The sequence below is a fragment of the Pollicipes pollicipes genome, unplaced genomic scaffold, assembly GCF_011947565.3.
Source record: "Pollicipes pollicipes isolate AB1234 unplaced genomic scaffold, Ppol_2.1 Scaffold_6138;HRSCAF=7277_pilon_pilon_pilon, whole genome shotgun sequence".
Taxonomy (NCBI): domain Eukaryota; kingdom Metazoa; phylum Arthropoda; class Thecostraca; order Pollicipedomorpha; family Pollicipedidae; genus Pollicipes; species Pollicipes pollicipes.
This window is the reverse complement of record NW_023596818.1, coordinates 10,675,689-10,782,861: the sequence shown is the minus strand read 5'-3', so window position 1 is coordinate 10,782,861 and position 107,173 is coordinate 10,675,689. Positions and strand designations below refer to the sequence as shown.

General features: G+C 47.6%; 3 protein-coding genes and 2 long non-coding RNA genes across 7 annotated transcripts; all 5 read left to right on the top strand.

Moving 5' to 3' along the window:
- The first annotated feature begins 980 nt into the window (after positions 1-980).
- LOC119105259 (uncharacterized) lies at positions 981-5,923 on the top strand. 2 transcript variants are annotated; one of them, XR_005095037.1, is made up of 4 exons: positions 981-1,039; positions 2,726-2,796; positions 3,548-3,630; positions 5,578-5,923. It is a non-coding gene; the product is annotated as an uncharacterized LOC119105259 (long non-coding RNA). The 2 variants fall into 2 exon arrangements; XR_005095038.1 differs by lacking the exon at positions 3,548-3,630.
- Positions 5,924-27,931: 22,008 nt separating this feature from the next.
- LOC119105681 (uncharacterized) lies at positions 27,932-28,993 on the top strand. Its single transcript, XR_005095055.1, has 3 exons — positions 27,932-27,961; positions 28,125-28,233; positions 28,927-28,993. It is a non-coding gene; the product is annotated as an uncharacterized LOC119105681 (long non-coding RNA).
- Positions 28,994-29,001: 8 nt separating this feature from the next.
- On the top strand, positions 29,002-43,094 carry LOC119105291 (acyl-CoA dehydrogenase). The gene is made up of 10 exons (XM_037228759.1): positions 29,002-29,091; positions 30,750-30,930; positions 32,560-32,688; positions 38,565-38,749; positions 39,184-39,298; positions 40,716-40,885; positions 41,243-41,373; positions 41,848-41,963; positions 42,657-42,774; positions 42,974-43,094. The coding sequence occupies exons 2-10, from the start codon at positions 30,807-30,809 to the stop codon at positions 43,092-43,094; spliced, it is 1,209 nt and encodes a 402-aa protein (XP_037084654.1). The 5' UTR covers positions 29,002-29,091; positions 30,750-30,806.
- A 2-nt stretch (positions 43,095-43,096) lies between these two features.
- On the top strand, positions 43,097-48,793 carry LOC119105680 (NADH-cytochrome b5 reductase 1). Its single transcript, XM_037229147.1, has 6 exons — positions 43,097-43,167; positions 43,767-43,934; positions 44,146-44,290; positions 45,832-46,053; positions 46,269-46,399; positions 46,753-48,793. Exons 2-6 carry the CDS (start codon positions 43,773-43,775, stop codon positions 46,924-46,926), a joined length of 834 nt encoding a protein of 277 aa, XP_037085042.1. The 5' UTR covers positions 43,097-43,167; positions 43,767-43,772; the 3' UTR covers positions 46,927-48,793.
- A 17-nt stretch (positions 48,794-48,810) lies between these two features.
- LOC119105679 (uncharacterized) lies at positions 48,811-88,842 on the top strand. 2 transcript variants are annotated; one of them, XM_037229144.1, is made up of 17 exons: positions 48,811-49,465; positions 58,367-58,562; positions 61,266-61,430; positions 68,665-68,845; positions 69,851-69,979; positions 74,051-74,235; positions 74,738-74,852; positions 75,364-75,533; positions 75,756-75,886; positions 79,333-79,448; positions 80,315-80,432; positions 80,628-80,820; positions 82,357-82,524; positions 82,784-82,928; positions 85,498-85,719; positions 85,895-86,025; positions 86,784-88,842. In XM_037229144.1, exons 3-17 carry the CDS (start codon positions 61,281-61,283, stop codon positions 86,955-86,957), a joined length of 2,328 nt encoding a protein of 775 aa, XP_037085039.1. In that variant the 5' UTR covers positions 48,811-49,465; positions 58,367-58,562; positions 61,266-61,280; the 3' UTR covers positions 86,958-88,842. The 2 variants fall into 2 exon arrangements, with proteins under 2 accessions (XP_037085039.1, XP_037085041.1); XM_037229146.1 differs by lacking the exon at positions 58,367-58,562.
- Positions 88,843-107,173: the final 18,331 nt, after the last annotated feature.

The following is a 107,173-nucleotide window of genomic DNA, read 5'->3' as shown; positions in this document are numbered from 1 at the left end:
TGCTTTCACGCAGATGTTTGATGGCTTACTTGGCTCAACGGCACAGTTTCGTTCCTCTTGCGGACCAGGAGACGGTTGACTCGTTTCTTTGTGTCTCACTTGGCCTCAGGTGTGACGGCACGAAGAGGCTTAAACCATACTCTGACAGGGAAACGGTGAAATACGGAGAAACAGCCGGTCATGGTGACTACCGTCCCGCCAATACCCAGGTCACCCTCGTCATCCTAACTCTGTGGTTCACGTGTGTGTGTGTGTGTGTGTGTGTGTGTGTGTGTGTGTGTGTGTGTGTGTGTGTGTGTGTGTGTGTGTGTGTGTGTGTGTGTGTGTGTGTGTGTGTGTGTGTGTGTGTGTGTGTGTGTGTGTGTGTGTGTGTGTGTGTGTGTGTGTGTGTGTGTGTGTGTTGTGTGTGTGGTGTGTGTGTGTGTTGTGTGTGTGTGTGTGTGTGTGTGTGTGTGTGTGTGTGCTCTTGTGTGCCGTGAAAACAGAGGACCAAATCCGGTTACACACCCAACAACCTGTCACTGCCGAGGTCCGGTATTCACTACCGAGGTCCAAATGCCGGACCTCGGTTTTCAGAGGCCTTAAATGAGATATTTAGTCTTGTTTGAACATGTTTATTCGATTTTCAGCTGGTCCTCGAAAAACGTAATTACACGCATTTTTACTTCCGGTTGTGTAAAGTGTGTTATCTTGGACGAACTGCGCCCGTGTGTAAGTTTTTCAGGTGGCAAGGTCACGTGGAAGAGAATAGAGATGAATAAGGAAATGCGAAATCGCGCTGCTCCATGATGTGGTCTCATCACTTGTAAGTTGTTTGCGTTTGGTATAAGCATTTAAACCACATTGAATCACGTTGAAACTGGTGATGAAAGATATAAATGTAAATTGTGTTAAGTCACATGGGATACATATCTCTATCGCCGCCATTGCGCGTTCTTGGAACGAGCGCGACGGTGACATTGCGGTGTGCGGCCTCTCGGACGAGAAGACGGGGCTTACGTTGGATGCAAGTTATTGTCGTCCGGCAAGGTTTTAAAAAGTGAGTAGTAAATATTCGAAAGGGATTGGTGAACCCTGTTTACCGTCAACTGTAGCTAATGGAGGACTGATCTGCCTTGGTTGATTAGAGAATGGTGTGCTGATAAGGATAGTTGCTGAAGTGGCAAACATTGTGTTAGCTTTTGAAGGTGGTTGAAGAGATTGACTTCAGCAATATTATGCAATTGTCTGGGTAGGTTTATCACGCTAGACCAGACGTTTGTAAGGGGGATGCTTGCAGTTTTTCTCATGCATTTGCAGTGGGTGTTGTATTACATTTAAAAAATGTTGCCGTTAGGTACTTACAGACATGTTCCCCAACCCCCTAGAACAAACACGTTTTCAGAGGCTTTGGGCATCAATTTAGCCTTGAAGGGGAAATCATTACAAACATAAGGTTTTCCATACATCGGAACCTTAGTGTGTGGTAGATACCAGAGCATAAAAGGGTGTGTGCCACATTTGTATGGGTTTCAATTGAAATTAGCCATCTTGAAGATCATTCAGTATGTTACACAGTCCTGCCATTCTTAAGCACCCTTCTAATTTTGTAAACCTTTCTAGTTTCTGATCTACACACCTGCAAAGGTGCGAATATTATTTCGTGGTGACTATTTCAAGGTCACCCAGGCACCCACAACGCGTAATGTCTTCAAATGCTGCCATTTCATTGGCCATGGGGCGATTAAGGCAAGCCATCATATGACCGTTGCGTCGTTCATATCCGGCTTTGTGAATGCATTTTCAGACATAACGACCGTCGGTTGGCTCAAATCAATGTTGTGCAAGATTACGTAAGTTGTTCAGTGCATTAGCATTAGCAGAGGAGCATTTTTCAGATAGCTAAGACAATATTAATAGCCTTATTCGTCGAAGAAAACCGGGAAAATAAAGATATAGTTGAATTGATATTTCGGCAACATGCCTATATCGAAAAAGTAGCAGAAATAAATTCAAAATTGCCTGCTGGTGGCCCTACCCGATTTTTCAGCTTTTTTGGAAATAGAAAGCCGGTTTTTACAGGACACCAACTCTTAGAGGATTAAACAAAAAGTTATTGCTAGCCGTTACCACGATACGGTGCTTATCTAATAATTAGAATAGGCGACAATACGTGTGCATGCAAACTAATTCAAGCAAGTAGGCGTCATGCAGTACGCTTCATTCAAACATACAAACGAGTTGAGGTTAACAGGTATCACAGTCGCGCATCAATTATACATGCAAGCGATTTCAACTGAACAGACATCGCACATCACGCGTCAGGCGTCACTTCACATGTTAACTATTTTAAGCTAGCACACATCGCATATAAAGGCACATATCATGTTCGCAAAATCGGCCAGGATGAGCTTTGTATGTTAAAATTTGGTCGCTGATTTTTTGCAAGAATAGATTAAATTTTTCCCTACCTGGGTGGTCCTCTCCTCTGTAGACGACTTTGGGCTCTAAAAGGGGCATAGGGTCCATACCTCCCTCGATTTCAGCCTGAGCATGTTTTGCCAAAAAATGGTCACCGAAAGGGGTATTCCCTGTTTTGTTTGAGTCTATGTCGGGAAGTCCATACGTCCCTCACGTTTAAGATACAATGAACACCTCCGGGGCGCTAAAAACAAAACAAAAAACTTACTTAGTCCTTAGTTAATCTCCACCCACTGAATAATTTTTAGCATTGTTGCTGTTTCAGGTGATGTTATAGCTACTGGACATTGAAGCGATTGAAGACCAGAAAGCCTTAGTGCGACCGGCTTGATTCAGGTCAATTGATGTCAGGAAAGTCAAATTATTTAGGAAATGACTACTCTGAAGAGGGTGTGAATCATTTGTGACATGTAGAATTTGTTGTCATCAGCTCTAACCTAGCATTTCATGCATGCTTTTCTTTCTCTATCTACCCCATCACATTGTCCAACACTGCCAACACCACTGCATCGTCCGACCCCCACAAATATGCCACTACACTGCCTGGCTCCACCATCCCTATCAGTGCCTTAACCAGTAGGATGTCATTACAGTGCATGACACCATGCACCCCACCACAATGTCTGGGTCTACCCATCCCACCATGGTGTCTGACCCCTCCAGCTCCATGCGAGTGTCGGCTCCATGCAGCTGACCCCATTGCCCTGCCAGTTTCACCAGTGTCTGATCCTGCCAACACCACCAATGTCTGCCTCCCCCCCTCCCTACCACTGTGTGACCATAACAGCTCCTGCATGGTGCGTGACCTCAGTGTAACGCCATTTTGTTATATTATATTTCATTCCACCATCCTCATCGCTGGTCTACGCAAGCACGTGTCGACTGTACCAGCCCCACTTTATTCTGCAACCAACGCCACCACCACCTGCACCAACACCACTAACATATCGCGGACTGCAATTATGTAAGTACACCCGCATCCGCGTTATTGAATGGTCTTGTCAACATTTAGTGCTCCTTCTCTGTGGCACCACCGGTGCATGGCGTCATTCTTTAATGAAACATGCAAAAACATTTTTGTTCTCAGGTGGCCTATATGTATACCATTGGGAGAGTTAAAGAAGTTTAGTCCTCTAAAAGAAGTCCTCCGGAAAGTTTACTGCAACAAAGGTAACTCGGGCTATATTTGGGATGCTTAGGGACTTACGCGCAACAGCATTTTCATATGCTATTTGCAATATGGAGCATGATATTCTTCGGGAAGGACGGATTTTGGGGCGTTCGGGTCATGAGTTCGAGCTCATGGGTCCTCGAGAATATTTACCGCGGGCACGGCTACCCGAAGAACAATGAGAAGCATTGGCGATGGTGGAAATAGGCCTCGTAAGCAGTTTCCCTGCCAAATTCGAACAGGTGGGGTGCAGACGTTGCTTTAAAAAGGTTTTAGTCACTGGCAAGTCTCGGTTTTTTCATTGTATGTGAAATGTGTATGGCTTAGGATGTTTGCTGCAACATAGTTTCTTTAATTATTTCCTATGAATGGGACGATTGAACCAAGCCTTGGATCATTACTATATGTTGTTTTACGCATTTGACGACGGGATCAATGATATATATATATATATATATATATATATATATATATATATATATATATATAATATACATCACCAACGCCGGTTTGTTTGCGCGGAAATCACCGACGCTTTCATGAGCGTGGGGTCCGGCCGCTCACTGAACATAGCTTGTGGTAGCGGGTTTGGCTGCCACATCCGGCTCCGGGCCATAACGGTGTTGCCAAAAATCCATCGAGGGGACACTAAGCATGGTTCTGGTCTGCGCACTCCGGGTAGACCAAAATGCCTGCGAAGAGACCTCGTCTGCGGGGGCTAGACAGACGAGTGTCTCGCAATGGCGTGGAGAAGCCCATCCGCAGCAAGGAGGGGTGTCGGTCTTCCAGCGTGTCACGTTGTCAAAAACAGTTGCGGCGTTGGTGTGCATTGGGGCTGCCTCCCATCTGTTTCGCGGCCAGTATCACGGTGTGACGTCGGATAGTTTCAAATGCGATGGTCAGGTCAGCGGTTTGGTTGTCTGGTCTTTTTGTAATTTTTGTTGATGCATTCACATATAGCGTGCAATCACACTCACAATACGCACTCGATCCAAAATCATCTATCAAATATATCATAATGTTTGCATCATGGCGCACACTACCTTCATCCTGCACTACCCGCGATATGGCAGTGATCAGAAAACTGTCCACTCTTACCAACCAGCCAGTAGACATACACTTGGGCTAGGGGGGCGTACTCGCCCGGGGGCTGGGATGACGGTCTGTGGGCCACCGCCGCCTGTCTGTCGTAGTTTCGTCATTTCTTATTGATGCATTGTTTGAGCTTAGAGGCAATAAGCTTTTTACCACAACTCGTTTCGGTTATGCCTCGCTGTCTTACGACTGTTAACCGTATGCCGTGCATGAACAGCATGGCATTGGCAGGGCGTAGTAAGCCTAGGACATCAGGGCATGGACTCGCATTTGCCGCATGCGGCCAGCGATGATACTGGAACTGTTGCTCTTCTCTAAATCGATTCCCATCGCAGCTGTGCGTGCGTGGCTACAGGAATGAAGACAGGCACGCCATAGTTTGCCAACGGGCGCGCGTACCATGCATGAGGGCCGTCCGAATCACGGTAGCTGCTGATCGCGTTGACGATGAATGTTGGCGACTCTGCTGTCGTTGGCCTAATTTCAGGTTAAGTTCGGCTGCGTGGCTAGAGCTTAGTACGATTTATTGTTGTCCCCCTCTCTCCGCCCCCATCGCCGCCCCATCACTTCCTCCTTCTTGACGGCAGTGCATGAGCTCTAACAAGATGGGTAATATGTACGCGGACGGGAGGCCTGTGGCCTCCGATATTCATTCACGGATTTGCTGTGAACTGGAAAGCTATCTTTCGGGACACGACTATTGCACAGCTATTTTAATTCCACCACCCGTGAGCCATCAGCGTGGTGCATGCCCACGCTTCTGAACGCAAGCACAACTTTCTTTCACGTGGGGGTCACAATCCTGTTCTGAACTGAAATTTCTCATATCTCACCCGTTTTCGGCTTTCCAGATTACTCCCCGAGAGCGACACTCGTTAAGGATGCGAGTATTTGAAGTTCCGCTTTCAAGCATTGGACGGCCTGCAAATTACCATTGGAGCCAAACTGTATACATTTTCTAGATGATCTTAAATACGGAGCGGTATTCTAAAGATGTAGTTGTGCAGTGTGTAGTTCGTAGATTACGAAACAACGGAGCGAGAATACAGTTGGCGTTCCGTTTTGGGTCAGTTATTTTGTTTTCCTTTTTCCATGTTTTAAAGTCGCTGTGCTTTATGCTCAGGATCGAAGCAAAATGTACAGGAGTAGGCTGCGATGTGATGCGTGTTGTATAAAACCAATAAACCAAAAATGGCATCTCTGTCTGCAAAGGGAAAAATCTGGACGAGGTCGACTACCTCAACAGCGCACCAATGGCAGAAGAGGACGATCCGGAGGACATGGGTGAAGACGATTGTGTGGTGGAGGTCGCAAATGTCCTACCTGGACAAAAAGCCAAGAGGGGAAGGGAGACTTGTTTCCGGAGGAGACATCTTCACATCGAGAGACTAACAATGACGCTCAGGAAAAAAAACACCACTGGCAAAAAAGACGTATTGCCTGGTGCAATGCGGAAAAGGCAGCTGTGATGAGGCAGCTTGGCGTGTTTGTTAGCCACATGGAGGTTTCTGGCCAAGCTGCATGCTTACGTGCCCTGTCAGCAGAAAATGCTCTGTCCTAGCGCTCATGGAGAGATGTTAAATCCATGTCCATAACGTGATTGTTAGAGCGCGTCGTAAGGCGAAATGAGTCTCAGTGACTTACACATTAGATGTCGACTTCGTTCACGTTTGGATGATGCTCGCTAGTAAATTTCGCAACGACAAAAAACGATCTCCTTGTTGTTGCTCCCGTTTATAGTAGCAATCTGTGTAGGTGGAGCTGATGAACGGTGAAAAAGCAGTGCTCACCAAGGGCAAGTATGGCGAGATTTGCAATTCTGGGCGGAAGATGACACCTAAGCACGGAAATAGACCCACCCCATTGGTAAAAATGCGTTATACCTGAATGTCAGTTTGGAAGCAAATTAGGTGTGTCATTCTCCTGTCGCATCTTTCCAATACAGGATTCAATGCAAATGCTTCTTTCTCTACGTCATTTTTGAGATCCGTTGGCAAATCTGACACCACTACACTTAACCAAAGCACACTTGTTACATTGGGAAGTGGTGGGCCACAGGGGCCTTTGACTAGTTTTTGAAGACTGGAATGGGCGCGTGGGCGTCGAGCACGAAATCTCGCATCAGCCAAACAGCCGACATGTTTATGAGGCAGCTCGTTTGGCTTCAGTGACTGACTGCAATGACTGTAACGACTGACTCATTGATTTTAGTGTTGCACGGTCCTCCTTCCTCGGTCAGCAGCTGATTGCTACATCCCGCCGCACCATAGATTCCACTTGTATGAAGGAAGTGCATATGCGTAACCAACACACGCAAGCCGTGGGAAGGCACATTTAACAGGTAGCGTGAGCACGTGACTCACAGTTACACCAACAGCGAACCATTAACCCACACTCAGTCGCATAAGAGGCCATCATTAAGTAGACCGCTGCATTGACGCCGGCACAAGCCGTATCCCAAGCGCGGGCTACAAACTGTACCCCACCAATCGAGGCCGCCGCGCACTCGCGCCGCCAGTCACATCCACAGCATTAGAGGCTGTGTACTGTCGCCCTAAGACACCGGGGTTCGCGAGCAGGGTCGAGCAACATGGGCTTTGTATACTGACTGGAACGTCGACAGTGTAGAAGAGACTGTCGGAGTCACCTGCGAATGAGATGAACGGCGGCTGCCCACCGAAGCACCTGAAACTGCAGTAGCTCGGTCAGCAGATAAACAGTTCCAGCAGCACCTCGAGTCAATTTTTCCACCGCTGTCTGGCGCGTCGCCTCCGTTGCCCGCTCCTCAGCCCCGGCCGCCCTCTGCTGCAACCGTTGCAACAGCAGAAGCTTCGGGAAAACCGCCGTCGAGTAGTGTGCCGCCGACCGGGTCATTGATGATGCTTTAGCACTATTAGCACTATTAGTGCTAAAGGGTCATGGAAACCCAAAAGGCGTTGGTTGCCCTTTCTCCTACTCTTACCGGGCCGTTGGGGACGGAAAACATTTAGTGTCCCGGGTGTCCAGCCGTCGGGGCAAACACTCATCGGGTAGTTTAATGAACTGCAGTCATTTGTTATGCGGTCCGAGGCGATTCCACAGCATGGAGCCAATGTCGTATGGAGGTCGATGGAGCCAAAATCCGTTGGTGATATCAACCCGCCTGGGGAGGGCTTTTTCATGAAGAGTGTTCAGCAGGTATTAACATGGCGTATGCTACTATTTATCCGACTTGATTTAGACTTTAACGGGACGGCCGAAAAGTGCACCATGATAAAATAGAGTAAAACGATTTTTATATTATAGATGAATGATTTAAGCAGCAGAAAGCCTACAATCCGCCGTTATTTGCCTATATCTGAACGCAAACCAACAGCCTGACGCGCAAGCAGGAGCGCAGGGAGGGAAGGCCACAGGGGGCACGTTCCCCCTGCCTAAGGTTTCAGGGGACCCGAAGGGCTTCGGGATTTACGATTAAGGGCCTGATTTGAGGGCCCAAAGGCCAGAAAGGTCGGCTGGAAGACTATTCAGAGCCCCGGCCGGCACAATGGGGCACTCCAATGCCAGCGATATTTTTGTTTGGGGGAGGGGGGGGGGGGCTTTCACCATTGGGGAGCCCTTTATCAACCTTGTGCGTGCCCCTGGCCCATTGCCAAGGCTCTGGCTGCGCGCTTGTGCACAAGGTAGCATATTTATATCTGGCCGTGTTTGGTTTGTCGCCGTCATCTTTCAAAGGTGGCCGCGACACTGGTTTATGAGATGGTCGTTGCCTCGCTGGTTAATTAACATGTTGGTTTCAAGCGAAACATTTGTCGACAAATATCCAAAACAGACTGTTCGACATCGTCTCTCACCGGTAAAGGGGCCCTCAGTTTCCCAGCAACCCCCAAGGAGTCCTTCTGAATGATGTTCGAGGCCCCCCGACCTGAAAGCCTTTGTCCCTTTGTCCTTAATTTCTAGGTGCAACTCCTGGTCCTCAATACACAGCTGAATATGACAGAAAAGTCACACACGGTCCTCTGTTATCACTATGTCCTCGGTATTTTCAATTGCCAGTGTAAGCTAAAGATGGCAGCTTTACCCCTCGAGCGACCCATCCTGTTCTTAAACGGCCAAATGGCTGCATGGCCTTCCAATATGGCTGCGATGCCGCCATTCGTTCGGGTGGTTCTCGGTAGTGACGGTTGAGTCAGGTGTCCCGTAAAGCACGGCACACAAGTATGTGTGTGTGTGTGTGTGTGTGTGTGTGTGTGTGTGTGTGTGTGTGTGTGTGTGGTGTGTGTGTGTGGTGTGTGTGTGTGTGTGTGTGTGTGTGTGTGTGTGTGTGTGTGTGTGTGTGTGTGTGGATGTTGTATGGGCGTGTGTGCGTAAGCGCCTGCATCGAATTAGGAACGTGAAATACAGCTCGCTGCGACAGCTGCACTACCCGGCCCGCGACATCTTCGTCTACGGCCAGTTCGGCGCCGAGCACGTCCGCATGGTCTTCGGCCGCAACGTTCAGCTGTCCGGCCACTCGTCCAGCTGCGCCGTCTGAGGTCACGCGTGTACCATCTGAGGTCACGCGTGTACCGTCGGAAGTCATGCGTGCACCACCGTCACACGTGCACTGTCTTTGATGACGCGTGAACCGCCATCACACATGGACTTTGTGAGGTCACGTGTGTACCGCCCGAGGTCAAACTGATAGCCCTTGTGGCCGTCTGTACCGCCTGAGGGCATCTATGACGGCTGAGGCCATCTATGCCGACCGTCTGTAGTCATCTGTATCGTCTGAGGGTACACGATACCGTCAAAGGGCACTGGTAAACCGCCACTGGTCACCGGTCACCGGTCACTGGTCACTGGTCACTGGTCACTGGACAATGGTGACCCATGGACGGAGGGTTCGTCTCTACCGTTTCCCGTGTATTGTCTGATGCACGTCTAGCCCTGTGTGCCGAAGACGGCTCAATTTGCCACGAAATTTGTATTATCCCTGTGGTTAAAGTTTGTCGGAGTACCTATGTCCCGATTAAAAGTACATGTTTCACCATAGGTAACCCGATACAAGCACTGTACGGTCCAAGGGTCCCCGGAGAGCATAAACCCACCCGGATGTACTAGACACCAGCCCGGCGCATGTGCAGTGCTAACAATGGTCGTGTCGCCTATGTAGCAAAAGGGCCTTGGTGAGCATGTTCGGTAATGTGTACTGGATGTTTAACCTCCCGGCTTGTACAGTAACACAGTATGGTGTGACGGTATGTTTTGCTTTCCCAGAGTTTGCCTCCCGACCTCGCCTTTAAGCACCTTGATGCGCTGGTCTCACCAAGACGTGGACCAGCTTTTACATATGCATGCATGTTGCATCGCTGTGGGATGATAAAAGGTCATTACACCAGCGCATGTGTGGTTTGCTTGCTTACTTCTATCTGTGTAAATTATACACCCGGCACATCGCGATACATGGCAAGTTACATGAACATATTTAAACAGTTACATAAACATTTTTTTCCAAAACCCTCCAAAAGCCAACATGATCTTAGAAACGGGTCATTGTGAATTCCCCCGTGGGGAAGAAATAAAAGCCATTTATTTGCCTTTCGTTGAATTTGCGTGATGCATCTTGTTTGTTTATGCTTTCCCCTAAAATGAGTGCGTCAAGCTTTCGTAGCTTTTATTACAGACGGATTTTGACGAAGTTGTATGCTGCAAACATAACAGAACACCGGAAAAGCGTGGCAAATGAAACTTTTACTTTCGTAATGGGGAACAAGGAGTCTACCGCGATTTCTTTCGCCAGAGCGGCTGACAAACGGAAGTTCTGAGCTTTGAGAAGGATTTCAAGAAATTGGTATTGTGCATAAAACCAGACACGTCTAATCTAATAATATGCGAAAGGTACAAAAAAGGTGCCCGTCTGCCCTTACGTCGCGACCCTTCTTGATAATGCAGGACCTAACCAGGTTCGCCCACATGGGCGTTGCGTAAATGGAAACGGGGTACTTGATGCGATTAGGAAAGGCGCGAAGCGGTGTTTTCTTTGCGTGAGCGGCGCGTTTGAATAATGATACTCTGGCAAGCCACAGGCGTAGAATGCGGCCTCTCAATATCAACAGAACAGGAGGTACTGACAAGCAGAGACATCGGTTAGCAGAACATGACACAAAACTCGGTGTTGTAGTGGCTTGACTTCCCAAAACCCAAATTTTGGCACGATGTCAAGCAACAGTATTCCATCCCAACCGTGTGTCCTACTGGATAGGATTAGTTCGGCAAAATGGTGGGGTCAATGGTGAGTAGGTGTTAACGGATGTGGAAGAATAACTGCATCGTGAATGGTGGAAAGAATGCAAAAAAAATATGAAACAATGATGCGCTTAGTCCGTAGAGACCAGCAGAAGGAAGAAAAACCCAGCATAGGGGAGAGCTGGACGAATAATAAAAGTTAAATCATAGTTACATCAAGTCGTTTATGTTGAAACCGAAGACGGACAGACAGGCAGACAGACACAGAGGGGGCCGGCGGAGAGTAGGCTAAATGCCCGACAGACGCATAGTAACCCAAATCATCAGGCGGGTGTAACGGAGGGAAGAACCACTCCACGAACTCTCCCGATATTACTGTGTTCATAATCTCGAACCTCCCCCCCCCCTTCCCCCCATCCTGAACAGTGAAGTACTTTCTTGCACGACGACCAGCGTGCTTGCACGTATGAGGACGTTTTTAGCACTGAATGAAAAGGGCATGCACATTACGAAGGAAGGTAACGCCCAGAACAACCTGTAGCACGCCTCAAAGTTACACTCTTCACAAAGAGGTTATCTGGCAGTGCTGTATTGTGCCATCGCGACACACCGGTTACAATACGGGCGGCACCTGGGCAGTGAGCGTGCGCTCGGGTCCGAGGCTCTGACTTACCTCCTACCTGGCAACGTAGGGCCCATTTTACACGACCGCCAAGGCGTACCCCGCCCTTCCTGTGATCCGCATGGCCTGATGTTTCATGCAGCCGGGTCGACACGTTGCATGATCAGCGCGTAATCACAGTCGACCTGACAGCTCTGCAGCGCTCTGCAAATTTCTCGGTATGCGATTGGACCGACGCCTAACATACCGTGAGCGCATAAGACATCTCCGCGACAAATGTTTAAAATATATTAACATCCTAAGGCGCTTGGGACGTACATCATACGGTGCTGAGAGGAGGACACTTTTACTCCTATATCGTTCCCTGATTCGTTCAAAACTTGACTACGGCTGTTTTATCTATGACGGTTCTTCAGACCTGATCAAACGTACTTTGAACACGGTGCATCACGCCGCACTACGCACGGTGGAGGCTCACGGGCCCCCATTAGCATTACAAAGGCAGATGCTGGGACTGCGCTACACGTGCATGCTGGCGCAGTTCCCAGATCATCCCACCTACAGAGCAGTGTTTTCGCGCAGCTTACGAGGGCTTTTTCTACGCCAACGGTCTCCACAAGCTTCTCCCTTTTATGTACGAATGAGAGAACTCTTAGACGCGAGCGGCCTCAATCTATGACGTGTCATCAGACCTAAACCCGTGAAGACCGCTCCTTGGGAGCTAGCATCGCCAAGAGTGGATGTTTCGCTATCAAACATGCACAAGCAACGCGTTCTCATCACGGAACTTAAAGGCGCAGCCTTAGAGCACATAACCTCCTTTGACGGGTACATGGTGACTTATATAGATGGTTCGAAGACGGGTGCAAGCGTAGGGTCCACTTTTGTGTGCGGATCCACAACTCGGTGATTGACACTGCCTTCACAAGCGTCGGTCTACACTTCCGAGCTTATAGCCATCAGCAAAGGTCTCTGTGTTATTAAAGTGGACGGTGGCAATCTGCATTTGATTCTTTCTGACTCCTTGAGCAGTCTCCTGGCTGTCGGCGGCTCCTCGTCGAATCCACCGGTCCAGGACATTCAATCGCGTCTTAGCTCACTGGATCGAGCAGAAAAAAACAGTCGTACTATGCTGGATCCCAAGTCACGTGGGGATCTGCGGAAATGATCTTGCTGACGAGGCAGCAAAGCGCGCTACGACAGGGACACGCATTCCTATAACACCACTACCAGCTCAAGACATGTACCCCGCAGTGTCGTCGTTTATGCAGAAGCGATGGCAGTTCCACTGGAACTCGTTGAGCACCAACAAGCTGCAGTCTGTGACACCCCGTATTGGACTATGGCAGTCGTGCTTTCGAGAGAACCGGAGGGAAGAAGTTGTTCTTTGCAGGTTACGCATAGGCCACACATATGCTACGCACCGTCACGTGCTATTGGCTGGCCACAGACCATGCTGCAGTCGATGGTCGGACCCGCTGACCGTGCATCACGCACTCATTGCTTGCCGTCACCTCACTGCAAAGAGAACGCAGTTTTTCGGACACTACGTCCAGGGTCGCACGCTGTGACTTTTTAGGAGATTCTTGGCACGCTGTCGACTTTGGTAAAGTGCTCCAGCTTCTTCGCGCTATAGATTTCCCAGTAATCTTTTCATCATGGTACTTGGACTGATCATCAAGGTTTTACGGAGTGACCTGATTGATGCGCTCGCCTGATTGGCGGCTCTGCATAAATTAAAAGTTATGGGCGCTGCATGACCTACAGCAGTCGATGCGACCTAAAGCCCCAAATCATAATCGTCAGCTCTGCAGCGCGTGAGCGGCGCGTGACGCACGCGCGGTGCACGGGTGAAGGTCGCGTGGGGCTTCGTCCGCGACTGCGCCCACTGATAACCGTCGCGAGGTATCGCGTTTGCTGGGCTTAGATTGCATATCGAGTCGTCTGGCGCCGCTTGCATTATTATGCAAATACACGCAGCAACGGGCGCGTTGCAACGTTGGGTCGCGTGCCGTCGGCGGGCTGCGTGTGGTGCTGATGCGCCAGCACAGGCGAGCGAGCGCTAGAACCTGGGATAGCGTGAAGGCGTAGACATGGATGAAAACGACAGATAGATGCTACACTATCTCCCCCCTACACAACAAGCATTTTGGCAGAGAAACGACAAAATGCGCAGCGACCGGAGCCTTAAGGGCGAAGGGAGACAGGCAGGTAACAGAAAAACACACAAGGAACACTGAAATGACACGAGGAATGTGGCCGTGCTCAGGCACGCCTGTAGCCAGTCTGGGGTATAAAGACAATCACAAGTACATAAAATGGAAGCGCAAAATACGAACACTACAACACGAGGAAAGACGCGTATGTACAGGCGCGTAAACATCAGCACGAAACAGACACAAGTACGGACACCGAACGCAAGCACCTTGTGCATGTGGAGGTAGGTTTGCTTAAATGAGCTGTATGAACGAGGAATGGTTTAACAACCTTTGGGACCATACTTGTCTGGTTGAGCAAAACCTAAACGGAACCGTAATCTAAACATGTGCTTAACCGAAATATGTACACGGCAGGGGACTAGTGATGATGACGGGCCAAGACATTATCCGTTCATTTGGCGGCCTCACATCACAAAACCGGTCTGGGAGGGAGGGACTGGTCGAGCCCCGAATATGGGCGACATGGTCCGGTGTGTCGGTGTGCTTGGAATGGTGCCTCGCTTCGGCACCGATTCCTGGACGGAAGCTCATTTCTTTTCAGCACAAGAACTGTACACTTATAACGCTAAAAAAAACAGGAGCTCAATGCAAACTGAGCAAGCCATATTTCGGGACGAAAGGTCCGTGCAAGCATTCCGAAATGGCGTTACACCTCAACATGACATGACCCCGAGCCACTTGTTCGCGAACATGAGCAGTGAATGCATTTTCAGCTAAGACCAAATTATGGGAAAATATTTGATGGTTCTCCCTTCCGCCAAAAACACCGATTGGAGGAAGCCATCCACCAGCTAGCCCAGCGAGGGTTTAAGGTTACATGAAAGCCCCTATAATCAACAATTGGTGGAGATCACGAAGACGATTTAAAATTTTTTTGACGAAACTAAATATGTATCATCGGAAGAATACAACCCTTGCATAAAGAGTTTCTTGTCCGGTTAAAATCATCCAAACGTAATTGCATACACAGGCAGGAAGTTCTACGGCGTCCTATCTCCCAACGTGATATGAAATGCCAGTCCATAATACGCCAGTATACTTTTTTAATTTAGCACTGTACTTGGAGGTGCAAAGAAAGAGCGGATCTATGACACCCAAGGTCTCTTTTCATTATCCTTGTCGACCGGTGGTGCTCCTTCATTTGGCCAGTGTCGAAGCCGAAACTCTTCAAAATCCTACAACGTAAGGAACACTCGTAAAAAACAGCTTATCCCTGAAGATGCACAAGGCTCCGCTTCCATTGAGCGGAAGGTCTGCCGACACATCTGAAGGACATCTGACGCCATCAGTGTTTGGTAAAGCCGTGAACCATCCGAGGGTATTAATAACTGCACAGGCCACTGCAAGCTGCAGCTTATCCGGTTAATCTGCTTCAGACCTCCCGACCTCAGGCCTCGGTCGCAACCAAGAGGTACGGGGCAAAATACTATGGGCGCAGGCGCCCAAAATACTCATGAACTGGGCGCCAGGCGCCCAGTTCATGCGATCGATAGGGGGCTTGCATATTTCCGCCGGTAAGCACTGTCGTCCTCATGTTACTTCAGCCAACTGTGGGCGGTTCCCGCCATATTGCCCTGTAACGGTTCATCGGAGTGGGTTCTGGCCAATCTAAACAGTCCACTGCCGACCCTGTCTCCCCTCATACGGGTTAGTACTCGCAAACCTAGGCAGTTCACTGTTTTCTCTGTCATATTGTCTCCCTTCTCATCGGGGTCAGTGCACACCCACGTAGATGTGCACTGTTGTTCCTCGTCTCCCTTCATCAGGATTAGTGCTGGCCAACTGGATAGTTCACTTGTCCTCCTCTACCCTCATCAGGGTTCGTGCTGGCCATTCTAGACAGTTCACTGTCATCGATGTGTCACGCCCCAGCTGTCGCCTGGCACGTCCGTTGCTCTCACGCACTCCAAGCTCGTCACGCCACATCGGACTCAAGATCTTAGATGCTTTGAGGCAGGCTGATGCTGGCGATATCTCTTGGCGTCCAGGATGCTACTCTGCACGGTACAGCGACGCGATAGCGCAGAACACGATTACGACGCAACGCCCGCCATCTTCGCTAGTTTGCTCTCCGGGCTTCCAGTCGGCTTATGTCCAACTGTCGTGCTTGAATTTGCCGTAATGAGAGATGGGCACGGTGATAACCTAGGTGGAGCGTTATTAGTGATCACGTCAAAAACGCGTCAAGAGCTAAAGCCATACACATTTGACTGGTTTGGTTGGAGGTCAACTTTTACCGTCAACAGCGTCCGATGCGTAGGTGGCAGGTTTTGATCGAAGCGCATGTCAACAGTTCCCCGGGCTTGAGGCTGGCCATGGCAGCACTGCCGTTTCACCATGGTCCTATATCTTTAGAAGCCCGAAAACGGGTGTCGATAAGGCAAGCCAACTTTTAAGCGAGTCCTCTATATTCATAATATGGTCCTTGTTAACGTTTTTAGAAAGTGAATACATGACCCCTCACTCCCAGCATGCAATTAGTACGTCTATGAATTCCTTCAAATGCCGGTGCATCTGTGTAAAGTACAGTGACGCAATCAATGGCGTACTGAGAGGCGTATTTACTAAGCAGAGAAATTGTGTTGTCTAGTGCGGTTTTTCTTTTTAAAAGTACCTAACAACTATAAGCAAGCTTGTTCCATGATAGCTGATGCTTGCTTCAAGATCTTCAAATGTGAGACTTTCCCTTCAAGCATTCCTAAAAGGTAAAGCGCATGTCCCGTCGTCCCTTACATACCATTGATACGCCTATAAACATATCCAAATAATGGCGCTCTTACCCGCATATCCTAACGCTATGCTTTATGCCCGTTCTCTGTGGAACGACCGACAGAAATCGTCCTCCGCTTAGGCAACAAACCATTCTGCGTGCCTCAACCCAGTGCAACATGCTGTTGTTAGATATCACCTACCGGTGGCCGGGTCACTGGTGGACAACGTGCCCACCAGCCTGTCCTTGTCCAGGCGGCGCAGCAGGTCCTGGATCGTTGGGTTGTTGTGGTAGCGGACGAGCAGGACCGACACGGCACTCACGTGCATAGCTGAAGGCCAAACAAGACGTAGCTTCCATGCTAAGACGTGCACCGATCGCTGCCGCATCACTCAATCCATTCAGTGCATGCAATGACCAAGGCTGGACGACACAGCTGTGACGGGCCGGGGCTAAACAGATGTCATAAGGCACCGTCATAAAATACGATACGTTGACCAAAGAGGACAGGTGGTGGCAAAGTTTTGACAGCCAGCCAACATATGGTAGGCTTTTCTAAACAAAGAGCATCAACCCTGAATACTTATTACTGACCGGGTTTGTACTTCATGCCAGGTGAAGTCAGGGCTGATTACCAAGTCATCCAAATCTTCGTTGAGTTAGAGAGGGAATATTTTACTCGATGTCTTTTGAGCTGGGCTCAGAATTGTGTCCAATATGACATACATCAATACACCGATCGAGTGGCAACTTACATGATCACCAAATAAAACAGTGAACAGCAGTAAGGTGTCTTGAGACCATACGAATGTCTTATGTGGAACTCATGGAGTCTACATAGTTGATTCTCGGAAATTATTGTCACTACAATCCAGTTTGTATTAGCTCTGGAATCGAATCAGAGTCGACACACGTCGCACTGTATTGCGCGGTTCGGAGATCAGAGCTTAGATTAATTGCGATCTTGACCCTTACTCACTATTTTGAGTAAGGTCAAAATCGCATTTGCATGCCGTACGTATCACTTCGGCCTCTGTGCGAAGCTGGGTATTCCAAAACAATTGAATCCCGTTTACGCAACAGAACAGTGCTCACTGTAGACTGCGGCGACGCACTGACAGCAAAATAAGAATGCTGAATCAATGCCAGCAATGTGCTCAATGTAAACCATACATTGTTAGGGAAAGCGGTACAATCCCAAAGCGAGAATACAATACCACATGGTACTAACGGTGCAAGGATGCCTGCGCTAAGGCAGACCATGGTGATGAAAATAACTGCCCATCGAAGGGTATTTAAGTAGCCAGGTAAGACTACCGATAGTCTTAAAAGTGTCTATATTAAAGGCTACAATCATACGGGAACATAGGGATGAACGGTACAGCACAGGATGTAGATTTGGGTTAGCAAACACGTTTTACTGGAGTTCATTTTTGCCCAACACATGGTTCTACTCCGGTAAACTATGACATAGACAATCACCGAAATCACTGTAGGCCATGGCGCTGCTGGCAAAGGTGCTAACTACAAGCCATGAGGGTGCCATCAATAGCACTCCCTGTCAGCTTTGACGATGCTAATGACATTGCTTACAGTAAACCACGAGGCTGTCGGCAGAATTAGATACTAGAGCCCATGACGGTGCTACCGAGAGATACTTACTGTAGACCATGGCGGTGCTAGCGAAAGTCCTCCCTGGGAGGGTGATGGCATGTTATAAAAGAGCACGTATCGCGTGAGGTCGTATTTTCTTACGACAGAGCTCGATGAGGTCCGCCTGGAGCTTCTTCTGCCGGTCGGTTAGCGTCTATGAAGGCTCAAACTCGGACCCAACGCCCCAAAATGGATGTGAGCCCCACATCTTTTCCGACCCGTTGTCCATGCTGCTGTCAGTGGTCTGCAAACAAGATGTAGCATGGTAGATTGCATTGCTCGGGGATCGGACTTCCGCAGGCTGCTGCAATAAGTGTATCAACAATGAGAACATGGCCTGGCTCTGTATTGATGTGAAAAACAACCGAAAAGTTGCGTCTCTGGTCTTGGCACCAGACGTTAACCCACAATTTTCGCATAGAACCAGTGATGGCTATAGGCAATACGCGTTTCAAATGGTCATGTTCAGACATGATCACACACCCTGAAACATTTGTGCTCAGTACAATTCGGGTAGCATTCACGGTTCACCTTATATTTTATCAACTATAGCGACAGGCTGATCAGACGAACAGTTTCTTTGAGTCAGCGCAACAATTCGGCACCTTGTATCTTGGTATAAGTTCTTTCCTCGCCTCCTCCCTCCCCCGCTTCGGCCTTATGCGGTCTATACTTATCTGCTTTACAACCGTAGAAATTACATACTATTTTCAAGACGACTTCACTTTCGTTGATGAGTTCGCATTTCCATTGAATTGGCGGTTGTGTGAGTTAAAAAGCATTTGCGCTTGCGCAAGTTCGAGGCTCACACAACCAAATATTTGTATGAATGATATCTAATTGTTTGCCATCGTTTAGGCCTTGAGCATAAGGGCATCGGTGTGCGTTGGGGGGTGGGTGGGGATGTTTTCTGGAATCTAAATCAACCTGAAGGCAAATTTGAAGGCATGTGGAGTCTAACCACGTTTCCCCTCCCATTAATTCAGGGAGTGGGCTCAAGCAAAAAAAAAACAAATCATTCTGCGACTTCGACTCCCCCACGCCCGACTTCTCCCTTTTTAAACAGAATGCTCCATATTTGAAGATAAGGGCGCAGGCATCAGATATGATGAAATAAGCTCACTCATAACTATCGGTGCACTTCTGAGTGGGAAAGACTGCTCTAGACAACACAAAATATATATTTGGCAAATATGCTGCTCAATACGTCGTTGATTGTGGAATCGTATCTTGCACAAGGTTGAGAGCCTGCTGATGGCCGTTATATCTGGAACTTGGAAACATCCGACTCTATCATAATATTCTTCATGTCCTCGATCACCACAGGGCCAATGCGATAGCAGGATTTGAATGACGCTTTTATGGTGCCGTGGAAATCTGGGGCACCTTGAAATAGTTTCCCAAAAATAGTCTGTAAATCTTCGGGGCCGTGCAGCCCAGGAACTAGAAGGGTTTAAGCCTTACGAACAGCAATACTGTGAACTGCACCGAATGATCTACAACATGGCTATTTCAGTCTACAATCTCATACAAATATGGAACATTTCAAATGTCGCGCGGCGCGCGTTCACACGAAGCACTTCGGAGCGCTAGCCGCTGCAGTGATTATGTAAGCACCCAGAAGTCGAAATGCCAATCGGAAATCAACCCATGTGGGTGTGGAAGCCAGGCACGCTCTCGGCTGAGCTCCCTGGTCCTTTCCCTCCCTCCCCCACCCACCGCCACACCTACGCTACCCTCTCCACCCGGCGCGCGCTTCTTGTGTTAGCAAATACTGGTGGATGAAGAATAGCAAGCATAACCAAATTTTTAAAGGCATCGTGCGAAAAAACGAGACATGGTATACATTGTTTCCCAATGCTGAAAAACCAGCATTGTACATCAATCAACGTTTTTTAAGGCAGAACATACGGTAAATAATCGTAAAACAGGTGCATCTATACTCTTACCTTGGAACATAACTAATTACGATAGCGAACATCCGAGCTCTGCAACCACACAGCGACCGCGACCCGGCGTCATTGCTACGCGTGGTCCCAACATTACTGCGCATCAAGAACCACACAAATTCACGGGCCAAAGAAACAAGAATGCAATGAAATATGTTTCTTGCGTATCCAAGCAGTCTTCCGTACTGTTTGTAGATTGGTCGTCATGAGGGTGGGGAAATATGACGTATTTGGAATGAAAAGCAAAGTGAGAGCTGGCGGCTAAACAAAGTTCCTTAATACGCCATATATATTTGGCATGGAACATGGGCGTCAACTGGCCACTGGGATGAAGGGGATAGGGTGTGGAGGTTAGGTTAGGGTAAGGTAGGTTAGGATAGATTAGGTTAGACCATTTTAAGTTTGGTTCTGGTCTATTCTGGCCTGTCTGCTTCACATCTTTACCTACACACGATAAGAAATGTATTGCATTGCATTAATATTGTTACCTCGGCTCCATACCTTTGTATGGCTCTTGATGCGCAGTAATGTTGAGATCACGGGCCGATAACGTAGCAATGGCGCTGGGGTATCGAAGTGGTATGTTTGAGGCGCTCGGAAGCTCGCTATCGTGATGATTAAAATTCGAAGGTAGGAGCATAAATCTATCTGTTTTATGGTTGCTTGCGATATGTTCCGCCTTAAACACGACGAATGACGTACAATGCTCTTTTTTAATTTTAGGTACCAACGTATGCCCACACCAAAAAACGAATTACGAAAAGCACGAGTCAACAGGTTTTAAAAATTGATAATCTGTTAAGCCAGTCGGTCAGAATGCCAAGAGTTGAAAATGTTTCGAAGCACCGAGGATCGAACGCAGCGGAGCTAAACCCGACCTCAAAACACGACAAAACGGGTCGGATCTCTACTTTGGTCTGACTTTCTTCTCAACGTGGTGGGGATAACTAGACCCGAGACTGCATCCCTACCCATTCTGTAAAAACACCTCGAGACCCAGCCCGGGATCCTGTCCACCACCCTCTGCACCCACCCCACCAGTCGGCGGCTGCTCCAGCACTGATCCCACCGCTCCGCTGTTCGTCGTTTTTCTCCGGCGGCAGAGGGCGAGCAAGACCGTAGCGGCACGGGTGCGGCTAGTCTTTTAACTTCCTCTGGACTCAAAGTATTTTCATAGTTTTCTGAAAACATCAATGCGGGTGATATTGCTGCGAAGATTTGACGATGACTCAAATCTGGCGCACTATGGACGTTTTGTCCAGCGATGCTTGGCGTAAATAGCGTATCGGCGTGCTTGCGGGAAATGTGTATGGGGTCTTCGCATTTTGGTCACAACCAGTTTGGTGAAGCGTACACCAGTAGGCAATAACAACTAACGGGTTAGACAGATAGGCATGAACTATTCTTTAATAGTAACGGGGAACTATTTGTATTGTCAGAAGATGATTAAACTTGCCCCATGGACGGAAATATTTAAGAAGCCATGCCCGACTGTGCTTTGAAAGTTCAGTTTGGTTTGTCGAATGGTCTGGGTCAATCTCACTGTGACAGTGATTTTGTGTTAATAACATCTTTGTTGCTATTTGTTTTACTACTGGTGGGATGGAGTGCGACCTCCAATTTCCACCCGTCATGTTGTCTGCACCAAGTTACCCCTGGCTGCATGCTAGTCATGGTTTCCCTTTCAAAACATCATCTCAGGTCATCTTTTCCCCATATGATTTAGTTGCCACCCAGGCTTTGTTGATTCTCAATTTCAGTGGCATTGTTATACATAATCTGTGATGCAGATATATGTATTTTGCTTAGCTAGCAAAGATAAGATTTAATTGGAATGATGCAATCCAGGTGCAAATCCATCCAAGCTGAAATCTGGTTCCCTTCCATGACCAATTATGACCAGCATGAAAAGGACAGCATGACATGTATTGGCAGTTATATCAACAATTAGGCTTATTGTAAATAGCTGAAGCTCTAATGAGGCCATATTGAGCATGTTACGGCGTTTTATTAAGGAATGACAATGGTGCTTATTATGCTTACTTTTCTCAATATCCACACGACTTTGCCACATACCCTGCATCAAGGGTAGGCTTTTAACTGATCTGACATGCTAATGAGGCTCTGAGATGTTGCTTACTTTGTTTGACCATGGTACCTACTATTCAGGGTAAATAGGAAGGGTTATCTCTCATAAAGAATAGTCACAATTTTGAGCTACTTGTGCTCAGGCGATCTTAAGCATTAATCCACACATGCATTCTCAAATTCTCATCAGTTCTGGAAACTGCTCTGTGCATCCAATGCTACTTCAAAGGAATCAGACTGGTGATAAGTGTGATATGGAAAAAAACAAATAACTAGCATCATGATGAGCTAGTATTTTTGAAGGGCTGAGATTCCTTTGCCGTGAAAAGAAAGATCATTGTGGTGAGTGGTCTCTGGTCTGTTCTGATAAAAGGCAGATAATTTGAAAGCTGGTTTGCCTCTGCTCTGTGCATGTGAAGGTTTTTGTCTGTGGCAGCCATGTGCTGCAATTGATGTCATGTTAATTTTTACCAGATCTTTGCAGCTGCTGATCATTGCGCCCCGTAGCTTTCAAAAACAGGAAGCATTCACTTGACATATAATACCTTTTATGACTGATATCACATTTTTAAGGCCTTCACATGTCATCTGTATTCAAAGCCCTGTTGGCTCACTACATGGGGTAAAGTATGAATGAAGCCAGGAAATAGCACATTTCACATAAATCATTATGACACAAAAACAGGACATCAAGGAAAGATAGCAATCATGTGAAGGTCTTTAGGTCCTGCTACCTGGAATAGTCACGAAAGTTCTTCCAGATACGCCTCAAGGTTGGATCACTCCTCACAAAAATGCATTGTGATTCCACACACATTTCACATACATTTTACATGAACCGTTATGGCACAAAACAGGGTACCAAGAAAATGTAACAAAAATGTGACTGCTTTCAGGTGCTGCCACCCAGAGTGGTCATGAGAGCTCTTACAGATAAATCTCAAAGCTGAACCCCTCCTCACAAAAATCTGTTGTGCGCTCCTGGTCACTGCACGGAAGTGATGCAATGGGCCAGCTATTATAAAACTGTTTTACCTCCCTGCTCTGAATGTTTTTTCCCCCTGTTCTGTATATATGCAAATGCCTGTTGACGCACTGCACCGGCAATGAGCCAGCTGTTTTGCAAGTGAACTGAAAAAGACGATCAATGTTTAGAAAGCTATATTAAGGTTTGGGACACTTTGTGATCTCGTGAGCTCGCAACAAACAGCGTTCGTCTGGTCGCAGAAGCATGACCATCAGCTGCACCGCTGGCTTGTATGGTTCTGGTCAGCCCACTTCGGCAGGAGTCAGCGGTAGCTGTCCCGTCCTGTTTCACCAACCGGCTTAACAAGCACGCGGTGGGCCCACCGAGCTGGCTTAGCTGGTGCGCCCCATCGACGCTAAGTGGCTGCCGGTCATAGTGTCGCACATCCATTGTCGTTGCTCAGTGTCACGACAGCGCTGGTGAAAACGCTCGTACGGAACAGTATCATGAGGTGTGACTAGGACGGCCTGGTGGCTCATCGCACCCGCCAGTACAGGCTGTTACGCAGACGCCGGAATCAGCGGACTGCTGCATGAACGGCCATATGACTACCCATAGTGAATGAGTGGCTGACTGGCCGTTCCTTGCGGTGTGATTCTAACTGATAGCGTTAGAATGAGCCCCAGACAATTCGGTGCAATGCTCTATAATGTGTTTCTTTCAAAAACCCTCTTCACATCACTTGTGTTGTGGGATTATCAAGCAGTTTATGCGGACGCTTACAGTCTGCTGAGCTGTGTGGATCAGCATACCCATGGATTAGGTAAAAAGTTGGTATCTCACATTGCTGACTACATCAGTAGATAGGAGCTCAAGAAGAAGGGTAGGTTCGAGGGGGAAAGAACAGGGGCCAGGGCGTCTCAACCCCAATTTTAAGAGCATGTAGCATTGCTGCTATGGACGTTGACCGTAAATAAATAACCGAGAAGGGCTGTCCTGCCTCCATCGTGGGAAAAAAATTGGTAGTACACTTTAGTCGGTATGATCCTTGTCGTTTGACAGAACGCGTGGTACTGCAGCCTCGCGATTCGAATGGGCCTGGCTTATTTATCACCGCCGGCAGCCTAATTGTGTGGATGCGCAGTTCGGTTCTGTACCCGACTTTGCCTACCACTGACCAATTGCGGTAGTGGTTGTCTGTGGCGCTCTGACAATGTTATCAGGTCTGTTGGCGACCAGGCCCGATGGCTGTGAATGCTGGGAAACATAACATAGCGAGATCAGTTTTATATGCTATTCACGCATGATGCATACTTTTACCGGTAATTATGGCCAAACTCGAGCATCTTTTGTGGTTTCTATGGTTCCTAGCGTGCACGTAGCCGTCCCATAAACTGGATTCAGTAGTGTTCTGCAACCACCACCAATTTTTTACTAAAATATTTCTTCTCATTTAAACGTGCGATTTTAAATAAATCATCTTAAGATACAACTGAATGCATGTGATCTTGGCTGGAGGAGTTTTGAATGCGGTCAGCAGTCATGTCACCGCATTAGCAACTTTTTTAAAGATTTCATCCAAATTTTTTGAATAGATGGATTTCTGGGCTCACAGTTTGCGCTAAGCAGTGCTTGCTGTGCGAGCCCTGATCCTTACCATTCCATTGCGCAATTCCATCTCAACGACAGAAATTGATGGCGGAAAGTTCAATATGCGGTACGGTCTGCTCTCTATCGTCACACGACCTTTTGCGTGGCCGCTGCCACCGGCCGCAGGCCATGCGTATTTAGGAGAAGTAGCGACCGCCAAAACCGACTCGAGCCCATCCCGTCAGCAGCAGGCGGACCAGAACGCAGGCGCTCTATTCAACTGAGCCATCAGGACGGACTAAGTTCGTCTTCCATAATCGGCGGAAAATATAACTTTCGATATTTTCGTTGAATGACCACATTATCGGCTGCACTGAAGTTTCTATATTAATATCCTCATCGTGGTATTTCACTCCTTTATTTATATACATTTGACTAATGTTTCCACAACCGAGCAAAGAAAATTACTATTTTGGTAGAATATCATCTGTCATCACCGGCATCGGTAGGTGCATAATATCAACATAAATACACAATTGATATGTAATTGCGAGACTGTATCTAGTCAGAACACTTTTTGGTATCAGTCGTTGACAAACTTCTCAAAAGTAATAGATATGCGAAAAGTGCAAGAACAAGATGACCCTAACTAGGAAAAAACACGCCAAAAAAGCTCTGTTGGGCTTCACTGTGCTGGGTCATTTTGTCGCTCAAACGAAGGGTCGGCTATCATTTAACGAAGGCTGCACGTGAACCACTCCGTGGTTCTCTCGCGGCCAGTGACAAGTTTTAACATGAAGGTTGCGTTTTTTAGTGGAGGAATTAGCATTAAATGACGTGAGCTGTCCATAGATTACTCGTTTCCAGGAATAATTCAAGACTAAAGTTTCACACCCAATCGGTACATATAACATGGCCTGCAAATATTATGATAAATCAAGCATGTGTATTTGAGGCAACAAGCATACATAATTTGAGTTGCAACTAAGACCGCCGTCTCTTCAATAGCCATGTTGAGTTCAAGGTCAATGGAAATATGATCATTGAGTTAATCGTGTTTGGAATACGTTAGCACGAATCGGGACATCAGCGGACAGCAGTTGGCTTTCAGTCAGCTTAACGCGTTGGCTGTAAGTCCCGAACACAAACCACACTCTGTGATACAGAAATATGGGTAGCGCACCTACTTGCGACGGAAATGGGTCTGGAAATCGAATAACGTCGTAACTGAGCATGCAAATGGGAACAAATATTCTACCATCATTGGAAATAATGCAAGAGCATTGCGAGAAAAAGGCCCAAACCCATACACATGAGGCGAACGCAGGGTGGACTGAGGCATGCCCTGAAACAGATGCCTAGAGCTTCATTTCGTACAATAAGCTTATTCTGAAATTGATAAACATGATTTAGCTGTGGGACGTCGATGACATTTCATGACAACAATCATAGTATGCTTAAGCTGTCTAGGAACAATAAAACAAACATTTCAAAAGACATTCTTCCGTCGGAGCAATGGTTATTATTTATCAAATAACGTTTTAGGTGATATAAAGGCCTGCACTGTGTTATAAACGTACTAACTGACGTGAAGCGTTCAAAAGGGCCTATGTTGTATCTTTCATTAATTTCGTCCGTTTATTGACCACCGCGTAACGTTAGCCGCACAGTCGACGCCGCGCCCTAAGCATGCAACACGGGAAAATGTTTACGCTTACAGAAAGAGTTTGTCGTCCGATTGATGTAAGAGTGATGCGCTTCTCCATGTAGCCAGTGTTAAAGCCGGAGCTCTCCAAAATCCTGCAACGTATGAAAAACTTGCAGAAAATACGTTTAACCCTGAAGTTACGACGCCATCCGGAATATATCTGACATTAACAGAGTTTTGCAAGGCCGTAAACAAGTCGAGAGCACCACCAGCCGGGCAGACCGCTGAAAGCTGACACGTGTCCGATAAGTCGCCTTCAGACACACTCGGTCAGCGGCCTCGGTCGTAACCAGGAGGTGCCGGGAAACATATGCATAAGCATCAGGCGCCCGGCTCAGGTGGTCGAAAAGGAGCTGGCATTTTTTCGCGACCAGGATTTAGAGGCTTCCCGTGACGTCCTGAGATGGTGCGGTGATGAAGTCACGGAACCGGTCGATGTGCGCTTAGGTATTATTCGTACAGTTTGGTTGGCAGCATCACTGGCAGCCACGACTGCCCGAGCCGGTATGCTGGGAGACCCTGTGCAGATAAAGGTTCCCAGAACTGATATCTGGGAAGGTTTGGAATTCTGCCTCAGCCAAAAGAGCTCAGATGGTCACGGAGCCGGCACACGAATGTTCCGTCGACTAAGCGGGAAAGTCAGCTGGGCATTGTCTGAAGTATTCTATCGTGTCGCACGAAATGACTGTTGTGATTTAAAGTGGGATTTTTGGGGATATTCACTCAACCTTGAAATGAAACGTCCGTAAGCGACAGATATGTGGGCATTAAACGCATGGAGGCCAATAACAAGATCAGCAATCAAATCGAAATCCTTTGAACGCATATTTGTTTGAGACAGTTGTCAAACACGATGCTTGGGCTGAAACAGGAGCCAAATGCTTCCAAAAACAGTAGATAATACAACGTAGCCGTTGTTTTATCGACCATTGCCTTTATTAAAAGCCAAAATTTGTCACCAGTTGGCTTTATCACTAAATTGATGTCCAGCTATAGTAAGTTTAGTTCAGATGGTGTCATATTATAACAAAGTTCCGTTCCTTGGCTACATCTGTTGTGGTGGTTCAATGCTGCTTTTGCCATTAATGCAGTAAGTTGATGTCATCGTAACTGCAGCAATGCTGGACCCTAACAACTGTGGCGGGGTATTGTTGTAGACTGCAATACCCGAAACTTCATTGGCAATTTCTTCGCAGTCCTGTTAATCACAGCAAGGCGAGCTCTCTTTCCTGTAATTTCAAGGCATTTCAATATATTCAGGACCGATGAAAAAGGGCACAGATGAGAGTTCATCCTCATCTTGCTCCGCAACTAGCATTACATGGGAGCAAAGACCAGAACGAAATATGGATGCCTAGCTTCTGATCGTTGGCGTAAACACTCTCCCGTAAACAGTTTGTGCCAAGTGCAAGTTTCTGAGTGGTGGCTGAACGGTAAACAGATCAAGCAATGCCCTAACGAGCCTGTGACAGCACCGCCGCGCGCCGGTTTCCATTCGGTGGCGGAGCTGCCCCCGCCAGCGGTCAGTACTCCAGCGAGCTCACCAGATTGCTGGCAAGCGCTCTACCAGGCGTAAATCTGTTCTGTTCGTGGGTGTCAACGAATGGAAGGCGCGGGTGCTGCCCAAGATCACCGTGGCGTCTCGCGCATTGAGAGAAAATAACGAAATTATTCTCACCTTACAGTCACGTGACCGCCCTGTGCTGCTCCGGTCCCGCCCGCCTCTGCCGCAGGAGAAAGGCGGCGAGCAGCAGGGTGACTGCGCTGGCCTTGGAGAGGCCATTGGCTTGCGAGGTAAGAACCGGGGAGAGTTGTTTCGGCGTATGGTACTCTGAGCTAGGTCTCTAGGTGTCGCTACATTGTGGGGAGGGATGTAGTCATCTATTCAGTATTCATTTGAGAAAAAGCTAGACCAAAGTAGATGTGAAACTGTCTTTGTCGTATTTTGAGGCCGGATCTAAGTATTTGCTCGGTGCAATAACTTTGTTGGCGAACAAGCCCGCTAAGCATTGCTGTATTTTTGGTTATTGTTTCTTTTTTTAGTCACGTGTGATGCGGTATGCGGCGTGAATAGCTCATATATCATTTAACAGCAAGTCCTTGAATGATCCCTGACAGTGATTTTCTTCCGATGCGAAAGACAGCTAAAAGATAGACGCACTTGGCATCATGCTGATGAAGTACCTGGAAGCATTTTCAACCGTTGGTTTTCTTTCCGTCTGGCGATACAAATAGTTACATTATTACAATTTATTTTAATTTCGCTTCCCTTTATATGTCTACCACGATTCCTTTTAAAATTGTGGTGAATGCGTCGCTTATCCTCATCCACTGGTATTTCTTAAAAAACCGGATGCGCGGTACGGGGTGAGCCTGTCGGGTTCATAACCACTACATCGCCAGACCGTGTCCTCATTGTCTGATGTACTTAATCGCTGCAACCACTGAGCAAGATCCCCAGCCTCTACAATGACACCTTTGTTGCAGATGACTGACAGCAGCATGAACAACGAGTCCAAAAAGATGTGGGGCTCACGTCCGTTTTGGGGCGTTGGATCTGAATTCGACCCTTCATGGGTGCTGACCGACCGGCAGAAGAAGCTCCAGGCGGACCTGATCGAACTCTGTCGCAAGAAAATACGACCTTACGCGGTAGGTGACCTCTTTAAGATGCTATCCGCTTCCCTTACCCAGGACGTATGAGGATCGATCTACGGGGTCAAAAAAATTGGGTTGCCAATATCCGCAGCAGCCTGTTTTCGAGCATAGTGCTTGCGATATGGTTTGTCTGCATAACACGTCATTTGGCAAAGCCGCGCCTTGCTTCGATATGGAATTGTCTAGCTTTAAAACACATTTACATTCCATTTTTTATGCAAAACAATGGCAGAAGTGAATTCATTACTGGCATTGTTTCGATAAAGGCGTGTTGCCGAAGTATATCTCCATTCTCCTGGTTTCTCTCCGAGGAATAAGGCTAATGCTACTGTCTTATCTACGTGAATAATGTTCCTCGCTAATGCACTGAACAACTTACATTTCGTGACCAGCGACTTCATCGGCAGTATACGGATTTCTGCTGCATGCATGAGCGTGTCATTAGGTGTGTGTGTGTGTGTGTGTGTGTGTGTGTGTGTGTGTGTGTGTGTGTGTGTGTGTGTGTGTGTGTGTGTGTGTGTGTGTGTGTGTGTGTGTGTGTGTGTGTGTGTGTGTGTGTGTGTGTGTGTGTGTGTGTGTGTGTGTGTGTGTGTGTGTGTGTGTGTGTGTGTGTGTGTGTGTGCGTACGTGCTGGCTTGCGTACGTGCGCGCGTACGTACGTGCGCGCATTCGTGCGTACGCGCGTGCGTTCGTGCGTGCGTGCGTAGGTACGTGAGCGCTCGTTTGTGTGTGCGTATGCGTATGCGTGTGCGTGTGCGTGTGTACGTTTAACATAAGTACGCTTTTAACTGTACGATGAACTGAACGGTCGACGCGTACGTACATGCGTGCATGCATGCGTGTGTACGTGCGTGTGTGCGTGAGCGCTCATTTATGTGTGCGTTTGCGTGCGCGTGTGCGTATGGGTATGCATATGCGTGTTTAACACGAGTACGCTTTTCATTGCCTTATCACATTCACTATTTCAAACCCTCCCCAGGGATTTCCGCTACTTTTCAAGGGCGTCTAAAGTTCTATACATAGACTTCCATGCAATGAAATCTCCCTTAGCCCAGTGGTGCCCCCCGTCTTTCTAATCGGAGCCTCCTTTTGGGATGGCTGGACTTCCTGTTTTTCGCAGGGCTTACATGGGAACATTACACCCCTGGCGCGGACTGTTTGCATGTCATAGCGATAGCCTTTAAAGAGGCATTTAATTGTGCTCACACAGAGCGCTTGCGTTCGAATTATTCTCCCCGTTATAAGCACGTGTGACGGGAACTCCACGACCCTGGAGATAAACACAGTCTGGACGTAACGCACTTTGCTCATTTTGTCATTTGTAAAGGGAAGATGGAGCTCGAGATAAAACAATGGTGTGTTTGGTTTTCGCCCTGGCCGGATCAACCGGTCGAATGGTCAACAAGCTGTCAGCCTTGCCGATTCACTGTTGCAAATTGTACCCACTTCGCAAAATTATCGCTATGCTTTACGACCCACTGTTAGGACGTAAAACCGCCGCCAGAAAACGTAACACCACTATGCAATTACTACGAAGCATATTCATTATGACCAAACATACACAAGTGACAATGACCTGCCCGTACTGCGACTGTGGGACAGCGGTGTATCACACTGAATAGCAGTGATAACGGTACACTGCTGCGACGCAGGTCCACTGCGACAAGACCTACGAGTTCCCACGGGAGTCCCTGAACGCCCTGGCCGACATGGGGCTGCTGGGTGTGATTGTCCCGAAAGAGCTGGGCGGACTCGGGGAGAATCACGTGGGCGCTGCCATGGTGGTCGAGACTCTGGCCCGCTACGGCTGCCCCAGCACCGCCATGGTCTACAGTGAGTAATGTCGGTAGCACCGCCGTGGGTACGTAATGGGCCAGTGAGTAATGTCGGTAACATTGCCATGGTCTACAGTGAGTAATGTCGGTAGCAGCGCCATGATCTACAGCGAGTACTTTCGCTAGCACCGTCTTGGGCTCTACTATCTAATTCTACCAACAGCCTCGTGCTCCGCACTGGCACTGTCTTGGTCTACAGGGGTACCGTCGCTAGCACCTCCATGGTCTTTAGTGAGGCGCCGTGGTCTACACAGAGAGCGGCAACTGCCAACGCCGTAGTTTGCAGCGAGTAGAGCCATGTTTGCTTTGCCAAAGCAATGGGCCTCCACGGTAACCCCGACACTGCCGTGATTTAGCGTGAATAAAACGCCGTTTGTTTTGAAGTCCACCTGCTTCGCCTGTCTCTGTCATGCTGCGGTCTGCAATAATAAACATTGTTTTTAAAACTATCTGCAGTCTTAGCTGACTACTGCAGTACCCTACGTTCCGTAGTGGGGTACCGCAGTTCGCTACCACCATGTCACGCCATGAGCACCGTCTGTGACTGAAGCCTCGCTTTTGGATTATATCGCATTCCCTGCTAATATATGGCTCGCAGTGAATGTACTGCTGTCATTGACTCAGTGCACTTTCTTGGTGTCACGTGCGTCGCCGTAGTCTACAGCTTGAAATGTTCTATTACCTAAGCGTGAACCGACTCATTAGCACATCCGGCGTCGCGCAGAAGTCTTAGTGATAGATACGGTATGCCAAAAGTGATTCCGACTCTTACACACAACGATGAGGTGGAATTTAACTTGAGCCCCGAACAGTGCAGTATAGTGGGGCGTTGGGTTAACTCCGATTCCGGATAAAGCATAGTGTCCTAACTCCGCAATCAATTCTGATGGAATCGATTGAATTGACTATAATTCATGAGAACTAACCACGAGAACGCCACATGATTTGCACAACACATAACCCATAACAACACAAGCATGTCTGCATAACACATGTATTATGTGAAGACGCTAGTTTATGGCTGACGTGTGATATGGCGTTTGATATGTGATATGACGTGTGATATGACGTGATATGATATGATATATGGTGTTCCGTGTGATAAACAAGAAAGCTGTCGTATTATTGTTGTACTGGTCTTGGTGTCTGTTCTAGTTGATACATCACATGATAAATGCTGTTATATTTGCTTGGGTTGACAATTTCATGTGAGTTAGAACACTGATGACTTTTTCGGCTTAATTCCAAGCCGACTCGCAACACCTTGAAGAAAACATTTTTTAATCTGATCCAGCAAAAGTTAATGTGCCTTTGAAGTCACCTCCATCTTCAACTCCAATTAAGCACAAGGCTGGTCAAGGATAAGCATTGAGGTTGGTGTTATTTGCTCAGAATAGTCTGCTGGTTATAGGTCGGCTAGTTGTCCCAATTTTTCCACGATATGCCTATTCTTCTGCCACCAACGCATCGTATTTTATTACGGGATAGCATCGTATCTATCCAGCTACAGTCCGTAGCAAATGTTCATTGTTCAACCATCGCATTTGCATTCGCTGAATGGATTGAGTGATGCGGCGGTGATCGGTGCACACCTTGACATGGATGACCCGTCTTATTTGGCCCACAGCTATGCACCTGAGTGCCGTGGCGGCCCTGCTCTTCCGCTACCACAACAACCCGACGATCCAGGACGTGCTGCGCCGCCTGGACAAGGACAGGCTGGTGGGGACGTTGTCCTACAGTGACCCGGCTACCGGTAGGTGATACCTAACAACAGCGTATCATGTCAGGCCGGTGTTTATAGAATGGGCTGGATATGTTGTTTTAGCGGAGGACGATTTCTACGTTTGTTTCGCAGCGAACGTCCGCAAGGCTTGGTGTTGGGATGTACCAGAAAGGGCACCAACATTCGGAGGTATTCATAGGCGTGTTACCTGTATGTAGGTGATGATGGGCCATATGTTTTACCTTTTAAGAAAGTTTAATACTAACCTGTTATCATTAACGCGGGTGTATGATATGATCTGTGATCTTATCATGCATCCGATGATAAGAAGGTACCATACATACATACTTTTCATCATCAATGCTTACTGCTAACCGATAATCACCAATGCCATACGCAGATAGATCGTCGTCTTGGTCTGCAACAAAGATGGACTTTAGAGACCTTCATATAACTGTGTCATTAAGTCATCAAAAAGTTTCACGTAAATTTGTTTACTCTTCGCTAGGATAGATCACGGAGGCTAAACTCTAAGCGGCATTTTGGACGAAAGGGCGGACAATGGAAATAACTCAAATAATTTTGTCTCAGCCTTTGCTCATGTTCGCAAACAAGTGACTCGGGGTCATGTCATGTTGTTGAGGTGTTAAGTCATCCCGGAATGTTAGCACATAAATTTTGACGTGGAATATGAGCTGCTTCGTTTTGTTTCTTTTTTGCTGCTTGTTGGCAATGAATGATGCCTCTAGCCACAAAATCGGTATGGAATGGAATTCTGTCACTGCGCAGATTCTTTACGGAGGTCGAGATATTTTGTAACCATGCATACTGGTTACCTTTACTGAACATGCCAGAGATCGGCCTTCAAAGCTTTTCATAATAAATAGTGTTGGCAATGCTACGTTTTGAAAACATAGGTCAACATGGCGACAGAAAAAACGCAGTATTTTGCTCTTGGCGATGCCAACAACATTTTGAGTTTCAGTCAGTTTGCATGATCTTGTCGCTGCCAACTGATGGACCTGATGCGGCTGTACGACACCGGGACCTCGAAATCAGGCGGCGTCTGCTGTCATTCATCTGCAACGAGAGACAGCATATCAATCATGGGATTCATTGATTTCACCCATATAATCATCAGAGTTACGTATATACTTGCAAGAATATCTGCATGCCGCTGCACTGTACCTCCTTATGAGTTTAGATGCCGAATGGGTGTTGGCTGAACACAGAAGCGCGTTCTTCAACGGAAGAGAGAGGGGGCTCGGGATTAATCTTAAAATGTAAAAACCTTCGGTTCGAAAATGAAGTAGGAAACAAATAACTGATGGGGACTTACACCTGATTACATTTACTACCTCCGAAACCCACCAGTAAAGCATTAGATTAAGGCCTCATAAATATCATGGAAAACCAGTGTGCTGGTCTTCCAGTCCCACGTGCAGTCTCAATAAATCCGTGACCCACAATATCGCTGAGGAGTCCACAGCAAACATTAGTCAAGAGTGATGAAAAACAGGGACACAGCTAGGTTTCATGAGGGGGGATGGAGCTCAGTGAGAACGCCGAGCTTTTAGTGAGCTACTTTGCCATTAACTACTAGATATCTGATTACGGGGGGGGGGGAAAGGGGGCTGCTGCGCCCTTAAATTATACCCTGTGGCAACATTCTTAAATTGTCGATTAAAAAATAAGCTGTCGGTCTAATTATTGGGAAACAGTCACAGCCTTAGGATGTTCTCATTATATCAATCCCCCACATTACTACGTTCTGGGAAGAAGACGCTGTGGCGTCATCATGGGACTAAATCATATGGCACCAACTCTACGGCGGTGTGAAAACGATGATTTTTTCGGGCTAGTTCAAGCATGAATGTTTCCTTAAAGAGGATTTTTCACCCTAGCACATTCAGTGAAGTATTTTTTGCTGGGAAACGGCGTTAGTTTGTATCAGGGCGCTTCCCACCTGTCCTCGAAAGGGAGATGAGGCAACTCATTCACCAGTGATTTATTCCGAAGAAGTCCAGCTGGAAGTGTTTAGAAATCATCTGTGTAAAAGAGTTCAACGTGCATCAACAACTGCTTTGATAGGGGGATTGCCTTCCCCACCCCCCTTTCGCTTGGCATGATGTTATTTTGTACTATAATGCGAGCAGCACATTATAAATATTTGGACAAAGTACTTCAGGACATGGGGGCAAATCCGAACGAATTCAGCCATTAGCCACTGTATCGTCACAACTTAGTCAACGCATGAGAGAGACTATCAGGTACGACAGGGGGCGAGAGGGGGAGGGGAGCAACAATGCACTTTGTCATAGAAACTATTGAAACTATCGCTGTTGCCAAGGAATGTGGATATGAGTGGGCGGGATGGAGGTTCTATCATTTTATAGTTAGTGATTTATTTAATCACTAACTGCACAGAAAGAGGGGCAAGCACGCAAGGTCCATGAATATATCATGAAAAACATAATCAGCCATGCAAACAGCAAATGCCATCTAAGTTGCACATTAATTGAAGACATTTGGTCGAATCTAAGCATCTAAAATAAGTAGTTCGAGAGGCCTGTTTAGGTACCTATCCGTGGAGACATTGTATTGTTTGCGTATCTCTTGCCACTAGAAATGATAGGAATGCTTGAGGCACCCATTTATGATTTCAGACCACTGGTTAGCACCCAAGCATGAGCGATGAATCGGCAGGGTGGGAGGGGGGGGGGGGGGGGGAGAGAGAGAAGGAGGCGGGGCAGGGAAAACTGCTGTACAAATAAGGACAACTTTTGACATCCACTCCCCCCTCCTTCCAGCATCTAGACAGAGGTTCCACTGCTACGCCTCCTCCCCCTGAGCCTTAACGTGCTAGAGGCAGCAAGATGTTGACATGCGGGTAAAGCTGTGATACATCCAGCACAGCGCAGATATTTATGAACATCTGCGCCATCTGTCAGCTAGCGCAAATCGAGGCTCATCTGTAAGCTATGGCATGTTCCTGAATCCTGAACAATGTTTCCAGCTCATTTCCTTGACGTCTACGCTTGCGCGTCTTACACGTATGGGGTAGAACCAAAGCACCGCATAGGCATCTCGAAGCATGATGTAGGCTGCAGGTCCTTGTGAATAACCCGTTGTAGCTGATGTTGACTTCATCATCGACCAGGTGGGAGCAAAGCGATGCAAGCTAAACAGTGACGATGCATGCACCCCGAAGCAAGGTTTTTGAGCCACCGGAGCCTAATTAGGGCGCATTCTGATAAAAGTGCGTCGGTCCTGTTTAAAAAAAGGTCACGGCGTGATGAATTTTGTTAAAAGCTCATCTTTTACAATAACCGTGCATTTATCATTGCGCTTACCATCGCACATTTTGTTGACAAAACTCGATCGTAATCGTTCTCGAGAGCGGAGGATTTTCGTGGATGAGAGTTTTTTTGCTCCGAGCTTTATAAAACTTGGAGGGGGAAAATCTGGAAAAACCGTCCCTTGACGGTAATATTTCTGTTAATCTGGCCTTTGGAAAGTTGTATCGTTCTGGCTTTATGATAGCCAGCATTAAACTTGGTTTGACCTTCGTATGGTTGTTTGAGACAAACTGGCTATCTAGAAAAGACAATAGTAATAGCCTTATTCCTAGGACGACACTAAGAGAATGCATATATAAACGGGTTGCATTTTGGCATGCCTTTTTCGAAACGATGGCAGAAGTGCATTCAAAATTGCTTGCCAATGATCGTACTCGATTTTCCACGTTTTTTTTTTAAACGGCAAGCGACAGTTTTGCGGACAGCAACATTCAAGGGATGAAACACGGAGCGATTGCCAGCCATTACCACGATACAGCGCATATCTAAGAATTACATCCTGCAAGAATGCATGTACATGCAAACGAATTCAAGCCCACAGGCATTACACACCACGCATCCGTTATACGTGCGAGCGATTTCAGTTGAACCGGCCCCACACATTACGCGTCAGATATCACTTATACGTGCATATGATTTTAAGCTAGCACACATCACATATCAAGGCACATATCATGTTGGCATAATCGGCTATGATGAGCCCTGTACGTTAAGATTTGATCGCCGATTTTTTTAAAGAACAGATTCACTTATTTTCCCATCTGTGTGGTCCTGTAATCTGTAGATGACTTTGAGCTCTAAAAGGGGCGTGGGGTCCATACCCCCCTCGATTTCAACCTAATGGTTTTTTGCCAAAAAAGAAATGTCACCGGAAGTGGTATTCCCTATTTTGATTTGAGCGTCTCGCAGGTCTTCATCACATCTCAAACAAAATGGGCGTTGAACTGGTCATTGTTCAATTCATTAGATGTCAGACGTCACTCATGTTGGCATCGTGGTTCTTGTTCAGCTTGGTGCCGGGTAGCGAGACACGCCTGCCACTGACGTCTGTCAACAACGCAAACGTGATGCGTTCACTTTCTCTGACTTTTGACTTTCACTACATTGCCAATTTAAAACATTTGCACTTTTTTACCAATGCTCCAGCGAGCATCAAAGCTGCTGAAGATGATCTCAAGGCATCTGCAGCAGCGAGCAGCTTAGCAGCTTGACGTAGGCAAGAAAAGCATTAAGCTTCTATTTGTTTGCGTCAGAGTTTGTAGTTTGTGTGCTGAATAGAAGCCAACACAATATATCAGGCTTTTTTGCAGGTTTTGTGCTGAAGAAAAATGAACTATAACATTTCAAAAGGTTTCTTTGCAGTTTTTGCGCTCAAATGAAATCAGCTACAATACATTAGAAGGTAATAGTTGAACTGATTAGGTACTGCTAGAAGAGAACGTGCTGGTTATCAGGAATCTTGTTAGGTTGCCGAAACTCAGAACTTAAATATTCCTGTTAAGACACAGGGTTTTTATACTATCACTGAGCTCTTTGTTTGATAACAACGTTCCACCAGTAGCTCCTGGTATGTTGGAGTTGGTTTAATGTCAGCATAAGAGATCCAAACTCATCGTTGAGAAAACATTTTAATCAGAAATGTTCGCACGTCGTTAGTGATGGAAATGATCCAGAGCCGAGGATGAGACAGGACGTCCGTAGGCGGACTCCAGCGAGACAGGACTTCTCGAGCCAGACATCAGGGAGACAGGACCGCCCGAAGCAGACACCAGGGAGACTGGGATTCATAAGGTAGACTGAATGGCAAGAGGGAAGACCAAGAAGCAGCGCTTTACGTACTAGTCACCATGAAGACTGGACTTCGCTAGACGGATACCAAGGAGGCTAGACTTCACGAGCCAGACACCAAGGAGACAGGACGACAGGAGCCAGACACCAAGGAGGTCGGACGTCACAAGTCAATACTAGGAAAACTGGATTTCACGACCCAAGCGCGACAGAGACTGTAATTCGCGAGCCAGACAGGAAGGAGGCAGTCGAGAAATGTAAGACATTGGAGCAGGCATGTGGCAGAAAGCATCGCGACGCGTACTGTAAGAATATGAAGGTGTTGAGCGCGAAGCACGGATTGGATGTACCAACCGAGATACTTAAAGAAAAGAAAGCAGGGCCGTATTCAGTTGGACGTCTGTTCTCATACATGATGCTGTACAGGCAACGCAACATGAAAATAACGATCGTTGGACATCTAATGCATCATGTTTTTTTAGTTCAAGGTCTTGCATTGTTTTAAGACGCCATTTGAAGACCTTAAGGACCTTTGGTACATGTCACACAGAAAAATGCGGCTAATGATATTGTGTGTCAGTTGGTTCTTTCTGGTTCTCAACGAAATCCAAGCGTTATCAGGTAAATGTCATCAGTTAGGCGTCTTCTGTGACGTCTGACTTTCTTCCGGGCCCCAGGCGACCATTCTTGTTCCTCTGTCGTCTAAACGTCATCAGCAGGACGTCTTTTGTGACCTCTGACCCCTCTCCTGCGCCGCAGGCGGCCACTTCTGGTTCCATCTGTCGTCCAAGTGTCGCCAGCTAGACGAAGACCATGTAAAGCTGCTCAAATACGGCTCGTGGGTCACGTCTGCCGGATTCGCAGACTGGTACTTCGTCCAGACAATCAGCCCCGGCGTCAAGCCCGGTGATTTCGCCGATCTCTCCAACTTCCTCATGATGAAAGTGAGCACAAGCATGTTATGATGGCATGACTTCAGTGGTGAAGGTAATGGAAAATACATTATTCCTTTGGTTCAAGTTTCTAAAAGTACGTTTCAATATGTTGCTTATAAAGCAGACCAGAAACAGTCTAAGCGAAATCTAATCGCTTCTTCCCAAGGCAAACGAATTTCATGTAAATTTTAAAGCAGTAATGTTCAAGCATGCGCAATAGCATGGCGTAGGACCGCTTGAAATCTATGATTGTTGTTCGAGAACAGGCCACATAGCATCATAGTGTTCGCTTTAGTAGCAAATCGCACAAAGGACGGAGACATCCCTCAATTAAGATGGAACCCGTATGTCGCGCCTGTGTTGGTGTGAAGTGCTCCACAGCCTTGCTCGTTGTAGGTTAGCTATTATAACCAACATGAGCTATGGGCGTGGGGCCGTTGCAGGACGAGGTGCGAGCCAGTGCCAACGAGTGGCTTTCCCTGGGTTTGCACGGAAACCAGTCGGGACCGCTGATTTGCGAGGGAGTCCTGCCTAACGACAGGATGGTCGGACCAATCGGTAAGTCACGTGCGGCGCCGTTACAGCGGGATGACGCTTAGGCTAGGTGTCATGTCCGTGAAGTTAGCGATTTATTCAGCGATTTTTTTTCAGCGACGAGTTCCCATTTCCCTGAAAAAGGGTCTCAGGGTGAATTGTAGCATAAGAACACCAAAAATAACCCTTATTTTGCAATTTCATATGACCTTCAAGGTCAAAAGCTGGGCCAAAGGACGGGGAACTCGACATCACCCAAAACTACCGGCAGATTTTAAAACTATAAGCATCAAAATACTCGCAAGCGCAAGAGCTATCGCCCATCAAAAAGTTTTTGCCTGTCAAGGTCACCCCTCAAGGTCAGACGGGGGCTCAAACACGGGAAACTTCATATCACCCAAAAATTACCGGCCGAGTTTTAACTTGCAAACATCAGATTATTCACCACAAAAAAACTAGCGTCCGTCCAAAAATTCAGACCTCTCAAAGTCCCCCTTCAAATTCAAACGCGGACTCCAAGGACGGGAAACTCGATATTACTGAAAGTTACCGGCCGATTTTTAAATTGTCAGCATCATAATATTCAACCTAAAAAGAACCAGCGTTCGTAAAAAAATCCTGACCTCTCAAGGTCACCCTTCAAGGTCAAACACGGGTTCAAAGAACGGCGAACTCCATATTACTCAAAATTACCGGCCCATTTTTAACCTACGAACATCAGAATATTAACAACAGAATGAACTAGCGTCAGTCAAAAAGTCCTGACATCTCAAGGTCACGGTTTAAGGCTAAACACGGTCTCAAATAGCGGGGAACTCCATGTCATCCAGAAATTACCGGCCGATTTTTAACTCACAAGAACCCAAATATTCACCACAGAAAGAACTAGCGCTCGTAACGTAAGCGACTACTGCTGCTGTCGGAGATGAGACCAATCTATGGAGTTTGGTATTATACGTAGGACTGTTTTGCAAAACACATGTTGAACATGTGTTTTGTTTTGACATTCAAATCGCTGCCAACTTTTCTTCATGCAGTTTTCCGCAACGGAAAGAAATGTTTGATACCGCACCATCAAAGTTAAAACAAAGGGTACGTAGACGAAACTTTTATGAAGTTCTGGGAATGTTTTGGGGAGGGGAGCCAAAACATACTATCAGAGTTTGTTGGGGGGCCATGGCCCCGTGGCCCTCCCCCCTCCCCCCAGGATCCACCTTGGACTGATGTGTAGAGCTGTAGCCATTAGGACATCATGAAGATATACCTTTGCGTTCACCAGACTACTTGGTTGGCTTATTAGTAATTTATCTACACCTACAGCGCAATCAGAGTGCTATCCTTGGAGGAGCAACGCCTGGACTGAACTGAAATGCCACAAACCGGAAGTTAAGTACTCCAAAGAGCTCAGCGAACGTCCAGCATTTGCTGCACTGTGCTTTAGGTGACGGCGCGCGGGCAAACGACGAATGTATAGTAGCGTACTTCTTGCTGCTAACCTCGGCCTGCTGGAACGGCATCTCCATGGCCTGCATCGACGTGGTGAAGAAGCACGTCACCAGGAAGACTCACGGCGACGTGGGCATGCGCGTGTGCGACTACCCGACCATCCAGGTCAGTGTCGGGGTGTGTCCAGGTCAGTGTTTGGGTGGGAAGAGCGCGCTGGGTTGTCCAGTCGTCTGATGTGGACTCAGTGTGTCTGATACTCCTGTCTGATCCTTACGCAATGTGGTACAGTGGAATCATGTGGGCTGAACCAAGTGTACAGTACGGTGACCATTTGCTGCATGCATGGAGCTGAAAGCAAGTGTGACTGTTCGTTATTTGATGACTAACTCAAATCGGTTTCCATCAGGAGCATTTTTCCCCGTGCCTGTAACAGCTTGTGTGTTCTGCCTGTTTTGGAACTGTGGTGTCCGAGGCTCCTCCACAGCACACTGCTGAATTTGAAGTCATGTCTGTCTTTCATAGGATTACTTCGGCGAATGCATATGCGACACGAGCGCGACGCGGCTGATGAATGTGTCGCTTGCCATGGCCTTAGACCAAGTGACTGACAACAACAACTGGGAAAAGCACAGCGACATCACGTACCTACCGAGGTGAGTGAGGCCCGGAGAACTTAGATGGTATGGGTTGGAGATCTGAAGGAAGGGGTCACGTGGGTAAGGAAGGAGCCAGTAAGGCTAGCGCTGCTAGCAAGAGCATGTTACGTCAGCAGGATGTTTTTCCGATGCTGTTGAAGTGCTTCAAGGCTCAAGTGGTGAAAATCCAAGAGGAGTACAAATACATGAAATAATAAATAACATAAAACAGAGCACAAATGCATGAAACATGCACACAATTCCACAAGGTTGCAAGCTGAGAAATACACGAAGGAGCATGACTGTGATATGATTCGGATCTCTGGAGCGCATATTGAGTGGCGCTCTTATTTCTCAACATGCAGTATCCGTCCAGCTTTTATGTCACCGAGACCATAACTTAAATGCACCTCATTACTGTGTGTTGCACGCAGGCATCACCACTTTCCACACCACGCTGGAGACCACTAAATATGAATGACCTGTTCGCAGAACCAAGTTAGATCCCTGGATGTTTCAATTAAAATTCTCCGCGGCCAAGAACGTGAGCCTGGTAACCGACAAGATGCTGCATGCGGCAGGAGGCTCTGGGTACAAGGTGGACTTGGGTGAGCTTCATAATGCAAAATGGTGATAGGATTTCTGTCCAAACGTATGACGTTTGAAATAATATGAATGTACACATACTAGAATAAACAGGAAGCTTTCCACCCAGAACACGTAACCACATGTTTCAACACCTGCATATTGTGTCGCTGACAAGTGTGTCAAGGGATCGGTGGCTTACCCCACAGCGCACCGAGCCAGGTCTCACTTGTGGTGACCCTATACTAACCTCAACGTCAAGGGTCACACGCGATTAGCCACCTGATCCACTCAGTTCTGCGGAACTAGGTGCTGCTAGCTCTGCTTATATGTTGTTCGGTTTGAGGATGGACATGTGTCACAAGCGCTGGTAAATGATGGAGATAGCTTGTGAAGTCGTATGAATTTGAACTTTTCATCTCACCTGTGTGACTAAAAAACTATTTGAGTGATTACAACTGAAGACAAGACCGTCGAACCGTCCTTGAAAGCTCTCCCGAAGATGCGGGTTCGCTTGCCTACAAATATTAATCAAATGACACCTCGGGCTGAACGCCAAGGGCACACAACTCACATTGGCGTTGACAATGCTATGATGGCGGGGCCGGCACTCTTCTATGCTCATTCCACTTGCCGTGGCCACGTGTAGAGCGCCCTCCTTATCACCCAGTCCACTCTGGTGGCCGTGGCGTCTCAGTTCCTCCGTTGGCCACCAGGTCTGGAGCGTCTGCTGAGAGACGGCAAGGCCGGGTGGGTGATGGGAGCCAGCAACGAGGTGATCAGACAGATTGTCGGCAAATCCGTTCTTCTTGGTATGGACGCCGTGGACTACTGGTAAATAAGCCGCATTTTTTATGATGGAACTGCAGTAATCCCAGGTATAAAGGTTACATGCACTATCACCTTTTACTGCCATTAACAACGCATCTAATAGCAGCGCTCCATATCCCACGGCACCATTGGCAGCTTCATCGCAAGCATAGTCATGGTGCTAAGCTACAGATGACGGGAACGATTTCCTCTGCGCTGGCAGGGAGAAGAATGTCAACACGCGCGTAGTGCACCATGAGCTGAAGAAGATGACTCTCGAACAGAAGGAGACGTTGGCCAAGGAGCTGATGGAAGACGTGCAGAACGGCCACCTCTCGGCCTGAAAAGATCGCAAGCATCCAAGATGAGGACTTTGAGAACCCCTTCAGCACTGGCCCGCCGCATTACGTCAACAAGGTCTGTAGGCGACCCTCGCGAACGCAAAGGCTGAAACACTGGTACTGTGGTATATTCAGGAGAAGATGCTTGCAGCATGAAAAGTTGGTGAACTCCAATCCTCAAAAGTTACTTTAAACGTGCTTAACCTAAAACGCTTAGAAATATCCGGTATCAGGTAAGCCATCGCAACTCATGAACGCTTTACTATACCAGTCCCCACTGAGGTATGTTGGTAGCATGACCTCTCTACGCACGCATGATTTTCCTTCCTCGAGATCCCGGCTGATAAATGTTCAGCGTAAAGTTAAGATTTAGGGCGTTTTGCGCACTGCGTATTTCTAGTGTATGCTGCAATTCATGCATTGGACTTCGTTCTTCCCAGTACCTGTGACCCTATAACCATCCCATACTTGCAGCGTTTTGCACGTGATCATGACGCCCTTCCACGTGGCATTGAATTTCGCTGCTCGTTAGGGTTTGTGTTTTAAGGATGGGGGTTTTCCGCTCTAGAAATTCAGGAAAATGGAATAAGGTGAGGATAAGCCTTGGAAAATGGAATAAGCTAAGAATATGCCTTGTATCCTGTCTTTCCACTGGAAAACCTACGTAATTTCCAGACGCTGATGCTGAATGGCCACGAGTGCACGCCCGGCCTGAGCCCGGACAGCTACACCAAGATGACGCTCGAGAAGCGTTCGCCAATCGGCGACAACATGGAGCAGTTTGGCTTCGCGTACCCCAGCAAGGACAAGCACAGCGGCTGCCTGCCGGGGCAGTATGTCAAGGCACGTCTCTCGGAATGAAGCGTTCAGTGGAATCTGCCTTCGAGAAACTTGTAGTTTTCTTTCAGACCATCTGATTACGCGGGACGCCTTCTGCTAGCAATGATTGTCAGATGACGTGGAGAAATACAAAGCCTGGGGATGTCGAGGATGGAGATACACGATGTGTAGACACATGTGGACACTGTCTACCTCACCACTGCTGTGTGTCCAGGTGCGGATCCAACCCGCCGGTCACCCGGTGCAGGAGCGCTACTTCTCACCCGTGTCTCGACCAGACGAGCCCGACCGGCTGCAGCTGATCCTCAAGTTCGAGACGGCTGGCATTCTGTCGCACCATTTCCAGCAGCTCAAGCCGGGTGAGTCACAACCTGTGCAGCCGTAATAGCAACACCGGCTGCACAACTAGATACGTCGTTGGGAGTTTGGAAACATAGAAATACTGCTGGCTAGATATGTCACAGTAGATGACAGGAAAACTGATACCACTTTGTGGGGATATCACTCATTATAATGACACGATCATATCATAGATATGATATATAATTTATCACATATCTAGCGTAGCATAGATATATTATAGATATTATCATAGATATGAGCGAGATAAAATTTTAAAAATCGATGGATGTAGGAACATCTTGTTTGTTTTGACGTGTCCGTACGCGAGGCTTGTAAACATATGTTTTGTAAGTTATAAACGACATTTATTGTTGACATATTTTTGCTTGCTAGTTGATATTATATGAAAAATTTGTATATTTGATATTACATTTCATGCCATGTTTCCTATCAATCACACGATGCATTTTTATATGCTATATATTTCATGTATTTTTTAATTTAGTCATTTCATATGTATATTATATGACATAAAAAGCCTTTGGGGCTATGACACGATACGTAGGCCATATATTTTGATGAAGTTCCACAAATGTACGAAATGAGGACGCATGAATGCGTTGCTGCCCAACTAGCTCTTGTTTCAAGGAAAGATCTTCGGGGCCATACAGGCTCGGCTATATTGGATCGATACCTACAGGAGACTTGTGTCTCATAAGACAGCACTTTCAGTAATGCAATTTTTTCTACCATGGTTCATAATGCAAGTTGACACCTCCCTTAAGAAGCAGAAAAATCACTTTTGTCTAACGTCTCACCCTTTGTAATAGTGCACAAATTTACACGACTGCCGAATTACAGATCCAACAATGTTTTTTGTGTAGTGTGTTCATTTCCGCATAAAACGAGGTTACTATCCAGACCAACACAGACCGTTGTGCGGGAAAGAAATGTTGGTTAGTTATGAATTTACGTGGCCACAAATTTGTCTTTGATTTAAAGCTAATCCATCACCCTCACATCGACTAGCTTGAATATTGTTGTTTCAGTGATTAAAAACGCTTTGACTTCATTGTCGCAATGACTGGTGTACTTTTACTGCTCTATAAGGGTTTGATTAGATTTAAGATAGTCTATGCGTGTCAGGTGTATGACAGGATATCGTATGTTTCCAAGGCTTTTGATCGAATACAAAGAATACAGTACAACTTGTACGCTTGCTGACCTATAGGGCCCGAGAGGCACACCATACCTGCTGTAAATGTGTCCTATGTTGTAGTTACACTATTACTTTATGTAGTATCACATGCCAAATGCGTCCTTATTTTGATTATTTTACATGCTTCTTTTCAGAGTCTCACATGGCCGCAAGTAAATATGCTGTTGTCGCGTCCTTTCATCCCGATTACTGCTAATCCAAACCGCCATCTTCGGGCTTCACATGTCGGTGCCAGATTCCACCCTGCTCTGCCGACAAGATACCACCATATCAGTCCAACATGTTTGTATGTTGCACTGCCCTATGGCGAGGACTGAAAACCCTTTTATCTGCCCGCAGGAGATTCGATCGAGGTGATGGGTCCGTGCGGCGGCTTCGAGTACCACGCCAACACCACGGACCACCTGACCCTGATGGCCTCGGGCGCCGGGGTCACGCCCTGTCTGCAGCTGGTGCGCTCCATCATGGCGGACCCGCAGGACCGCACCCAGGTGCACCTGCTGTACTACTCCGAGACCATCGACGATGTCCTGCTCAAGGACGAGCTGGACAAATACCAGGGTCAGTCGCCTACCGCCGTCCCAGGGTCAGAGAATGGTCAGTTGTCCGCCCCACCTGTGATCACTGGAAAGATCATCGGTGTTCAGCCAACAAGCTTACCAGTGAATATCCATTTCTGAGGTCGGTAGGTCTTTAACCTTATTGCTTACTCTTTACCTGTCTTCCTTTTTTATTACTCTTTTTGTTTACTGTTATTGCCTTTCTCTCTTCACCAGGCACCGACCAGCGGCTGAAAATCCTATACAGCCTGGGCGAGGCACCGGAGGACTGGGACGGCGAGGAGGGCTTCATCGATACCGACATGATCCAACGCACGGTGCCAACACCCAATGGAGGCCGCTGCAAGGTAATACAGCACCGTGGCCGAACTCCAAGGAATCTGTTGCAGGGTAACAGTGCGACTTGCGCTGGGTCGTTAGAAGGTGTCAGTGGTCTGTAGGTGCGTGTGCGTGTGCGTGTGAGTGTGCGTGTGTGCGTTTGTGTGTGGAGGCGGTACGTGCTTATGCGTAAGTGCGTGAGTGCGTGCATGCGTACGTGCGTGGAATAGGCCATATGAAATGTGAGTTGGGAAGTCACAATACCGTCTGAGGAAAACCACCCAACCCTGCATATGCCGTGACAGCTTTGAATCGTTTTTGCGATAGTGTGTGGCTCTGCGCCGCCGTGCGGTCTCAGAGCATGTCTCTGCTGTCTCGCCAGATGGTGCTGTGTGGCGGTCCGACCATGATCATCTCCTCTCTGAGCTCGCTGCGACAGTTGCACTACCCTGCCCGCGACATCTTCGTCTACGGCCAGTTCGGCGCCGAGCACGTCCGCATGGTCTTCGGCCGCAACGTCCAGCTGTCCGGCCACTCGTCCAGCTGCGCCGTCTGAGGTCACGCGTGTACCATCTGAGGTCACGCGTGCGCCGTCTGAGGTCACGCGTGTACCATCTGAGGTCACGCGTGTACCGTCTGAGGTCACGCGTGCGCCGTGTGAGGTTACGCGTGTACCATCTGAGGTCACGCGTGTACCGTCTGAGGTCACGCGTGCGCCGTCTGAGGTCACGCGTGTACCGTCTTAGGTCACGCGTGTACCATCTGAGGTCACGCGTGTACCGTCTGAGGTCACGCGTGTACCATCTGAGGTCACGCGTGTACCGTCTGAGGTCACGCGTGTGCCGTCTGAGGTCACGCGTGTACCATCTGAGGTCAGGCGTGTGTCCTCTGAAGTCACACGAATTTTAGAAATTCCATGTTAGGAAATCCAGTACAAAATTAGATGGACCATGACTCTCCGGAAGACAAAGACCCACCCATGTCCACGGTAGAAAGTTAGACGGTGGACCGGTATTTGGGTAGAGCTAGCAATGTTAGCCTCACATATGTATCAACAGGATCATGGTGAAAATTCTCGGTAACGTGTACTGGGAGTTCAACCTCCATGCTCGTTAAGTAACACAGTACGTGTGACAGTGTGCTTTGGTTTCCCAGAACACTGCCGCCTGACTCAGCTTTCATTAACCTGATGCGTTTATCTCACCTAGGATATGGACCAGCATTTGCTTATGCTTACAGTTTGGGATTGCTCCTGGATAATAGAAGCCTAACACGCCGCCAGCTCATGCGTAGTTTGTTTGCTGTCTCAATTTATCGTTCTGACGCATCGCAGTGCACTGCAAGTTGTTGTTACATTTCATAAAATGTACAACGATTCACCACAATATCCTTCTGAAATCCTCACTCGGGGCACACATATCTTGGGCATATGCTCTTCTCCCAGGAGCCGTGAGCTCGAGCCCTCAGACAGACTGGGCTTGTCGTGCGGAGCCAAGATCGAAAGGGTTTGATATATATCATACATGGTATCTTCGACGCTTGGAAAAGAGTTTGCATCAAACTCAAAACAGGCACGTTGGTACATGAAATCACACATCAGCTGAGCAACTGACATCAATCTCATTACTTATCCTTGACCAGCGTTGGACTTAATTCGAGTTGAAAATGGAGCTGACTTTGAAGACATCTCAACTTTTGCTGAATCAGGTTGAAAAATGTTTTCTTCAATAGTCGGGCTAAGAATTGAGCGGAAAAAGTCCCCAGCAACTTGCTGAAGTGTAGCTGTCTGAGCTCAGGCCGGGCGTGCACCCGCAGTCATTCAGAGTCAGCGTCTGGAAATTACGTAGGCTCTCCAATAGAAAGACAGGATACAAGGCTTTTTCTTAGCTTGTTCCATTTTCCAAGGCTTATCCTTAGCTTATTCCATTTTTCTTAATTTCTAGAGCGGAAAACCCCCATCCTTAAAACACAAACCCTAACGAGCAGCGAAATTCAATGCCATGTGGAAGGGCGTCATGATCACGTGCAACGCGCTGCAAGTATGGGATGGTTATGGGGTCACAGGTGCCGGAAAGAACGCAGTCCAATGCGTGAATTACAGCATTAACTAGAAATACGCCAAGTGTGCAAAACGCCCTAAACTTTAACTTTAAGGCTGAACATTTATCAGCCGGGATCTCGAGGTAGGAAAATCCTGCGTGCGTGGAGAGGCCATGCTATCAACGTACCTCAGTGGGGACTGGGATAGTAAAGCGTCCATGAGTTGCGATTGCTTTCCTGATACCGGATATTTCTAAGCGTTTTAGGTTAAGCACGTCTTAAGTAACTTGAGGATTGGAGTTCACCAACATCTCATGCTGCAAGCATCTTCTGAATATACTACAGTACAGTACAGTGTTTCAGGTTTGCTGTTCGGGGGGGGGGGGGGGTCACCTACAGACCTTACTGACGTAATGCGGCGGGCCAGTGCTGAAGGGGTTCTCAAAGCCCTCATCTTGTATGCTGGCGATCTTTCCACCCGAGAGGCGGCCGTTCTGCACGTCTTCTATCAGGTTCTCGACCAGCATCTGCTGTTCGAGAGTCATCTTCTTCAGCTCGTGGTGCACTACGCGCGTGTTGACATTCTTCTCCCTGCCAGCGCAGAGGAAATCGTTCCCGTTGTCTATAGCTTAGCATCATGACTATGCTTCCGGTGAAGCTGCCAATGGTGCCGTGGAATATGGAGCGCTGCTATTAGACGCGTTGCTAATCGCAATAAAAAGTGATAATGCCTGTAACCTTTATACCTGGGATTACTGCAGTTCCATCATACAAAATGCGGCTCACTTACCAGTAGTCCACGGCGTCCATGCCAATAAGAGCGGATTTGCCGATGAGCTGTCTGATCACCTCGTTGCTGACTGCCATCAGCCAACCGGCCATGCCGTCTCTGAGCAGACGCTGCAGACCTGGTGGCCAACGGAGAAACTAAGTCGCCACGGCCACCAGAGTGGACGGGGCGATGAGGAGAGCACTCTACACGTGGCCACGGCAAATGCAATGAGCATGGAGGAGTGCCGGCCCCGCCAGGTCATCATAGCATTGTCCACGCCAATGTGAGTTGTCTACCCTTGTTGTTCAGTCCCAGGTGTCATTTGATTAATATTTGTGACAGAAATCTTATCACCATATTGCACTATGAAGCTCACCCCAATTCACCTTGTACCCAGAGCCTCCTGCCGCAGGCAGCATATTGTCGGTTACTAGGTTCACGTTCTTGACCGCGGATAATTTTAATTGAAACATCCAGGGTCCGAACTTGGCTCTGCGAACAGGCCATTCGTATTTAGTGGTCTCCAGTATGGTGTGGAAAATGATGACGCCTGCGTGCAATACACAGTAATGACGTGCATATAAGTTATGGTCTAGGTCACACAACAACTGGACTGATACTGCATATTCAGAACTAAGAGCGCCACTCCATCTGCGCTCCGGAGATCCGCATCATATCACAGTCATGATCCTTGGTACATTTCTCAGCTTTCAGCCTTGTGCAATTGTATGCATGTTTCATGCATTTGTGCTCTGTTTTATGTCATTTATTATTTCATGCATTTGCACTCTTCTTGAATTTTCACCACGAAAGCCTTGAAACATTTCAACAACAGCATCGGAAAAACATCCTGCTGACGCAACATGCTTTTGGCAGCAGTGGTAGCCTTGCTTACGTGAATCCTTCCTTCAGATCTCCAGCCTATGCTATCTACGCTCTCCGGGCGTCACTGACCTCGGTAGGTACGTGGTGTCGCTGTGCTTTTCCCAGTTGTTGTTGTCAGTTTCTTGGTCTAAGGCCATGGCAAGCGAAGCATTCATCAGCCGCGTCGCGCTCGTGTCGCATATGCATTCGCCGAAGAAGTCCTATAAAAGACAGACATGACTTCAAATTCAGCAGCGTGCTGTGGAGGAGCCTCGGACACCACAGTTCTATGACAGGCAGAACACACAAGCTGTTACAGCACGGGAAAAAATGCTCCTGATGGAAACCGATTTGAGTTAGTCATCAAATAAAAAACAGTCACACTTGCTTTCAGCTCCATGCATGCAGCAAATGGTCACCGTACTGTACACTTGGTTCAGCCCACATGATTCCACTGTACCACATTGCGTAAGGGTCAGACAGGAGTATCAGACACACTGAATCCACATCAGACGACTGGACAACCCAGCGCGCTCTTCCCACCCAAACACTGACCTGGACACACCCCGACACTGACCTGGATGGTCGAGAAGTCGCACACACGCATGCCCACGTCGCCGTGAGTCTTCCTGGTGACGTGCTTCTTCACCACGTCGATGCAGGCCATGGAGATGCCGTTCCAGCAGGCCGAGGTTAGCAGCAAGAAGTACGGTGCTGCACATTCGTCGCTTGACAGCGCGCCGTCACCTAAAGCACAGTGCAGCAAATGCTGGACGTTCGCTGGGCTCTTTGGAGTAATTATCTTCCGGTTTGTGGCATTTCAGTTCAGTCCTGGCGTTGCTCATCCAAGGATAGCACTCTGAATGCGATGTACATGTACATTAATTACTAATAATCCAACCAAGTAGTCTGGTGAGCACAACGGCACATCTGCATGATGTCCTGATGGCTACAGCTCCACACACCAGTGGTAGCAATTGCAATACAATGCACCCTCCCCTTCATGCCATCACTTACACGCTTTACATGGAATTACAAACAAATGGCGCACACTGAGTGAACTTACCAGACACCGGATAGACAGAAATGATGCTCCCCACTGACGTCATAATCAAGACCGCCGATGCCATCTCGGGCGAAACGCATTGCGTACATCACCGCATCTACTAGCGCATCATCCATGCATCAGCGCCGATATAGAACCTTGGCACATTGACACCGAGATGGCCGTGAAGTTAACGATTTATTCAGCGATTTTGTCAGCGACGAGTTCCGATCTCTCTGAAAAAGTCCCAACGTCTTACTTACGCTTGCTGTCTAAGTGAAACGCAAACTAGGACTACTTCATTGATTCGATTAGGCCCCAGCATTGCTCGACGGTTCACAATTCAGGAGCAGCAATGTCATACTTGACGAGATCAAGCATGATAATGAAGAACAAATCACACGACTTCACTGGTCACAGTTTTATGAGTGGGACCAGACGCAAACCGAAAGGGGAATTAAACTCAGGCAAATATATCAAAATATCATGTAAATAATAATAATATAATATAATATATTATAATATATAACAAAAACATCCCGCAACAGCCATGTCAGCCACATGTGCATTAAGTTGTGTGGAATGGTCCAGGCCTTTGCATATCATGTCTCATATAATGAAAAGAACATTTCCATATTAAATGGTTCACACCATCTATGTCCGACCACCCCTGAACACTATGCAGCTTTTCTCATGCTCGACACACCTCTCCCTTAGCAAAACCAATTGGAGGTGTGCAGGAGCGGACTCTGCAAACAATTGGCGGACGTGGCAAATATTGTCAACGGCTTCCAAGATGATAGCTAATAAAATTTCTCGCCAGCGGCTGGGAAACACAGTGTTTACGGTTTGGTAAACACATCCAAACACATCCTGCGATCTCCAGGGCATAGCGTCATGCCCCCGCCACCCAGAGCAACAATCTGGTAAACACACTCGAGATGGAGACGCTTGAGACGTTGTGCAGTGGTGCAGGACTGGCTTAATCCAGCACAGGGTGTGTCAAACCCTCATTTACTCGGATGCCGTTACACCTAGTCAGAGGGTAAGCCTTGGGTCATGTTCACCATTACACCTTGCACAACAAGTCTGTTTTTTATCAATTCGAATATTTGCCAATTTGGTGCGATTTACCAAGAAAATTGATGCTGGATCAGGTGACGGAGACTAGTGGTACCGACGCCCGTCTACCCAACTAGCGACAGAAATTTGAAGCCCTGACTCTGTCTTTGCTTTGTATTATTCTGTGACTACACGCGAATGGCTTCGCGCTAGTCGATGCGAACTACGCGACACTTGGTCACACTCTATCACCAGTGAAAAGCTTTTAAGGACGAGATTTCCTTTGTCCTCTGGACCCCCCCCCCCCATCCCATGAAGCTGTAATCACACCCACCCGGTACTCGTTATTCATTAACGCACCCACCCGTTTCATTTTTCAGCACGGTTGTTCTACACAGCTAAATTTTCCCTCATAAAAGAGCCTCAAAACACTTTTTTAAAGTTTTCAGGTTCTGGTTTTGAAGGAAATGCTCACCATTTGAATATATTGAGGCAAGCATCTCCGATGATAAAATAAAGTCGCTTGAAACTATTGGTATTCTTTAAACCGCAGAAGATTGCTCTGGACAAAAAAATCCACTTTTTTAAATATGCTCGGGAATGCGTCATCGTGTGATTGTGTGATGGAACGTTTGTATAACGTCGGAGCGGCTGCCAAACTGGCCGTGCCGAGCTGCCACCAAAGCCGAAGGGCTGACCTACTTGTAACACTTCTACTTGTCGGTGACGTGTCGTGCTTAAAGGTGCGTTACTCGTAGAACCCAAATATTTTTAAGCGCGCGTGTTTTTGTGCTTAAAATAGGTGTAGCATTTTTGCATGTTCTTACATTGTTTACTTGCATGCACGTCCTAGGCTGTGACGCTTTTGTAAAGTTATTGAACTTCCAGTCTTGCTTCTGTCATAACTCGTATCACTGCCCAAATCCCTCTATGCTATGGCGCGAAACGTGATTTGTGTTCGACAGTTGCGGTGAGCACATAATATTGGTTGAGGACCAACGGAGATCCATTAATGCCAGAAATCGTGCTAGCATGCACCAAACTTAACTAACTTGAATATAATATTTTGCTTGGCATGGAGCGCTGCATGGCCAACGAGGTTTGCGGTGTTCGAACGATGTATATATGGCGCTTTGCTTGCCCTGGTGGTCTAAAATTATGGTGTGCGAAATATTCTGCACAAGTTTGCGGGCGTTAAGTTAAAAAAACAAGGGATTTTGAAGGAAGCATGCCTTTTTGGTACCTTTCATTTGATGTTCGATGAGATGGGTGCGATTTCATAAGCAATACTACTTTTCTCGCAATATTTCTGTATAGTTCAGAAATTTGATTTAAAGTAGCCGCTGCTGCGAGAGAAACGTTACTGGACATCCTGCTGACCTCTATGAAAGTCATGCATTTCATTTGCATTGCTTTCGCCATGTGTGTGCTCCGTACTGTTTGCGTCGCACTAATTTGTCAAAATGTTCATGCGATAAATGCTGCAAAACTCTCAAACATTCGGTTCAAAAATAAATATATCCGAACATCAAGCTGTTATCCCGCGACTTCAACGAGATATTATGTAATAGTTTTGATTTCTCCACTATGACGTTTACCACAGCGGTTGTCATGGTGACAACGGTCGTGACTCTAGGAAAGAAGTGTAGTGCTGTACAGGCCGCTGACAGCGTAACTTGGATTCCAAAATAATGAAATTGATATGCGTATCACGCCTTGACGGTGTTGCAGTGGCACTACTCAGGGCTATTCGAAGACATATCTGGTCCTGACGTTTCACGAGAATACGTTTTTGAAATATGCCCCAAAGGAATGGCGCTCCCTTTAAGCCTTAAAGGGGACACTGAATGATCTTCAAAATGAATGTTTTAGTTCGAACCCCATACAAATGTGAGACACTCCGTTTAAGATGTGATTGCTGAGGGCATTGACTCAATGCATGAAACGAGACATCCGTAAGCGGCAGACATATGAGTAATGAAAGCGTGGGTATCAGGAACAAAATCAGCAATAAAATCGGAGTCCTTTGAACGCGTTCTAGTTTGAAATATAGCTTAACCGTTCATGCATAGAGTTTTCCCGTCATCAAAAAGCTAAGATTCGTCAACAAGTAGTTTTTATCATTACTTCACTACTCACCTGACCTGACTTTTATCCTGAGTTCAGCTTCGCCTAGCTTTAGTGCTAAATGTAGATCAAGCAGGTTTAGGTGCAACAAAACCATTGTAACCCATTTCGGTTCTGAGCTTTTAACTGTCCAGATGGTTCAATGCTACCCTTGCCATTGCTGCAGTAATTTGATGTTGGCAACGTAATTACAGCAATGTTAGGCCCTAACAAACACGGCGCGGTATTGTTGGAGACTGCAAAACCTGAAACATGATTGTACATTCCTTCGCAGTTCCTTCTTTATCACAGTGATCCGAAGTTTTTCCCCGTCATTTAAGGATATTTCTTTATTTACAGGCACAAACAATAACAGATAACAGCCACTTCTCGCAGTGCACCACAATGATCATTACATGTGAGAAAAAAACAAAACCAAAGTGCTGTCCAGTTGTCCAGTTGTCCTGCTTTTCATTGGTGGCGGAGATGCTCCCCGTAAGCGGTTTGAACAGCGCTCCAGCTAAGACGCAAAAATGCCGCCGAGCACGCTGCTAGGAATGAGTCCGCCCTGTTCGTATCTGCATATGTCAAATGTTTATAAACCATCTGCTTATTCCGAGCGCTTCAAAACATAGGCACCGCGATCCCCAGTATCCACTAGCAGCCCAGAGCGCATGTTTATTCCGGCACATATGAAGATTCCACTCCTGGTAAAAGTCTGCCGTCAAGCGACCAGATTAAAAACGCTGTCTTACATGCGCGCCGAATACCTAATTTACGCATCAGAACGCTCGTGCACATCGATAAATGCCGCTGCGTACGCACGTTCCGCGAGGTGTCGTATTTCAAACTCGCATTAATTAGTCCGAAGGTCGCAATGACGCTGCACACGCTGAGCAAATTTTGTTCAGTCATTCCTTAAGTCCGATGACGTGTGGCTTTTTGGTTTGGTTTCCACTGGTCTTGATTTGTGACGGCTGTTACTTAATCCCGGTCCAGTAGCGCAGGCAGTGGCGGCTTATCTAGGGGGAGGGCGCATCTGGCGCTAACTGCCACCCGTTCCATCTTCTGAGGTGAGGCCAAAGCAGCCCCGAAGAGCCTAGAAGGCCTGTCGAGTCCGACGATCCAGGGCGCGTTTGGAGGGTCTAAGGGTGGAAAGGTCTGGTAGGAACCTTTTTCAGGGGCTCTGGTCCGCGAAGACGAACCCGCAAATAACGGTCAGAGGGCTTTTTGTACCGATCGGGTACCCCTGAGTCGATATGGGCCCATATGTTGGTCAGGTATCACCAGTACCACACAGCCGGCCTCGTGTCGAGATGGGCCTGAGGGCCCACTTCCCTATCACCTATAAAGCCGGGGTCAGCGATTCGCAATGCTAGGGTTCCCTGACACGACGAGGGGCTCATATGTCGGTTAGGGGCCACATTGTTTAACAGGGGCCCTGTGGTGGCAAGTGACCCCGAGTCGGAGCAGTATTTGAGGGGGCCCGAAGAGCGGCCGAAGGGTTTTTCGAGACCAAAGATCACGGGCTCGATTGAACGGCTGAAGCCTCCAAAAGGGTAGGTCACATTAGGCCACATTAAGTAGTCCCTGCAGGTTAGGTTAAGTAGTCACTGTATTGAATGGAGTGTGTCGGAATCAGTTCAAAATGCACAGGGTCATGCCATGTTTCCCCTGGAAAGTCTATTTGTTACAAAATCGACTAGTAAAAAAAATAACATCAAATGGTTTGAGCCTGGGCGCTAGTGTCGTTTGTGCCGATAGTGCCGATAGTGTAATGGTTAACGCGCCTGTGTTAACCACTGAGGGTGTGATAAACCACAGGTACAATGTTTCGATTCCCACTGTACCCATCCTTCCAGCCAGAGTGAGTGGCTGGTGACGCCATATAGTCCCAGCATATGAGTGCGTCATAAAGCCCCAACGACTCCGGTAATCTCGGGGAGCAAAGAAAGCGACGGCATGGGTTGCAGTTTTCGTAGAACAGAACGGCATCGGCCACTGAAAGTAACGCCAGGCGCGGCGCGGTAATGACTATCGTAAAACAATGTTTCTGAATGTCTTTCAAAATGTATTTGTACAGGTCAAGATAACACACGGCGAGTCTTCATCAAAACTTTCGGGTTGTCCTCTGGACAGATTGACAGTTACAACACGGAAAGTAGAGAATTTACTTTTACTCACCCAGTTCCACAGTCAGGTTCCAAAACCGCTTCGCGGTGCTGTAAAGACCACTACGATACTGTCATCAATCTGTAACCACTCAGGTGAATTATACGCCCGTAACATCTCTGGGGTCCAAAAGCGTTCAAAGGTACTTGTTTCAAATACGCCATCATTTCGTTCACCTGTTGGCCACGGCCAGGGCTGGAAAAAATGCCTTTTCTGTCACCGACGGCTACACTATCTTCGCATAATCATTACCGGTGCAGAACTCACACTTCCTAACATGATCCAAATCAGTTATAGCAAAAGCCATGCAATACTGGTGTCAACAGATTCAAACGACATTTTTTAACACCTCTGTCACCTTTATTCATTTTCCTATGCAATATGATAATAAAAAGCGCTTTATCTCTGACCTCTTCGCCGATCAGTACGCTAAGCCAGAGGTTCAACGGGTAATACGGAAGACCTACAACAGTGATGCTCAATCTCTTACCTCAAAGCCGATACTACTCACAGGAGCAGAAAACTCCGGATGAATCTTTGACATGTGTCACTCCAACGTCCTCCGTATATCTCTGGAGCTAAAGTTCAGGTATCCATATACAACAATCCTCGTAAATCGGCAGGGCTTTTTAATGCTATTACATTAAAACGCTGACGGTTAGCTACGTTTTTCTAGCCAGGCAGCTTCTCACGACATGAACACAACCACCAGCTGCCCACAGCCTTGCACGGAACCCAACTCATCACCGCACGGTGCGCGTTCGAGTCCATCTGTCTCATATGGCACGACGCTTAAAACGCTGCGTATCCAACTGATCACGTTCGTCGCCAGATGCTGCGGCCAGCCACGATCCTTGCGACTAGTAATACGCTTAGTTATTCGGTATTTTATGCTCTTTAGTGGGTGAAGTAAATTTTGGCTGAAAAATCTGTAAAAAGCACTGATCTGAGGGGCATTGGAAAACACTGTGTCACCGCTGATCTGTGACGTCAACAATGATACAATACAGTTTGCAGTATATTTCTGGCGCCCGCCAAAAACTATCCTCATTGAAGCTGCTATGTTAAACAGAATCTCACGGCTCAATTTCCTCATACTGCGAAACGTCAACTCAGGCTGCAAACGTTAACGAGCACAGACCGATACAAAGCTGAGTTTCGTTTGGCTGGGATAGGAAGTTGTAGGATGGTCTGGTCTATTGAAATTAGTCTGCATTTCCACAATTTTGTCATCAATTGGTTTGTCAAAGTGTTAGTTTTTGTCACCGATCATATCCGGTAAATCAGCCTTTTTCGCCCCTGGTCCCGGCCTAATATTAATCGCTGGGGCGACGGTGCACGGTCTAAGGAGACCGCAACGCTTGGCGTTGAGGTTTTTGTTGCTAAGATATCAACACAGCATGCTCAAAACTACGCTATGTAATTTGTGTAACTGATGGATTCTGCCCAAATGTTTCTGTTAAAAATTCTACTGAGCTCTATGGGTTCAAAAGAGTTCGCTGGACCATTGTACAATGAGGAGCGCCGGTGATTTATTTCATGGAATCATTAAAGGCATGGTTTTTCAATTAATTTTTGTATACACGTAAGGAAGAATTGATTTCGCGGTAACGTCTGGCTTATTTTTCAGTTATGGAAGGTGGAAAGGTGTCACGTATTTATGCATATATGAAACCTACGAAAGCATTCCCGCATTAACGGATTTGCCGGGGGCATTTTAATATTAGGGGGGCCCCATTGTTAACCCTGTGCCCCTCCCTGCCAAGGCCCTGGCTGCGTCCTTGGTACCAACCCTGTGTTCACAGCAGTAGGTTCTGGGACCGCGGGTAAATATTTCTCAACCATGGCAGCTTTGCAGCACATTGTTGCCTGTAGTGGAATTTGCTTAAGTGCCGGAATAAATTGGCACCCAGAACGTTCCCGCCATTGCTGCAGGCCACCAGCGCAGGGACAGCGCCGGGACAACCCAAGGTTACCGCGGCGCGTCACATACCGAGAGGAACATTCGCCTCACCTCCCAGTCACGTGACCGCCCAGTCCCGCTCCGGCCTTGCCCGCCCTCTGTCGCCGGAGAAAAGCGGCGAACTGCGGAGCGGTGGCAGCAGTGTTGGAGCAGCCGCCGAGTCGTGGGGTGAGTGTGGAGGGTGGTGGGACAGGACCCGGGCTGGGTCTCCAGGTGTTTTTACAGGATGGGTAGGGGTGCAGTCTCGTATTTAGTTACCCCCACCACGTTGAGAAGAAAGTCAGACCAAAGTAGAGTTGCGACCCATTTTGTCATGCTTTGAGGTCGGATTTAGCTCCGCTGCGTGCGGTCCTCGGTACTTCGAAGCATTTTCAGCTCCTGGCATTCTGACCGTCTGGCTTAACATCTTATCAGTTTTTAAAGTTTGGTTGCTCGTGCTTTTCGTTATTCGTGTTTTGTGCAGGTATACATTGGTACCTAATGTTAAAAAAGAGCATTGTACATCGTTCGTCGTGTTTAAGGCGGAACATATCACAAACAATCATAAAACAGGTAGATTTATGCTCCTGCCTTCGAATTTTAATCAGCACGATAGCGAGCTTTCGAGCGCCTCAAACACAGAGCTTTGACCTCCCAGCGCCACTGCTACGTTATCGGCACGTGATCTCAACATTACTGCGAATCAAGAACCATACAAAGGTACGGGGCCAACGTAGCAATATTAATGCAATAAAATACGTTTCTTGTCGCGTGTAGGTAAGGTTGTGAGGCAGACAGACCAGAATAGACCAGAACCAAACTTAAACTAGCCTAACCTAACATAACGCAACCTAACCTAGCCCATCCAAACGTAACCTAACCTAACTTAACTTAGCTTAACTTAATTTAACTTGACTTAACCTAGCCTAACCTAACTTAACGTAACGTAATGTAACGTCACCTAATCTAACCTAACGTAACGTAACGCAACCTAACGTAACGTAACCTAACCTAACGTGACCTAACCTAACCTAACCTAACCTAACCTAAACTAACCTAGCCTAACCTAGCCTCCCGACCCTATCCCCTTCAACCCAGTGTTCCATTGGCGCCCATGTTCCATGCCATATATATGTGACGTATTTAGAAGTGTTGTTTAGCCGCCAGTTCTCACTTTGCTTTTCGTTCCAGACGTCATATTTGCCCCCCTCACGTCGACCAATCTATGAACAGTACGGAAGACTGCTTGGATCCGCAAGAAGCATATTTCATTGCATTCTTGTTACCTTTGCCCCGTGCATCTTTATGGTTCTTGATGCGCAGTTATGTTGGGACCACGCGTAGCAATGACGCCCGGTCGCGTTTGCTGTGTGGTTGCGGCGCTCGGATGTTCGCTATCGTAATTATTTGATTGCCAAGGTAAGGTTATATATGTACCTGTTATACGATTATTTACCATATGTTCTGCCTTAAAAGCGGCGATTGATGTACAATGCTGATTTTTAGCATTATGTACCAAGGTATACCATGGCCCGTTTTTTTCGCACGATGCCTTTTAAAATTTAGTGATGTTTGTTTTTCTTCATCCACCAGTATTTGCCAACACCAGGAGCGTGGGTCGGGGTAAGAGGGTAGGGTAGGTGTGACAGTGGGTGGGGGGAGGGAGGGAAAGAGCCAGAGAGCTCAGCCGAAAGCGTGGTCGGCTTCCACAGCTGCATAGGTTGGTTCCCGACTGGCATTTCGACTTGTAGGTGCTTACATAATCACTGTAGTGGCTAGCGCTCCGAAGTGCTGCGCGTAAAGGCGCGCCGCGCGACATTTAAAATGTTCCATATTTGTATGAGGTTTAAACTGAGATGGCCATGTTATAGAGCATTCGGTGCAGCTCACAGTACTGCTGTTCGTAAGGCCTAATTCCTTCTAGTTTCTGAGCTACACGGCCCGGAAGATGTACAGACTTTTGGGGAAACTATTGCAAGGGCCCTCAGATATCCATGACACCATAAAAGCGTCATTCAAATCCTGCTATCGCATTGATCCTGTGGTGATCCAGGCCAAGAAGAATATAATAATATAGTCGGATATTTCCAATTTCCAGATATAACGGTCCTCAACAGGCTCTCAATGTTGTGCAAGATGCGATTCGGTAATCAATGACGCATTCGGTGATCAATGGTGCCTGCATCCTTATCTTCAAATATGGAACACTCTGTTTAAAATGCGAGAAGTCGGGCGCGTGGGAGTCGAAATCGCGGAATGATTTGGATTTTTTACTTGAGCCCACTCTGAATTAATGGGAGGGAAACGTGTTAAGACTCCACATGCCTTTAAATTTGCCCTCAGGTTGATTTTGATCCTAGAAAACACCTCCACCGTCCCCCTCCCCCCATCCCTGCCATCCCACACCCACCCCCGCCCCCAGTCCACCCCGATACCCCTATGTGGAAAGCCTGAACGATCTCAAACAAACATCATTGATACAAATGGTTGGTTGTGTGAGCCTCGAACTTGCGTAAGCATAAGTGCTTTATAACTCACACGGTGCGCTGAATCAGAGAAACTGTTCTGTCTGATCAGGCTGTTGCGATGGTTGATAAAATATGGTATGAAGCGTGAGTGGTACCCAAACCGCAGTGAGCACAAATGTTTCAAGGTGTATAGACAACTCTGAACATGCCCATTTGAAAAGCGTATTGCTTATAGTCATCACCGGTTCTATGCGAAAATTGCGGATGAATGGCTGGTGACAAGACCAGAGGCGTAACTTTTCGGTTGTTTTTCACATCATTACAGAGCCAGGCCATGTTCTCATTATTGATACACTTATTGCAGCGGCCTGCGGAAGTCCGATCCTCGAGCAATGTAATCTACCATGCCGCCTCTTGTTTGCAGACCACTGACAGCAGCATGGACGACGGGTCGGAAAAGATGTGGGGCTCACGTCCATTTTGGGGCGTTGGGTCCGAGTTTGACCCTTCATGGACGCTAACCGACCGGCAGAAGAAGCTCCAGGCGGACCTCATCGAGCTCTGTCGTAAGAAAATACGACCTCACGCGGTACGTGCTCTTTTATAACATGCCATAACCCTCCCTTGCCTTAAACGTATGCTGATTAATCTGGGGGCTTAAGAGTAATTCATTTGCAGATTTTCACACCGGCCTCTTTTCGAGCATAATGCCTTGTATTAAGTTTGTCCTCACGATACGCCATTTGACTACGTGGTACCGTGCTTGTATGGAAACCTTCGTAGGTTTCAAATGTATTTATATTCCACGATCGGTAACGTCATCGCCAGTATACGGATTCCCGTCGTGTACGTGTGCAGGTGAGTGTGCGTCCTGGGCACGTGCGTGCACGTTTGCGCGCTTGCTTGTCGGTGTGTGCATGCGTGAGTGCTGGCGTGCGTATGGATGTGTGTGTGCGTGTATATATACGTGTACATGTTGAACACGAGTACGCTTTTACATCGTAACCATCCACAGGGTGGCTATTACGATGTCAGGTAATAGCCGTGTTTGAAATTACATACTTAAAGTCGCGGTGTAAAAAGGCACGCATTAAAAGCATAAAATAACATGACGCAGACAGCAGCCAAAGAGTTAAGACAGAGCTATCTACGTAATGCGGGCCGGATCAGATTAGCGGTCAGTGGTCAAAATTACGTCGTATGGTTTTAAACACCCAGTGTTATGGAATCATAGCGCGCGATGGCAGGAAGCTGCGACCCAATGTGGAAGCGCACTCCGTGTGGCGGTCAATCGGTATCTGCGCAGGTGCACCCTACCTCAGTCCGAGGGCACAACATGAAGGGTAGACTTTGATCCATACTGGTCCAAAACTTCGAATGGTGTGGGCCGTGTCTCCGTCAGCGGTTCCGTCACTCGATCCTTTTCGTCACCGTCCCACGGGTCAGTTTTCACGGCGGAGTCAATTGCGATTGCCAAGACTGTATGCTGCATATAAATATGTGATGACCGTTTACACGCCATTTTTTAAGACATGGTTTTGAGGTCGGCGAGATCCGGTACTTCAGGGGGCACGCCGTCTACGCGCATCGTGTTGTCATTGCGGGGATGAAGCGGCCGTGGGTCAAGCATCCATATATGTGGTTGGCAAACAAAATGAAGAAAATAGGACCGATGATTAAACCCTGGGGCACACCGCACGCCATGGGAAAAGTGAGTCGTCCTCCACGAACCACCCGCCCTCGACCACTCAATACCACGATCACGTAACGCCTAAACCACTTCATATCGCGAACGCCGGACCAGGGCGGCAGGGCGGCAGGGCGGCTCGTGTGGGAGGCGTCGTGGCCGACTCTATTGAACGCCTTTGACAGATCGATCGTCATTACCGACGAAACAAGACCGTGGTCGGTGTTGGTGACCAGGCGTTCGACCACGGCGAGCACAGCATCCTCGATTGAGTGGCGTGGGCTGTAGGCCCACTGGAATGGAGGCAGCAGCCCTGTCTCGTTCAACTATTTCGTTCGCCACGTGCAATCTACTTTTTCTAAGATCTGAGAGGGCCCGCTGTACAATTAGAGAGTCCCATGACTTTATTTGCAGAGCCCACGCAAGTGACAAGCAACCTAAGTGACAAGCAACCCACGCCATGTAGAGACGCGGTCGCACGGTTCACTGATGTTGATAGCCCGTTTTGCCTGTTTGATCTTCAACAGCCTGGGGACATCGTCTTGTGGGGATACTTGTCTGACCTTAACAGCCTGTATATGTATTGCTGTCTTTTGGCATTGAGAAGCGCGCAAGAAGTGCGTGCCTAACAGTATGTTGCGGCACCCGAAAAGTGAAGGAGCTACTGCTGTGCCGCTCTGTTGGACGAAGTTTGCGCGAAGTGTAACTGCGTAAACGCATCAGTATGGCTGCTTTCGTCCCGGTTTCACGGAGCGAGAATGAGTCCATAGCAGAAATAATTTTCTGCGACATTTTGTTGCGACATGACATCTAATGCGGACACTTTAGCCTTACCTTACTTTCAATGTCTTGTTTTCAATGCAAGGCGCTGTATCCGCCTTAATATCTCTTTCTCGCCCTCTGCGCCCCTGTGCCCCCCGTGGATAGTCTGCCAGCATGGAACGCTCGTTTCTCGGCGTTGGGATACATTCCATAAAGTTCGTTTGAGGACAGGGATTTAGCAAGAAAGCATAACAAAAGGTGCTTTGAAATACACACAATTGTGGTTCTCCAAATTAGATCGACTTACTTCTTCAAGCTTCGGATTGGAGCCCCACCACCACTGGTGAATAGGAAACTACACCCAGCTGGAGATGCATAACATGACGGTTGACATTAAGACGGTAAGTTTCGTGACGGTGAGCCCGTATTGGACATTTTCTGTGTAATGTATAGGTCTCAAAGACTTCTCTGAATGAACTGAAAGGCCTGAAAGGTCTGAGAAACTTTAGGCTAGGTGTACATGCTCCCAAAACACATTGGTAAACAGGATTTTGCCATAAGAATAGAAATGTTTTACCATTGGCCACACTAGGTATATAAGCCCAAGAGCTAGCTTTACAAAAATCTGCACACTATATATCTATAATTGGTAGCTGAATACGCACATCTTCTAATTTGTCACCAAGTCTTGCAATTCATGACCGTCATCTCCATCCACTGACTCTGGGCAGGGACATAACAACCCCTGGAGTGGAACGTGCAGCTAAGCTAGATTTAGAGGATACATCATTGTCAGAAAAATATACAGAATTGACGCTCCAAGACAACGAGAGCACTTAGTGAACCTAACACCACCCTAGACCATATCCTGCTGTTCACATTTTGAATCAAATGTAGCGTGAGTTGTTGACACATTACTTTTCTATAACTACTTTCCACTAAAAACTGACTGGTCACGTTTGTCACAAAGAGATGAACTTGCTGCACATGAATTCATGATATTGTGTAATAGGTATGATAGTGAGAACACTGGTTACAGCTGAGCAATCAGATACAAAATATTGTAGTATTGACCCAAACTTAGACTTTTTAAGTGTTGTCATACTGAAATCGTCGCTGAGATGATTAACCTGCTGCCTGCCGTAATAAAACTGTTAGTACTGTGTCCTGAATAACCTCGTAGTTTTAGCATAAGATGGGTCATGAATTTCATCAATGCCCTATCCTTCTGTGCAACTTCAAAATGCATGCGAAATGTGCCTCCTGATTTTGAAAGGCCCTCGTCACGAAAAAAAAGTCGCCGGATGTGTCCCATTTTCAAATGAAGGCATGTTTTCTTTTTTATTGTTATCTTGTGTAACTGGAACAGAAGCCAGAAGCTACTACGAGATTAATTCTGTCTGAATGTTGTATTAAATAAACTGAAGAAATCATGTGTTAAACAACTGCAGAATCTAGACCGCTGAAGCTCCTCATTTGAAATAATCCGGTGGACCTTTTATAAAACGGCATTACTCGGAAGTTTTGTCCGAATTTTGATCTGGCTTTGACAGATATTAAGGACCGCGCGAATGTACATTTTGGATAGAAGCAAGACAACGATTTGTATTACCATGGCCCAGCTATGTTTGGCTGGAAATGTTAACATTTGGTCAAAATCGAATAGTGGAAAATGTTATTGAACGTGGTCTTGAACATGCAAACTCGAAAATCTCACTAACAAAACCTCGACACCAGGCGTTGCAGCCTCCATATGTCTCGCAGCGTCGGCCCCGTGGTTAACACTAAGCCGTGGCCAACGGGTGGACGAAAATGATGGCGCATTCAAAAGAAGTACCTATTAGTGCTTTAGGAAATCAAATCGTATATTTAGAAGATGTTCCGGGCGTATCTTTTACTTGTGCGATTTTTAGATAGATGACAATCACGGATTGGCATGTAGAGCACCATGAGTGATGCTGGAATCTAGTGGTGGAACTAGAAGAGTGAAGTGTAGTCCCTATATTAGGTGTTGCGGGTCTAAAACTGTTTGTTGTTTGCTTCCCTATTCAATGTTTAAAAAACAGACGTTTTCAGGCAAACATGGGATGACCTAGGTCGCTTTTCAGATCATTTTGACCCACTCTTGTCGGCACTAATGAGCCCCTTACTTTTTCTATGCGATGGGTTCCCTTTAGTGGAACGCCGCAGTGCACACTTTTGTACCCGATCGAGGGCTTATGGGCGATTTCGTCTCACCGCGGGGCGTCTCCCGGCTGCCATTTGGCGACACAGGGATGGGGTCCGCTGTTCGACTTGGAGGCCGGTAAAGGGATACATCATATCACATTGGTCCCTTCCTGACGCGGGAAACCCTCCGACCCGCGCAGTTCGCCCCGGATCGATGCCGGAACCCTCATTGACGCAACACAATCCCTGATCGCCACAAGTGGTTCAATGATTGTGCTTAACTCCAGTTCGGTTTAACGGCCCCACGCGAGAATGAGGTTGGAGAGCCCGCCGTTCGGTACTGGAGGCCGTAACTGTCACAGGACCCTTTTGTTGTGTTGTGAATGTGAACCCTCATCATTACTTTTTATGCTTCTTTTCATTGTCAGAGAGCCCCGAGCGACGCAAGATGTCCTCTGATATTCGGGGTTCCGTCCCCGTCGCTCTTCAGAAGATGTTCCCTGGCCGACTTAAGGCCCTTTGTTGACACAGGACACCTTGTTAAGCACTGCAAGCCCCTGGCCGATACAGGATCCCCGCATTGTCTCAGGGGGCCCTACCAATGTAAACAGCGGTCTAGTCTAGTCCATGCATGGGAAATGAGCTCCGACCGACACGGGGTCGACTGTTCAAAGTTGGTGATCTCTGCTTGAAAAGAAGAAAGGTCTGTCTAAAGGTCTCCACTCGGTGGAAGAAGGCCTGTAACTGACGTTTAAGATCACAGCCCTACGGTTCTTAATGTGACCTTCAGCCACCTTTTCGGACCCTTCAGTCGTCCAATCGGGCCCTTGACCTTTGGTGTCGAGAGACGCTTTGGCACCTCGAAGGATCCCGCAAGCGCGGCTCCTAACGACTCGGGCCACTGGCTGACACAGGATCCCCTGTTGGGCACTGTTGGACCCTAACTGACCCTCTCATGGTTTCAGTGACCCCGATTGGTGCAAATCGCAGGTCTGGCCTCGCTCATGCGTGGGAAGTGGATCCCCAGGGCCCAGGCCGACACGAAACCGACTGTTCGATGTCATTGGTCCCTGATCGAAACAGAGGCTCGCACTGTCCCAGGGTCCCAATCGATGCAGGAGGTCCTTTGACGAACATTTGAGTTCACGGCCTTATGGGCGGGGGGGGGGGGGGTCCCTAATGTGACCTAAGGCCAGTCCTTCGGGCTCTTCAGCCTTGCAATCAGGGTCTCGATCTATGGTCCCGAGTGGCCCTTTGGTCCTTCTTCGGACCTAAAAAAGCTTGTTACCGACTCGAGGTCACGGCCTACACAGGACCCCCTGTTAGGCATTGTGGGACCTGACCGACACAGGGGTCCGACCATTGGTCCATGGACCCAGGCCAATGCATGTCGAGGCCCCGGTCTTGCTCCTGCTTGGGAAATGTATCCCAAGGTTTCAGACTAACGGGGAGCCAACTGGTCGGTGTTGGTGGTCTGTGGCCATCACAGATGCATGCATTGCCTCAGGGGTCCTCAAATGGCGCAAGAGGCCCTCTGACTGATATTTAAAGGATGGCAAACTTACGGGCCGTGATTCTTTAAATGGCGCGCAGGAAGTCATTCGTGCCATTTGGTCTTACCGTCGAGCCCTTGATCTTCGAGTTCGGTGGGTCCTCACGACTTTTCAGGCCTCCTCTAACTTTCGGTGCGAAAGGTTTTCCGTCAGTCGCCTCTTCATGGCTGGAATTTTCTCTCAAGGGAGTGGGTGCGGACGTTGGCGTGACAGGGGTATGGGGCTCCGGACTCATTTTTCAAGTTACAATGCGCGGTTCATATCCTTATCTATATCATATCCTTCATATGCTTATCATATGCTTATCATATCCTTATCATATACTTATCATATCCTTATCATATTCATATCCATATCTAGTATTCTAAGGGAACGATCTTAGAGGAAGGTGAAAATTCACATCTTGAAACTTTTTTCCTCGATTCACAAATAAACATGGTCTGTGATGCGCTGCAAACAATAACTTGTTTTTCAATGATAATATTGAGAAACCAATTGAACTAAACGGAGAAGAGACGCCAAAAAAATGTTTTACGCAGGGGTCATTGCGATAGAATGGTTGAGGCGTAGCCGTGAGAAATTCGTGATGTTTGTCACATGCATTGTGCGTAGTTGCCAGTTTGAACGAGCAGGATTCGACGGATCAGTGGTGTTGTAAAAGCTAGTTTAAACAATGGGCCAAACCATTCAGGGCTACGTAAGGTTTTGAGTGCATTTGCGGAGGACATTATGCATATAGATAAGACATTACGGTGAACCTCATTCCTCGTGGAATAACCAGGAGAAAGGAGATATAGATGTATTTGTATTTCGTCTGCTTGACTATGCAAACGTTATGGGTAGTAAATTCGAAGTTGCCTTGCCGATCTCGTTTGACTTTCAGCTGTTCTTTTTGGCACTAGTCATTAGCCTCTTCCCTTTTCTCCCCTCCCACTTCACATACTCCCACATCCCACCTCCCACTCCCACATCAACATACCTGGTGCGAAGGTGGTGCAAGCTCAATTTCTCTGCTGAGTTAGGTGCCTCCTATAAGCGTTGACAAAATGTGGCCCATTGTCTCTCGTCCGCAGGTGGTGGGCCGCACCATTCTAAAAGAAATCGCCTTCCTTCGTGGATAAGGTGAACAAGGTGGCCCGTATTTGGCGCACGTTTGCACAAGAGACATGCGGCCATTCACTCTTGCGTACTCATAGCACTTGTTTTCGATTTATTTTACCCGATATATGCAGATGTAACGGGAATAAGACGCTGAAAACTAACACCGAGCGGGCGTACCGCACTCCGGTTACTCTATCGTTTGTAGAGGGAGCCAAGAGTTCGAAACGAGAAACAAATGGCAGGATTTCTTTCGCGCTGACCGGATCATCCGTGGAATGGCCAGTAAGCCGTTAGCTTTACAACAGTTTATTACTGCAACTTAACTCTTTTCATAGCGTTAGCGCTGTGCTTTACGACTCATTGCTGGGATGTAAAGCGGCCGTCACAGAACGGGACACCACTATTCAATAACCGCGAAACAAGCACATTGCAAAACAACAAGCATCGTGACCGAACATACGCGAGCGGCCGTGACATCCCTGTACTTGTACAGCGGGACAAAGGTATGTCACAGTGGATAGCGACGATAACGGTGTACTGCTGCAACGCAGATCCACTGCGACAAGACCTATGAGTACCCGCGGGAGTCGCTGAACGCCTTGGCCGACATGGGTCTGCTGGGTGCGATCGTCCCGAAAGAGCTGGGCGGACTTGGGGAGAATCACGTGTGCACCGCCATGGTGGTCGAGACCCTGGCCCGCTACGGCTGCCCCAGCACCGCCATGGTCTACAGTGAGTACTGTCGGCAGCACCGCCATGGTCTACAGTGAGTACTGTCGGTAGCACCGCCATGGTCTAAAGTGAGTAGTCGGTAGCACCGCCTTGGTCTACAGTGAACAATGTCCGTAGCACCGCCATGACCTACAGGGAGTGCGTTTGCCAGCACCGTCATGGGCTCTACTGTCTAATTCTGCCATCAGCCTCGTGGTGTACTTTAACCAATGTCACTAGCATCGTCAAAGCTGACAGGGAGTATCGATAGCACCTTCATGGCTTATAGTAAGCACCTTTGCCAGCAGCGCCATTGTCTACAGTGATTTCGGCGATTGTTTATGCCATAGTTTACTGGAGTTGAGCCATGTCTTGGGCAAAAATGAACTTTAGTGAAACGTCTTTGTTAACCCCAATTTACATTATGTGCTGTACTGTTCATCCACATGTTCCCGTATTATTGTGGCCTGTAATAATAAACACTGTTTTGAAAGCTATCGGTAGTTTTACCTGGCTATTTAATTACCCTTCGTTGCGCAGTTATTTTTATCCCCATGACCTGTTTTAGCGCAAGCATCCTTGAACCGTGAGTACCCTGTGTTATTGTATCCTCGCTTTGGGATTATATCACATTCCCTGCCAAGGCATGGTTCACAGTGAGTACATTGCTGGCATTGATTCAGAATGCTTATTTTGCTGTCAGTGCGCTGCTGTGGTCTAATATTGCGCACAAATCTTAGCCCAGTTTAAAAGCCTCAAGCCTGGTCAGTAATAAGATTGAGTATTGCTATCATTTGTTCAGAATAGCCCACCATATGTTGGCTGGCTGTCAAAACTTTGCCACGACCTGTCCTCTTTCGTCAACGTATTGCATTCTATTATGGTACATTATGACATCTGTCCAGCCACGGCGCGTCACAGCTGTGTTATACAGCCATGTCCATTGCATGTACTGAATTGACTGAGTGATCCGGCAGCGATCGGTGCACGCCTTGTCATGGGTGACACGTCTTGTTTGGCCCTCAGCTATGCACGTGGCTGCCGTGTCGACCCTGCTCTTCCGCTACCACAACAATCCAACGATCCAGGACGTGCTGCACCGCCTGGACAAGGACAGGCTGGTGGGGACGTTGTCCTTCAGTGACCCGGCTACCGGTGAGTGACATCTAACAGTGGCATGTCGCACTGCGTTGAGGCGCGTAGAATAGTTTGTTGTGTAACCGGAGGACGATTTTCGGCGGTCGTTCCGCAGCGAACGGCCGTAAAGCATGGCGTTGGGATATGCGGGAAAGGGCACCAACATTTGGATATATTTATAGCCGTATTAGTTTTATATACGGGAAGATGGGACATATATTTTACCTTTTATGGATGCTCAAATGAAGTGTTTCAGATCTGAATATCTTGAAGCCAACATCAGCTATCATGGTACAAGCTCTCGCACAATTGTTAGACACATTTAAGAAGAAAAACTGCACTAGATAACACAATTTCTCTGTTTAGTAACTATGCTTCTCAGTACGTCATTGATTGCGTCACTGTACCTTACACATGTGCACCAGCATTTTAGGGGAATTCATAGGCGCGCTAATTGCATGCTGGGAGTGAGGGATCATGTATTTATTTTCTAAAAACGTTAACAAGGACCATATTATGAATATAGAGGGCTCGCTTAAAAGTTGGCTTGCCTAATCGACACCCGTTTTCGGGCTTCTAAAGATAAAGGACCATGGTGAAACGGCAGTGCTGCCATGGCCAGCCTCAAGCCCGGGGAATTGCTGACATACGTTTCGACCAAAATCTGCCACCTACACATCGAACGCCGTTGACGGTCAAAGGTGACCTCCAACCAAACCGGTCACATGTTTATGGCTCTAGCTCGTTATGCGTGTTTGGCGTGATCACTAATAACGTTTCACCTAGGTTATCACCGTGCCCATCTCTCATTATGCCAGACTCGGGCACGACAGCCGGACATTAGCCGACTGAAAACCTAGAGAGCAAACAAACCAAGATGGCGGGCGTTGCGGCGTAATCGTGTTCTGCGCTATCGCGTCGCTGTACCGTTCACAGTAGCATCCTGGACGCCAGAGATATCGCCAGCATCAGCCTGCCTCAAAGCATCTCAAGATCTGCTCTTAGCTCGGGGATAAACTGTTTTCTACGAGTGTTTCTTACGTTGTAGGATTTTGAAGAGTTTCGGTTTCGACACTGACCGAATGGAAGAGCAGCACCACCGGTCGACAGGGATAATGGAAAGTGACTTAACGTGTGATAGATCCGCTCTTTGTATGCACCTCCAAGTACAGTGCTCAATTTAAAAAGTATACTGGCGTATTATGGACTGGCATTTCGTATCACGCTGGGAGATAGGACGCCGTAGAACATCCTACCTGTGTATGCAATGACGTTTGGATGCTGTTAACCGGACAAGGAACTCTTTGTGCAAGGGTTGTTTTCTTTCGATGATGCATATTTTGTTTCGTCAAAAAACTTTTAAATCGTGTTCCTGATCTGCAACAATTATTGATTGTAGAGGCTTTCATGTAACCTTAAACCCTCGCTGGGCTAGCTGGTGGATGGGTTTCCCCCAAGCGGTGTTTCTGACGGAAGGGAGAACCATCCAATATTTTCCAATAATTTTGTCTTAGCTGATAATGCTTTCATTGCTTATGTTCGCAAACAAGTGGCTCGGGGTCATGTCATGTTGAGGTGTAACGCCATTTCGGAATGTTTGCACTAAACTTCCGTCACGAAATATGGTTTGTTTAGTTTGTTGCTGTTTGTTAGCAATAAATGATGCATCTATTAACGAAATCGGAGCGGAATGAGATTCTTCTGTACGCGATTTCTCTAGGAAGGTCGGGGTCTTTTGACGGCTATATGAAACTATCATTGGTGTATGGCAACCCATCCTTAGATCGTCTTAGACGCCTTGGGGCACTGTGTCACATCCAGAACTGGATTCTGTTTTTTCTCAAATATCATCGTTCAATGCTTTGGGAGGGTTTATTGCTAGGGCTTTATGCTCGCCAGCATTAAGGTTGGCCTGGCCTGAGTGTGTGTAGTTGAGAAGATCTGGTCATCGTTTAATTCGTTAGATGCCAGGCCTCACCGTTGTTTGTATCATGGTTCTAGTTCAGCTTGGTGCCAGATGGAGAGACACGCCTGTTGCTGACGTCTGTCAATGACGCAAAACACTCTGCTTTTCTTGGTTACGGTCAACATTTGCTACTTTGCCAAGTTAAACATTCGCAGGGTTTTCCCATGCTTCACCGAGTACCACAGCTCCCGCCGGGATAGGTTATCCCGAGATATCTGCAGTGACGAACATTTTAGCAACTTGATCTGGACAAAAACAAGCATTGGGCTCCTCTTTTTTAGCGTTGTGAGCGTGCAGTTCTTGTGCTGAAAAGAAATGCTCTTCAGTATACCAGAAGGTATTAGTTAGATTGATTGGGTAATGATGCCATCACCGTCCGTGAAAGTGCTGGGGTTTACTATTGAAAGTACCCATTCGTGGGAGATGCACATGCCCCATATTTTGAAAAGGGCAGCTCTATCCTCTTCTGCTTGTGTAACATTTGTCATCGCTCTACGCCCGAGGTTCGTAAACTTTCCATCCAGTCCGATGCTTCCTCCCTCTTCTGTACTGCCTCTCTGTCTGGCATGGCGCTGCAGCGTGTCGCCTAAACAGAGTGCAAGGCGTGATGAACTTTGGCGCCAGGATTGCCACCGAAGGTCGCTGGCGAGATTCGATGGCGGCGGCTGTTCAAGCGCCGGGCTGGCGCGCTGCTCGTGACTTTGTCACCCAGCCTTGCTGTATCCAGGGCCCTTAACGACTCGGGGGCTCCGGGTGCCATTCGGTCACTGTTGCCACACTGTGCCACACGGCCACGTACCGCTGTATGCGAGCGTGCCACCCGGACGGCACGGCGGGCGCCCTTGCTCTGCCAGCTCTCCGCTTGTCGGTGGCACGTGGGGTCGCGGTGGTACGCAGACCATCACTGCCTCTCGCAACCACAATGAGTTTGGTACCAGGTTGGAGGATTTAGACGGTCGCGTTGTGTAATCATTGCTTGCTCGCCGTTGTGTCACGTGTGTTGGCGACATAGATTCAGATTTTTTGACAAAGTGGTGGGAATGAATGGTTGATAACGTGCGAATGTGCTTGCGTTGTCACTGTATTACTATTGCATTCATACTACTATTGTAAGCGTATGGAATCAAACAGCAAGCTGCCTGTTTGAATGATTCCTGAATACAATTAACTTACCTAAACAGAATGAACTGAAAACAGAACGTATTGGTTATCATGCAAACATTGATTATATTGTCCAAGCTCAAAACACAAAGTCTTGAGTGAAAACACAGCGTTTTTTACAGTATCTTCAATCTCTTTGCTTAATGGCAACCTTTCATCAACAGTTCCTGGTAAATTAGAGATCAGTTAATGCCAGCAAAAACTTCCATCTCGCATTAGTTTGGCAACTATTTGAACCGGTGATGTCCGCACGTTGCTCGCGATAGAAAGACTGCCTATCTAATCATTAATATATCGAGAAAAGACGTCCCGGACCAGACACCAGGGAAACATGACGTCCTATACAGGCCATCGAGGAGACCAGGCTCCACGAGATCGACTGGACGTCACGAAAGTACACCATGCAAACCACGCATCACGAGCCAGAACCCAAGCAACCCAGACTTCACAAGCCGAATACCAGTGAGACCGGAAGTCCCGAGCGGACACTTATGAGACTAGGCATCACAAACCAGACACAAAAAACAAACTTCAGAAGCCAAGCACCAAGGAGACAGTCGAAAAGCTTGGAACATGGGAAGGAGCATGTCGGAGGAAGCACGGCAACGCGTTCTGCAAGAGACTAAATGTGTCGAGCACAAAGCACTGGTGGGTTTGCACTAACCAAGACACTGCTGGAAAAAGGAAGCAGACCCACGTCGAGTTGGTAGTCTGTTTCCATCCATGATGCTGTACAAACTACTTTACATGCCCACCGCGATTCTTGGGCACCTAATGGGCATAGCTCTGAGCGAAATGTTTCCTCCGTGCCAAATGGCAATATTTCGTTCCCATCGAAATCCAAGTGTTGCCCCAGGATCCATGCCCCAGAATCCAACGTGCCCAGGACCAAGTTCCCCCTGTCGTCTTAATGTTATCGGCCGGACGTCTTTTGTGACCTGTGGCACCCTCGCGTGCCCCAGGCGGCCACTTCTGGTTCCCGCTGTCGTCTAAGTGTCGTCAGCTCGACGAGAACCATGTGAAGCTGCTCAAGTACGGCTCGTGGGCCACCTCGGCCGGGTTTGCTGACTGGTACGCCATCCAGACAGTCAGCCCCGGTGCCAAGCCTGGCAACTTCGCAGACCTCTCCTGCTTCCTGGTTATGAAAGTGAGCACAGGCATGTTTGGGCTTATATTGCGACTCATATGATTTTGGAATGCTTTCGGTTTACTTGTCCTTACCAGTACTGCGTATGAATTCGATTCCGATGGTAAAGGTGATGGAACAGATCTTATACTTTCGGTAGTGGTTTTCAGAAAAGCAAGATGTGCCTGAGAATATCAGTGATCATAAAGCAGACTAGAAACAACCTCAACGAAACCTCATCGCTTTTACTCAAAGCAAACGCATTCCATACAGCTTATAAAACAGTAATATATAAGCATACACACAACTGTATTTTACAGCCATTTAACGTGCATGGTTATTGTTCGAGAACAGATCACACAGCAACACAGTGCTTTAGTAATTTACCGCCTAAGAGACGAATCAATCTCGAAATATGTTACCTCTATGTCGCACATGTGTTGGTGTGAAGTGCTCCACAGCCTTGCTCGTTGTATATTACCTATTATAACCGACATAACCCATGGGCGTGGGGCCGTTGCAGGACGAGGTGCGAGCCAATGCCAACGAATGGCTTTCCCTGGGTTTGCACGGAAACCAGTCGGGACCGCTGATTTGCGAGGGAGTCCTGCCTAACGACAGGAGAATCGGACCCATCGGTAAGTCACGTGCGGCGTCGTTAGAGCGGGAGATCACGCCTAGATGTCGGTAACAAGGGTCTTTGTGGGTGCTGATGATTGGATGATGTGCTAGAAGACGCAGTGATATAGCACGCTGCGCGTTTCAGCTGAGGTGTCATCGGATGTCCTGGTTATGACGTCATTGGGAAACATCAACTGTCTGTCCGGTGGCATGCAAGGCCATTCAGAGTGCGTCATTTGTTTGCATTTCCATGAAAAGTGTGTAGGTGATTGAACCGAGAAAAGGGTGTGTTACACTACAATTGCTACCACTGGTGTTTAGAGCTATTGACATTAAAACATGTAGCTACGTCGTTATGCTCATTAAACTGCATGGCTATCTCACCAGCTTCTTATCTACGTCTGTAGGGCCATCACAGAGCTAACCCTGAACGAAAAATGTCTCGACTGCACTGAATTACTGCAAAAGCGATGTCAAGTACTGCAACATGTTAAGGAAACATCTATCATTTGCTGCACTGTGCTTCAGGTGATGGCGCGCGAGCAAATGATGAGTGCGTGGATCCGTTCTTCCTACTGCTCTCTTCGGCCTGCTGGAACGGTATCTCTATGGCTTGCATCGACCTGGTAAAGAAGCACGTCACCAGGAAGACCCACGGCGACGTGGGCATGCGCGTGTGCGACTACCCGACCATCCAGGTCAGTGTTGGGGTAGGAAGGCGCACTGGGTTGTCCAGTGGTCTGAAGGGGATTCAGTGTTCTGGTGCTCCTTCCTTACCTTTACACAATGGGGTACAGTATGATCATGTGGGTTGCGCCATGTGTACAGTTTAGTTCACTCCTCACCGCATGCATGCATGGTCATAGTGTGACTGTTCTTTCCAAGGCTCCTCCACAGCAAACTGTGTCCGCCCCCACCAGGACTACTTCGGCGAATGCGTATGCGACACGAACGCGACGCGGCTGATGAACGCGTCGCTCGCCATGGGCATGGACCAAGTGACTGACAACAACAGCTGGGAAAAGCACAGCGACATCACGTACATGCCGAGGTCAGTGAGGCCCGGGGAACTTAGACATCACGGGTTGGAAAACTGGGGTAGGGCTCACGTGGGTATGGCTACCACAACTGATAAGAACGTGTAGCATCAGCAGGATGCCTTTTTCGGATGTTGTGGTCGAATCTTTTATGAGCCCTGACAATGAGAGCTGGACACGAAAAAAGTGGGTAATAGCTTCTCTAAAGCAAATGTGTCGCGTTGTTTTCTTCAATATTTGTTCCAGCAATTCTCGTACCTGTCCGTGTGTTGCGTCTGCACCGACTCGATGGTCGATGGGTTGGTCAGTGTAGTAGCTTTAGCTGACATTGCCGCCAGTTAAGGCACGTTTTGTAATGGTCTCAGTCGACAGCGTAATTAAATGATGGTTAGCACACGCTAACATCAGATTTAGTGCTACTCGAGGACGGCTGTACCATGCCGAGGCATCACTCGCTGAACAAACTCATGGCTATATCCTACAGGCATAATTAGGGTACAACAGGCGTTTGCAGTCTTGCTTCGCTGCGCTTGATGTGGAAATTAAAATGGTTATGTTTTGTAGCTGAATTCACGTCTCTAGCTGCTCTAGGTGTCGACCTATGACGCAAAACGTGAACAACGTTGGTAAAGGCCAAATCCATCTTGTTGGTTCGTGCACTCGTGACACGGAACACGTGCGCATTGAAATTCATGTGACGTCATTATTTGTTCAAATCCCTATCAGTACATGCCACTACCGAGTGAGGGCGTGCGTTGGATGCCGAGACGTGGCAAAAAACGTGTAAACCCTTAGAAAGGAGCAAAACCCATTTTACGAGCTCTTGTGTGCTCGACACATGGCACATGCGACCACACACTTGCGAAAGGACACTTCGCGATAGCCCGTCCAATGACCTATCGCAGCATTCCAGCCCCCCGTCGTAACATGCCCTGGGTGCCGAGTTGTGGCCAAAAACCGGTAAGCCTGTCATAAATAACAAGTCTTATCATTTCGGCGTGTGTGGGGGTGACACGTGGCCCATTCGCGTGCACTCCTGGGGACACACGACTGCCCGTTGACTACCGTATGAAAGCATACCAGGCCCGTGTCAATACGTGCCTTGGGTGCAAAAATATGGCCTAAAACGGAAAAACCGACGAAATCGGCAAAGTCCATCTTCACAGCCAGCGCGCGCATTACATGTGCAACATCATATGTTAAACACGTGATTTGCGGTTAGACTGCCTATCGAGGCATGCCAATCTAGAGTCACTTTGCTTGTTAGGCGCTGATATATCGCAAAAGCATGTAGACTCATTGAAAGTGGCAAAATGCACTTCCCAGCGCGTGTGCATCCATGACACGTGCCACGTGTGAGCCATTCTCTCAACGGCCGATTGCACGCTACATTTATCAAAGCGTTGCACTCCCGATTCCCTCCAAATCCTGAGTGCCGAAATGTGGCACCAAACGTGGTCATCGCTGAAAGCAACAAAATCCACCTTGCCACCTCGTGTAGGCGCGACACGTGGCCGTGGGGCCGCACAGTCTGGCGTTGCATATTTTTCCCCATCGAAACGCGCCACTGTGTGTCCGTCTCCTGGGTGCCGAGATGTGCCACAAAACGTGTGGGCCAGTGGAAGAGAACGAAATGCATTTTTGTGTGCATGGAACATCATACATGCGACCTTACCAAGTTGCATAGCACATCTTGCCGTGCCATTGCCGGGCCGCTCCGTTCCGTCGTCGGAATCCAGTCACGTATGCAGACGGCCGGTTGGCCTTGAACGTTCGGTTGGAACTACCGGGAGCCGGGGCAGCACCTTGTCGCGGCGTAAAAAGCGCCATGCGGCTGGTTTCCCAGGCTCGTTGGCGAGCCAATATTGTAAAAGCCATCAACAAAGGAGTAGTAAAGAGGAAGGACAGCTTGGCCAACATGGTGATTAAGACGCGCCCGGGTGTCCGGCTAGGTACCCTTCGTTCGGGGGGGGGGGGGCTCAATTTGGCCCTCCTGAGATCTCGGGGAACTAAGAAAGCTAGAGACACCAAATTTGCAGGGTGTCTTGACCTGTACGAGAACTCACTCAGGTTCAAGTTTGAGCTTCCTAGGTCATAAGTTTCATTTCAAATAAGGTCAAACAACGGGAAATTCTAGGTTGGTCTCCGAACTGCCCCCAGAACCTAGGAAACTTTCTAAGCAAAAGGTCAAAAGTCCATTTGGGGTCAGTGACCTTGTTTGACCCTTTGAAGGTCATGGTGACCAAAATCATACAAGACTGCTCTGAGTTTTGCATTTGAATAAGCAACAAAGATTACGCTAGGCAGTATGTTCATAAAACAAAATGCCGACCCGACTCATCTTAGGTCAATGACATTTTCTGACCTCTAGGAAGCCAATGGACGATGTATAATGCGGTTCTTGCTGTCAATAAATTGGAAATGAGCACCACAAACTACATCCTACAGCAAGCTCCAGAATAATAAATCAGGTTGGTTGTGACCTTGGTACGATCTTCATACCTGACCTTAGGTCAACGTAATTTGCTCATCCGATATTTGTGTTGCCCAAGAAAGCATCTCAGAGATGTATGGCTTCGTAAAACACTCCGTTATTGTACCAGATTGGACGATTCCCCAGAATTTCCCTTCGCTGAAACCATGGCCTGACTGACCTGCCATAGGTCATTGACCTTACAAGGTGCATCTAAATTGGTGATGTTAAACAATCGGCTATTGAATCTTTTACGGCTGTACAAAATTTGGCGAGGCTACGCCGCGCCGTCGGAAACCATTCTGGAAATTTCTGGAAACCATTCTGGAAACCATTCTGGAAAACCATTCGGGGGGTCAATTTGACCCCTCCCCCACCCGAGCGCGTGTTAAGTTTTGACACTTAATTCTTAACAGCTCTAGCCGTAGTGACTTGTATTCGACGCAAATATGTGAAAAGCCACCAGTTGCAGCATGTCTTGCAATTTGCAGCGCATCTGTTCGCAGTATGCATCGCAAAAAAACTCGCGATGCATGCTGAAGTTGTAGCTGCTGCAATTGTAAGCGTTGGGAAATCTAAGGTCTATCCTTAATATGCGATGGGCGCCGAGGTGTGACCCAAAATGTAAAACTGGTAAAAAAAAATGGTCAATTTCATCTTTTCAGCTCGTATACACGTGTCGCGCGCCCCGTGCCAGCGCAGATTTGCCAGCGTCCCATTCGATGATCTAACTCGCTGTGTGAATTTCATTTCGTTACGAGCCGCCGTTTTCGAGGTGCGGCTCCAGGAGTAGACTGTGTTGGGCCGTCGGTCGGCGGTCGTGGCATTGGCGTTGCCCGTGTTAAAGCTGTGAGGGTTTGTGCGGCCATTTATCGCTCACCACGTGCTGATTTTTGCGAAATGCAGAATTATGACTTGTACAGATGCACTTGGGCAGCAGTCACATATTCCACTGGCGGCTACCAGATATGCATGTCCTGTTCGCAGAACCAAGTTCCTGTCCTGGCTGTGGCAAATGAAGTTCTCCGCGGCCAAGAACGTGAACGTGGTAACCGATAAGATGCTGCATGCGGCAGGAGGCTCTGGGTACAAGGTGGACTTGGGTGAGCTTTATAGCCCGAAATGGAAAGCATAGGGGTTCTGTTCCGATAGTTGGTTGAAGAAGATAACTAATATATGCTAACAATAAACACGAAGCTCTCCACGCAGGACTCATAATTACATGTTTTGAAACCTGTAATTGTACAACTGGCAATTACGTCAAGGAGTCAGTCATCTACCCCAACCGCCATATTTAGCTCATTCATTGCACGTTTTGAAATATATTCAAATACGGTATGTCCCTGTGCGTCCCCCTTGTTTCAATGTCATCTGCACGTAGTGATATATTACGCTTGATATCAGCCCAGCTACGGGTACATAATGCTTTCAAGAAACACTGTCACGTTGTCTCACAACGCACGGGGTTAGGTCTCACCTGTGCTGACCCAATGCTGATCCCAATGTCAAGGGTCACACGCAATAAGCCACCTGCTCCATTCGTTATACGGCTTTGCGGAACGAGGCCTTCTAGATCTGCTTATATGTTGTTCGATTTGAGGATGGACATGCATCACATGCGCTGAGGCACACAAAAGGGGGTGACGATATCGTAGCATGTTTATTCGCACCCGTGAAGTCGAAACAAATGTTTGGCTGATTTCAACTGAAGGAAAGACAACCGGACCGTCGTCTGAGGCTCTCACGATAAGGTGCGCTTCGCCCGCCTACAAATATCGATCAGCTGGCACCTTGGACTGAACGCCAAGGGCACACAACTCACATGAGCGTTGACAATGCTATGATGACCTGGCGGGGCCGGCACTCCTCAATGCTCATTGCACCCGCCGTGTCCACCTATAGAGTGCCCTCCTTACCGCCCGGCCAACTCTGGTGGCTGTGGCGACTTAGTTCCTCCGTTGGCCACCAGGTCTGGAGCGTCTGCTCAGAGACGGCAAGGCCGGGTGGGTGATGGGACCCAGCAACGAGGTGCTCAGACAGTTCGTCGGCAAAGCCGTGCTTATTGGTATGGACGCCGTGGACTACTGGTAAGTGAGCCGTATTTTTGCGATCGAACTTCACTAACCCTAGCTATAAAGTTTACATGCACCATCATTTTTGACTGCGGATAATATCACATGTAATGGCAGCGCCGTGGATCCCATGACACCATTGGCAGTTTCAAAGGAAGCATATTCATGATGCTTAACTACAGACGAGAATCCTTTGCTTTGCGCTGACAGGGAGCAGAATATCAACACGCGCGCAGTGCACCACGAACTCAAGAAGATGTCCCCCGAGCAGAAGGAGGCCATCGCCAAAGAGCTGATGGAGGACGTGCAGAATGGTCGCCTTTCGGCTGACAAGGTCGCCAGCATCGACGATGAGGACTTTGAGAACCCCTTCAGCACTGGGCCACCGCATTACGTCAACAAGGTCGGTCGGTTACCCTCGGGAACAGTAAGGTCGGAACACCGGCATCTTGGTATTTTTAGAAGGAGAAAATATTTGCAGTACGAAGAGTTGGTGTTCTCCCACCCCTCAAAATTTGCCCAAATCGAGTGTTTCACATTTTAAGACTTCGAAGCCAGCATTAGATCGGAAGAAGCAAGCTCACTTATTACTGTTGATGCACCTTTAATTGGCAACAAAGTGCTACTGACAATTTCTCTGTTTAGTACATATGCTCCCCGATACGTGATTGCTTGGTTACGTTACCGCATCTGGCAAAATATTGAATGAGATCCCGTTGACGGCCGTTATGTCTGGAAACTGTGCTCACGAACGCCAGATATAAATGGCTCGATCATTATGTTTTTTGCTTTGATGGCCACATGGCACATGGAATCGCAAAATTTCGATGGCGTGATTATGACGTGAATGTCAAGGTGACTTTGTATCGCTCCGCGTGAAAAGTTCTTCCTTGTTTCCGAGCATGTAGCTCGGAAACTACAAGGACTTATGGGGCAGAGCTGCGAACTGCACCACACTGTCTTCAAGATGACTTTTTCAGTTAAAAAAAAAACATGTAAATGTGGAACACTCCCTTTAAACGTGCTCAACCAAAATTGCATAGGAATAGCCGGTATAAGGCAAGCTATCGCAGCTCATGGGTACTTCACTATCCCAGCCTCTACTGAAGTACGTTGGCAGCATGCAACTCTACGGTGTATTTTCCTACTAGCCCATAGGGTTTACGTGTGGAAGGCTTGCTTTTCACGAAGCTTAAACTGAATTATATGACGACAGTGTTGATGAACCCAGCACCAAAACAAAGACTGCTTGATTATTTTGTGCCAACCCATTGAGCATCTTTTGTCTGCAGATGCCAAAGTCTCACGGCCTGCCGGCAGCTAAGTTTTCAGTTAGGGCGCGCCGTGAATTTTCCAACTTTCGATCTATTCTCAATGGGTTGGGTAGCTTAGTTGGTGACGGGTCAGATCCATGATCAAATGACCGTGCGTTCAAGGTCAGGGCGTTTTATAATGTGTTTGCGAACTTCCCATGAAATATGTTGAACTAATGCTAACAAGAAATGAATGCTGTCGATGTTATGAAATGTAAAAATTCCTTGTTTTTTGGCATGAAGTCGGGGCTTACCATTCGAAAATGAATTATATGTGCAATCACGGTTTAAGCATCTACGCCACGTTACGTTGAGCTACCGGGCGCTTAATGTTTAGGATAGAGTACAATTTTAGTCTACAAAACGCATCTCGTGTATTTCTAGTTTTAGGCTCCAAATGATGCACAGACCTCGTTCTATCCGGCATCTGTCACCCTGTTGCTATCCCATACTAACAGCGAGTTTCATGTGATCAAAACGGCTCTGCACATGCCATTCAATTTCGCCATTCTTTAGAGTTGGCGTTTTCAGGATATAGCTTTCTTGCCCATAGAAACATGAAAAACATAATAAGCTAGGCATGATATATTGTTTTTTTTCTGTTGGAAACCTTTGGAACTTACCAGACGCTGACGCTGAATGGCCGCGAGTGCACGCCCGGCCTGAGTCCGGACAGCTACACCAAGATGACGCTCCAGAAGCGTTCACCCATCGGCGACAACATGGAGCAGTTTGACTTCGCGTACCCCAGCAAGGACAAGCACAGCGGCTGCCTGCCGGGGCAGTATGTCAAGGCACGTCTCGTCCAATGGGTCCTTCCATTGAGAAACTGGTAGTGTTGTGAGACCATCTGATCACGCGAACTGAGTCCCGCAAAGTATGTTTATCAAATAACGTGAAGTATTGTAGACCCCCGGGACGATGAGGATGGAATAAATATGAAACCAGCAATTCGAAGACGCTTGTTTGCACTGTTAAGTTTTCCACCCACGCAGTTTTATCATGTGTAGACACATGTGGACACTGTCTATCTCACCACTGCTGTGTGTCCAGGTGCGGATCCGACCCGCCGGCCACCCGGTGCAGGAGCGCTACTTCTCACCCGTGTCTCTACCCGACGAGCCCGACCGGCTGCAGCTCATCCTCAAATTCGAGACGGCTGGCATTCTGTCGCACCATTTCCAGCAGCTTAAGCCGGGTGAGCGACAACCTGTGCAGCCGTGATAGCAACACCGGCTGCACAACTAGATACCTTGTTGGGAGCTTGGAAAAATATAAATGATGCTGGCTAGATATGTTACATTAGATGACAGGAAAATTGATAGCACTTTGTGGGGATATCACTCGTTATAGCGATAGGATGATGTCATAGATACGACATATCATATCTCATATGTCTATCGTATCATAGATATATCATAGATATTATCATAGTTATGAGCCAGATGGAATTTAGTAAAATCGATGAATGTGGGAACATCTGGTGAATTTTGACGTGTCCGGCGTGAGGCTTATAAACACGTGTTTTCTAAGTTTTAAACGACATTTACTGTGGACACATTTTTGGTTACTTGATATTATATGAAATATTGGTATTTTACTTATCAAATTTCATGCCATGCTTCCTATCAATGATACGATATATTTTGATACGTTATATACTTCATGTATTCTTTATTTCGTCGTTTCATATATATGTTATATGACAAGGAAAGCCTTTGGGGTTGTGACACGACACGTAAGCTGGATATTTTAATGGAGCTCTACAAATGTACGAAATGTGGGCGCCCGAATGCGTTTTGGTCCAACTAGCTCTTGTTTGAAAGAAAGATCTTCGAGGTCATACAGGCTCTGCTATGTGGGATCGATGCCCACAGGAGGCTAGTGTCTCACAAGACAACATTTTCAGTATTGTGTTTTTCTACAATGGTTGATAATACCAGTTGACACTTCCCTTAAGAAGCAGAAAAATCACCTTTGTCTACCGTCTCGCCCTTTGTAAAGGTGCACAAATTTACACGGCTGCCGAATTACAGTAATAATTATTAACAACAATGGTAATAATAATTAAAAACACTGGCTGCACAGCTAGATGTGTCATTCGGAGCTTGGCAGCGTGGAAATAGTACAAGTACACTGGGTATTTATAACATCATATGACAGGAACATTGACGTCACGTTGGGAAGATGTCATCAAATACCATTACACGATGATAAATGTGAACCAGTGTGAATTCAAGAAAAATTAACGTACATTAGACCATCTGCTGAATTTCAGCAGGACATTAATCTCAGGACATTAATCTAATCCTCCTCCTCAGTCCTCAGGACATTAATCTAATGTGTTATTTTAGGCGACAGAAGGATCTATTTCACAGTGTGGATATATCATCCATTATTTTGACAGGAACATAGATATGACCCAACTGGAATTCAGTCAAATCGATGGATGTCGGACCATCTGCTGAATTCTGACGTGTCCGTGCCTGAAGCTTGTAAACAACATATTTGTTTAGTTATAAACAACAGCGTTTATTGTTAGCAACATAGTTTTGCTTGTTATATGGCATGGCATGAAATCATTAGATATGTTACATTATGTTTCATATCATATCGTACATTAATGATATGTTACATGTTCACATAATGTATGTTTCATCTATTTTTTTGTCATTACATAGCTATGTTATAAAATATGAAAAGCCCATGGGGCTATGACACGGCACGCAAGATAGGTGTTTAAATGAAGCGCTACAAATGTACAAAAAAGAGGACGCATGGATGTGTGTTTGCCGAGCTAGCTCTTGTTTCTAGGAAAAATTGTCAGGGTCGTGTAGGCTGAATTTTGTTGAGACAATGCTCACAATAGGATGACACCTCACAAGGCGGCATTGTCAACATTGCGATATTTGTGATTGTGACAACTGGCATTACTAGAAACGTGGCTTCATGGGCACGTACAACACTTATGTTCTCGACCTCGCCATTTGGATAAGTACTTCAATTAACACGGCTGACGAGGGACAGATCCAACTGTGTTCTTTTTAGTAAACTATGTTCGTTTCCGTAGGAAACAAGGCCACTGCCAAGACCCAAACATTGTTTTAAGGGAGAGAAATATGGGTTGTTTCTGAGGTTAAGTTGGCTTCGTTGAATGAAGAGAGATAGGGTTCGATTGAAGGTTGTCCTACCAGCTTTCCCCTGAGAGTGTGTTTCAATATATTTAAAGGTTTTAGGCTCGATTGTTGCACGAACTGGCCTAAAACTTTTTCACTACTTTATAGAGCTTTGGTTGGATCTAACTGGGCCTATCGTGCCAGGTGCATGACTTGCCTTCGCAGTTGTCGAAGAAGCTCTCAGAAAGAGTACTAACAATACAGTGCAACTTGTACACTCACTGACCTTTGAGTCTCGGAGGAATGCCACACATGCTGTAAATGTGTCCTAAGTTGTACCTACTTCATACTGTTGCATGCGACGCCGGACAACAACTTTTCTATGACATGACCAATCTACTGTAAACTTGTTCTTATTCGGATGATTTTACTTGGCTCTTTTCAGAGCGGCACATGACCGCAAGTATAAAACGCTATTGAGGGTCCTGTTTTCCCAAGAATTACTAATCTAAACCGACATGTCGGGCACCCACATGTCGGTGCCTGCTCCGGGTTGTACTCTGCCGACGAGATTCCCGTATAGCCGTCTCACATGTTTGCATGTCACACTGCCCTATGGCGAGGACTGAAAGCCCTTTTGCCTGTCCGCAGGAGATTCGATCGAGGTGATGGGTCCGTGCGGCGGCTTCGAGTACCACGCCAACACCACGGACCACCTGACCCTGATGGCCTCGGGCGCCGGGGTCACGCCCTGTCTGCAGCTGGTGCGCTCCATCATGGCGGACCCGCAGGACCGCACCCAGGTGCACCTGCTGTACTACTCCGAGACCATCGACGACGTCCTGCTCAAGGACGAGCTGGACAAATACCAGGGTCAGTCGCCCACCGCCGTCCCAGGGTCAGAGAATGGTCAGTGGCCCGCCCCACCTGTGATCACTGGAAGGATCATCAGTGTTCAGGCAGGGACCTTACCAGTGAATATCCAGTTTTGAGGTTGATAGGTTTCCAACGGGAGTGTTTTCTTTTTTAACCTTGTCTTTTTCACCAGGCACCGACCAGCGGCTGAAAGTCCTATACAGCCTGGGCGAGGCACCGGAGAACTGGGACGGCGAGGAAGGCTTCATCGATACCGACATGATCCGACACACGGTGCCAACACCCAATGGAGGCCGCTGCAAGGTAATACAGCACTGTTGCTAAACTCCAAGGAAGGCACTGCAGGCTGACGGTATGGAACGACCTGCACTTGGTGCGGTGGAAAGTGTGAGTGATCCCTGTGTGCGTTTGCGCTTGCGTTTATGTGTGCGTGTGCATGTGCGCGTACGTCTGTGTGTATGCGGGTGTGGGTGCGGATGCGGGTGCGGGTGCGGGTGCGGGTGCGGGTGCGGGTGCGGGTGCGGGTGCGGGTGCGGGTGCGGGTGCGGGTGCGGGTGCGGGTGCGGGTGCGGGTGCGGGTGCGTGTGTGTGTGTGTGTGTGTGTGTGTGTGTGTGTGTGTGTGTGTGTGTGTGTGTGTGTGTGTGTGTGTGTGTGTGTGTGCGGATGTTGTATGGGCGTGTGTGCGTAAGCGCCTGCATCGAATTAGGAACGTGAAATATGATTTCATGGGTTACAATACCGTGCGAAGAAACGTGCGCTGTTATGAAATATACCCGCAAGAGCCCCGCTCGCATGCCTGCGCTGGGGAGAAACACTGGCGCCGGAGTGATCGTCAGAAGCGCGAGGGGTGTCTGCGCGGCGCGGAGTCCGGCCGACGGGGTCGGGATCTGTGTTGGTCTGTGGTAGGGAGCGGTCGTACGGCGTGCGTTCCGGCAAGTGAAAAACCGCAGGAAATTTCACCAAAAACCTTCATGTCCTGTGACTGCTTTGGAGCACTTTTCTACCGTGTACACCTTACCGCCACCGTGTAGTGAGGGCGCATGTCCTGTCGTCTCGCCAGATGGTGCTGTGTGGCGGTCCGACCATGATCATCTCCACTCTGAGCTCGCTGCGACAGCTGCACTACCCGGCCCGCGACATCTTCGTCTACGGCCAGTTCGGCGCCGAGCACGTCCGCATGGTCTTCGGCCGCAACGTTCAGCTGTCCGGCCACTCGTCCAGCTGCGCCGTCTGAGGTCACGCGTGTACCGTCGGAAGCCACGCGTGCACCACTGTCACACGTGCACTGTCTGATTACGCGTGAACCGCCATCACACATGGACTTTCTGAGGTCACGTGTGTACCGCCCGAGGTCAAACTGATAGCCCTTGTGGCCGTCTGTACCGCCTGAGGACATCTATGCCGGCTGAGGCCATCTATACCGACCGTCTGTAGTCATCTGTATCGTCTGAGGGTACACGATACCGTCAAAGGGCACTGGTAAACCGTCACTGGTCACCGGTCACCGGTCACTGCTCACTGGTCACTGGTCACTGGACACTGGTGACCCATGGACGGAGGGTTCGTCTCTACCGTTTCCCGTGTATTGTCTGATGCACGTCTAGCCCTGTGTGCCGAAGACGGCTCAATTTGCCACGAAATTTGTATTATCCCTGTGGTTAAAGTTTGTCGGAGTACCTATGTCCCGATTAAAAGTACATGTTTCACCATAGGTAACCCGATACAAGCACTGTACGGTCCAAGGGTCTGCGGAGAGCATAAACCCACCCGGATGTACTAGACACCAGCCCGGCGCATGTGCAGTGCTAACAATGGTCGTGTCGCCTATGTAGCAAAAGGGCCTTGGTGAGCATGTTCGGTAATGTGTACTGGATGTTTAACCTCCCGGCTTGTACAGTAACACAGTATGGTGTGACGGTATGTTTTGCTTTCCCAGAGTTTGCCTCCCGACCTCGCCTTTAAGCACCTTGATGCGCTGGTCTCACCAAGACGTGGACCAGCTTTTACATATGCATGCATGTTGCATCGCTGTGGGATGATAAAAGGTCATTACACCAGCGCATGTGTGGTTTGCTTGCTTACTTCTATCTGTGTAAATTATACACCCGGCACATCGCGATACATGGCAAGTTACATGAACATATTTAAACAGTTACATAAACATTTTTTTCCAAAACCCTCCAAAAGCCAACATGATCTTAGAAAAGGGTCATTGTGAATTCCCCCGTGGGGAAGAAATAAGAGCCATTTATTTGCCTTTCGTTGAATTTGCGTGATGCATCTTGTTTGTTTATGCTTTCCCCTAAAATGAGTGCGTCAAGCCTTCGTAGCTTTTATTACAGACGGATTTTGACGAATTTGTATGCTGCAAACATAACAGAACACCGGAAAAGCGTGGCAAATGAAACTTTTACTTTCGTAATGGGGAACAAGGAGTCTACCGCGATTTCTTTCGCCAGGGCGGCTGACAAACGGAAGTTCTGAGCTTTGAGAAGGATTTCAAGAAATTGGTATTGTGCATAAAACCAGACACGTCTAATCTAATAATATGCGAAAGGTACAAAAAAGGTGCCCGTCTGCCTTTACGTCGCGACCATTCTTGATAATGCAGGACCTAACCAGGTTCGCCCACATGGGCGTTGCGTAAATGGAAACGGGGTACTTGTGCGATTAGGGAAGGCACGAAGCGGTGTTTTTTTTGCGTGAGCGGCGCGTTTGAATAATGATACTCTGGCAAGCCACAGGCGTAGAATGCGGCCTCTCAATATCAAGAGAACAGGAGGTACTGACAAGCAGAGACATCGGTTAGCAGAACATGACCCAAAACTCGGTGTTGTAGTGGCTTGACTTCCCAAAACCCAAATTTTGGCACGATGTCAAGCAACAGTATTCCATCCCAACCGTGTGTCCTACTGGATAGGATTAGTTCGGCAAAATGGTGGGGTCAATGGTGAGTAGGTGTTAACGGATGTGGAAGAATAACTGCATCGTGAATGGTGGAAAGAATGCAAAAAAAATATGGAACAATGATGCGCTTAGTCCGTAGAGACCAGCAGAAGGAAGAACAACCCAGCATAGGGGAGAGCTGGACGAATAATAAAAGTTAAATCATAGTTACATCAAGTCGTTTATGTTGAAACCGAAGACGGACAGACAGGCAGACAGACACAGAGGGGGCCGGCGGAGAGTAGGCTAAATGCCCGACAGACGCATAGTAACCCAAATCATCAGGCGGGTGTAACGGAGGGAAGAACCACTCCACGAACTCTCCCGATATTACTGTGTTCATAATCTCGAACCTCCCCCCCCCCCCTTCCCCCATCCTGAACAGTGAAGTACTTTCTTGCACGACGACCAGCGTGCTTGCACGTATGAGGACGTTTCTAGCACTGAATGAAAAGGGCATGCACATTACGAAGGAAGGTAACGCCCAGAACCACCTGTAGCACGCCTCAAAGTTACACTCTTCACAAAGAGGTTATCTGGCAGTGCTGTATTGTGCCATCGCGACACACCGGTTACAATACGGGCGGCACCTGGGCTGTGAGCGTGCGCTCGGGTCCGAGGCTCTGACTTACCTCCTACTTGGCAACGTAGGGCCCATTTTACACGACCGCCAAGGCGTGCCCCCATCCTTGCTGTGATCCACATGGCCTGATGTTTCATGCAGCCGGGTCGACACGTTGCATGATCAGCGCGTAATCACAGTCGACCTGACAGCTCTGCAGCGCTCTGCAAATTTCTCGGTATGCGATTGGACCGACGCCTAACGTACCGTGAGCGCATAAGACATCTCCGCGACAAATGTTTAAAATATATTAACATCCTAAGGCGCTTGGGACGTGCATCATACGGTGCTGATAGGAGGACACTTTTACTCCTATATCGTTCCCTGATTCGTTGAAAACTTGACTACGGCTGTTTTATCTATGACGGTTCTTCAGACCTGATCAAACGCACTTTGAACACGGTGCATCACGCCGCACTACGCACGGTGGAGGCTCACGGGCCCCCATTAGCATTACAAAGGCAGATGCTGGGACTGCGCTACACGTGCATGCTGGCGCAGTTCCCAGATCATCCCACCTACAGAGCAGTGTTTTCGCGCAGCTTACGAGGGCTTTTTCTACGCCAACGCTCTCCACAAACTTCTCCCTTTTATGTACGAATGAGAGAACTTTTAGACGCGAGCGGCCTCAATCTATGACGTGTCATCAGACCTATACCCGTGAAGACTGCTCCTTGGGAGCTAGCATCGCCAAGAGTGGATGTTTCGCTATCAAACATGCACAAGCAACGCGTTCTCATCACGGAACTTAAAGGCGCGGCCTTAGAGCACATAACCTCCTTTGACGGGTACATGGTGACTTATATAGATGGTTCGAAGACGGATGCAGGCGTAGGGTCCGCTTTTGTGTGCGCATCCACAACCCGGTGATTCACACTGCCTTCACAAGCGTCGGTCTACACTTCCGAGCTTATAGCCATCAGCAAAGGTCTATGTGTTATTAAAGTGGACGGCAGCAATCTGCATTTGATTCCTTCTGACTCCTTGAGCAGTCTCCTGGCTGTCGGCGGCTCCTCGTCGAATCCACCGGTCCAGGACATTCAATCGCGTCTTAGCTCACTGGATCGAGCAGACAAAAACAGTCGTACTATGCTGGATCTCAAGTCACGTGGGGATCTGCGGAAATGATCTTGCTGACGAGGCAGCAAAGCGCGCTACGACAGGGACACGCATTCCTATAACACCACTACCAGCTCAAGACATGTACCCCGCAGTGTCGTCGTTTATGCAGAAGCGATGGCAGTTCCACTGGAACTCGCTGAGCGCCAACAAGCTGCAGTCTGTGACACCCCGTATTGGACTATGGCAGTCGTGCTTTCGAGACAACCGGAGGGAAGAAGTTGTTCTTTGCAGGTTACGCATAGGCCACACATATGCTACGCACCGTCACGTGCTATTGGCTGGCCACAGACCATGTTGCAGTCGATGGTCGGACCCGCTGACCGTGCATCACGCACTCATTGCTTGCCGTCACCTCACTGCAACGAGAATGCAGTTTTTCGGACACTACATCCAGAAGGCCACGTGGGGCGTGGTTTCGCGGCTGCGTCCATAGATAATCATCGCGTGGCTTCGCGTTTGTTTATGTTAGTCTAGACAAGGAGGTCAAACTGGCGCCGCTTGCAGCATAATGTATACACACGCAAGGATGGGCGTGCCGCGGCATCGGGACGCGTGCCGTTGGCGGGCTGCGCGTGGTGGCGAGACGCGGGCACAGGCGAGCGAGGGTAAAAATCCGGAATAACGCGGGCGAAACAACAGACAGATGCTACAAGGATGCGTTGCCTGTTTCAAAATATGGGACATGTGCATCTCCCACAAAAGGGTACTTTCAATGTAACCCCCAGCACCTTCACGGACGGTGAAGGTAGCATTACCCAACCAGTCTGACTAGTACCTTCTGGTATACTGAAGCTCATTTCTTTTCAGCACAAGAACTGTACACTCAACGCTAAAAGAACAGAAGCTCAATGCTCTTTTTGTTCATATCAAGCTGCTAAACTGTTCGTCACTGCAGATGTCTCGGGATAACTTCCACCGGGCGAAAGCTGTGGTACACACTGGAGTATGAGAAAATAATGCGAATGTTTAACTTGGCAAAGTAGTGAATGTTGACCGTAACCAAGAAAAAGCAGAGTGCATATGCATCGTTGACAGACGTCGGCAACAGGCACGTCTCGCCACCCGGCACCGAGATGAACTATAACCACGATACAAACGATAGTGAGGCCTGGCATCTAACGAATTAAACGATGACCAGTTCTTCTCAACTACACACACGCAAGCTAGGCGAACCTTAATGCTGGCGAGCATAAAGCCAAAGAAATAAACCCTCCCAGAGCATTAAACGATAATATTTGAGAAAAACAAAATCCAGTTCTGGATGTGACTCAGTGCCCCAAGGCGTGTAAGACGATCTAAGGTAAAACAGGGTCGTCATACACGAATGATTTCATACAGCCGTCAAAAGACCTCAACCTACCTAGAGAATCCGTGTACAGAAAGATTTCATTCCACACTGATTTCGTTACTAGATCCATCATTTATTGCCAACAAACAGCAGCAAACTGAGCAAGCCATATTTCGGGACGAAAGGTCCGTGCAAGCATTCCGAAATGACGTTACACCTCAACATGACATGACCCCGAGCCACTTGTTCGCGAACATGAGCAGTGAATGCATTTTCAGCTAAGACCAAATTATGGGAAAATATTTGATGGTTCTCCCTTCCGTCAAAAACACCGCTTGGAGGAAGACATCCACCAGCTAGCCCAGCGAGGGTTTAAGGTTACATGAAAGCCTCTATAATCAACAATTGGTGGAGATCAAGAAGACGATTTAAAAAACTCTTTTGACGAAACTAAATATGTATCATCGGAAGAATACAACCCTTGCATAAAGAGTTTCTTGTCCGGTTAAAATCATCCAAACGTCATTTCATACACAGGCAGGAAGTTCTACGGCGTCCTATCTCCAAACGTGATATGAAATGCCAGTCCATAATACGCCAGTATACTTTTTTAATTTAGCACTGTACTTGGAGGTGCAAAGAAAGAGCGGATCTATGACACCCAAGGTCTCTTTTCATTATCCTTGTCGACCGGTGGTGCTCCTTCATTTGGCCAGTGTCGAAGCCGAAACTCTTCAAAATCCTACAACGTAAGGAACACTCGTAAAAAACAGCTTTTCCCTGAAGATGCACAATGCTCCGTTTTCATTGAGCGGAAGGTCTGCCGACACATCTGAAGGACATCTTGACGCCATCAGTGTTTGGTAAAGCCGTGAACCATCCGAGGGTATTAATAACTGCACAGGCCACTGCAAGCTGCAGCTTATCCGGTTAATCTGCTTCAGACCTCCCGACCTCAGGCCTCAGTCGCAACCAAGAGGTACGGGGCAAAATACTTTGGGCGCAGGCGCCCAAAATACTCATGAACTGGGCGTCAGGCGCCCAGTTCATGCGATCGATAGGGGGCTTGCATATTTCCGCCAGTAAGCACTGTCGTCCTCATGTTACTTCAGCCAACTGTGGGCGGTTCCCGCCATATTGCCCTGTAACGGTTCATCGGAGTGGGTTCTGGCCAATCTAAACAGTCCACTGCCGACCCTGTCTCCCCTCATACGGGTTAGTGCTCGCAAACCTAGGCAGTTCACTGTTTTCTCTGTCATATTGTCTCCCTTCTCATCGGGGTCAGTGCACACCCACGTAGACGTGCACTGTTGTTCCTTGTCTCCCTTCATCAGGATTAGTGCTGGCCAACCTGGATAGTTCACTTGTCCTCCTCTACCCTCATCAGGGTTCGTGCTGGCCATTCTAGACAGTTCACTGTCATCGATGTGTCACGCCCCAGCTGTCGCCTGGCACGTCCGTTGCTCTCACGCACTCCAAGCTCGTCACGCCACATCGGACTCAAGATCTTAAGATGCTTTGAGGCAGGCTGATGCTGGCGATATCTCCTGGCGTCCAGCATGCTACTCTGCACGGTACAGCGACGCGATAGCGCAGAACACGATAACGCCGCAACGCCCGCCATCTTGGTTAGTTTGCTCTCCGGGCTTCCAGTCGGCTTATGTCCAACTGTCGTGCTTGAATTTGCCGTAATGACAGATGGGCACGGTGATAACCTAGGTGGAGCGTTATTCGTGATCACGCCAAAAACGCGTCAAGAGCTAGAGCCATAAACATTTGACTGGTTTGGTTGGAGGTCAACTTTTACCGTCAACAGCGTCCGATGCGTAGGTGGCAGGCTTTGATCGAAGCGCATGTCAACAATTCCCCGGGCTTGAGGCCGGCCATGGCAGCACTGCCGTTTCACCATGGTCCTTTATCTCTAGAAGCCCGAAAACGGGTGCCGATAAGGCAAGCCAACTTTTAAATGAGCCCTCTATATTAATGATCATAAGGTCCTTGTTAACGTTTTTAGAAAGTAAATACATGACCCCTCACTCCCAGCATGCAATTAGTAGGCCTATGAATTCCTTCAAATGCCGGTGCATCTGTGTAAGGTACAGTGACGCAATCAATGGCGTACTGAGAGGCGTATTTACTAAGCAGAGATATTGTGTTGTCTAGTGCGGTTTTTCTTTTTAAAAGCACCTAACAACTATAAGCAAGCTTGTTCCATGATAGCTGATGCTTGCATCAAGATCTTCAAATGGGAGGCTTTCCCTTCAAGCATTCCTAAAAGGTAAAGCGCATGTCCCGTCGTCCCATACATACCATTGATACGCCTATAAACATATCCAAATAATGGCGCTCTTACCCGCATATCCTAACGCTATGCTTTATGGCCGTTCTCTGTGGAACGACCGACAGAAATCGTCCTCCGCTTAGGCAACAAACCATTCTACGTGCTTCAGCCCAGTGCAACATGCTGTTATTAGATATCACCTACCGGTGGCCGAGTCACTGGTGGACAACGTGCCCACCAGCCTGTCCTTGTCCAGGCGGCGCAGCAGGTCCTGGATCGTTGGGTTGTTGTGGTAGCGGACGAGCAGGACCGACACGGCACTCACGTGCATAGCTGAAGGCCAAACAAGACGCGTCATCCATGCCAAGGCGTGCACCGATCGCTGCCGCATCACTCAATCCATTCAGTGCATGCAGTGACCAAGGCTGGACAACACAGCTGTGACGGGCCGGGGCTAAACAGATGTCATAAGGCACCGTCATAAAATACGATACGTTGACCAAAGAGGACAGGTGGTGGCAAATTTTTGGCAGCCAGCCAACATATGGTAGGCTTTTCTAAACAAAGGGCATCAACCCTGAATACTTATTACTGACCGGGTTTGTACTTCATGCCAGGTGAAGTCAGGGCTGATTACCAAGTCATCCCAATCTTCGTTGAGTTAGAGAGGGAATATTTTACTCGATGTCTTCTGAGCTGGGCTCAGAATGGTGTCCAATATAACATACATCAATACACCGATCGAGTGGCAACTTACATGATCACCAAATAAAGAGGTCAACAGCAGTAAGGTGTCTTGAGAGCACACGAATGTCTTATGTGGAACTCATGGAGTCTACATAGTTGTTTCTCGTAAATTATTGTCACTTTAATCCAGTTTATCGGCATTAGCTCTGGAATCGAATCAGAGTCGACACACGTCGCACTGTATTGCGCGGTTCGGAGTTCAGAGCTTAGATTAATTGTGATCTTGACCCTTACTATTTTGAGTAAGGTCAACATCGCATTTGCATGCCGTATGTATCACTTCGGCCTCTGTGCGAAGCTGGGTATTCCAAAACATTTGAATCCCGTTTACGCAACAGAACAGTGCTCACTGTGGACTGCGGCGGCGCACTGACAGCAAAATAAGGATGCTGAATCAATGCCAGCAAAGTGCTCAATGTAAACCATACATTGTCAGGGAATGCGGTACAATCCCAAAGCGAGAATACAATAACACATGGTACTAAGAGTGCAAGGATGCCTGCGCCAAGGCAGGCCATGGTGATGAAAATAACTGCCCATCGAAGGGTATTCAAGTAGCCAGGTAAGACTACCAATAGTCTTTTAAAAGTGTCTATATTACAGGCCACAATCATACGGGAACATAGGGATGAACGGTACAGCACAGGATGTAGATTTGGGTTAGCAAATACGTTTTACTGGAGTTCATTTTTGCCCAACACATGGTTTCACTCCGGTAAGCTATGACATAGACAATCACCGAAATCACTGTAGGCCTTGGCGCTGCTGGCAAAGGTGCTCACTATAAGCCATGAGGGTGCTATCAATAGCACTCCCTGTCAGCTTTGACGATGCTAATGGCATTGCTTACAGTAAACCACGAGGCTGTCGGCAGAATTAGACATTAGAGCCCATGGCGGTACTACCGAGAGATACTTACTGTAGACCATGGCGGTACTAGCGAAAGTACTCCCTGGGAGGGTGATGGCATGTTATAAAAGAGCACGTGTCGCGTGAGGTCGTATTTTCTTACGGCAGAGCTCGATGAGGTCCGCCTGGAGCTTCTTCTGCCGGTCGGTTAGCGTCTATGAAGGCTCAAACTCGGACCCAACGCCCCAAAACGGATGTGAGCCCCACATCTTTTCCGACCTGTCGTCCACACTGCTGTCAGTGGTCTGCAAACGAGATGTAGCATGGTAGATTACATTGCTCGGGGATCGGACTTCCGCAGGCTGCTGCAATAAGTGTATCAACAATGAGAACATGGCCTGGCTCTGTATTTATGTGGAAAACAAACGAAAAGTTGCGTCTCTGGTCTTGGCACCAGACGTTAACCCACAATTTTCGCATACAACCGGTAATGGCTATAAGCAATACGCGTTTCAACTGGTTATGTTCAGTTATGACTACACACCCTGAAACATTTGTGCTCAGTACAATTTGGGTAGCATTCACGGTTCACGTTATATTTTATCAACTATAGCGACAGGCTGATCAGACGAACAGTTTCTTTGGGTCAGCGCAACTATTCGGCATCTTGTATCTTGGTGTAAGTTCTTTCCTCGCCTCCTCCCTCCCCCGCTTCGGCCTTATGCGGTCTATACTTATCTGCTTTACCACCGTAGAAATTATATACTATTTTCAAGACGACTTTACTTTCGTTGATGAGTTCGCATTTCCATTGAATTGGCGGTTGTGTGAGTTAAAAAGCATTTGCGCTTACGCAAGTTCGAGGCTTACCCAACCAAATATTTGTATGAATGATATGTAATTGTTTGCCATCGTTTAGGCCTTGAGCATAAGGGCATCGGGGTGGGTTGGGGGTGGGTGGGGATGTTTTCTGGAATCTAAATCAACCTGAAGGCAAATTTGAAGACATGTGGAGTCTTACCACGTTTCCCCTCCTATTAATTCAGAGAATGGGCTCAAGCAAAAAACCGAAATCATTCTGTGACTTCGACTCCCCCACGCCCGACTTCTCCCTTTTTAAACAGAATGTTCCATATTTGAAGACAAGGGCGCAGGCATCAGATATGATGAAACAAGCTCACTCATAACTATCGGTACACTTCTGAGTGGGAAAGACTGCTCTAGACAGCACAAAATATATATTTGGCAAATATGCTGTTCAATACGTCATTGATTGTGGATTCGTATCTTGCACAACATTGAGAGCCTGTTGATGACCGTTATATCTGGAAGTTGGAAATATCCGACTCTATCATAATATTCTTCATGTCCTGGATCACCACAGGGCCAATGCGATAGCAGGATTTGAATGACGCTTTTATGGTGTCATGGAAACCTGGGGCACCTTGAAATAGTTTCCCAAAAATGGTCTGTAAATCTTCGGGGCCGTGCAGCCCAGGAACTAGAATGGTTTAAGCCTTACGAACAGCAATACTGTGAACTGCACCGAATGATCTACAACATGGCTATTTCAGTTTACAATCTCATACAAATATGGAACATTTCAAATGTCGCGCGGCGCGCGTTCACACGAAGCACTTCGGAGCGCTAGCCGCTGCAGTGATTATGTCAGCACCCAGAAGTCGAAATGCCAATCGGAAATCAACCCATGTGGCTGTGGAAGCCAGGCCCGCTCTCAGCTGAGCTCTCTGGTCCTTTCGCTCCCTCCTCCCAACCACCGCCACACCTACGCCGCCCTCTTCACCCGGCCCGCGCTTCGTGTGTTAGCAAATACTGGTGGATGAAGAAAAGCAAACGTAACCAAATTTTTAAAGGCATCGTGCGAAAAAACGAGACATGGTGTACATTGTTGCCTAATGCTAAAAAACAGCATTGTACATCAATCAACGTTTTTAAGGCAGAACATATGGTAAATAATCGTAAAACAGGTGCATTTATACTCTTACCTTGGAACATAACTAATTACGATAACGAACATCCGAGCGCTGCAACCATACAGCGACCGCGACCCGGCGTCGTTGCTACGCGTGGTCCCAACATTACCGCGCATCAAGAACCATACAAATTCACGGGCCAAAGAAACAAGAATGCAATGAAATATGTTTCTTGCGTATCCAAGCAGTCTTCCATGCTGTTTGTAGATTGGTCGTCATGAGGGCGGGGAAATATGACGTGTTTGGAATGAAAAGCAAAGTGAGAACTGGCGGCTAAACAAAGTTCCTTAATACGCCATATATATTTGGCATGGAACATGGGCGTCAACTGGCCACTGGGATGAAGGGGATAGGGTGTGGAGGTTAGGTTAGGGTAAGGTAGGTTAGGATATGTTAGGTTAGACCATTTTAAGTTTGGTTCTGGTTTATTCTGGCCTGTCTGCTTCACATCTTTACCTACACACGATAAAAAACGTATTGCATTGCATTAATATTGTTACCTTGGCCCCGTACCTTTGTATGGCTCTTGATGCGCAGTAATGTTGAGATCACGAGCCGATAACGTAGCAATGGCGCTTGGATATCGAAGTGGTGTGTTTGAGGCGCTCGGAAGCTCGCTATCGTGATGATTAAAATTCGAAGGTAGGAGCATAAATCTACCAGTTTATGGTTGTTTGCGATATGTTCCGCCTTAAACGCGACGAATGACGTACAATGCTCTTTTTTAATTTTAGGTACCAATGTGTGCCCACACCAAAAAACGCATTACGAAAAGCACGAGTCAACAGGTTTTAAAAATTGGTAATCTGTTAAGCCAGACGGTCAGAATGCCAAGAGTTGAAAATGTTTCGAAGCACCGAGGATCGAACGCAGCGGAGCTAAACCCGGCCTCAAAAAACGCCAAAGGGGTCGGATCTCTACTTTGGTCTGACTTTCTTCTCAACGTGGTGGGGATATCTAAACGCGAGACTGCATTCCTACCCATTCTGTAGAAACACCTCGAGACCCAGCCCGGGATCCTGTCCCACCAACCTCCACACCCACCCCACCAGTCGGCGGCTGCCCCAGCACTGATCTCACCGCTCCGCTGTTCGCCGCTTTTCTCCGGCGACAGAGGGCGAGCAAGACTGTAGCGGCACGGGTGCGGCTAGAGACTTTTAATTTCCTCTGGACTCAAAGTATTTTCATAGTTTTCTGAAAATATCAATACGGGTGATAGTGCTGGGAAGATTTGACGATGACTCAAATCTGGCGCACTATGGACGTTTTGTCCAGCGATACTTGGCGTAAATGGCGTATCGGCGTGCTTGCGGGAAATGTGTATGGGGTCTTCGCATTTTGGTCATAACCAGTTTGGTGAAGCGTACACCAGTAGGCAATAACAACTAACGGGTTAGACAGATAGGCATGAACTATTCTTTAATAGTAACGGGGATTAAGAAACCATGCCCGAACCGTGCTTTGAAAGTTCATTTTGGTTTGTCGAATGGTCTCGGTCAATCTCACTGTGACAGTGATTTTGTGTTAATAACATCTTTGTTGCCATTTGTTTTACTACTGGTGGGATGGAGTGCGACCTCCAATTTCCACCCGTCATGTTGTCTGCACCAAGTTACCCCTGGCTGCATGCTAGTCATGGTTTCCCTTTCAAAGCATCATCTCAGGTCATCTTTTCCCCACATAATTTAGTTGCCACCCAGGCTTTGTTGATTCTCAATTTCAGTGACATTGTTATACATAATCTGTGATGCAGATATATGTATTTTGCTTAGCTAGCAAAGATAACATTTAATTGGAACGATACACTCCAGGTGCAAATCCATCCAAGCTGAAATCTGGTTCCCTTCCATGACCAATTATGACCAGCATGAAAAGAACAGCATGACAAGTATTGGCAGTTATATTAACAATTAGGCTTATTGTAAATAGCTGAGGCTCTAATGAGGCCATATTGAGCATGTTACGGCGTTTTATTAAGGAATGACAATGGTGCTTATTACGCTTACTTTTCTCAATATCCACACGACTTTGCCACATACCCTGCATCAAGGGGTAGGCTTTTAACTGATCTGACATGCTAATGAGGCTCTGAGATGTTGCTTACTTTGTTTGACCATGGTACCTACTATTTAGGGTAAGTAGGAAGGGTTATCCCTCATAAAGTATAGTCACAATTTTGAGCTACTTGTGCTCAGGCGATCTTAAGCATAAATCCACACATGCATTCTCAAATTCTCATCAGTTCTAGAAACTGCTGTGTGCATCCAATGCTACTTCCAAGGAATCAGACTGGTGCTAAGTGTGATATGGAAAAAACCCAAATAACTAGCATCATGATGAGCTAGTATTTTTGAAGGGCTGAGATTCCTTTGCCATGAAAAGAAAGATCATTGTGGTGAGTGGTCTCTGATCTGTTCTGATAAAAAGCAGATAATTTGAAAGCTGGTTTGCCTCTGCTCTGTGCATGTGTTGGTTTTTGTCTGTGGCAGCTATGTGCTGCAACTGATGTTATGCTAATTTTTATCAGATCTTTGCAGCTCCTGATCATCGCGCCCCGTAGCTTTCAAAAACAGGAAGCATTCACTTGACATATGATACCTTTTATGACTGATATCACATTTTTAAGGCCTTCACGTGTCATCTGTATACAAAGCCCTGTTGGCTCACTACATGGGGTAAAGTATGAATGAAGCCAGGAAATAGCACATTTCACATAAATCATTATGACACAAAAACAGGGCATCAAGGAAAGATAGCAATCATGTGAAGGTCTTTAGGTGCTGCTACCTGGAATGGTCACGAAAGTTATTCCAGATACGCCTCAAGGTTGGATCACTCCTCACAAAAATGCATTGTGATTCCACACACATTTCACATACATTTTACATGAACTATTATGGCACGAAACAGGGTACCAAGAAAATGTAGAAAAAATGTGACTGCTTTCAGGTGCTGCCACCCAGAGTGGTCATGAGAGCTCTTACAGATAAATCTCAAAGTTGAACCCCTCCTCACAAAAATCTGTTGTGCGCTCCTGGTCACTGCACGGAAGTGATGCAATGAGCCAGCTATTTTAAAACTGTTTTACCTCCCTGCTCTGAATGCTTTTTCCCCCTGTTCTGTATATATGCAAAGGCCTGTTGACGCACTGCACCGGCAATGAGCCAGCTGTTTTGCAAGTGAACTGAAAAAGATAATCAATGTTTAGAAAGCTATATTAAGGTTTGGGACACTTTGTGATCTCGTGAGCTCGCAACAAACAGCGTTCGTCTGGTCGCAGAAGCATGACCATCAGCTGCACCGCTGGCTTGTATGGTTCTGATCAGCCCACTTCGGCAGGAGTCAGCGGTAGCTGTCCCGTCCTGTTTCACCAACCGGCTTAACAAGCACGCGGTGGGCCCACCGAGCTGGCTTAGCTGGTGCGCCCCATCGGCGCTAACTGGCTGCCGATCATAGAGTGTCGCACATCCATTGCCGTCGCTCAGTGTCACGACAGCGCTGGTGAAAACGCTCGTACGGAACAGTATCATGAGGTGTGGCGAGGACGGCCTGGTGGCTCATCGCACCCGCCAGTACAGGCTGTCACGCAGACGCCGGAATCAGCGGACTGCTGCATGAACGGCCATATAACTACCCATAATGAATGAGTGGCTGGCTGGCCGTTCCTTGCGGTGTGATTCTAACTGATAGCGTTAGAATGAGCCCCAGACAATTCGGTGTAATGCTCTATAATGTGTTTCTTTCAAAAACCCTCTTCACATCACTTGTGTTGTGGGATTATCAAGCAGTTTATGCGGACGCTTACAGTCTGCTGAGCTGTGTGGATCAGCATACCCATGGATTAGGTAAAAAGTTGGTATCTCACATTGCTGACTACATCAGTAGATAGGAGCTCAGGAATAAGGGTAGTTTGGAGGGGGAGAGAAAGCAGGGGCCAGGGCTCCTCAACCCAATTTTGAGAGCATGCAGCATTGCTGCTATGGACGTTGACTGTAAATAAATAACCGAGAAGGGCTGTCCTGCCTCCATCGTGGGAAAAAATTGGTTAGTACACTTTAGTCGGTATGATCCTTGTCGTTTGACAGAACGCGTGGTACTGCAGCCTCGCGATTCGAATGGGCCTGGCTTATTTATCACCGCCGGCAGCCTAACTGTGTGGATGCGCAGTTCGGTTCTGTACCCGACTTTGCCTACCACTGACCAATTGCGGTAGTGGTTGTCTGTGGCGCTCTGACAATGTTATCAGGTCTGTTGGCGACCAGGCCCGATGGCTGTGAATGCTGGGAAACATAACATAGCGAGATCAGTTTTATATGCTATTCACGCATGATGCATACTTTTACCGGTAATTATGGCCAAACTCGAGCATCTTTTATGGTTTCTATGGTTCCTAGCGTGCACGTAGCCGTCCCATAAACTGGATTCAGTAGTGTTCTGCAACCACCACCAATTTTTTACCAAAATATTTCTTCTCATTTAAACGTGCGATTTTAAATAAATCATCTTAAGATACAACTGAATGCATGTGATCTTGGCTGGAGGAGTTTTGAATGCGGTCAGCAGTCATGTCGCCGCATTAGCAACTTTTTTAAAGATTTCATCCAAATTTTTTGAATAGATGGATTTCTGGGCTCACAGTTTGCGCTAAGCAGTGCTTGCTGTGCGAGCCCTGATCCTTACCATTCCATTGCGCAATTCCATCTCAACGACAGAAATTGATGGCGGAAAGTTCAATATGCGGTACGGTCTGCTCTCTATCGTCACACGACCTTTTGCGTGGCCGCTGCCACCGGCCGCAGGCCATGCGTATTTAGGAGAAGTAGCGACCGCCAAAACCGACTCGAGCCCATCCCGTCAGCAGCAGGCGGACCAGAACGCAGGCGCTCTATTCAACTGAGCCATCAGGACGGACTAAGTTCGTCTTCCATAATCGGCGGAAAATATAACTTTCGATATTTTCGTTGAATGACCACATTATCGGCTGCACTGAAGTTTCTATATTAATATCCTCAACGTGGTATTTCACTCCTTTATTTATATACATTTGACTAATGTTTCTTCAACCGAGCAAAGAAAATTACTATTTTGGTAGAATATCATCTGTCATCACCGGCATCGGTAGGTGCATAATATCAACATAAATACACAATTGATATGTAATTGCGAGACTGTATCTAGTCAGAACACTTTTTGGTATCAGTCGTTGACAAACTTCTCAAAAGTAATAGATATGCGAAAAGTGCAAGAACAAGACGACCCTAACTAGGAAAAAACACGCCAAAAAAGCTCTGTTGGGCTTCACTGTGCTGGGTCATTTTGTCGCTCAAACGAAGGGTCGGCTATCATTTAACGAAGGCTGCACGTGAACCACTCCGTGGTTCTCTCACGGCCAGTGACAAGTTTTAACATGAGGTTGCGTTTTTTAGTGGAGGAATTAGCATTAAATGACGTGAGCTGTCCATAGATTACTCGTTTCCAGGAATAATTCAAGACTGAAGTTTCGCACCCAATCGGTACATATAACATGGCCTGCAAATATTATGATAAATCAAGCATGTGTATTTGAGGCAACAAGCATACATAATTTGAGTTGCAACTAAGACCGCCGTCTCTTCAATAGCCATGTTGAGTTCAAGGTCAATGGAAATATGATCATTGAGTTAATCGTGTTTGGAATACGTTAGCACGAATCGGGACATCAGCGGACAGCAGTTGGCTTTCAGTCAGCTTAACGCGTTGGCTGTAAGTCCCGAACACAAACCACACTCTGTGATACAGAAATATGGGGTAGCGCACCTACTTGCGACGGCAAATGGGTCAGGAAATCGAATACGTCGTAACTGAGCATGCAAATGGGAAACAAATATTCTACCATCATTGGAAATAATGCAAGAGCATTGCGAGAAAAAGCCCAAACCCATACACATGAGGCGAACGCAGGGTGAACTGAGGCATGCCCTGAAACAGATGCCTAGAGCTTCATTTCGTACAATAAGCTTATTCTGAAATTGATAAACATGATTTAGCTGTGGGACGTCGATGACATTTCATGACAACAATCATAGTATGCTTAAGCTGTCTAGGAACAATAAACAAACATTTCAAAAGACATTCTTCCGTCGGAGCAATGGTTATTATTATCAAATAACGTTTAGGTGATATAAAGGCCTGCACTGTGTTATAAACGTACTAACTGACGTGAAGCGTTCAAAAGGGCCTATGTTGTATCTTTCATTAATTTCGTCCGTTTATTGACCCCCGCGTAACGTTAGCCGCACAGTCGACGCCGCGCCCTAAGCATGCAACACGGGAAAATGTTTACGCTTACAGAAAGAGTTTGTCGTCTGATTGATGTAAGAGTGATGCGCTTCTCCATGTAGCCAGTGTTAAAGCCGGAGCTCTCCAAAATCCTGCAACGTATGAAAAACTTGCAGAAAATACGTTTAACCCTGAAGTTACGACGCCATCCGGAATATATCTGACATTAACAGAGTTTTGCACGGCCGTAAACAAGTCGAGAGCACCACCAGCCGGGCAGACCGCTGAAAGCTGACACGTGTCCGATAAGTCGCCTTCAGACACACTCGGTCAGCGGCCTCGGTCGTAACCAGGAGGTGCCGGGAAACATATGCATAAGCATCAGGCGCCCGGCTCAGGTGGTCGAAAAGGAGCTGGCATTTTTTTCGCGACCAGGATTTAGAGGCTTCCCGTGACGTCCTGAGATGGTGCGGTGATGAAGTCACGGAACCGGTCGATGTGCGCTTAGGTATTATTCGTACAGTTTGGTTGGCAGCATCACTGGCAGCCACGACTGGCCCGAGCCGGTATGCTTGGAGACCCTGTGCAGATAAAGGTTCCCAGAACTGATATCTGGGAAGGTTTGGAATTCTGCCTCAGCCAAAAGAGCTCAGATGGTCACGGAGCCGGCACACCGAATGTTCCGTCGACTAAGCGGGAAAGTCAGCTGGGCATTGTCTGAAGTATTCTATCGTGTCGCACGAAAGGACTGTTGTGATTTAAAGTAGTGGGATTTTTGGGGATATTCACACTCAACCTTGAAATGAAACGTCCGTAAGCGACAGATATGTGGGCATTAAACGCATGGAGGCCATAACAAGATCAGCAATCAAATCGAAATCCTTTGAACGCATATTTGTTTGAGGACAGTTGCAACACGCATGCTTGGGCTCCGAAACACGGGGCCAACATGCTTCCAACAAACAGTAGACTAATACAAACGTAGCCGTGTTTTATCGACCATTGCCTTTATAAAGCCAAAAAAATTTGTCACCAGTTGGCTTTATCACTAAATTGACTGTCCAGCTTATAGTAAGTTTCAGTTCAGATGGTGTCATATTATACACAAAGTTCCGTTCCTTGGCTACATCTGTTTGTGTTGTTCAATGCTGCTTTCTGCCATTATGCAGTAAGTTGGATGGTCACCGTAACTGCAGCCAATGCTGGACCCTAACAAACTGTGCGGGGGTATTGGTTGTAGGACTGCAATACCCGCAAACTTTCATTGGCAATTTCTTCGCAGTCCTGTTAATCACAGCAAGGCGAGCTCTCTTTCCTGTAATTTCAAGGCATTTCAATATATTCAGGACCGATGAAAAAGGGCACAGATGAGAGTTCATCCTCATCTTGCTCCGCAACTAGCATTACATGGGAGCAAAACCAGAACGAAATATGGATGCCTAGCTTCTGATCGTTGGCGTAAACACTCTCCCGTAAACAGTTTGTGCCAAGTGCAAGTTTCTGAGTGGTGGGGACGGTAACGGTAAACAGATCAAGCAATGCCCAACGAGCCTGTGACAGCACCGCCGCGCGCCGGTTTCCATTCGGTGGCGGAGCTGCCCCCGCCAGCGGTCAGTACTCCAGCGAGCTCACCAGATTGCTGGCAAGCGCTCTACCAGGCGTAAATCTGTTCTGTTCGTGGGTGTCAACGAATGGAAGGCGCGGGTGCTGCCCAAGATCACCGTGGCGTCTCGCGCATTGAGAGAAAATAACGAAATTATTCTCACCTCACAGTCACGTGACCGCCCTGTGCTGCTCCGGTCCCGCCCGCCTCTGCCGCAGGAGAAAGGCGGCGAGCAGCAGGGTGACTGCGCTGGCCTTGGAGAGGCCATTGGCTTGCGAGGTAAGAACCGGGGAGAGTTGTTTCGGCGTATGGTACTCTGAGCTAGGTCTCTAGGTGTCGCTACATTGTGGGGAGGGATGTAGTCATCTATTCAGTATTCATTTGAGAAAAAGCTAGACCAAAGTAGATGTGAAACTGTCTTTGTCGTATTTGAGGCCGGATCTAAGTATTTGCTCGGTGCAATAACTTTGTTGGCGAACAAGCCCGCTAAGCATTGCTGTATTTGTTGGTTATTGTTTCTTTTTTAGTCACGTGTGATACGGTATGCGGCGTGAATAGCTCATATATCATTTAACAGCAAGTCCTTGAATGATCCCTGACAGTGATTTTCTTCCGATGCGAAAGACAGCTAAAAGATAAACGCACTTGGCATCATGCTGATGAAGTACCTGGAAGCGTTTTCAACCGTTGGCTTTCTTTCCGTCTGGCGATACAAATAGTTACATTATTACAATTTATTTTAATTTCGCTTCCCTTTATATGTCTACAACGATTCCTTTTAAAATTGTGGTGAATGCGTCGCTTATCCTCATCCACTGGTATTTCTTAAAAAACCGGATGCGCGGTACGGGGTGAGCCTGTCGGGTTCATAACCACTACATCGCCAGACCGTGTCCTCATTGTCTGATGTACTTAATCGCTGCAACCACTGAGCAAGATCCCCAGCCTCTACAATGACACCTTTGTTGCAGATGACTGACAGCAGCATGAACAACGAGTCCAAAAAGATGTGGGGCTCACGTCCGTTTTGGGGCGTTGGGTCTGAATTCGACCCTTCATGGGTGCTGACCGACCGGCAGAAGAAGCTCCAGGCGGACCTGATCGAACTCTGTCGCAAGAAAATACGACCTTACGCGGTAGGTGACCTCTTTAAGATGCTATCCGCTTCCCTTACCCAGGACGTATGAGGATCGATCTACGGGGTCAAAAAAATTGGGTTGCCAATATCCGCAGCAGCCTGTTTTCGAGCATAGTGCTTGCGATATGGTTTGTCTGCATAACACGTCATTTGGCAAAGCCGCGCCTTGCTTCGATATGGAATTGTCTAGCTTTAAAACACATTTACATTCCATTTTTTATGCAAAACAATGGCAGAAGTGAATTCATTACTGGCATTGTTTCGATAAAGGCGTGTTGCCGAAGTCTCCATTCTCCTGGTTTCTCTCCGAGGAATAAGGCTAATGCTACTGTCTTATCTACGTGAATAATGTTCCTCGCTAATGCACTGAACAACTTACATTTCGTGACCAGTGACTTCATCGGCAGTATACGGATTTCTGCTGCATGCATGAGTGTCATAGGTGTGTGTGGGTGTGTGTGTGTGTGTGTGTGTGTGGGTGTGTGTGTGTGTGTGTGGTGTGTGTGTGACTGTGTGCGTGTTTGCGTGCCAGCGTACGTGCTTGCTTGCGTACGTGCGCGCGTACTTACGTGCGCGCATTCGTGCGTACGCGCGTGCGTTCG

Coding starts and splice junctions, on each gene's coding strand:
- LOC119105291 (XM_037228759.1), top strand. CDS start 30,807: ATGGGGCTGCTGGGTGTGATTGTCCCGAAAGAGCTGGGCGGACTCGGG. Junction 30,931..32,559: donor CAGCACCGCCATGGTCTACA/GTGAGTAATGTC, acceptor TTTGGCCCACAG/CTATGCACCTGAGTGCCGTG. Junction 41,374..41,847: donor GACATCACGTACCTACCGAG/GTGAGTGAGGCC, acceptor ACCTGTTCGCAG/AACCAAGTTAGATCCCTGGA.
- LOC119105680 (XM_037229147.1), top strand. CDS start 43,773: ATGCTGAATGGCCACGAGTGCACGCCCGGCCTGAGCCCGGACAGCTAC. Junction 44,291..45,831: donor TTTCCAGCAGCTCAAGCCGG/GTGAGTCACAAC, acceptor ATCTGCCCGCAG/GAGATTCGATCGAGGTGATG. Junction 46,400..46,752: donor CCAATGGAGGCCGCTGCAAG/GTAATACAGCAC, acceptor CTGTCTCGCCAG/ATGGTGCTGTGTGGCGGTCC.
- LOC119105679 (XM_037229146.1), top strand. CDS start 61,281: ATGGACGACGGGTCGGAAAAGATGTGGGGCTCACGTCCATTTTGGGGC. Junction 79,449..80,314: donor TGGGTACAAGGTGGACTTGG/GTGAGCTTTATA, acceptor GTTGGCCACCAG/GTCTGGAGCGTCTGCTCAGA. Junction 80,433..80,627: donor ATGGACGCCGTGGACTACTG/GTAAGTGAGCCG, acceptor TTGCGCTGACAG/GGAGCAGAATATCAACACGC.